Source organism: Lactuca saligna, chromosome 1 (assembly GCF_052625555.1).
Source record: "Lactuca saligna cultivar CGN05327 chromosome 1, ASM5262555v1, whole genome shotgun sequence".
NCBI classification, from domain to species: Eukaryota; Viridiplantae; Streptophyta; class Magnoliopsida; order Asterales; family Asteraceae; genus Lactuca; species Lactuca saligna.
In genome coordinates, this window is record NC_136417.1 from 150890465 (window position 1) to 151034643 (window position 144179).

The window sequence follows — 144179 nt, forward strand, 5'->3', positions numbered from 1 at the left end:
AAGCGATATCATAAGAATCAAATCCACAATTAATATTGATATTATTAGAAACATAACCAACACTTTCATTAATGCCAATGCAAGGAAATAAGTAAGGCAACTATGTAAACCAAAACTTCATTTATTGCTAAAAAGAAAAATAGAACTTGTCCTTACAATGCATAAAATGAAAAAAATGTATTTCTAGACATTTCTGAAGAGTAATGGTAATCTATTAAATTATCCTAACTCACTAACAGTAGCTCCAAACTCTGAACATCGACCCATCTGACCAAAGTCCATTTCCGACGGTCATATTTAGCTCACTTCGCTTAGGCTTCCTTCTTCCTTTTAGATCCTTTAATACCATCAAAATGTGATCATCACCTTATGTATTAAGATTCTAAGAATAGGAACTTATAAAATAATGGAGGTAGATATTGGATGTACCAAAAGTAGAGTTATACACATTGACTTTACTATCTATGAGATCCTTCAGGTACTTTGGGCAGCTTCGAAATCAGTGTCCCTTCAAGTGGTAGTAGAAACAAATGGAATCTTTAGGTGTAACACATGGAACAATCCCAAAACAAGCCAATATCTTAACCATACGTTGAAACGGTTTGACCTTAGACGACCCCATTCCACTGGGAAGATAAACCTTTTTAAAGATCACCAATGTCATCATTGCTAATATCCATGGAAACCATGGAATCAAACCGTATAAGCATCTTTGCTTCAGATATGTTCTTAAGCATTTCTTCCTCCACAACCACCAACATTTGGGTTAGATCTCTTAGGTTTAGATTGAGATTCCACTTATGAAGGTTTTCAACGAACTTACCATACGAATTAGGAAGTGATATAAGAACCAAATCAATGGCTTGAGTCACTAGAGGAGGAGATGGTGGAAGAGTTGAAGAGAGACGATGTCTAGTTCCACCATTTACTAAAGAAGGGAATATATTTGACAATCTTCAGAAGCTTAAGGAAAACCATTTCCATAAGAATGAAGAAGACCATTATTATCTCAATTTGACATCTAATATTGAGAGAAAATCGAATTCAAGTTAGTTAATTTTAATCCTTAATTATTAATCCATAGTTAAATTAAGGCTAGGATCCATATTTTTTATTCGACCTTTGAAGATGGATGCCATAATCAAATTCGAATGTATTTTAGGTAGGTTGAGTCATCTCACCAATTTCAGTCACATGAAACTCCTAGATCATTTGAGATTCATTGAATCTTAGCAATGTCATGTTTAATCTCGATTATGTTTTTACCAATTGTGATTGGGATGCTAAGGATCACAATTAAGATGTGAATAACCATTCAAACCTGCTCTAACATCCTCAATCAATTTATGATCTCGCAATGATGTGCCAGTTAACTATACACGCTCCACTAACGACTCAAAAGGAAACAATGTGTGTTTTCATGGAATAACATAAAATTTCATATTTTTTCTAAAGTAACTAGAGTATGATTTATAAAAGGTTTATTTACTTTATAGTATCATACCTTTAAGAGGTTATGTCATATCAAATTCGTTTGGTTAACGACCCTCCACCATACAAGGGAGCGGTGGGTAAGAGTGGACACTCATTAAACGTTTATCTTATAGGCCGCTTCGTTATACTCCCCCCCCCCCGCCCCCCCCCCCCCCCCCCCCCCTTAGACTATGGCTTCATGAATGAGGCGTACTAGCGATTTGACTGACTTATCTTATACATATAATATACTAAACTTTTAATCATATATATCGTATAAGGTGTATTTTAAACTTTTTAAAATATGAGGGCTTAAAATTAATTTTTTTTGAATCAAACAATTAATAATAATTAAGTTTAAACTAAATGATGATTTAATCTTTTATCTTAATTAAACAAATAACTAAATATATTTAAATCATATTATTTACCAATTAAACAATTAATTAAATAAATAAATTTCATAGATTAAATAATTATTTGCCAATTAAACAATTAATTTAAATAACGCAGATTTAATCCTAATGCATTATCCTTCTTTTGATCAATTCATTTTAGTGAACAATTAAATAGAAAACATATGGCTCTAATACCACTAATGGGTTTTCTAGCTTATAAACAAAAATTAAATATGGCGAAAAAACACTTAAACCCTTAAGTTCACATGCACCCTAGAATGGATCTTTTTTTTCTCTATTGATAACAACTAACTATGAATATCAAGAAAACCATATACATACCTTTTGATTATTATTGTAAATAGTCAAAGTAGAACCCTTCTTCTAGATCTTGGAAAGCTAGCACCAAATAAATGGATGCCTCTAATGGCTTGTACCCAAGACTCTAGTAGCAAGAGGACTTGATGAGAGAGAAAACTATAGCATATATTTGTCTCTATGAAAGCAAGTATATGTGTGTGGAAAATATGGCATCCATGGTGTCCTATTTATACTTGCTCAAGGAAACTATGTAACGACCCAAATTTCAAGGCCAAAAATTTCATTTTTGTATTAACGTATTTAATAAAAATCTTACCAAAACCTTGTCAATAAAACATTCCGTTACAAAATCATAACATCATAAGTATTGAAAATCAGAGTACAATCCCAAAAACTTCTTGCGGAAACATGTGTGTGTGTGTGTGTGATGCACTGCTACACCACCGACTCTTTCCCCTTCGATGAAGAGGTACCTGAAACCAAAACCAAAACTGTAAGCACAAAGCTTAGTGAGTTCCCTCATCATACCACCTACCGTAGAATTTCGTCAGTATGTTTCAACCGGTAACCTTCATCGGTATCGTTCAACCGGTAACCATCATCGGTATCTTTCAACCGGTAATCAACATCGGTATCTTTCAACCGGTAAATGGGGACTATTTCACCCCTACCACTAGCATACAATCAACATATATAAGTATACAGTCAGGCATATCTGGGTACTAACCTACCCTTGGCTCCTAAGGACCACTGTCAGGGAAACTAATCCCTACCATACACTAAACATAAACCTAGTTAAACCTCATAAGCAAAACATAACCAGACCAAGATAATTATCACAAAGACCATTATCTTCTAAATACCCCTTTATGGTGGGCCGGCATTGTGGCCTTAGACCCACCCCTACTCGAAGGTAACTCACCTCAATATCGTGCCGTGTCTGAATTATCCTCGACACACAAGTCGACTCCCAACGACTCCTTGATCCCTACACAACAACCTTCAAGTCAACACATATCACAAACAACCCTAAACAGGTTAGCCCAATTTTAGTCAAAGTCAACATTTAGTTGACCTGACTCACCGAGTTGGCCTACAAACTCGTCGAGTCCATGCTTCCCTAATCCCACACAAAAACCCCGGCTCCACTCTTCGAGTCTAGCAAATACTCGACGAGTTCTCCTTCAATCATATAATCGGGACCATCTTCATCCGACTCGCCGACTTCCTTCTTGAACTCATCGAGCTCATCTCTAACTTAAGAACATGTCTAGTCTATGACTCGGCGAGTTGTATCAACAACTTGTTGAGTCCATCTTCAGAGATTAGGAGATTTGAAACGACCCAAAAATACGACCCAAAATTTTGTTTTTCAATATAATCAAAACCATAATATGAGTATCATAACATAAAAAAAACATACGCGATGTATCCCAAATCATAATAAAATACTGTGCGGAAAACTGTATCATACTATATCAAATCCAAAACAACTAAAACCATCCCCAGGACAAAAGCTAAGCTGTGGTGTGTGTGATGCTATCACCCCGAGCTCTTCCCTTTGCTTGCGGAAGTACCTAAAACCAAAACTGAAACTGTAAGCACGAAGCTTAGTGAGCTCCCCCAAAATACCACATACCATACAATAACATATAAACACATATTAGGCCTCGCCCACTGCATCGGGCCGAAGCCCAGAAACTACATCGGACCGAAGTCCGGAACTGACTCGGACCTTGTCCCCTGCATCGGACCAAAGTCCGGAACTAACTGCATCGGACCGAAGTCCGGAACTAACTGCATCGGACCGAAGTCCGGAACTAACTGGGACCTTGTCCCCTGCATCGGACCGAAGTCCGGAACTAACTGCATCGGACCGAAGTTCGGAACTAATTGGGACCTTGTCCCCTGCATCGGACCGAAGTCCGGAACTAACTGACTCAACATAGCATAGCATATCAACTAGTATGAACACATATACTGCATACTACATCGGGCCGTAGCCCGGAACACATAACACATAACACATAAAACATAGCGCATAAATCCTGTCTGAGCCACGAAGGCATCAAACATACTAGCTACTACATCGGTCCGAAGTCCGGAAACTACTGCTAACTGGACGGGCCGGCATTGTGGCCTTAGACCCGTCCATACTGGAAGGAAACTCACCTCGTAAGCTGGCTGCTGAGTGTGTGGCACGGGAAGCTAACGACTGCTGCTCCTGAATCTCCTCGGCTACAAGTCCATAAACACACTCAATCAAATACTAAACACTGTGCTTGGGGTAAAATGACTCTTTTACCCTTGGTCAAAGTCAACTCTCTTTTGGGCTGACTCGCCGAGTTGGGCCGCCCAACTCGCCGAGTCCTACTTTCACTTCTCAGTTCTACACGCTGCTACTTGTCGAGTGTGGCATCGACTCGACGAGTACCCACTTGATCCAAGAACTCAGACAATCTTCATCCGACTCGCCGAGCCGGTTGAACAAACTCGACGAGTTGTTCTTGATCTTAAGAAGATTGCCTTGGACTCGCCGAGTTGTATGAACAACTCGCCGAGTCCCTCCATCACTGAGTCTACTCTCAACTCGCTGAGTCCACTCTCTAACTCACTGGATCCACTCGACACTGATAAAAATGAAGGACTCGGGAACTCGCGACCCAACTCGCCGAGTCGTTCTTCCCGACTCGCCGAGTTGCCGCCATGCAACTGATTTTTACTCGATTTTGTTTGAATCCAACACATACAATTGATAGATCTGAGTCCTATAAGCTGATTTACCACGTAAAGTTTCCAACTTTACATGTACAACCTCATGAATAAGGGAAATAAGGCTAAAAGATGCACAAAATGGGTAGATCTATGGTTAATATGCAAAGAAACTCCAAAAAGGCAGTAGATCTGGTCTCTACAACACCCAATCATTCAGATCTAAAGATATCTCGACTTATTAAGGCATTCATGCAAACATAAGGCTTGGAACAAGCATCAACTAGCTCTTAGGAGAGCTCTAATGGAAGTTTAAAGCATATAACAAGAGGGGACTCCGAAAATACCTCAAATAACTCAGATTTGCCCTTGGATCTTTGCACTACAACTCTTCTCCTTGCTCCTTTCTTCTTCTCCTTCTTCACACCTTCACAAAATGGCACCAAAAACACTTATAAGCTCTCAAGGGAGGATTAGGGTTTTCTCACTGTGTTCTCAGGGTGAGGGAGGCGAGAATGGGGCTATAAGGTGGTTTAAATAGTGGGCAACCCGGGTATTTAGGGTTTCACCCAGACGAATGGACTCGTCGAGTCAGGGATATGGACTCGCCGAGTCCCCGGCTCACACGTGCTCGGAGTCGCGACCCTACTCGGCGAGTCAGGCTATGACTCGCCGAGTCCTCTTGCAAAACTTACAACAATTACCAATAAATTAACATACCAGGAACGAGTCGTTACAATTCTCCCCCACTTGTCTCAGACTTCGTCCTCGAAGTCTGCTTCGGCTGGATCTGCAAATAACTCCGGGTAGTGCGCTCTCATTTCCTCCTCAGCCTCCCACGTCCATTCAGACCCCTTCCGGTGCTGCCACTGCACCTTCACTAGCTGAATTACCTTGTTCCTCAAGGTCTTGATCTTCCGTTCCAGTATCGCGACCGGCCTCTCAATATAATTCAGGCCGCTATCAACCTGAATGTCCTCTAGGGGAACGACTGCTGTCTCATCCACCAAACACTTCCTTAACTGCGACACGTGGAAGGTGTTGTGTATCTGACTAAGCTCCTCGGGAAGATCCAATCGATAAGCAACCCGACCCACCCGGGCCAAAACCCTGAAAGGACCAATAAATCTGGGGCCCAATTTTCCCCTCTTCCGGAACCTGATGACACCTTTCCAAGGTGAGACTTTCAGAAGAACCATATCTCCCACCTGGAACTCCAAGTCTGAACGTCTCCTGTCGGCGTAGCTCTTCTGCCGACTCTGCGCAGTCTGCAGCCTACTATGGATCTGCTGGATTAACTCAGTCGTCTTGAGCACCACTTCGGTGCTCCCTATGACTCTCTGACCGACCTCGCCCCAACAAATCGGGGTCCTTCACTTCCTGCCATATAACATCTCAAAAGGAGGTCGATCAATGCTCGCATGATAACTGTTGTTATACGAGAATTCCGCTAACGGAAGATACGTATCCCAACTGCCCTCAAAATCTAGAACACATGCCCTAAGCATGTCCTCAAGAGTCTGAATCGTCCTCTCGCTCTGCCCGTCAGTCTGAGGATGAAAAGCGGTGCTGAAATGGAGACGAGTACCCATCTCGTCGTGGAACCGCTTCCAGAATCTGGATGTGAATCGAACATCTCGGTCCGACACCACCGATACCGGCACTCCATGGCGTGCCACAATCTCCCGCACATAGATATCGGCTAACTTTTCTGCCGATATACTCTCTTGAATCGGAATAAAATGAGCACTCTTCGTCAACCGATCCACTACTACCCATATCGAGTCCACTCCACGTGCGGTCCTGGGGAGTTTGGTGACAAAATCCATGGTGATATCCTCCCATTTCCACACGGGAATGTCTAACGGCTGCATCTTGCCGTGAGGTCTCTGGTGCTCCGCTTTGACCTTCCGGCAGGTCAAACATCTCTCAACATACCAAGCGACGTCTCGCTTCATGCAGGGCCACCAATAATCAGGTCGAAGATCTCGATACATCTTCGTCGCTCCTGGGTGGATAGAAAATCGAGACTTATGAGCCTCGTCCATCAATACTTGCCGTACCCCACCCTAGTACGGTACCCACACCCTACCATGAAGCGTCAACAAACCCCGACTGTCGTAATCAAATGAAGCTACTCGGCCCACTATCCTCTCACACTTCTGCCTCTCCTCCTTGAGGCCCTCCATCTGAGCCTCCTTGATCCGCTCCAACAATGGAGTGATCACTATCATCCTCATGCACAGATCCCTGATAGGGGCCGCCGACACCTTGCGGCTTAGGGCGTTGGCCACCACGTTGGCCTTCCCTGGATGATAAAGGATCTCACAGTCATAGTCCTTCAGCACGTCCAACCATCTCCTCTGCCTCATGTTCAAACTCGGCTGATCCATAAGATATTGCAAACTCTTGTGATCCGTGTATATAGTACAGCGGACCCCATAAAGGTAATGCCTCCAAATCTTGAGGGCAAATACAACTGCCCCCAGCTCCAAGTCGTGGGTAGGATAATTAGCCTCGTGAGGCTTCAACTGTCTCGAGGTATAAGCTACCACATGGCCTCGCTGCATCAATACTTCTCCCATACCTGTGATCGAAGCATCACAATAGACTACGAAATCCTCTACTCCCTCTGGCAAGGTAAGGATCGGAGCCTCGCACAATCTCTGCCTGAGAGTCTCGAACGCCGCCTGCTGCTCAGGCCCCCAACGAAAAACCACCGACTTCTTGGTTAGTCGGGTGAGCGGCACTGCTATCTTGGAGAAGTCCTGAATAAATCTCCGATAATACCCTGCCAACCCTAGGAAGCTCCGAATCTCAGATGGAGACCCCAGGACCTCCCACTGCATCACGGCCTCAATCTTGGCCGGATCTACCAAAATACCCTTCTGGTTGACGAGATGCCTAAGAAACTACACCACGCGCAACCAGAACTCGCACTTGGAGAACTTTGCGAAAAGTCTCTCCCTCCTCAAAGTCTCCAACACCTCCCGCAGGTGCTCCTCGTGCTGCCCCTGTGTCTTGGAATATACCAAGATGTCATCTATGAACACTATCACCGACCGATCCAGCATCGGTCTGCACACGCGGTTCATGAGATCCATGAACGCGGCTGGGGCATTGGTAAGCCCAAATGGCATCACCACGAACTCATAATGACCATACCGGGTCCTGAAAGCAGTCTTCTGTACATCCTCATCTCTAACCCTCATCTGATGATAACCGGAGCGTAGATCGATCTTGGAGAACCAAGACGCTCCCTGAAGCTGATCAAACAAATCATCTATCCTCGGAAGTGGGTAACGGTTCTTCACCGTTACTTTGTTCAACTCCCGATAATCAATGCACATACGATGCGACCCATCCTTCTTCCTCACAAATAAGATCGGCGCTCCCCAAGGCGAACTGCTCGGCCAAATGAAACACTTGTCTAACAGCTCCTGAAGCTGTGTAGACAACTCCTGCATCTCAAGGGGAGCAAGTCGATACGGTGCTTTGGCTATCGGAGCCGCACCAGGAACTAGGTCGATCCTGAACTCAACCTACCTCTCAAGAGGTATCCCCGGTAAATCCTTGGGAAACACATCCGGGTAGTCTCGAACAATAGGAACATCATCAATCGTCATCTTGCCCTTATCCCGGGCATCCAAGACGTAAGCTACAAAACCGGCGCAACCCTGCTGAACATAGCGCCTCGCCCTTGCGGCGGAACAAAAGGTCGGTCCTCGCTGGGGCCTCTCGCCCTGAATCACTATCTCTCCCCCACTGGGAGTCTGAACCCTCACTAGCTGAAGCTCACAATCAATCACCGCCCCATTGGGGCTTAGCCAATCTATGCCCACAATAACTTTATTCCCTCACAGGGGAATAGGAACCAAGTCCACTGAAAACTGCTCATCAAATATCTGAAGGGAACACCCTCTATGTACTCTGCCGACCCTCACGGTCCTATCATCTGCTATCTCAACCTCTAATGGACAATCCAGCTCCCCTGGAGCTCTGCTAAATCTCTTGCTAAGCGCAAGCGATACAAATGATCGGGTGGCCCCCGAATCGAACAATACCAAAGCAGGGATGTCGTTCACCGAGAACGACCCTAAATAAAACGTATCATCAAGTAATATTCAAACGATATACTAAAAATTAAAAGAATGAAGGAAATACACATACCCGTCACCACATCAGGAGTCGCTCGCGCCTCCTCTGCTGTCATCTAAAATGCCCTGCTCTTCGCCACTGGCGCATCAGCTCGGCCCTGCCGGCCATCCGTAATCCTCAAGGTGGATGGGGCAGGTGCAACCACCTTCCCTGCTGCAGCTAAACTGGGACACTGGGACCTTTTATGTCCCCTCTGATTGCACTGAAAGCAAATCAGATCTGATGCTGTAACCGTAGTAGCAGGGGTCATACAATCCCTACTCAAATGCCCAGTCCGACCGCACTTGTAGCAGCCGGAACTCCCTGCCTTGCACGCCCCCTCGTGCAATCTCCCACACTTGCCACACCGACCGTGGCTCTGCTGACTCCTAGACCTGTGATTTGAAACCTTGGGCTTTTTGCACATACTGCCTGAACCCGAAACCGCCTCCGGTTTCCTCTTCTTCTCCATCTCGAGATCAATCTCCCTCTCCCTGGCTCTAGCAATCATTTCGTCCAGCGTTTTACAACTGGACTGGCTCACAAACATGCGAATGTCACTCCGCAACATCTCATGATAACGGGCCTTTTCATCTCCTCATCGGCTGCATACTGAGGAACAAGAAGGGCCCTCTCCCTGAACTTGGCGGTGATCTCCACCATTGTCTCTGTAGTCTGGGTAAGGTCCTGGAACTCCCTAGCTAACTGCTGCACCTCAATGACCGGTGCAAACTCCGCCCTGAACCTGGTAGAGAAATCAGCCCAGGTCATGGCATCCAATGCCGCATCATCCCCGATGGCATGTCCGACCTCCTCCCACCAATCCTGTGCCCTGTCCTTCAGAAGACAGGACGCCAATCTGACCTTGTCCCCCTCGGGACACCTGCTAGTGCGGAAAGCGTTGGCCACATCCGCCAACCATCTAGTACTCGCTATGGGGTCCCGCGCCCCATGATAGTCTGGAGCCCCGCATGCCCTGAACTCCCTGAACGTAAGTGTGCGCGACCCCATCACGGCCGCCATCTCGGCACGGAAAGTACTCAATCTCTCATCCATCAGCTCTGAAATACCCTCCTTGATCGAACCGAAGATCACAGGAGTCTGCTCCAGTATGATGCGAGTAACCTCAGAAGAAAGGAACTCTCTAGTCTGCTCATCCATCTGCCCGACCTCCGGGCCTGATCCCGATCCTGATCCCCCTCCGGCATCTGAGCTGCCGACTGCTGGCCTCGGACGCAAAACTACCATTCTGAAACATATCATAACAACATCAGAACACTGAAATATCTCAAGGGATCATGATACTACTACTAGCTTCCTGGTCTTGTCTTGGCCTTCCTTGATTCGAGTACGGATCCTCTGCTTTCAGTAGTACGGGCCCATACTACCTTCCACATCTATCCGTGCTTTCCTTAAGAACTGCCTTGACTCCACCAAGTCACTTCTACTACTGCTATTCTCTACTACTCTCATCCTAGGCTTGCCCAAGGGAAACCTCAAGCTCAACACGACTGGTCCTCAGCTGCTGTAGGTCTCCTCATAATGCCAGTTAGCCACCACCTAAACACCATCACATGTGATGAGGATCAAATAATCCTTCAAGTAAAAGATTCATCCCTACAACGGTTGGACTCAAACAAGAGCTGCGCAATAGGGCCAGTTCCAGCACTCTGGGATTATTCAAACCTGATCACATGTGGTGTGACGTGTTCACCTAATGGCTAACTCCCATTACTCAGAACCCCACCAAGCACGAAGCAAGCAGCATTCAGATAAGGGAAACAGACTCAGGCCAAACTATTCTCATAACAAGAAACTGCACTAGCATAGGATGCTAAGCTTCCACTAACAGGCATAACCTAATCAGGCTATCCTACTGCTGTCTACTCAGTACTAGCATGCAATACTCATAACGCTGTAACACATAAACAGGCACATAAGGCATTCTCCTAGATCCTTAGTCCTATACTAGCATGCTGTTCTACTAAAACTGAAACTGAACAATTAACTTGTATGGGTAATTTGGGAGTACTTACTTGAGCTCGGCTGACCGCATGCACACACCTCTATCTTGTTAAAAACAATTCTTTCTTTCTAAGTTCTTTCAAAATTCTTTTTGGTAAAACATTTTTATTTTACTAAAATCTCTTATTTCCCTTAGTTTGAGTTCAGACACACCCGGAAGTGTATCCAAATCCCTCAAACCAGGGCTCTGATACCAACTTGAAACGACCCAAAAATACGACCAAAAATTTCGTTTTTCAATATAATCAAAACCATAATATGAGTATCATAACATAAAAAAAAAACATACGCGATGTATCCCAAATCATAATAAAATACTGTGCGGAAAACTGTATCATACTATATCAAATCCAAAACAACTAAAACCATCCCCAGGACAAAAGCTAAGCTGTGGTGTGTGCGATGCTATCACCCCGAGCTCTTCCCTTTGCTTGCGGAAGTACCTGAAACCAAAACTGAAACTGTAAGCACGAAGCTTAGTGAGCTCCCCCAAAATACCACATACCATACAATAACATATAAACACATATTGGGCCTCGCCCACTGCATCGGGCCGAAGCCCGGAAACTGCATCGGACCGAAGTCCGGAACTGACTGGGACCTTGTCCCCTGCATCGGACCGAAGTCCGGAACTAACTGCATCGGACCGAAGTCCGGAACTAACTGGGACCTTGTCCCCTGCATCGGACCGAAGTCCGGAACTAACTGCATCGGACCGAAGTCCGGAACTAACTGGGACCTTGTCCCCTGCATCGGACCGAAGTCCGGAACTAACTGACTCAACATAGCATAGCATATCAACTAGTATGAACACATATACTGCATACTACATCGGGCCGTAGCCCGGAACACATAACACATAACACATAAAACATAGCGCATAAATCCTGTCTGAGCCACGAAGGCATCAAACATACTAGCTACCACATCGGTCCGAAGTCCGGAAACTACTGCTAACTGGACGGGACGGCATTGTGGCCTTAGACCCGTCCATACTGGAAGGAAACTCACCTCGTAAGCTGGCTGCTGAGTGTGTGGCTCGGGAAGCTAACGGCTGCTGCTCCTGAATCTCCTCGGCTATAAGTCCATAAACACACTCAATCAAATACTAAACACTGCGCTTGGGGTAAAATGACTCTTTTACCCTTGGTCAAAGTCAACTCTCTTTTGGGCTGACTCGTCGAGTTGGGCCGCCCAACTCGTCGAGTCCTACTCTCACTTCTCAGTTCTACACGCTGCTACTCGTCGAGTGTGGCATCGACTCGACGAGTACCCACTTGATCCAAGAACTCAGACAATCTTCATCCGACTCGCCGAGCCGGTTGAACAAACTCGACGAGTTGTTCTTGATCTTAAGAAGATTACCTTGAACTCGCCGAGTTGTATGAACAACTCGCAGAGTCCCTCCATCACTGAGTCTACTCTCAACTCGCTGAGTCCACTCTCTAACTCACTAGATCCACTCGACACTGATAAAAATGAAGGACTCGGGAACTCACGACCCAACTCGCCGAGTCGTTCTTCCCGACTCGCCGAGTTGCCGCCATGCAACTGATTTTTACTCGATTTTGTTTGAATCCAACACATACAATTGATAGATCTGAGTCCAATAAGCTGATTTACCACGTAAAGTTTCCAACTTTACGTGTACAACCTCATGAATAAGGGAAATAAGGCTAAAAGATGCACAAAATGGGTAGATCTATGGTTAATATGCAAAGAAACTCCAAAAAGATAGTAGATCTGGGCTCTACAACACCCAATCATTCAGATCTAAAGATATCTCGACTTATTAAGGCATTCATGCAAACATAAGGCTTGGAACAAGCATCAAGTAGCTCTTAGGAGAGCTCTAATGGAAGTTTAAAGCATATAACAAGAGGGGACTCCGAAAATACCTCAAATAACTCAGATTTGCCCTTGGATCTTTGCACTACAACTCTTCTCCTTGCTCCTTTCTTCTTCTCCTTCTTCACACCTTCACAAAATGGCACCAAAAACACTTATAAGCTCTTAAGGGAGGATTAGGGTTTTCTCACTGTGTTCTCAGGGTGAGGGAGGCGAGAATGGGGCTATAAGGTGGTTTAAATAGTGGGCAACCCGGGGATTTAGGGTTTCACCCAGACGGATGGACTCGTCGAGTCAGGGATATGGACTCGCCGAGTCCCCGGCTCACACGTGCTCGGAGTCGCGACCCTACTCGGCGAGTCAGGCTATGACTCGCCGAGTCCCTCTTGCAAAACTTACAACAATTACGAATGAATTAACATACCGGGAACGGGTCATTACAAGATTGCTATGGACTAGCCGAGTCTGCTCATACCACTCGCCGAGTCCCATGACTCCCAGGTCCCTCTTCGCGTCTAAACCCACAAGGTACTTCCTTCCTAACACTTACATGTTCACATAAAGGGTTTGGTGCACAATGGTCACCGACTCGTCGAGTGCCAAGAGCAACTCGCCGAGTCCATCCTTGACCAATTCCATATAGTCGATTTAAATGAGGTCTAACACACCAAAACCATAGATCTAGCCTCCTAATGTCCATTTTATACGTAAAGTTCCAAACTTGATGCACATGAATGGGGTTTTTAGCTCAAAAATCCATATAAAGTGTCCTACAATGTGCATGGGGCTCTCATGGCCCTAAAGTTGGCACCTTTATGCCATGAGACCCCTCTTAAGGCCCAGATCTGAAGGCTAGAGTCCACATAACACTCCTTAAATCCAAAAATGGCTTGAAAGCACTAAATGCACCCAAAATCTACAATCTAAAGATGAACAACCAAATGGAATATCAAAGCAGGAGCATTTTACCTTGATTAAGCTGAAGATGGAACGAGATTTCTTTATCCACAATCCCCAAGTCGAATACTCAAGATCCTCTTCTTCCTTCCAAGCTTCACAAGTCAACAAAAGCACCAAAATGGACTTAACACACACACACACGCAATCAGCTAGGGTTTCGATATGCAACTCTAGGAGAGTGTTAGGGACAAGGGAGGCTGAGTTAAGATGTTTTTATATGGAGCAAACCCTGATATTAGGTTCTGTGTCCAGAAAGCACGGACTCGTCAGGTCTGGTCTCTAACTCGCCGAGTCAGCCACTTAACTCCCACGTCCAAATCGCTTCTACTCGACAAGTTGGGCCACCAACTCGCCAAGTCACAAGCCAAAATGCAAAATACTTAATTTAAAAATACGTACCAGGAACCAGGTGCTACAAACTACCATGGAAACCAAAGAGTCCTTTGAATGATTAATGCTAATTAATAATAGAATTAAATCCAACTCAATTCAAATTAATCAATTAATCTTAACTATTTCCAATTAATATGTTAATGATATAATATATATTCCAATTTCCAATTAGTTTATTATTTATATAATAAACTACAAAATATCCTCTATCTCCAACTATTATTCTAATTAGTTACTAGTTTTGATGGCAACCCAAAAAGGACTTTTCTTCTATGCAAGAATATACCAATTTTGTTATTGGCTTAGACACCTTAATCCAACAATAACTTCCCAAAATTTATAACCAAAAGTTTCATTTTTTGTATTAATAAAACCATCAACCAACATGTTTATAAAAACCATAAAGGTGATCAAATTATGTCAACAATCATCTAGAAATGCATTAGAGTTAAATAAGGCGGAAAATCATGGTGTGTGGGACGTAATCATTCCGAGCTCTTCCCCTTCGAACCGGAAGTACCTTAAACATAAAATTGAAAACCAGAAACACAAATCTTAGTGAGTTCCCCAAAATACCGCATACCAAACATATACGTCAACTCAAGGTTGTATTGAGTCTATTTCATCCTCGAATCTATTTCACCCTCTATTCTATTTCAAATCATATGTTAACACAAGGTAGTACTGGGTCTTTTTCACCCCTCCATCTATTTCAACTCAATTGGTATTTTTCAACGGTAAGGGTCTATTTAACCTAACATACATATAGCAAATAGGCACATAGGAATACATGCATACAATATGAGTCACAAAGACTACAAGCACATACAATCCTTAGTGTCCTACATTATAGTAAGCAAACTCACATCGATCCACTGCTATACAAATAGATGTTCGGGCTACTGCATCAGAGTATCCTCGTGCTAACCAATCAAATTCAACCTTAATTAATAACTAGATCATAAACCATAATCGATACATTAACTTACTAAAACCGATTCCTAGGGTAACAGACCATTTAACCCTTCCCCTTAATTGGCCGATATTAACTGTGGCCCAAAGCCAAGAACACCCGAAGCCCAAAAATGGCCCAAATCCATAAAAGCCTAAGGCCTAACAATGGTCCGACTCAATGAAACTTTTGGCCTAACAAGAGCCAAAACCTAGAGGCCAAAAGTGCCCCAAATCCAAAACCCAAAATGTCTCCGTGATGAGTACGCTTAGTGCACTACCTGGGTACACCCAGTGTACAACTCCGCGACCAAGGACTTACAAGACCTCAGCTACATACGCTCAGCATGCGTTGGAGTATGCCAGACATATGCCCCTGCTAGCAAAAACATCATTAAGCACTTAATGCTTTTAAATCCAAACGTCCATATTGCAGATCTACACCTTAGGGAATGTCTTAAACAATAAAGTTACCAACTTGATGCCTTTTCATGGCTCAAAGAGACCCAAACCCTAGATTTTAAATTCTACTTTTTCAAAATGAGCATTAACCCATGAATGGTTAATCTAGAACCATCATGATGCAAACTTTATGGACTATATACCTCAGAAACATCAAGATGAGCAACTCAATACTTATGGAGTGACATTTATTCACTAGAAATCGTTCATGGGACCAAAATATGTCCAAAAGTCCACTAGATCTAGATCTAACCATAGAATAACCACGGTCAAGACTTTATAGATGTATAAAGCTGAGGAAGGTGAGTAAACTCCGGATCTACACCCTCTAAATTAATCAATGCTCCTTCCCTAAGCTTCTTCTCCTTCAACATTCACTAAGCACCCACCAAAACACACATAAGGATCAAATCTCTCTAAAGACTATTTTGTTTTTGTTGTGTGTTAGGTTATTATCTTACCTAAAAAGACTATTTTGCCCTTGAATTTTTTTTAATTTATTTAAATAAACACACCCCAATCCCACTTCCACCCCACCTTACCTTACCTTACATCCCACACCTTATATAAATAAATTAAAAAATCAATAGCAAAATAGTCTTATTAGGTAAAACAAGGATCGAGCGCACAACAAAAACAAATTGTGGGTACCTTCCGAGCTAAAAAGATAAGTTAGGGACCAAATGTGCAAATTAGCCCAAACCATAAGGACCATTCATGTAACTCACTCTAAAAAATAATTTTTTAGAATAAAATAAAATTAATGCTAAATCAAAAAATCCACTATATAAAGCTTTCTACATAATTAAACTTTATTCAACTTTTGACAATTGATTCCATTTGAAACCATCCAGAATCCAAACTTCCACACTTGTTACTTACATCACAGATTCTATTTGGTGTGTTCGTCCAGGTCGATTTGATCCGATCCAATTTTTTACATTCAAATTGATTTTATTTTTTAAATATGGATCTGAATAATCTAAAATAAATTCAAATATGATCCAATCCGATCCAATTACAATTCTGTTGGATCGGTTTTTTTAATTCAGTTTTCAACAACCAGAGCATTTTAAATCGACTTATAATTATAGTATTATCTAGTTTTTCTATAAGAAGAAAAAACAAATTAATTAGTTGTGATTTAAAATTTATAAACAACCACTAAAAAGATATATTATAGTTTAATATATAATAGATAAAAAAAACTTTTGAGAGAAAATACATATTAATGTTTTTTATTAGGTAAACTTTTTGAATTTATTTGAAAAAATAGATTATAAACTTAATAAATAAGTATAGATATATTTAAAATAAATACAAATAATATTGTTATTCAGTTTTTTACTATTCGATTCTTATTTTATAAACAAAAACCAATCAGAAATCCAAAATAGTAATTCGGTTTTGTTGAAAACCAATACAAAAATCTGAATATCTGAACCAAATAATCTCATCTAAATTGTAGAATTTAACCATTCGGTTTTATCTAAATAGTGAACAATATTTGATTCTACATTATAGTTTGCATATGTATTGGTATGCTAAAGATAAAGATATAAATAAATGTTTTTTTTTTCTTTCACGAATCATATATATCTCCTGATTGATTTTACTATACTTTTCTTCTTAAGCAATATATTCCATATGTTTTTAAAAAATATTCATTTAGCAAACCATTGGTGTTAATGTGAATTTGGATCCAATTCCTTAAAATCCATTATTTAGAAAAAGTCAACTTCACTAAAGTTATGGTCTAAGTGTTCTAAATTAGAGAGAATCCAAAGTAGAAATTTTTTTAATTTAATGAAACATTTCAAGGTAATTTATTATACTTATCATCAATAGTCAACAATATATATTGTTATATAAATTTATTCATATTGAGTTTGGTAACAAAAGTATTTTGGGTTTGTGTATTTTAATCGTGTTAATTTAATATTATAAATCGTGATAATTTAATATTATAAATCGTGAGTGTCTTAATCTCATTAGTTTTGTGGGTATAGTCATGGAGTCATGGACTCATGGTTGCAGTCTTCGTGTGTTAAAAGAATTCATACATTTAAACAAAGTATAATAATAATTAATAAATCATATTATAATAAGGATGATCATGTCAACTATACCGTCAGTAATCCATTTAATATAAAAAATTAAAAACACTACAAAAGCACAATATTACTATTGGATATTTTATAAACATATATTTTTTTGTTAATTATTCTCTTAATTCATGTGGCTGAAAAACAATTTTAATGCTTTTTTTTTTTATTGTTATTTTAACATAAACTATGAGATAAATTAGCATTTATATAACAATTATATTCAGTTTTATAGTTCCATTTTGAAACCATTACGAGTCCAATTATACGCAAATGATGCAATATTCATATTTTATGATCACTACTTAAACCATTGAGAGTCTAAGCATTTACAAATGCATCGTGACTTTTAATCTCTAGTTGCACATAGTTATTGATTCAATGGAAAAATTAAAGATGCCAAATTCAACTCGATTTCGGAATAACAACCTCCAGGATGCCTTCGTTTTGCCCAATGTGGTGTTTGATTGGGGTGGTTCTTCCGTTGATTGCGGTTACAGGTTTTATTGGTCGTTTGATGGTAGTCGTTGATCTTTCATCCGCCATTATAACATGTCTTCTTGGTGTGTATAAATAAAGTATGTTGGAGTTGCCACATGTTATGGTGGTGGTGTCATGATGAGGTATACAAAATCGAAGTAGTTGTTGAGGTAAAATCCACTTCTTTTAGTGAAATTAGCCTCATATGTTACCTTCATTATTGATTTGGTCAAGCCTTGGGTATAAAACAAGGTTACTTAAGTGTTACACATGGCCATGAAGGGAGTTTACATACCCCACCAGTGAAATATGTAGAGCTGGTATCAAATAGTGAATGTGTGTTTTTTATTATGTTATAGGTTATTGAGTGAGATTTAATTGGTTTTCTTTGCTATTCTCTTTGTGAAATGTCTCAAAATAAAAAACCAAAATTTTCGTTTTCATAATAATAAAATCATCAACCAAAACGTGTTCATAAACCATAAAAGAAAATTAGAGTAAGTCAATCAACCATCCCAATACACCAGAGTCAGATAAAACAGAAATCGTGGTGTGTGCAATGAAATAATCTCGAGCTCTTCCCCTTCGATCCGGAAATACCTGAAACATAAACTGAAAACCATAAGCACGAAGCTTAGTGAGTTCCCCAAAACACATCATACCATACATATTAACATACAATAGGCCATGCCCGACAACCCTCGGGTGTCGCTCAGAACAGATTTGTCAGTAACATGAGATGGGCCCCGCCCATCACATTCATCAAGCCTCGCCCAGTATCAAGCCCTGCTCGGGATTCATACACACATAAAATACATGCAAGAATCACTAAGATAAATAGCATACAATACACTCATCAAGCCTCGCCTGGCATTGGACCCCACCTGATATACGTATCACATACTGCACATGCGAGAGTCACACAGACAACTAGCATCATAATCATAATAAATCATGGGTCGGCATTGGTGCCTTTGACCCACCAAGCATAATGAGGAGACTCGCCTCAAACTACTGAAAATCAGATAAATGCTCAGACCACTGATTCGGAAAATCCTCGAACTCATCAATCAAATAAAACCCCAATTAATAATTGGGCCATAAACCATAACTAGAAATCTAATTTAATTATCCAACACACTTAGCGTAAAAGACCGTTTACGCTTTCCTTATTTGGCCTAAAAACCGAGTCCTAACCCTATGGTACCCAAAAGCCCAATATGATCGAACTTCCTAAATGATACCCAAAGTCCAAAATGAGCCCAAATCCAAGAAGGCCCAAAGGCTAACAATGGCTCAAAGTCAGAAAGACAACTGGCCCAACAAGACCCAAAACCCTAATAGTCCAAATATGGCATAAATCGCAAAAGTTAAAGGTTGTTGAATACACCCAACGTACTCATACTTACGCCCTCTATACGCTACTTTTGGCCAGTACGCGAAATTCAAAGGATACTGAGTACGCCCAATGTACTCATACTTACGCCTCGCATACGGACCTTTTGATATTATGTGTTGCGTACGAGATATATACGCCTAATGTACTCCACATCAAGCCAAAATCGCCATTAAGTGTTTAAATGGTTAAGCCACAATGTCCAAGTCTCAGATCTAATCCTAAATGATGTCTTAACACATAAAGTTTGCCACTTTACTCCTTTTCATGTCTTAATAGGAGACAATACTCAATAAAACACATAATAAGAACCCTAACTCATGCATGGTCCAATATAACCCACCAAGATTACATTTTTATGAATAAGCGGCTCATTCTCTCATGCCGACTTAAAGGACCATAAAAAGCACAAAAAAAGCCCTAACTAGATCTAACAAAATAAACCAGCAATTTATGTGCTTTATACCTCCAAAAGCTTTCCAAGTTAGTGATGATTCTGGATCCACAAGCTTCAACCACACCAATGCAACTTCCAAGAGCTTTTATTCCTTTAAGATTACCAAAAACCCTCTTAAAGAGCACTTCCAAGCTCAAAAAACTCAAAAGACAAATAGGGTTTTGTTCTCGGGGTTTGGGGAGGTAGAGGCTGAAGATAAGAAGGGTTCCCAAGAAGTTAAGGTGTTTAAATAGGGTCCAAGTGTTGGATTAGTATCTATGTCCATAACTATAATTGGTATGTACTTGTCCCAACTCGACATGGTCTATTTGAGTTGCATGGCATCAGAACATTTGGATAGACCGTTTGTAAGAAAAAAGACATTTGTGACATATTAATATATTATAAGTTCCAATATATTACTATGAAATCATGTTATTTAATTAGTATTGATCAAGAATAAATTTGGACTTAATTTAGTGATCAAAAAGAGACTAATTAAATATACGGGGATTGATTGTGTAAATCATTCATTCTTATATATGTGGGCTTATGATCCGTGATTCCTTATGTTGGGTTTAACCCATGTGGTGACCCATGGATACTCCATGGAGGTTAAAACCCATGAAGCATTAGGAATGGATAAAGTCATGGGTTACATGGTGTAACCCTAATGTGCACACTATATAAGGACCCCTTTAGCTCAAGAAATTCGCACTAGTGATACATATATGAGGGCTAGCCGATTTGAGAATGAGTGTCTTCTTTTCATGGTTATTCCAAGTGTTGATGATGTTGTGTGAACCATTTGAGGTGTCTCACTTGGGGTACTAGGCTCTCGAGCATCATGGAGACAAGCCACATCAACAAGATATGTATTTCTATCTAGTTTATTACCCAAGTATCAAAGATTGTATGCTAGTTAGGGTAATACCTTGGAATATTCATATTTGCATGTATAATAGAGAAAACATAGATCCAACGTATTTAGGGTTGCATGTACACTTAGGAGTGTTAGAATGCTCATAACCCAACAGTGGTATCAAAGCCAGATGTAGTTTTCTATTATATTGATGCAAATGTTTTATTTTCAAAGTTGAAAAAAAGAGAAAAAAAACATGACGTTTGTCAAATTTTAAAATAATTACTTGTTTTTGTGAAAAACTAATTATTTGTAAAATTTGAATCATTTGCTATTTGAGTTGAATTAGGTCAAATTTAGTAAAACATAAAATGATATGATTATTTTATTAGTTTTAAAAGTTCGATCTAAATTTTTATTTATTTATTTATTTTTTTGAAACCTTCATAAGTTATGGATATGAAAAGGTTTTAAAAAAAATGATTCAAAGTTTTTATGGAGTTACAAAATTTTGTGGTAATGTTTTAAAAGAATTCCATAACTTATTCTTAAGTTATGGAACATAAAAATTTTCAGCATAAAAGAAGCATTTAACTCCATATGTTATGGATTACCAAAAGTTTTATGTTTCCTTGATTAATGAGTTAGTTTAGATTAATGGAAAAAAATTGTGTTTTAGTTGTTTTCAATCCTAATTAATCTAGAGGTAGTTCATAAAATGTGTTTTTGTAATTTGTCCTCAAGTTACATAAAAGGTCACATTTATGAATCTTAAAACTCGTAAAAGTGTCATAGGTTGCATAAAAAAATGAAGAGTTTTTTTTCATTAAATAGTATTATGACTCCATAACTTGTCCTCAAGTTATGGATGTTTAAGAGTCACTTCTTTAAAATTGTTATTAAAGAATAAGAGGTTACATAAAAAATAAAGGGTCTTCATTTTAATGAACCATTAAACTCATAAGTTATGAAATAAAAAGTTTTGAATAGTTTCAAAAACTTGCCCTCAAGTTTTGAAATTTGTAAAGTTTTCCCGTTGATACTTTAATTCCAAGTTAAGCCCTTAGAATTTTAAAAGTAAAAATTCAACCCTTATACTTTATAATATAATAAGTTAGTAATATTTATATATATGTATAAGAGCAAGTCGTCTTACCATTAGTAGGCCTCATTCATGAAGTTAGTCTATAAGGGGGGTATAAGGTTACTGCCTATAAAATGACAGTTTAATGGGTGTCCACTCTCACCCACCGCTTCCTTGACTAGTGGAGGGTCGTTAGTCAAACAGGTAGGACACGGACTATAATTCTCCCTTCATTAAAAGTATTATTGATAAATATCAAATAACTAAATTTTTTTATAATTCTCAATCTTAGTTACTTTAGGAAAGTGTGAATAAGGTGCCAATCCATGAAATTACACTTTACACTTTGTTTATGTCGGTTAGTGGAGTGTGTGTGGCTAACCAGCACACTAACTTATATTTAACAAGGTAGGAAAAGGGTAACTTAAAGTTTATCATAGTATCGATCGAGCGTGTGTGGTTAACCAGCACATCGATTGAGGGGTAAATACTTAAGAGTACCAAGTATTTTGCATGGTTACATCACACCTTGTTTTGTGATCCTTGGCATCCCAGTCACAAAACCTGAAGGGTACACTCGAGATTGAAACATGCCATTAGATAGTTCAATGAATCTCAAAAGATCTAGGAGTTTCAAATCCAAGTAAAACCTAATTAAATTATTTCGTTTTCATGGTGGAAATTGGTGAATCGTCATTCACCTACCTTCAAATATTCTACAGCTTGGATTACGACATCCCTCTTCCAAGTTATAAAATATTGTGTTGGGTCCTAGCCTTAATATTTCATATTAGGTGTTATATTAAAGACTTTAAGTCAACTATCTTGAATATCTCCTAAAAGATGTCTAGTTCAGACATTTATAATCTTCCCAAATCTCTTTGAACTTCACTTCCTCCACCTCCTCCAATTATTCTCCCTAACCCACAAGTTCAAGGTCACTGAAGCCCTATTGGCAAGCAAGGTCTATGTGTGATTGCATCTTGGAGATGAAGTCACATATTGACAAGCCAGGAGAGTTATGTGTCAAAGTCTTAAGAAAGTTTGATGTTCAATCACTTTCTAAGTCACATAGAGAGTTACCTTTGGAACTACTATGAAATAGACTATGACATGACCCTTAATGATCTTATCTATTTGCTTGGTACTGCTGAATCAGCAATCATTTGGAGATTTGGTAAAGCAAATTTGATTAGTAGATCAACTTTCCAAACCTTCAATGGACATTGACAATGGTTGAATTGGACACCCAGTAAAAGCTTTCTCTTCCCAATGGAAAGGGATTGGCCATAGTCAACTCAGTTGACCAAATGATAAAGAGAAAGGCTAAGTCTGAGATTGTCTCATGTACCATTCCCAAAGGGTCTATATGGTTCTATTTCCAAAAAGAAAGGGCATTGGTTGCAAAGCTGCAAAATTTACCTGAAAGATCATAAGTTTGACTCTAATTCAGTTAAAATCCACTTTCTAATTCGATTAATTTTCTATTATGAGATTCTTATTACATGATGTGACTGGGTCACATGTTGATGTTTTAAGAATCAAAGCAAAAGTGAAGGAAACTTAAAGAAAGAGTATGTTGAATCTGACCGCGAAGATGGATTTCTATCGCTTGATTGAAGATCGGATTCTTGAGCTACTCTTAGGAGTTATGATAGATTGCTATGAAATATGTAATAGCATAGTTTTCAATTAAAGCTACATTGTAGGGGAAAGGTTTTTCCGCATTTTATAAATAAATAAAAATTTGATTTTATTTTAGTTTATATCTCCTTGCAATGAATTTTATTGAAAATTGATCTTTATATGTTTCTAGCAATAATGGAAATGTGAATTTGACTCTTTCGTTTGTGGTAGTGTCTAAATTTACCAAATAAGGAAAGCTTCTCATCACCCAAGCTTTCAATTGAATAGAAACTTGGAATCATACAAGTTGTACAGTATGATGAATGAGAACCTTCAGCTTTGGAAAATTAAGACTAGTTCATCGTTCACATTTATATGCAAGTCAAGTGAAGGAATAAGGGAACGAGTACACATTCTTGTGCACTGATCAAGTCCACCACAAAAGATCGATATGACTATTCGTCATGATTTAGTAAAGTTTAGTAAATCTGGTTACACTTACAAGTTTAAGTGTAATTTTTATACATTGGAAAATTTCCGATGTATCGCAGAACGAATGAGGTGAATTAAATTAGGCAGAAGGATAAAAGTTTCTCAAATCTGAAAAGATGGGAGAGTACTTTAGTATCATGTTATATGATCAGCTTAATGATTAAGAGAACTTATAAAAATTCATCCTCTAAGTGCATTCTGGTAGCTAAGAAGAGGAGCTATGAATTGTTGAAGTGGTCAAATCAAGAAGATGATTCATACCTCGTTCCAAAAACAATTCTTAGGTTCATACTCCAAGATTGTAACGTGAGTGACATATCTTAAAGGAAGGTTTATTAACACTAGTCAAATGTAAGAATAAAGTGTGTCCTACTCTTGGACATTTGAATTGGTAAGTTGTGATGTTTTGGATAAAACAAAGACCAACTAAGACCAATTGTGTGAAGTGTTTGTCTTGATAAAGAATCCAAACTATCTCTTCAATATTTGGCAAGATAGTCTTATATGTCAAAAGGATAGTGGGAGTCCTAAAGATCCTGAAAAGAATATCAAGATCTAATCAAGAATAAAAACCTATAGTTTAACACTAGCACATGACGTGAGGTTTATAACCTATCGTGTTGACATATTTGTATTTTTGTATCCATTCCAGTTAAATTTGGCTTTCCATATGAGTTCTTATAGTTCTCAATTTGTTGCATAATGTAACATAAACGTTCTGAAATTGTGTATTGTTATTATTAAAAGTGAATAAAATTGAGTGCTGAGTTCTAACAGCTAGTTTTTACTAGAAATGAAGTAAAACTATGTTTAGAATCACTCATAAAATATTGGAAGTCTTATGAGATTCCAATTAATAGCCAAATAATGAAAATTTAGCGAAAATATAAAATTTTTAATAAGTAAAATTTTATTATTTGATGTTGTAAATCATCTCGTTAGAAACTAGTAGGCGAAAACCTCGTCAAAATCCGAGTTATAACGAATAAGTTATGACCAACTGAAGATCTGCGACAAAACCAACACGGCGCCGAATGACGTAAAAAATCAATTTTTGATAAACTAATTTTTAACCTTAGTAATCTAAATGAAAGTCGTAGTATTCATTAAACTGAGAAATTCGATAAAAAGAACGCAAAAATCTGACTTCGTATGACGAAGTTATGATTTTTCGAAGTTTCAACTTAGCAGTAGACAACTAAAAACTCGAATTTTAGATCGAGCGATATTTGACCAATACATCCTAAACGAGAATCGAAGGTCTCGTCATTTGTAGTACAACGGTAAAAATTCTGATGAAAACGGATGTTGGATGAAGAAGTTATGAATTTTTAACGGATTTTCCCGTCCCGGTCTGTTAAAAATAATAATATTAAAAATAAATTCAAAATTAGCCGACGAAGTCTAAACAAAAGTTTTAGAGCGTAACTTTAGCTACGCATACATATAAAAAACGTCAAAAACGGAGCTCATATGTGAAAGTTATGGATTTTAGAAGTTTGGGGCTCAATTTCCGAGAAATCTCGCATGCGAGGTCCGGATTCGGCCACGTCCTTCGCACAGAGCTACTGCGTCACCGAGTCGTGTCCGTTGCTGATTAGTACGAATCCGCGGTCCAATGGCCTTCCATCGTGTCTCGCTTCGTGTCACCATTCCGAGCCTCGCACCTGGCTGCCTCGCATGCATGACATCTGGCGTCCGACCCTCGCATCCGAGCCAGCTGGCGCATCCGAGCCTCACTGCTGCGCCCTCTGCGTTCCCCTCTTGATGCCGCATGTTCTTTCTGCCAGTGCACCATCCAAAATGCGGCCCTATAAAAGGGAGGGCTGCGAGATCTCCCGGGTAATTTTTAAAAATTGCCATTTTGGCCCCTTTTTCCATATTTTCTTTATTTTGACTTGTCCCGAAGCCCTGGTATCAATTTTAGCACCCGAAACACGTCCCGAGACCCTCGAGAAGCCCGAAAACTTTAACTTTTCGGTTTTCAATCCCTACCTTCGCAGAGCCTGGTTTTCAATTAAGCTCTCAGTTTTCAACATAGAAAGTCATATTTAAAGCCGAAATGCTGTCCAAATTACTATTTTAACCCCCGGTTAACTTAAGGTGAGTCTAATATATAGGAAAAATTGTATGTTATGTGTTATATGTGCTATGTGATTCTCAGTGTTATTATTCCGAGTTATTCTTCCGTGTTATTTTATTCGCTATGTTTATAGCAAATATAATACATTTAACCATGTGATCAGTGAAATGACTTAGATTCACATTGGTACTAGTACGTAGCCTCTGGCCATGTAGAGCATGTCTCCGTAAGAGAATAACTTCTATTCTATGGCATTGGCAGAAAGTTAGATAGAATTGGTATGTAGCCTCCGACCATGTAGAGCATGACTCCGTAAGGGAATTGAACTCTATTCTATGGTATTAGCAAATGGTTAAAGAGGGTGTGAAAACCTGAAATCTACCGAAATGGTTAAACAGGGCGTGAAAACCTGAAATCTACTGAAATGCTAAACAGGGCATGAAAACCTGAAATCTATCATATTGATAATCATAAATTATATGTCTTTTGTGCCATTTGGGCCAAAGCATTATTTTTTCATATCAAGTATTGAAATCGTTATGTCTCATTGAAAAGTATATCTTTGAATAAAGTCTTTGATTGATATGAATGCTTGTCACATGATTTCACATATGTCTTGTTGTTCCTCTTTGCTTTTGCCACGTTGAAGTATATATAATGCATAAAATTATATTGTATCTATTTATTGAATTCACTAAGCGTTATCGCTTATTCCTCTCAATATTTAACAATTGCATGTGATGAGTATTCCAATATAGCTTTATACTGCTGAAAGATTTAGAATAGTTAATAGTATTTCTCTGTATTTTTATTGTTCATGTATGTATATGAATAGTAGATTCCTGGGTAGACATGAAATGTAATAAAACTTAGTCGGTTTGTATCCAATCCTTTGTATTCACTTTATCAATATAAAATATTGTTTTATAAATATGCATGTAGAATGATTTGAGGAAGTAACTTAAGAAATCTTTTGAAATATTATGAAAGTTTGTGTCTTTCAATCATGGTATCAGAGCAATGGTTTAAGTGAACTAAATATCACAGATTGATATTTAGACTTAAACTGTTGGAAGCTTAGTATATGAGCTGATTCATAATAAGTATATGTATACAAACCATAGGAAATATTTAAGTGGGGGATTGGGTAATTATAAACCCTAGTATTCTAAGATGTTAAGTTACTTTAGAATTTTAAGAAAATTAGTTTAAATGAACCAGAAATTTTAAGAATTTCTAAACTTAAACAAGAATTATTAAGTAAAGATGATACGATATATTTTAAGTTGAATACCTAATGCAGGCAAGCACTAGAATATTAAGAGGAGATATGCCTTATATTCTATTATGTGCTAAATGAAAAATGAATATAAAGATGAGATATGCCTTATATTCTATTATGTACTAAATGATAAATGAATATAGAGAAGAGATATGCCTTATATTCTATTATGTGAAAAAGCTTAAGGTTTGTTGCCGACCATGGTTTAGAAAATTTTAAGAATTTTCATAATAGAATTTTTTTGAGTGATGAAGAGACTTATGATAGTTGACATCGATAAGTTTATAAATAAACGATCGCGAGATATCGTAAAATAATAAATATGAATTGTTATCATAATAAGTGTATAAATACCAATAGAATGGTAATATACATTTAAAGTATGTTTGATATATAATAACATCTTTGGAAGAAAGATGTGTGTTTGAAACACGTTTGGACAAGATAAATGAGTTGGTACAAATCCACGAAGTTGTTCTACCGCTGTTCAGATTGAAGCAATGATTGTTTAGAAAGTCGGAAGAACCGAAGATGGTGATCAGTACTTCGGCAGTATCACAATGAATGTTGTGCAAGATTTAGAAGAATTAAATGAAGATCAATAGAAAGGCTAATGAAGTTTTCAGACTCAATAGGCCAAGACTTTGTGATATAAAGTTCCATTGTGTGTTAAGCCGACTTTAACATACAAGATTGGGATGGTGAATTGAGTCATTTAGTGGTAAATGGTTAGGCAACTTACTTGTTTAAGTAAGGTAGAATGCTTAACTGAAGAAGAAATACACCCATAGTATCGTATGAAGAGATGTTGTAGTCAGGAATCACAGAGAACCAAGTTGAAGCTAGTAAAGCTTGCTGAGATGCAGCTAAGATGCAGACTTCTTAGGATAGACTCCTATGAAATAGACTTAGACTTACTCAGATACAAGAATAACAATGTCAAGGAAGAATAATGAAATGAACAAAAGTGCATGATGGATTGCATGAGTTAGAAGATGATGCAGGTAGTAGAAGACCGTTTATCTCCATGCTGCTAAAGTAAATATTGGAATAGTGTGTCTTGTAGAGTAGACACTACTCAAGAAAGAATTAATATGAAGAAATGGAAGTAAAATTTCTATCGACCTATGGAAAAGTATTAGGATATATTAAATCGAGCATATGCATGAGAAAAAAAAAACCCTAAAAAGTGAGTATAGGTAATCCAATATATGTTTGATAGAATCATAAAAACCCTAGTTGAGTCTAGGAGAAACTGTTGTACGTATTTGTGTGAACACATTCATGTTTAATAAGTTGCTTTGTGAAAACTTTTGAATGGTGACTTGGGAACTGCGAGATAATACTTGGGACGAGTATGAGTAGGTGTGAATAGTAGTAGAGGCCTATACTACTGGAAGCACATGACTCACACTTGGATCACGAAAAGTCACAAGGTTACCAAGAAGCTAGTAAATGATTTCGTTTTATTCATATGTGTCGTTACCTTCGTTTCAGTAATGACTAAGAAGATAACTATCATTTAAATCTTAATGTCATAAAGAATCGAGTCCGATTAGTATAAATCCGCGAAAGGAGTTAATTGGTTCAAAGAACCATGTCTTATATAGTGACAAAGCATCAGTAGGAATACTGAAGAAGTAAATGGTTGAGATAGTCGATAGAAATATAACAATCTTCATTAAAGAATTGAGCAATCATTAGCCAGAGATAAGACTTGGTATGTGGTGTTACTGGCCACAAGAAATGTTTCTGCCCTACTCTTACTAGTCAAATGGCGGGAAGTCAAGTTGCTGATCAACAATCAAAGAGTACTCCAACTAAAAAGGAGGAGGTGCCAAAAGCTAAAAGATGTGTAGGTCCGAAATCATGAATTAGAAATATGTGATGCTATTCTTTCTATTCTTAAGCATCCACGTGTTGATCAAACTCTTTTTGTTTTCATTATTCTATCAGCTCGATTTATTCGATCTGATTCTATTACAAGAGTTTGGTTCGTTATGTGTCTTGTTTGTTATAAATACAAATGTCAATAGAATAAAACCATTCGATTTTCTGTTATCGAAAAAGTAAATACCTTATCTTGGGTTTAGTCTATAAACCAAGAAGGAGCAGGAATCCACAATGAGAATTGAGTTTTAACTCAAAGATTAGGATCGAATGTTCAATAAAGAATGAAGAGTGGGTGCAAATTTGAACACCGCTAGTAATTAGGAAGTTTGAAGAATTTGACAATTGTTTGGCAAACTAAAAGCTAAAGATTGTACATTTTAGATTACCACAAAGGAAGTAAGTTAAAACTCGAATGTTGTAACTAGTAATTTTCTCGTAAACTCTAGATCTGCTCACATCTTATTTGATTTCAATGCCTCAAATTCTTTCGTGTCTTATAAATTCTCATATTCTTTTCAAATTGCTTGTTACGCAGTTATCCAATCATTTCATATAGATAACATTGGAAATATATCATTACTTGCTGATAAAGCCTATAGAGTTAGTGTTATAGGAATTGAAAGTTCTAATCTTCTTGCTAACCTTATTCCTATCTTTGATATTATTCTAAAAATGCATTGGTTGTTAAAGAACCACGCAAAGCTCTTGTTCTAGAAATAGATGATATGCATCCCTATCGAAAGGGAAGATCCTATTTATGTCTATGATGAAAGTAATAAATTTCTTTCTTAAAAAAAACTCGTAAATTATGTCGAATGGATACTCTACTTATCCGACTTATACAGTTAATACCTTGAAAGAGGAGAAGAAAACTGTGAATGATAACCTTTAGATAATTATCGACCGGTTGATGAAGAGTGCATATATTCTCGCCACACGTGAAACGACTCTATTGGAGAAATACGCGTACGTTACTTAGATGAAATTGTGGCAAGTCATGATGCGCCACTATAGATTATTTCCGACCATGACACTCATTTCACTCCTAACTTTTGGGTGAGAATGAAGCATGAATTAGGATCTCGAGTTGCTCTTAGTACAACTTATCATCCTCAGACAAATGGTCAAAAGAAGAGAGCAATCCAAACAGTAGAAAATATACTAAAGGTATATAAAGTACTGTATGAGCGTAAATGTCATACTCAAATATGTTGGCGTGATGTAAGACGGAAGATCTTTAGAGGATTTGAAATAATTCAAGACATCACTAACAACATATAAATTTTTCGAGAAAGAATGAAAGCGGCCCAGGATCGATAAATTCCCTATGCAGAAAAGAGGAGATGACCCGTAGAATTTCGGGTGGATGATTTAGTAATACTGAAAGTATTTCACGAAAAGGCATTATTCTACTTTGGAAGAAAGAACGGTTCGTAAGCAAGCATACTGCTTGGAATTGCCTAAAGATTTGACAAATATTCACGAAGTGTTTCATGTGAGGTATCTATGTAAAGGTTTAAGTATATATGATGAAATGGTTCTATTATCCGAGGTGATACTAGATAATAAGTTAAGTAGAAGAGATCGTAAATGAAAGAACGACTAATTTACATAATAAAGAACTGAAGTTGGTGCTACTCAACTGGAAACACCATTGAGGCTCAAATTATACTTGGGAAAAATAAGAATGAAATAAGAGTGTAGTATCCCTAATTGTTTTAATCGTTATGATTTCGGGGACGAAATCCTCAAAAGGAGGAGGTATTTGTAACATACACGTTTTGAAATTGTGTATTGTTATTATTAAAAGTGAATAAAATTGAGTGTTGAGTTCTAACATCTATTTTTACTAGAAATGAAGTAAAACTATGTTTAGAATCACTCATAAAATATTGGAAGTCTTATGAGATTCCAATTAATAGCCAAATAATGAAAATTTAGCGAAAATATAAAATTTGAAATAAGTAAAATTTTATTATTTGATTTTGTAAATCATCTCGTTAGAAACTTGTAGGCGAAAACCTCGTCAAAATCCGAGTTATAACGAAGAAGTTGTGACCAACCGAAGATCCGCGACAAAACCAGCACGACACCGAATGACGTAAAAAGTGAGTTTTTGATAAACTACTTTTTAACCTTAGTAATATAAATGAAAGTCGTAGTATTCGTTAAACCGAGAAATTCGATAAAAAGAACGCAAAAATCTGACTTCGTATGACGAAGTTATGATTTTTCGAAGTTTCAACTTAGCAGGAGACAACTAAAAACTCGAATTTTAGGTCGAGCGATATTTGACAGATACATCCTAAATGAGAATCGAAAGTCTCGTCATTTGTAGTACAACGGTAAAAAGTCTGACGAAAACAGATGTCGGATGAAGAAGTTATGAATTTTTAACGGATTTTCTTGTCCCGGTCTGTTAAAAATAATAATATTAAAAATAAAATCAAAATTAGCCGATGAAGTCTAAACGAAAGTTGTAGAGCGTAATTTTAGCTACGCGTGCATATAAAGAACGTCAAAACAGAGCTCGTATGCAAAAGTTATGGATTTTAGAAGTTCGGGGCTCAATTTGCGAGAAATATCGCATGAGAGGTCCAGATTCGGCCACGTCCTTCGCACAGAGCTACTGCGTCACCGAGTCGTGCCATCGCTGATTGGTCCAAAGCCGCGGTCCAATGGGCTTCCGACGCGCCTCGCTTCGTGTCACCATTCCGAGCCTCGCACCTGGCTACCTCGCATGCATGACATCTGGCATCCGACCCTCGCATTTGAGCCATCTGGCGCATCCCAGCCTCGCTGGTGCGCCCTCTGCCTTCCTCTCCTAATGCCGCATATTCTTTCTGCCAGCGCACCATCTGAACCTCGGCCCTATAAAAGGGAGGGCTGCGAGATCTCCCGGGTAATTTTTAAAAATTGCCATTTTGGACCCTTTTTCCATATTTTCTTTATTTTGACTTTTCCCGAAGCGCCGGTATCAATTTTAGCACCCGAAACACGTCCCGAGACCCCCGAGAAGCCCAGAAATTTGAACTTTTCGGTTTTGAATCCCTACCTTTGCAGAGCCTGGTTTTCAATTAAGCTCTCAGTTTTCAACATAGAAAGTCATATTTAAAGCCGAAATGCTGTCCAAATTACTATTTTAACCCCCGGTTAACTTAAGGTGAGTTCAATATATAGGAAAAATTGTATGTTATGTGTTATATGTGCTATGTGCTTCTCAGTGTTATTATTACGAGTTATTCTTTTGTGTTATTTTATTCACTATGTTTATAGCAAATATAATACCTTTGACCATGTGATCAGTGAAAGGACTTAGATTCACATTGGTACTAGTACGTAGCCTCTGGCCACGTAGAGCATGTCTCCATAAGAGAATAACTTCTATTCAATGGCATTGACAGAAAAGTTAGATAGAAATGGTAGGTAGCCTCCGACCATGTAGAGCATGACTACGTAAGAGAATTGAACTCTATTCTATGGTATTAGCAAATGGTTAAAGAGGGCGTGAAAACCTAAAATCTACCGAAATGGTTAAACAGGGCGTGAAAACCTGAAATCTACTGAAATGCTAAACAAGGCGTGAAAACCTGAAATCTATCATATTGATAATCAGAAATTATATGTCTTCTGTGCCATTTGGGCCAAAGCTTTATTGATGCATATCAAGTATTGAAATCGTTATGTCTCATTAAAAAGTATATCTTTGAATAAAGTCTTTGATTGATGTAGCCAGGTGCGAGGCTCGGAATGGTGAAGTTGATGCATATCAAGTATTGAAATCGTTATGTCTCAATTCGTGAAGTTGCAGGGGTTGAAAGGTTGTTTTGCTATAATTAAGGGAGAGGAAATTATACTTCATTTAAATTCTAAAAGCTTAGATTGAGGTTTGAATCATCTTTAGTCAAGGATATATATGAATTTTGTGTTGGAATGGCTCAACAAGTAGTCGAACAAGCCATATGAGTCGGCATGGTCCATTTGGGTTGATACATGTGAGTGCTTGGCCAAGCCAGGACTGATTTGATTTGTTGGCCCCTTGATGATTTGGGGATGATACATGTGAGTGCTTGGCCAAGCTAGGACTGATTTGATATGTTCAATCAGTCAGTCGTCGTAAATCATAAATCGGGAAACAACAAATGGATAGAGAGAATGATTTATAATCCATGTCTTAGTCTATATGATATCTATAATGGAGGAATATATGATCCTTTATCTAATAGACAAGTCATTCACAAATGTCAGAGTTCATCGACAAGGTAAGAGTTCGACAACGACTTTTGAGAGCTATGATTGTCAGTTAGGTTTTGAAGTCATACTCAATAATAGTTTTAGACTTATCCAAGTGGGAGACTGTTAGATTAGTGTCTAAGTCCATAACTATATTTGGTATGTACTTAACCCGACTCAGCATGGTCCATTTGGGTTGCATGGCATCGGAACATTTGGATAGACTATTTGTGAGAAAAAGACATTTTTGATATATTAATATATTTTAAGTTCTAACATATTACTATGAAATCATGTTATTTAATTAGTATTGATGAAGAATAAATTTGGACTTAATTTAGTGATCAAAAAGAGACTAATTAAATATATGGGGATTGATTATGTATATCATTCCTTCTTATATATATGGGCTTATGATCCATGATTCCTTATGTTGGGTTTAACCCATGTGGTAACCCATGGATACTCCATGGAGGTTAAAACCCAGGGAGCATAAGGAATGGGTAAAGTCATGGGTTACATGGTGTAACCCTAATATGCACACTATATAAGGACCCCTTTAGCTCAAGAAATTGGCACTGGTGATACATATATGAGAGCTAGCCGATTTGAGCATGAGTGTCTTCTTTTCATTGTTATTCCAAGTGTTGATGATGTTGTGTGAACCATTTGAGGTGTCACACTTGGGGCACTAGGCTCTCGAGTTTCATGGAGTCGAGCTACATTAACAAGGTATGTATTTCTATCTAGTTTATTACCCAAGTATCAAAGATTGTATGGTAGTTAGGATAATACCTTGGAATATTCATATTTGCATGTATAATAGAGAAAACATAGATCCAAGGTATTTAGGGTTGCATGTACACTTTTGAGTGTCGGAATGCTCATAACCCAACACCAAGAACCAAAATTAGGTTTTTGGTCTATTTGGTGTATGCCCAACGTACAGGTTGTATACCCAACATACGTGGGTGGTGTTGGATAAGGTGTCTAAGTCCATAACTTATTTGGTATATACTTGACCCGACCGGCATGGTCCATTTGGGTTGCATCTCATCCAAACTATTATGGATAATTTTATGAGAGTTATACACATATGTTTATTAATATATTATGAGTTATAATATATTAATATGAAGTTATGTTATTTAATTAGTTTTAGTCTTAAATTAATTATGAATTAATTTAGAGATTAAAAGGAAGACTAATTAGATTATGGGCTATTTGTTTTATATAGTGTGGGCTAATACTCATTTGTTAATGGGCTAGGCTTATGTGGAAGTCCATGGATGATCCATGGAGCTTTTAACCCATGGATCCTTGGAAAGGAAAAGACATGGGTTATTAGGGTTTCACCCTAACCATGCACACTATATAAGCATGCTTATGGAGCATGGAATGGAGCCTAAGAGGAAACTAGTGAACTAGTGTGTGTGTGTGTGCTTGTGTGTGGCCGATTTTATACAAGGGTGTATACTCTCTCAAAGTTTTCCAAGAGTTTGTGGTGTTTTGTGATTCCATTTGAGGCATTCACACTATTGGTGCTTGACCCTCAAACTCCTTAGAACCAAACTCATCAAAAGGTATGTAATCTCTTCTAACTCTTTTATGTTGAAATGTTCCCCATGCCATGTTAGATAGGGTATAAACCTTGGAAAATTTATTATTTTGCATGTATTTAGACAAACATAGATCCAAGGTTTATTAGGGTTGCATGCACACTTAGGAAGTGTTAGATTGCTCAAAACCCAACAGTGGTATCAGAGCCTAGGCTTGCTTGTTTGATACTTGATGCAAAATAGTGAAAAAAGTCGAAATCGTTGCTGTCTGCATGGTGGACTCGCCGAGTCCATTGGGGGGAATCGACGAGTCCAAGGCAAACTTCAACCTACTCGACGAGTAAGTTCATGCACTCGACGAGTAGGATCGAAAGAGTGCAGTTTTTCGACTTTTGCTGCTGGAAATGGACTAGAAACATTACCCTAAACTGTTTTGGTGTTATAAAACTTATTTTAGTTGGTGTAATGGTTGTTCTAATCCATTTGCAATAGCATATATCAAAATTCCGTGATTTTATGTGTTCATATAATTCTTGAGTTCTTGATGATCATGTTCATGTTCTTATGAATTTAGAAAGTGATCGGAATTATTTGCTGAATTGTTTAGAATTAATTCTTGATCATTTATGTGTTTTAATGGAGTCCATAATTTGTCCTCAAGTTATGGATTTCCAAAGGTCACTCTTATTTAACACACACTTAAAACACATAAGTTACATGAAAATGAAGAGTCTTCATTTTTATGAACCTTTAATTCATAAGTTATGAAATGAAGAGTTTTGCAAAGTTACAAAACTTGCCCTCAAGTTTTGGAATTTGTAAAGTTTCACACACTTTAATAAACTTTAATTCCAACCTTTAGAGTTTTAATAGTTAAAATTTAACGCTTATACTATTTATAACATTAATGGTTAATTATTATATATATGTATAAGAATAAGTCGTTTTACCGTTAGTAGGCCTCATTCACGAAGTCGGTCTATAAGGTGGGTATAAGGTTGTTGCCTATAAAATGGCGACTTAATGGGTGTATACTCTCACCCACCGCTTGCTTGATCGGTGGAGGGTCGTTAGCCGAACGGGTAGAACAATGACTTTAAATCCTCATTAAAAGTATAATGAATATTATAAAGTAACTAAACTCTTTTAATTCCCAATCTTAGTTATTTTAGGAAAAATGTGAACATGGTGCTAGTCCATGGAATTCACACTTTGTACCTTACCAAGTCGTTGGTGGAGCGTGTGTGGTTAACTGGCACACTAACTAGGAGTAGTAAGGATCACGAAGGGTGACTTAATGTTTGTCATAGATCAATGGAGCGTATGTGGTTAACCGGCACATTGATTAGGTGATAATATTAAGGGTACCAAGTGAATTAGCATGGTTATTCACACCTTGTTTTTTGATCCTCAGCATCCCAGTCACAAAACTTGAAGGGAACAATCGAGATTGAAACATGCCATTGAAAAGTTCAATGAATCTCAAAAGAATCTAGGAATTTCAAATCCAATTAAACCTAATAAATCATTTCGTTTTCATGGTGGAAATTGGTGAATCGTCATTCACCTACCTTTCAAATATATTATTACTTAGATTACGGCATCCCTCTTCTAAGTGTAATATATTGTGATTGGATCCTAACCTTAATATTACATTTGGGTGTCTTATTAAGGATCCTAAATATCTAATCTAAACTTACTATCTTCTTTCAGATGTCTTCCAACACTAATGCTTCAGGCTCTAACCCAACTGGTTCTTTCTCTCTCATGAATCTTTGTGGGAGGGTCATCTTTGATGGTTCCAACCTCATGGATTGGATTAGGAACATCAGGATGGTTACTCGTTATGAGGACAAGGAATATATCATCGATAAGGAAGTAAAAGAACTTACTATCTTCTTTCAGATGTCTTCCAACACTACTGCTACTCCTGAGGAGATCGCTGAATTCAGGACTCATGAGAGAGATGCTACTAAGGTGGCATGTATCATGATGGCCACGATGACAGCCGAGCTCCAAAAGTCGTATGAAGATTTCTACCCTTTTGAGATGCACCAAGACCTGATGGAAAGGTACCATCAGAGTGCTCGTCAGGAGCGGTATGAAATAATCTCCTCCATAATAACTACCCGCATGAAGGACGGTGAATCCGTCACGGGCCACATGCAAAAGATGCAAAGGTATGTGGACTGTTTGCTGAAGCTGAATGTTAACATCGCCGAGGAGTTGGCAATTGACATCATATTGCACTCCTTGCCTTCTTGTTATGATCATTTTCGAATGACATATCATATGAACAAGGAGGAAGTTACCCTCAGCAAGCTTCAAGGACTCTTGAAGACCGTGGAATCCGGTCTTAAGGGTAAGGCGGTTGTTACCTCTACTACTCCTACTCCAACATCTACCCCTGTTTTGGCTATTGGGCAAGGCAAAGGGAAAAAGAGGAAGCACCCTTCGAAGGGTACCAAGGGAAAGTCTCTTGAAGGCTCCTCATCAAAGACCAAGAGCGGTTCTGTCACTCCTTCTGCCATTCCCAAGGATGCTGAATGCTTTTATTGCCATGAAAAGGCACACTGGAAGCGAAACTGCCCTAAGTACTTGCAGGATCGAAAGGATGGGAAAGTGAAACCCACCCATGCAGGTATTTACACTATATTGTCTAATTACTCAACATATTCTAACTCTTGGGTGCTTGATACAGGATGTCGTATTCACATATGTTCTGATTTGCAGGGCCTAAGAAGAACTGAGGATGTGGAGCACGGGAAGATAAACTTAATCATGGGGAATAGGAAGGCTTCACCTGTTTCCAAGATTGGAGTTTATACCTTGTTGCTTAATAATGGGTTAAAATTAGATTTGAATAAATGTGTGTACTCGTCTGAAATGGCGAGGAATATTATTTCTTTTCATGCTTTGTACAAACAAGGTTTTACCTTTTCGTTTGATAATGAATGTGGTGATATTAATGCTTTCTTTAAAAATGTGTTTTATTTTAAAGCATTACCTTGTGATGGTGTGTATGAAACTGTTTCGATTGTAGACAACTTAGGAAATAATGTTTTGTATATTGATTCTTCTACTAGCCGAGATAAAGCATCATTGTGGCATTGTCGTCTTGGACATGTAAACAAGAAACACGTAGGCCAACTCCAAAAGAGTGGAGTCTTGGAATCATTTGACCTTAAATCAGATGATAATTGTGAATCTTGTCTACTTGGAAAGATGACAAAATCACCCTTCACTGGAACTTGTGAGAGGGGTGAGGGTTTGTTGGACCTAATACATACTGATGTATGTGGACCATTCAAAACCGCCACAAGGGATGCTAATCGGTATTATGTAACTTTTATTGATGATTTTAGTAGATATGGGTATGTCTACTTAATTAAACATAAGTCAGAAACCTTTGAAAGGTTTAAGGAATTCAAACAGGAAGTAGAAAATCAATTGGGCAGGAACATTAAGATGCTTCGATCCAATCGAGGTGGTGAGTATCTTAGTACCGAGTTCCTTGACTATCTTAGGGAGTGTGGGATTGTCTCACAATTGACTCCTCCCAGGACACCACAACTGAATGGTGTAGCTTAGAGACTGCCGCTCGTATCCTTAATCTAGTCCCTACAAAGAAGGTTACCAAAACACCTCATGAGATGTGGACTGGGAAGGTTCCCAAATTTGTACCACATCAAAATTTGGGGTTGCGAAGCTTTCGTGAGGCGTGAAACTCATGATAAGCTTGAACCCCGAAGTGAAAGGTGTATTTTCATCGGCTACCCACAGAAATCCTTCTGTTACCTCTTCTACAGACCCAGTGAGAATGTGGTCTTTGTAGCACGAAGAGGGATCTTTCGCGAGAAAGAATTTATAAGCCAAGGAGACAATGGGAGGCAGATTGTTCTTGAAGAAATTCAAGAATCAATTGGTGAAGGAACCTCAGACACTAGCAATTAACCTGAGGAGGAAACTCCTCTTGATCCAGCTGATGAGTCTGTACCTTCAAGGCGTTCTACACGGGTTAGGAACACACCTTCGTTTTATTATGGTTTTCATATTACTACGGAAGGTGATACGTTCATCAATGATAGTACACTGGTAAATTTGGATGAACCTAGCAGTGTAAAGGAAGCCATGGTAGGCCCGGAGTCTGCTAAATGGAAGGAGGCTATAGACCACGAGATACAGTCCATGTATGACAATCAAGTTTGGAACTTGGTTGACCATGTACCAGGCCGTAAAATAGTCGGGTGCAAATGGATCTTCAAGAAGAAGAAAGACATGGAAGGAAAAGTGCATACTTATAAGGCTCGACTGGTTGCGAAGGGTTTTACTCAAACTCAAGGTATTGATTATGATGAAACCTTCTCGCCGGTAGCAAAGATTAAGTCTATTAGGGTTATGTTAGCCATTGCAGCTTTCCTTAACGGAAAGTTGGCTGAGGATGTGTACATGAATCAGCCAGAGGGTTTTGTCAGTGCAAAGTACCCTAATAGAGTATGCAAGCTTGAGAAATCCATTTATGGATTAAAACAAGCATCTTGTAGCTGGAATCTTTGTTTTGATGAGAAGGTAAAAGAGTTTGGCTTCTCGAGAAACGAAGATGAGTCTTGCGTGTATGTCAGAGCTAGTGAGAGTATAGTTAGCTTCTTGGTACTGTATGTGGATGACATACTACTCATAGGAAATGACATCCCAACCTTTCAGGAAGTTAAGTCCTGGCTTGGGAAGCGCTTTGCTATGAAGCACCTAGGGGAGGCTACCTATATCCTAGGGATAAGGATATTAAGAGAAAGGAGTAAAAGACTAATTGGACTTAGTCAGAGTATCTACTTGGATAAGGTGTTGAAAAGGTTCAACATGGAGAATTCCAAGAAAGGAGATTTACCGATCCAAAGCAATACCAAACTGAGTAAGACTCAGAGTCCGAGTACAGAGGCAGAGATAGCTGAGATGAGCCAATTACCGTATGCTTCTGCAGTTGGCTCGATCATGTATGCTATGACTTGTACCCGTCCTGATGTGGCATTTGCTTTGAGCATGGTCAGAAGGTATCATGGGAACCCTGGCAAGGCTCATTGGACAGCGGTAAAGAACATTCTCAAGTACCTGCGGATGACTAAGGATTGGATCCTTACCCTTGGTGGCAGTGATGACTTGAGAGTATTATGGTATAGTGATGCTGGTTTTCAAACTGATAGGGATAATTTCCGCTCTCAGTCGGGCTGGATCCTTACCTTAAATGGAGGGGCAATTTCTTGGAAGAGTTCCAAACAGGAGACGGTGGCTAATTCGACTTGTGAATCAGAGTATATAGTAGCGAGTGAAGCAGCGAAGGAGGCGATATAGCTAAAGAACTTCATCGAAGACCTTGGAGTTGTACAAGCTATTAAGGAACCTATAGAGATTTTCTGTGACAACAATAGTGCAGTTACCTTAGCCAAGGAACCAAGAGATCATGGCAAATCTCGACACATTGACAAAAAATATCACTTCATAAGACACAAGATTGAAGAAGGACTTCTTGTGACAAGGAGGATATCGTCGGATGAGAATCCTGCAGATCTCCTTACGAAGGGACTGACGAGGGTTAAGCATTTTCAGCATGCGAGACGCATCGGGCTGAGGGACGATATTAGTTTTACAGTTTAGATAGTTTTCCTGAAACTTGTAAAATGTAATCGACGTTTGATGATGAATAAAATTTGTGATTTATTTATGAGTAAAGTGTTACTATCATTGTCAATTAATTACTATTGTTTCAGTTTTGCATGTTTTGACTTCCAGAATAATTAATTTATTCAAACCTCCAGAATCGATCATATGTCGGAAGTAGGTATGAATCAAGATTGTCATGAATTGGGTTTGTAGATGGATAAAGGTGTTTAGACATGGCAATTGTGACAACCCAAGTTGTCCCGTTACATTTCTCCGTTACCGTTAACGGAATTTTCCACTGTTCAGAAGTTCCGTTAATAAGAAGCCGTAAAATTTAATAAACATTTCAATTGTGTATGTCTACATGTCGTTAAGTCGTGAAAAAGGAAATAAAACACAGGACACACATTTTCATTCATTTGGAAAATGTCAAGTTTTATTATTACGACCACTAAATCGGGTGTGACCAAAAGCCCCGTTTAACGGCAGTATCGGCTAGAATTTCACTGTGTCCCGACTCAAAACCCTATATAAGGGTTAGTGGAGTCTATTGGAGACTTTTTACACTCTCTCTCTATACTCTCTCTCTAGACCCGTTTTCGCCCCGAAACCGCAACCAAACGCTTCCAAATTGTAAGTCTGCTTACCCTAGCTTAATCTAAACATAGTGATTTATGTTTATAGCCCAAAAATCATCCTAGAAGGCATGGAATAAGGAGTTTACGGCCCAGGAACACTCTAGGGCCGTAAACCCCTAAAATGGTGCCAAACATGCCTCTAAACTTATCCATAAGCTTGGGAATAATTAGGGGATATAGCCTAGGAGTGTTTAAACATTAAAAGGCATGATTTTAGGACTCAAACAAGAGTTTACGGCCCAAGCACAATCTTAGGCCGTAAACTCCTCAAAATCATGTCAAAATGTCCCAAATGTGAACCAAACTCATCCTAGGGCTTATTACATAATTTAGGGACTTATCCTCTTGAGTTTAGACACTTGAAACTCTCCAAAATGATTTAAAGAAAGGAGTTTACGGCCCAGACAAAGGTCAAGGCCGTAAACACCCTAAATCATGCCCAAAAGTTAGTTTTTGTCCCCCAAATGACCATAGGCTACCTCTATAAAATGTTAGGAAGAATCTAAGGGCTTAAACACAAGGAAAATGAGGGATTTCTTGGAGTTTACGGCCCAAGCATTTATCTAGGCCGTAAACTCCCCAAAACCACCCTCAAATGTTTGTTTTAATCACCCAAAATAGCATTAAACTTCATTAGAAATCACTAGAAAGGCATTAGGGGCTTGAAACATCACCAAACTCAATGATTTAGAGTTTACGGCCGTAAACTCCTTTAGGAGTTGTTCTTAGGCCGTAAACTCCATTATAAGGCCCTTAGGAACCTCAAATCCACTCATGCCCTTTAGGAAAAATGCTTAGAATAATTCCATGAACAAGCTAGAAGCATCAAACACCCAAGAATAGGACCTTGGGAGTTTACGGCCGTAAACTCCCTTAGGTTGGGCCGTAAACTCCTTGTTTGGTCCATGTTGGTGTTTTAAATCCATTTACACACTTGATATGTGAGTATAACAAAGTCCCACAACTGATAAGAGACCCTTAGCACCCGTAAATGCTACCCGGGACCCCAAACACTCAACCAAAAGTGTTTTCCACTCCTTTGAGTGTGTATAATTGTTTAATTAGTATATTATATGCTAATTGTATGTGAACATATGTTATCATATGTTAAAATAGGTCCTTGTGTGTGTTCAAGTCCTTGCGTGACCCCGAACGCCCAAACAACACTCTCGTTGGACCTACTTACACAAGGTGAGTTCATACCCCTGAATGAACCTTTTAAATGCTTTTAAATGTTTTATAGGGGGGGAATACAAGTTAAACATGCCAGTTATCATGTCAATCGCATATGATTGATAACCCGCATGCACAAGATTTTACCACTTTTACACTGTTTTACCGAGTGGGACACTAAAATGACTTTTACCAGTTTCATAACTTTTACTTATACTGATTTATTCAAATTCATCCTAAATTGGTTTATGAAAGATCCTATAAGGTTTTAAACATATTTTACAAAGGAATACAATTTGTGATTTTCTCTGTACATAAAGGCTTTTCATTAAAGATTTCCCTTTTTGACGTATACTTTTACTTGTTAAACACTGCTGCTTCACTTATACTTATTTTATACTCTGACTCGGTAACACTTTCACTTATACCTATAGTCGCTTATACTTGATGACGCTTATACTTATTCACGCTCTTACTTAGTGATACGATTTCTCCTTCACTTATTCTGGATAACGACTTTACTCCACTTATACTTGATAGACGTTCTTACATCACTTATTGTCGTCTCGGCTTAGTGATACACTTATACTTGGTACGCTTATACTTCATGGTTCGATTATCCCACACTGTACACATATACTTCACGACTCGGATGTTCCACTGTACTCTTATACTTCACGACTCGGATGTTCCACTGTACTCTTATACTTCACGACTCAGATGTTCCACTGTACACTTATACTTCACGACTCAGATGTTCCACTGTACACTTATACTTCACTGTATGATACACACTCAAGCGTAGTTAGATGTATGTTTATGCTTGTATAGATGCATATAAATAATGATTGAAGGACTTAGGAAGGCTTGTCCGCCCTATTTCCTTTTCTTCGTTGAGATGTGGTCTGGTGGGATCGGATGTCCATCTGAAGGTCGTTCAATTCATTAGTTATATATTATGTATACGAGCATAGACATACGAGTTTTCTTCAGTCACTTCAGTTAAGAATCTATACCTCTAGTCTACACTTACATAAGAAACCCACTCCCTCCTAGTAACACACTATCCTCTATTTGGGATGCATCTTCGGGACACGGCCTTCTCCGTCGTCTAGTTGGTAACCAGAGTCTCCTGTAGGGAGAGCGGACATTGTGTGTATAGGCCTATACGGGATTGACAACCCCGCACCCTGACTGCTAGCTACAGTCCACGGCCTTCCAAGCCAAGGGGTGACAAATGTCACATTATATAGATGCTTGTAGAGCGTCGAGAACTCTAGTCAGTATGGTTACGAGTATCCTGGGTTGCCTTATAATTCATGGTTTTAAGGTAACAGTATTTCTTCAGCGATTTACACTGTATGCTGATGTCACCTTTTCCAGAGTCACACTGTTTTGACCTTGCTAGATGTATCTTTCATTTGATACCGTCTGGGGTCTGTTATCTCTGTTTGACCTTTCAAGATGTACCTTTCATTTGGTATCGTCTGTGGTCTGTCTTCACTGTTTTGACCTTGCGAGATGTACCTTTCACTTGGTATCATCTGCGGTCTGTCTTCACTGTTTTGACCTTGCGAGATGTACCTTTCATTTGGTATCGTCTGCGGTCTGTCTTCATTGTTATGACCTTGCAAGATGTACCTTCCATTTGGTATCGTCTTCGGTCCGCGTTCACTGTTTTAGACCTTACCAGTTGTACCTTTCATTTGGTACCTTCTGGGGTCTATTTCTCCATTTGTTAGACTAAACCAGGCGTGTCGTTAGTTCGATACTTTCCTGGAGTCTATGACTCTTTTGCCTTAGTCAGCAGTCCTCACTGCTGAGGCATATGTTATTCCCTGATGCCTCTGCTTTCTTTATTAATCAAATTCAGTATTTTGATATTATTAGCAATTAAGGGAAACTTCTTCTTACCACATTACACTGACCAATCTTGGTAGAAGGCTGCTTTTATTAAAGAAAATATAGGATTTTCTGGAAAGAACACTAATACACTGAAATCACTTAAAATACTGCTTTATAAAGTTATTTGACTAAATGACACTAAATACTTATGAACTCACCAGCATTGTAAAAATGCTGATACTCGCTTTTCAAATAAGTTGTATTCTCAGGTTAGCATTAGATAGGTACATTCCCGGAGCTGTTGATGAAGATAGCTTTGTACAATGTTGTATTTATTCTATTACTTGTATTACTTTAAATTGCTGTAATGTAACCTTGTAAAACTATTACTATTAATGCAATGTTTTGTTGTACTTGATTTACTATAATGCATCTGTTGTGATACTTGACATGAAGTCATCCACCCCAGAACGTTCCCGCCGTTTCGGTTTTGGGGTGTGACAGATTGGTATCAGAGCCTTGTTTATAGTGAGCTAAGTATATCAATTCATAAAAGATATACAGCCTATAAATGCAATGGGATAAAACACTTTGAACAATAAATTATACTTTAAAATATAACCATATTTTACCAAAGTATAATAACATCCAGAATCTAAACACTCGAACACAAGTATCACAAGAAGAACAAGAATAAAAGTCTTCGGATGTTGAACCCTATAGTCAATCCTGGGCAGTCATGTAATCGTAAGCTGGAATAAATGTAACCTGATCAACTACCTTTATTCAAGATGCGATGCACGTGTGCTTGGGAGTGATTGTGGTGTGCAACAGGTCTGAAACTTACCAACTAGGATTTGCTAGAGCCAAACATAAAGTTAAAATACTATAGGAGTATTTTACAACGCTAAAAGATTCACACTAAACCCAGAATTATAATTCAAAGACGAGAACCAAACAAGAATTAGAAATACCATAGGAGTATTTAGGATACATAGATAACCTGGTGTGAGAACTAAAAGATCCTTATTGACATACCTACAACTACAGAGGGTATACTTCCAAGGTTATACATGATAAGGACCCCATAGGCTAAGAATGTGTGGTTTCGCTCTATTTCCTTTTCCTCGTTGGGATGTGGTTCTAAAGTAGTATCATATATTCGAAGGCCTATCGGATCTAAGCTATATATGATTTGTATACCCTGTGTAATCGTAGCAGGACTCGATGTGGATCATCCAGCGAAATGTTAATAATCTGTTAGAATTCTTTAGACATTTCCATTCTCGCACGAACCCTGTAGAAAACCCTACCACTTCAGTGCATAACAGAAGAGTTGAATTCGACCCCGAAGAGGTTCATTGAGGAGATTTCCTATTCGAAAATAGATGAACTGGGTCGAGACTATTGAATACACCAAGTGCCCGTGTTCTTTTAGGGACAACGGTGAGAAACTCGCCTAAACTTCGGAGATTCCCAGTCATCCATCATGAAGTGATGACACCCATAGTCGGAGTCAGAAGGAAGGTGGAGTAGATATTCAATATGTCCATACGAGAAGAGAACCCTAGGAAACTGCCCGAAGGAAACCAACGCCGATTCCAGTCAAAGGTACGAGGCAGACCGAGGGAGGCAGTACGTGGAACCCGAGAAGTGTCTTTTCCTCGTGTTCGTCACGCTAATACACCCATAAAATAATACAATTTAGTGAGTTAGTGATTACACTGCTCACGCTATGTGTTAGGTAAATCGCCTTGTTCCCATTGCCAGTAATATGCTTACAGCGGATCCCCACACCTCTGTGATGTTGTTTAGCCATAAGCCCTTATGAGCCTCTCTTTCTGTAGTTTCGTTCCGAACTGTTCTCAAATCTCTCCAGGCCGGAGAGTGAAACCTTTCTCAGTATAAAGGTAACTTAGTAGGAGCGACCCGCATCTTATGGCCTTTTTCTGATATTCATACACCCACTTTGATTACCAGGACTACATCATAGGGATGTAGGTCGACACTCAGACAACCAATACCCGAGGCACGGGAAAAATATTATGCCTAATACGTTCAGGACAGAAACGTCCAGGGTTAACCATCGTCACTCATTACCTTGTATTCCTTTTCGTGTAGGAAAAACCATGCCACCGAAGAAGCGTAACCAATCCACAAGCAAGAAACCTACTCTCCTATTTGATGAAGCTACGTTCCAAGCTGTAGTTTCAGCAGCCGTAGCAGCTGTCATGGCTCACCTGAATGCTAACAACGCCAATGTTAGCAAGGTGCTCGTTGGAAATTCCAATCCTGACAATGGACAACATCAACCCACACTTCGATACTCAGTCACCCACGAACCTCAACCGAACCCACTAAAGAGGAAACTCAAGATAGAGGAGGGAAGTACCTCGGCTCAAGGACCTTCCGATGGACAACGAGCTGAGGCAGTCTGTACCCCTGCCAACCCTTCCCTCCCGACTCCAAGAAGACCGTATCTAGGAGACCTTCCCCACTGCAGCAGGTGCAGCTACCATCATCATGGTGCCTGCCGAGAACTCTATTGTGCTAGGTGCCACATGAAGGGGCATGCTGCTCGTGTATGCAGAACTCCGGTGGAACGTATTTCAACAATCGCCAATGCGGCGGCCACACAGGTTTGCCGTCTATGTGGCGAGTTCGGACACTTCAAGAAGGATTGCCCAACCGAAGGAAAAGACAAAGACACAGAAAGAGCCTGACACTACTGCTTAGGGAGAAACGTCAAGGAACTCGGTAGATTTTTGGTACGACTCTCGATCTCAGATAACAAAGCTAAATACATTAAAAGACTAATTCAATGTAAATTCTTTCCAGCAAGGAGAAAGTCGCAGCACTGTTATAAAATTTAAAATTTATTAGGTAAAACTATAGTGGCTAAACATATACGTTACGACCATGTATAATTAAGATGGACAGACCTACAGTGAGCGAATGCCGCCTCATCTCCTGTTCCTCGTTTGGTTGTGGATTTAGGGCGGGGTCACTCAGTCAACAGTCCTCCCCACCTTAAATGTACATGACTAGTATATGTGAGGCGATTATAGAAACGCCTTGTGAGAATCCGTTCATGAAAAGATACTCTATTCGGAAACACTTAGAACTCTCTATAGTTCCGCGTCGAATCTATCGGTTCAAGTATCCGTGGTAGTGATACGTAGGACGAAACCCGAGATGCCTCGAACTTGTGTGCCTGTTCGGCACATGACTCTATCGATCTTCACTTTATATCCTGATGAAGTGTGCCAACTTCGACGACTCTATTGATCATGGTTTGATTTCGTGCAACCGTGTGTAAATCCTTAAGTGCTGTGTAAAAAGAACTTTCTCCATAGCCATATCGACAAATAAAGGTTCTTCCAAACCTGAACCTAACACAAATAAACCAACCTAATACGACCCGTAAAAATCGTCCCTCTTATCTCAAACCTTTCGAAGTACCCACAGGAGGGTACCATACACTGTTGACCGACCCCTCGTAGTCAGATGAACACCGAAGTGAAACACACTACAAGATACTCTAGATGACGACAACCAACCGAAGCAGACTCCGTATATTTCCCCCGAGAGACCCTTCGCACCTCGCACATTAGGTTCGTGAACCTAGAGAATAGAACTCATGAGACTGACCGCTATAATCAGGTATATGCATAAGGGCGACATATAATTGAGATCAAAAAGATTAAAGGTGTGTGTTTCCTCCCTATTCCCTGTTCCTCGTTGGGTTGTGGGTTTGGGGTGAAGTCGCACAGCTGAACATCCCGCCGACCTCAACTGTATACTGCTCGCATACACACGGTAATTGCGGTTAGGCTTAGTATGAGCTCTACCACGGACCTCTTAGCAAAACACCTTGACCATATTCCATAACATAGGAGCCGAAGTCAAGAAAATCACTACGGGTTGAACTCTTAAAAGTTCCGAGTGAGAAAACTCTATACTCACTAGATTTAACCTAGACCGAGAAAACCCAGAATCTCTGGATGAGTAGTTGCAGTATATGCCCGCACTACTCCGACACTTCGTCCACCTCGTTATAGACAAGTGGTGAAGTGCGAATGTAGTTGCGTTAAGCCTCGTGACACGTCGTCGCCCTGTAGACGATGGAATAAATTCTCCGAAGAGGACACTAGAATGCCGAGAACCACAGGATAACCTTCGCAGCCAAGAATACTTGGTAAAGTGCGAATGTAGTTGCGTTAAGCCTCGTGACCCTGATCCCGAAGAGATTATAGACTTGACACCAGCCCTGGTGTTAGTCGAAGGGTTATGCAAGAGCACGCACTTTCCACGCTAGAATAAACCACAGTCTTGGAGATTCATTGGACTGTTAGGTGTTCCACGAATACTATCTCACGCAGAGATAGTAGAACCACCTCCCGAGATAGTCCAATGTTCATCTAGTGAAACCCTAACTCCTCGATCCTCAGGGTTTCCGTATCTCAAGCTTCGTTAGTGCAGGTTCATTTTGCACAAGTGCGAGATAGACACTCTATAGCAAACCAATAACCATAGTCACGCAACCCACTCGACGATCTAGAAATCCTCTATCAGCCAGTTGAAAGAAAACACGAAACCGAAGACCACCTGAGCTTCCTAAGGACTATCCTGAAGGACTACACATCCAGTACAAGCGAGAATGTTAGGAACTTCGTAATGGCGATCACACCAGTGTTGATCTTGCCATAGAAGTACACTATGTTCTTAGTACTGAAAAGCTCTACTCCTTTCCGAGAGCTTAGGACCATCCGGGATTCCTCATGGAGACATGGTCCGACCCTTTTCAGGCCGCTACTACTTTCGGATATACCACAAGGTTCACATTCGATCGACTCACTTCTTAGACTTGATACGTGAATTCCCGACAACACTCTTCGTACCTCACTCATCTTGATAGAATCCATCGAGAACCCTAACATTGTAGATACACCAGTTGGAACCCACTAGCTACATGAGACGGAATCCGCATCCCGTACGCGAGGGTCTGTTGAAATGACAAACACAGACCAGAGATCACTTGGGGATGCAAGGACAACCACATAGGAAGTACTCTCTTACCTCTACTTGGCCATTCATACCTACTTCCTTGCCTAGATCTGAATTTCGGGATGAAATTCCCTCTAACGGGGGGATGATGTGACAACCCAAGTTGTCCTGTTACATTTCTCCGTTACCGTTAACGGAATTTTCCACTGTTCAGAAGTTCCGTTAATAAGAAGCCGTAAAATTTAATAAACATTTCAATTGTGTATGTCTACATGTCGTTAAGTCGTGAAAAAGGAAATAAAACACAGGACACACATTTTCATTCATTTGGAAAATGTCAAGTTTTATTATTACGACCACTAAATCGGGTGCGACCAAAAGCCCCGTTTAACGGCAGTATCGGCTAGAATTTCACTGTGTCCCGACTCAAAACCCTATATAAGGGTTAGGGGAGTCTATTGGAGACTTTTTACACTCTCTCTCTATACTCTCTCTCTAGACCCGTTTTCGCCCCGAAACCGCAACCAAACGCTTCCAAATTGTAAGTCCGCTTACCCTAGCTTAATCTAAACATAGTGATTTATGTTTATAGCCTAAAAATCATCCTAGAAGGCATGGAATAAGGAGTTTACGGCCCAGGAACACTCTAGGGCCGTAAACCCCTAAAATGGTGCCAAACATGCCTCTAAACTTATCCATAAGCTTGGGAATAATTAGGGGATATAGCCTAGGAGTGTTTAAACATTAAAAGGCATGATTTTAGGACACAAACAAGAGTTTATGGCCCAAGCACAATCTTAGGCCGTAAACTCCTCAAAATCATGTCAAAATGTCCCAAATGTGAACCAAACTCATCCTAGGGCTTATTACATAATTTAGGGACTTATCCTCTTGAGTTTAGACACTTGAAACTCTCCAAAATGATTTAAAGAAAGGAGTTTATGGCCCAGACAAAGGTCAAGGCCGTAAACACCCTAAATCATGCCCAAAAGTTAGTTTTTGTCCCCCAAATGACCATAGGCTACCTCTATAAAATGTTAGGAAGGATCTAAGGGCTTAAACACAAGGAAAATGAGGGATTTCTTGGAGTTTACGGCCCAAGCATTTATCTAGGCCGTAAACTCCCCAAAACCACCCTCAAATGTTGGTTTTAATCACCCAAAATAGCATCAAACATCATTAGAAATCACTAGAAAGGCATTAGGGGCTTGAAACATCACCAAACTCAATGATTTAGAGTTTACGGCCGTAAACTCCTTTAGGAGTTGTTCTTAGGCTGTAAACTCCATTATAAGGACCTTAGGAACCTCAAATCCACTCATGCCCTTTAGGAAAAATGCTTAGAATAATTCAATGAACAAGCTAGAAGCATCAAACACCCAAGAATAGGACCTTGGGAGTTTACGGCCGTAAACTCCCTTAGGTTGGGCCGTAAACTCCTTGTTTGGTCCATGTTGGTGTTTTAAATCCATTTACACACTTGATATGTGAGTATAACAAAGTCCCACAACTGATAAGAGACCCTTAGCACCCGTAAATGCTACCCGGGACCCCAAACACTCAACCAAAAGTGTTTTCCACTCCTTTGAGTGTGTATAATTGTTTAATTAGTATATTATATGCTAATTGTATGTGAACATATGTTATCATATGTTAAAATAGGTCCTTGTGTGTGTTCAAGTCCTTGCGTGACCCCGAACACCCAAACAACACTCTTGTTGGACCTACTTACACAAGGTGAGTTCATACCCCTGAATGAACCTTTTAAATGCTTTTATTTTAAAGCATTACCTTGTGATGGTGTGTATGAAGCTGTATTTGTTGTAGATAACTTAGGAAATAATGCTTTGTGTATTGATTCTACTAATAATAATAACTTGGATAAAGCATCATTATGGCATTGTCATCTTGGACATATAAGCAAGAAACGCATAGGCCAACTCCAAAAGGATGGAGTCTTGGAGCCGTTTGACCTAACGTCAATTGATAGTTGCGAATCATGCTTACTTGGAAAAATGACGAAGTCACCCTTCACAGGCTCGTGTGAAAGGGGTGAAGGTTATTTAGACCTTATACACACGGATGTGTGTGGGCCATTCAAACATGCCACAAGGGATGCTAATCGTTATTATTTGACTTTTACTGATGATTACAGTAGATATGGATATGTCTACTTAATCAAACATAAGTCAGAGACTTTCGAGAAGTTTAAGGAATTTAAACAGGAAGTCGAGAATCAATTGGGCAGGAACATTAAGATGCTTCGATCCGATCGGGGTGGTGAGTATCTTAGTTCAGAGTTCCTCGACTATCTAAGGGAATGTGGGATTGTCTCACAATTGACACCTCCCAGGACACCACAGTTGAATGGTGTGGCTGAGAGGCGTAATCGAACCTTGTTGGACATGATTCGTTCCATGATGAGTCGAGCTTCGCTACCAATCTCATTCTGGGGGTATGCCTTAGAGACTGCCGCCCATATCCTTAATCTAGTCCCTACAAAGAAAGTTGCCAAAACTCCTCACGAGATGTGGACTGGTAAAGTACCTAAACTAGACCACATCAAGATTTGGGGTTGCGAGGCTTTCGTGAGACGCGAGACTCATGATAAGCTCGAACCTCGAAGCGAGAGGTGTATTTTCATCGGCTACCCACAGCAATCCTTTGGTTACCTCTTCTACAGACCTAGTGACAATGTGGTCTTTGTAGCAAGAAGAGGAGTCTTTCGAGAAATAGAGTTTATAAGCCAAGGAGACAGTGGGAAGAAAATTGATCTTGAAGAAATTCAAGAGTCAAGTGGTGAAGGAACTTCAAACTCTAGCCCTCAACTTGAGGAGGAAACTCCTGTTGAGCCAATTGACGAATCTGTACCTCTGAGGCGTTCCACGAGAGTTAGGAGTGCACCTGAGCATTACTATGGATTCCATATTACTGCAGAAGGTGAGACACTTATTAGTGATGAGACACTAGTAAGTCAAGATGACCCTAACAGCTACGAGGAAGCCATGGCAGGCCCCGAGTCTGCTAAATGGAAAGAGGCTATGGATAGCGAGATACAATCCATGTATGACAATCAAGTTTGGAACTTGGTTGAGAATGTACCAGGTCGAAAGACTGTAGGGTGCAAATGGATCTTCAAGAAGAAGACCGACATGGATGGTAAAGTACACACTTATAAGGCTAGATTGGTTGTAAAGGGCTTCTCTCAAATTCCTGGAGTGGATTATGATGAGACCTTTTCTCCGGTAGCCAAGATTAAGTCTATTCGGGTTCTGTTAGCCATAGCCGCATTTCATGACTATGAAATTTGGCAAATGGATGTCAAAACCGCTTTCCTTAATGGAAAGTTGGCTGAAGATGTTTACATGAGTCAGCCAGAGGGTTTTGTCAGCAACGAGTACCCTAATAGAGTGTGTAAGCTTGAGAAGTCCATTTATGGATTAAAGCAAGCACCTCGCAGATGGAATCTTTGCTTTGATGAAAAGGTCAAGGAATTTGGCTTTTCTAGGAGTGAAGATGAATCTTGTGTGTATGTCAAGGCTAGTGGGAGTATAGTTAGCTTTTTGGTATTGTATGTGGATGGCATACTACTCATAGGAAACGACATTCCAACCCTGCAGGAAGTAAAGTCCTGGCTTGGAAAGTGTTTCGCTATGAAGGACCTTTGTGAAGCTGCCTATATTTTGGGGATAAGGATCTTGAGAGATCGGAGTAAAAGACTAATTGGACTTAGTCAAAGTACCTACTTGGATAAGGTGCTGAAGAGATTCAGAATGCAAGACTCCAAGAAAGGAGAGTTGCCCATCCAGAGTAACGCCAAACTGAGTAAGACACAAAGCCCTAGCACTGAGGCTGAGATAGCACAAATGAGTCGAGTACCTTATGCTTCGGCTGTAGGATCGATCATGTATGCTATGACGTGTACTCGACCTGATGTAGCTTTTGCCCTGAGCATGGTTAGAAGGTTTCAGGGGAACCCTGGCAAGGCACACTGGACTATGGTAAAGAATATTCTCAAGTACCTACGAAGGACTAAGGACTGAGTCCTTACCCTCGGTGGGAGTGATGACTTGAGAGTTGTAGGGTATAGTGATGCTAGCTTCCAGACTGATAGGGATAACTTCCGCTCTCAGTCGGGCTGGATCTTTACCCTAAATGGAGGAGCAATTTCTTGGAAGAGTTCCAAGCAAGAGACAGTGGCAGATTCTACTTGTGAATCAGAGTATATTGCAGCTTGCGAGGCGGCAAAGGAGGCGTTATGGCTGAGGAACTTCATTGGAGACCTTGGAGTTGTACCGGCTATTAAAGAGTCAATGGAAATTTTCTGTGATAGTGAAAGTGTTGTTGCCTTAGCCAAGGAACCAAGGGATCACGGGAGATCCAAACACATCGACAGAAAATACCATTTCATCAGACATCGGATCGAAGAAGGACTCCTCGTGGCAAAGAGGGTATCATCATATGAGAATCCGGCAGATCCCCTCACGAAGGGACTGACTCGGGTTAAGCATCTCCAGCATGCTCGGAGCATAGGGCTGAAGGATGATATTAGATTTAGTAGTTAGATAACCTCGAAATTTGTAAAGTGTAATTGACATCTGATGATGAATAAAAGTGTTTATTTATGAGTAAAGTGTTGCTATCTCTTGTCGATCGTTTACTATATTTCTTTTGCATGTTTTGACTTCCAGAATAACTTTGTTTGGTATAACATATTATTCAAACCTCCACAGTCGATCATATGTCGGAAGTAGATATGAATCAAGACTGTCATGTTTGGTTGTAGAGGTCTTGGACAAGGCTACAACAATCATGAGTGCTCAAAAGTTCTGAGCATTGGACTCAACCCACGCTCACTGGAATCACTTCATGGAATTCTATCTTGAGTGATCGTGAGACGGTAATATCATATAAGTCTTTAAACCTAGAGATATGATTTGTTACTTACAAGTTGATTATGCATTGATTGTACGAAAAATGCATTGGTAACTCGATGTTATAAATCGCGCTCTTGTGTGTAATTCAATGAGTAGTAGAACAAACATATGAGTCGAAGTTTATATGTTCCTTCTTGGATTAGAAGCTGATATCTGGGCCCCTCGATGACTTTGTTTTGACCTATGTACTGGGCCCGGTCAGAACTAAATTGATGTGTTCAATGAAGTTCTTTGTCAAACAAATCGGAAATCGGGAAACAAACTGTTGGACAATAAGTAAGACATTGTTCCATGTATTTGTCCGACTGATATCTAGAACAGAGGATTATATGATCACTTATCTTAAATGGCGTACTATCATCTTCTCAGTTCTGAGAAACCTTGTAAAGAGCTACGATTGCCGATCAGTTCCTGAAATCATACTTGCAGTAATAGTTATTAGACTTATCCAAGTGGGAGACTGTTGGATAAGGTGTCTAAGTCCATAACTATTTCTGGTATGTACTTGACCCGACCCGGCATGGTCCATTTGGGTTGCATGGTACCATGCAATTGGATAGACTAAATGAGAGAAATAACACTTGGAGATTATTAATATATTATAAGTTCTAATATATTAATAATATTATTTGATTAGTTTGATCAAGAATTAATTTAGAATTAATTATGTGATCAAAAGATAACTAATTAAATATATGGGTTGATTATGTAAATCATCCATATCTTGTATAGTGGGCGAAAAGGCTCCATGGACTATCAAGTTGGGTTCCACCCATAGGATGCTCCATGGGAGTTACAACCCATGGGTCATGGAAATGAAGAGTCATGACACATTAGGGTTTAACCCTAGATGTGTCAACACTTTATAAGAAACATGTTCTCCACCTAAAATCGGCTACACTAAGAAACAAGAGGGCTTGGCCGATTTTGAGAAGTGTGTGTTCTCCCATAAGTTCTTCCAAGAGCATTTGGTGTTGTGTGAAGCATTTGAGGCATCACACTTGGGGTGCTAGGCTCACAAGGTTTCAAGGAACACAAACAACAACAAGGTAAGTTATTCTATCTATACTTTAAGTTAAAATTGTTCCCCATGTATGCTAGATAGGAATATAACCTTGGAATTCAACTTTTCATGATAATTAGACAAACATAGATCCAAGGTTATTAGGGTTGCATGTATACTTAGGAAGTGTTAGAATGCTCAAAACCCATCACATATAACACAAGAAAACTAACTATACTCCCACTTGCTTTGACATATACACATGATTCATCTTTGCTTCGTACAAATCCAAACTCTTTGACTTTCTCATCAAAGAAAAGATTGCATCAGCGAGATGCTTTCTTAAGTCCATAAATGGACTTCTCAAGCTTGCACACTCTATTGGGATGCTTCACATCGACAAAACCCTATGGCTGAGCCATGTACACATCCTCAGCCAACTTGCCATTAAGGAAAGTGGTTTTAACATCCATTTGCCATATTTCATAATCATGAAATGTAGCAAAGGGCAGCATCACCATAATAGACTTAATTTTAGCAACTGGTGAGAAGGTCTCGTCATAGTCAACTCCAGGAGTTTGAGTAAAGCCCTTCACAACCAATCACGCCTTATACGTGTGCACATTCACATACATGTTCGTTTTCTTCTTGAAGATCCACTTGCACCCAACCATCTTACGTCCGGACCTACCATGGCTTCCTTATAGCTGTTAGGTTCATCCAGAATTACTAATGTACTATCACTAATATATGTGTCCCCTTCGGTAGTAATATGAAAACCATACAAGTGGGGTTGAACTCTAACTCTTTCGGAACATCTAAGAGGTAAGGATTGGTCAATCGGTTCCACCGGACTTTCCTCCTCGGGGTGAGCGCCAGCGTTAGAGGTTCCTTCATCGCTCGACTCTTGAATCTCTTCAAGATTGATTTGCCTCCCACTGTCTAATTGGTCTATGGGTTCTCGCTCTTGGAAAAACCCTCTCCTCGCAACGAAGACAACATTGTGACTCAGTCTATAAAAGAGATACCCAAAGGATTTCTGTGTGTAGCCGATGAAAATATATCGCTCACTACGAGGTTCGAGCTTGTCATGAGTCTCTTGTCTTACGAAAGCCTCACAACCCCAAACCTTGATATGTGACAACGAGGGAGTTTTCCCTGTCCACATCTCATGAGGTGTTTTGGTAACCTTCTTTGTATGGACTAAGTTAAGCAAATGGGTAGCAGTCTCTAAGGCATACCCCCAGAATGAGATAGGTAGTGAAGCATGACTCATCATGGAATGAACCATGTCCAAAAAGGTTCGATTACGCCTCTTAGCCACACCATTCAACTGCGGTGTCCTAGGCGGCATCAATTGCGAAACTATTCCGCATTCCTTGAGATAGTCGTGGAATTCAAGATTTAGGTACTCTCCTCCTCGATCGGATCGAAGCATCTTGATTTTTCTGCCCAATTGATTCTCCAGTTCATGTTTAAACTCTTTGAATTTTTCAAAGCTTTCTGACTTGTGTTTGATTAAGTAAACATACCCATATCTACTATAATCATCAGTGAAAGTCACATAGAAGCGGTTCGCATCCCTTGTGATGGATCTGAAGGGTCCACATACATCGGTATGTACGAGATCCAATGGACCCTCACCCCTTTCACAAGTTTCGTTGAAGGGTGACTTGGTTATCTTTCCAAGTAAACAAGACTCGCATACGTCATCGTCCCTAAGGTCGAACAACTCCAACACTCCATCCTTTTGGAGTTGGGATATGCGTTTCTTGTTGACATGTCCAAGACGATAATGCCACAAGCATGATTTATCCAAACCATTGGAAGAATCCACACACAACACATCATTTCCTAAGTTATCTACAACCATAACAGTTTTATAAATTCCATTACAAGGCAATGCTCGAAATATAAGACACCATTTAGATAAGCATAAATTGAACCTTTCTCATTATCAAACGAATAGCTAAATCCTTGTCTAAACAAACCATGAAATGAAATGAGATGATGTTTCTGTTGGGTTATGAGCATTCTAACACTCCTAAGTGTACATGCAACCCTAAATACCTTGGATCTATGTTTTCTCTATTATACATGCAAATATGAACATCCAAGGTATTATCCTAATCTAGCATACAAAACTATCAATATAACAAGATAGAATACATACCTCTTTGATGTAGAATGTCTTCATGAAGCTTGAGTGCCTAGTGCCCCAAGTGTGACACCTCAAATAGTTCACACAACACCAAATACACTTGGAATAACTTGAGAGAATTCTACACTTCATAAAATCGGCTAGCCCTCTCTAGAATAATCTAGTGACCGATTTTGGGAAGAATAATATCTTTATATAGTGTTACAATTAGGGTAAACCCTAATTGTCATGACTTTCCATTTCCTTGGATCCATGGGTTCAAATACACCATGGAGCATCCATGGAGCATCATATGGGTTTTGGCCCAACTAGATAATCCATGGAGCATTAGCCCACTATACAAGTATGGATGATTTACACAATCAACCCATATATTTAATTAGTCTTCTTTTGATCACTTAATTAATCCTAGATTAATTCTTGATCAATACTAATTAAATAATCTTATTATTCTTATTATTAATATACTAGAACTTATAATATATTAATAACCATAAGTATCTTATTTCTCTCATTATAGTCTATCCAAGTGCATGATGCCATGCAACCCAAATGGACCATGCCGGGTCGGGTCAAGTGTTACCAATTATAGTTATGGACTTAGACATTAATCCAACAGTCTCCCACTTGGATAAGTCTAAAACTATTATCGTGGATGACTTCAGAAACCAACTGGCAATCGTAGCTCTCAAAAGCTTTTGTCGAACTCTGACCTTGTAGATGAACTCTGATCTTGTTAATGACTTGTCCATTAGATAAGGGATCATATATTCCTCCATTCTAGATATCATATGGACTGAGACATGGATTATAATCATTCTCTCTGTCCATTAGTTGTTTCCCGATTTCCGATTTATGACGACTGACTAATTGAACAAATCAAATCAGTCCTGGCCCGGCCGAGCACTTCCATTTGTCAGCATCAAATCATCGAGGGGCCCACAGATATCGCTTTCATCCCGAAGGTAAAAGGAATGGATAAACTTCGACTCATATGGCTTGTTCTACTACTTGTTGAATCATACACAAAGACACGTTTTATAACATCGAGTTACCAATGCGTTTCGTGCAATCAATGTACAACCAACTCATACTAACAACTCATATCTCTAGGTTTGAAGAATATAAGATATTATCGTCTCATGATCACTCGTGATAAAATCCATGAAGTGATTCCAATGAGCGCGGGTTGAATCCAATACTCAGAACTTATGAGCACTCATGAGTGTTGTAGCCCTTTGTCCAACATCTTAGACCTTTACAAGCCAACCCATGACAGTCTTAATTCATATCTACTTCCAACATATGACCGACTGTGGATGGTTTGAATAACTTAGTCATTCCGGAAGAATAACCTAGTTTATTCGGGAAGTCAAAACATGCAAAGTGAAACACAATAATAATTGAATCCAATATGGTCTCAGAGCTTATGAATATAAATAAAACACTTTTTATTTATCACCATATGATTACACATTAATTATTGTATATTGTTTCAGCTATCAACATTATTCTTGAATTTAAAACAATAGTTGTCCCATGCTCCAAGCATGCACACTATGTATTCTAAACACTAGTCATGCCATACACCAAGTATGCATAATATGTTTGTCTATGGTCTTTACTTTGTGAACTAGATCCATTGAACATAACTTCAATGATTCTCTTTTCACACTCCCAAATCCTTACTGTAGATACAAGAATTCCAAATTCATGTCATTTACTAAAATCTGTTAGATTCTAAACTTATATGCATCGATCCTCTTGTAATGATTATGCACAAAGTCAGAAGGACTTAACAACAATCATTACAGAGCATTCAAAAGGAGATCAATTCCTTGGAAACATCCTTCTTGCATTACGTTTCCTTAATCTTACACAGATTGAAATTTCTGACTTTGAAACATTTCCAGATTCATTTTGACTATCACTTTTGAACAAGAGTTGCCTCCTTACAGATTATGTCAATATGGTCCTTCCAGAATTATCACTACACTTCCAACTATCCTTGAGCAACCAATCTTTGGTAAACCTTAGATTTTCCTCGACAATTGTTTAATCCTTTTAGTCACATCCAGTTCTAAACCTTTTCCCTTCTTAATGCCCCAGGCATTTGGAAACTCTTAGAACGGATAACTATAGCACATGTAATCAATCCTATATCCGAAGCATATGGGACACGATTCATGATGTCTCACATAAAGACTAAACCAGTCTTTTGCTATAACATTTCCATTTCAATTTGCCAAGTTCTCATAATTCAGATTATGAAAAGGGATGCCGTAATCATAATCGAATTTAAGAACGCAAATAATGGACCCATATACAGAATTTCCTTATGTTGAGCCATTCCAACATAAAATTCATATATATCCTTGACTAAATGATTAAAACCTCACGATCTAAGCTTATAGATTTGAGATGAAGTATAATTTCCTCTCCCTTAATTATAGCAAAACAACTTTTTCCCAATTGAAACCTTTTGTTTTCTATAATTAACATTGCTAACTTGCAATCTTTATCATAATTATCATGCTCCCACTAACATGATGATTATTAGCATAACACTTATGCTCCCACTAGCTTTTACATGTACTCAGAAATCAGCTGGACTTCTAGGAATCAATACTTTATTGACTTACCAAAGTTCAGATTTCTGATACTAGATTGTTTTGATAAGACTTTATCAAAAAACATACACCTTCCCTTAGATAGCTCATGGGTGTGTCAAAACAATTTTAAGAACTATGAAAAGGGATGCCGTAATCATAGTCTTGATCGTTTTGACCTTTGCCATTTCTCACAAGTCCAAGTTAGTGTGCCGGTAAACCACACACGCTCCACTAACGACTTTGAGAATGCAAATATCCCAATTGCTATCTAGCTAAAATCTACTTAGTGGAAGTGTTTCCTCACCATCATTTTCATGAATCAGAGAGAAACCTTATGACACTTAGATTTATTGGTGTATGAGTTCCTACCCATATGAATTTGTCAAAACCATAATCACAAGACAAGGATAATGACAAATCCAAAACCATATAGATTGAACTCAATCTTAATTTCTTGCCACCTGGCAGCTCAAGGGCCTACCATTGCTTCCAAGTTGTTGTGCAATACATTGAGAACTCTAAGAACTCATATGCAAAGCCAACTTTAACTAGAATGGTCACAGAATATGTCAACACGATAGGTTATAAACCTCAAGTTGTGTGCTAGTGAAGAACTTCAGGTTTCACTCTTGATTAGTTCTTGAGAATTTCAAGACCTTTAAGACTCCCACTGTCCTCTTGACCTATAAGACTCCCTTTTCAAACATCCAAGAGATAGTGCGGATTCTAATCAAGACAAACACTTCACACAATTGGCCTTAGTTGGTCTTTGTTTTATCCAAAACATCACAACTTACCAATTTCAAATGTACAAGAGTAGAAAACTTTTACTCTTACATTTGTCAAGTGTTTTAAACCTTCTTTAAGACATGTCACTCAAATTACAATCTTGGAGTATGACTCTAAGACTTGTATTGGAACGAAGTATGACTCATCTTCTTGATTTAACCATTTCAACAATTCAAGATCCCTTCTTCTTAGTCATAAGAATGCACTAAGACTTCCTTAGAGAACTAATTTTGATATGGATTCTTAATCATTAAGATGATCACAAAGCTGATACTAAAGTACTCTCCCATCTTTTCAGATTTGAGAAACTTTTATCCTTCTGGCTAATTTGATTCTTCTTATTCGCTCTGCCTTACATTGGAACCTTTTCCAATGTCTCAGAGTTACACTTAAGCTTGTAAGTATAATCATATTTACTGAGCTTTAGTAAACTATGACGAATAGTCTTATCAATCTTTTGTGGTGGACTTAATCAGTGCACATGACTATGTACTCGATCCCTTAGTCCATTACTTGACTCACACATCCATGTGAATAAGTAATTAGTCTTAATTTTCCAATACTTGAAAGTTCTCATTCATCATGCTATACACCTTGCATGATTCCAAGTTTCGGTCCAATTGAGACTTGGGTGATGAGAATCTTCCCTTTATTTGATAAATTTAGACATTACCACAAATGAAAGAATCAATTTCATATTTCCACTCTTGCTATTAATGGAATCATATAAGCAACAATTTTTTTCTCAAATGCCATTGTAAGGATATTTTAAAATAACTAAAATGAAAAATTTTCTTTTATTTTAAAACTATGCGGAAAAACTTATCCTTACAATCCATATGAAAACTTGTTGTTATCTATTCCTTAGCAATATCTCATAACTCCTAAGAAGTAGCTCAAGAATCCGATTTTCAAACTACGCGATAGAAATCCATCTATGCGATCAGATTCAACATATTCTTTCTTTAATTTCCTTTACTTTTCTTTGATTCTTAAAACATTACCATGTGACCCAGTCACATCATGTATCAGGAATCTCAGAATAGAAATTTAACAGAGTTAGATAGTGGACTTTACCTGAAGTAGAGTCAAACTTATTGACTTTAACATCCTTAGGTAAATTTGGCAGCTTCGCAACCAATGCCCCTTCCTTTTGGCAATATAAACATATGGACCCTTTGATAATGGTACACGGGACTATCACAAACTTAGCTTTTCTCTTTACCATTTGTTCAACCGAGTTGACTATGGCCGATCCCTTTCCATTGGGAAGAGAATGCTTTTTCTGTATTTCCAGTGTCACCATTGTCAATGTCCATAAAGTTTCAGGAAGTTGATCTTAACAATAGATAAGATCATTAAGGGTCTTGTCATAGTCTATTTCATAGGTGTCCCAAAGGAACTCACTATGTGACTTAGAAAGTGATTGAACCACCAACTTTCTCAAGACATTGACACCCAACTCTCCCGGCTTGTCAATATGTGACTACATCTCCAAGATGTGATCACACCTAGACCTTGTCTTGCCAATAGGGTTCGAGTGACCTTAAATTTTTCAAGAACTTGTGGGTTAGGGAGAATAATTGGAGGAGGAGAGAGAAGTATGATATCCATGGGACATCATCTTCATTTAGGAAAGCTTGTTTCAAGAGATTTGGGAAGATCATAAATGTCTAAACCAGACATGTTTTGGGAGATATTCAAGATAGTTGATCTAAAGTCCTTAATATGACACCCAATATGAAATATTAAGGCTAGGACCCAACAAACTATTTTATAACTTAGAAGAGGTATGCCGTAATCCAAGTTATAAAACAATTTGAAGGTAGGTGAATGACAATTCACCAATTTCCACCAAGATAACCGAAATGTATTATTAGGTTTTAATTGGATTTGAAACTCCTAGATCTTTTGAGATTCATTGAACTGTTCAATGGCATGTTTCAATCTCGAGTGTGCCCTTCAGGTTTTGTGACTAGGATGCCGAGGATCACAAAACAAGGTGTGAAGTAACCATGCAAATTACTTGGTACCCTTAAGTGTTTACCCCTCAATCGATGTGCCGGTTAACCACACACGCTCCATCGATACTATGATAAACATTAAGTTACCCTTTGCCTACCTTGTTAAATACGAGTTAGTGTGCCGGTTAACCACACACGCTCTACTAACCGACTTAAACAAAGTGCAAAGTGTAATTTCATGGATTAGCACCTTATTCACATTTTCCTAAGTAACTAAGATTGGGAATTATTAAGAGTTTAGTTACTTAGTATTTATCATTAATACTTTTAATGAAGGGAGAATTATAGTCATGTCAAACCCGTTCGGCTAACGACCCTCCACCAGTCAAGCAAGCGGTGGGTGAGAGTGGACACCCATTAAGTTGCCATTTTATAGGCAACAACCTTATACCCACCTTATAGACCGGCTTCGTGAATGAGGCGTACTAGCGGTAAGACCGACTTTACTCTTATACATATAAATATTATTAACTTATAATATTATAAAGTATAAGGGTTGAATTTTAACTTTTAAAATTCTAAGGGCTAACTTGGAATTAAAGTATTCATAAGAGAAAACTTTACAAATTCCAAAACTTGAGGGAAAGTTTTGAAACTATTCAAAACTAATTAATTCCATAACTTATGTATTTAAAGTAGTTTTAATCCAAAAACTCTTCAAGTTCCATAACTTGTGGACAAATTATGGAAGACTTTAAACTAATAAAGAATTAACCTTTTTCTTTATTTTATAACTTATGGAATTAATTAAGGTTACATATTTTATTTATTTTTTATTAATGAAGTGACTCTTGAACCTCCATAACTTAAGGACAAGACTCTTCATCTTTTGTAACCATTGCCAACTTTTATGAGTTTTTATGAAACTTAAATGTGACTTTTCATATAACTTGAGGAGAAGTTACAAAAACATATTTTAGAATCAACTCTTAGATTAATTTGGATTGAAAACAACTTTTCACTCAACTTTTCTATTAATCTAAGCAACTCATAAGAACAAGATAATTCAAATCAAACTTTTTCATGTAATTAGTCTAACCTTTAAACTAATACAAAACATGAATCTATTGACAATTATCTTTGAAAATGGATTAGCATGAACATTACCACATTAAAAAACAAGTTTATAAGTTCAAAACAACTTAGGGTAATGTTCATAGTCCATTTCTAGCCAAAAACCTCGAAGATATGCTGTCTGGGGTCCAACTCGTCGAGTGCATGAACACAACTCGGCGAGTTGGATGCATTTTGCCTTGGACTCGTCGAGTCCCTTCATGGACTCGGTGAGTCAGCTGGGCTGACAGCATCAAAACTCGATTTTTCAGCTTCTATTGCAGGTATAACAAGAAAACAAGCCTAGGCTCTGATACCACTGTTGGGTTATGAGCATTCTAACACTCCTAAGTGTACATGCAACCCTAAATACCTTGGATCTATGTTTTCTCTATTATACATGCAAATATGAACATCCAAGGTATTATCCTAATCTAGCATACAAAACTATCAATATAACAAGATAGAATACATACCTCTTTGATGTAGAATGTCTTCATGAAGCTTGAGTGCCTAGTGCCCCAAGTGTGACACCTCAAATGGTTCACACAACACCAAATACACTTGGAATAACTTGAGAGAATTCTACACTTCATAAAATCGGCTAGCCCTCTCTAGAATAATCTAGTGACCGATTTTGGGAAGAATAATATCTTTATATAGTGTTACAATTAGGGTAAACCCTAATTGTCATGACTTTCCATTTCCTTGGATCCATGGGTTCAAATACACCATGGAGCATCCATGGAGCATCATATGGGTTTTGGCCCAACTAGATAATCCATGGAGCATTAGCCCACTATACAAGTATGGATGATTTACACAATCAACCTATATATTTAATTAGTCTTCTTTTGATCACTTAATTAATCCTAGATTAATTCTTGATCAATACTAATTAAATAATCTTATTATTCTTATTATTAATATACTAGAACTTATAATATATTAATAACCATGAGTGTCTTATTTCTCTCATTATAGTCTATCCAAGTGCATGATGCCATGCAACCCAAATGGACCATGCCGGGTCAGGTCAAGTCTTACCAATTATAGTTATGGACTTAGACATTAATCCAACAGTTTCTTGCCATATCTTGCGAATAGCAACAATTGTTTAAATCTAAACCTAATCCATTACTAAGCACTAAAGAATACACTCCAATCTTGGTGACAGGCGACGATCTTCTATTTCCCATGATTAGATTTGTTCTTCCAGGCTCCACATCTCTATTTCTTCTTAGTCCCTACAAATCAGAACATATGTGAAAACCACATCATGTATCAACAACCCAAGAAATAGTACGTGATGAATCATTAGATTTAATTGTGTAAATACCTGCAAAAGATGGCTTGATCTTCCCATCCTTGATGGCTTGCAAGTATTCCGGGCAGCTTCTCTTCCAGTGTCCTATTTTGTGGCAGTGGTGACATTCTGCCTCCATAGGGTTTGAGTTGGGCTTAGCGGGGATGACTTTTGTTCCACTAGTAGAGGAACCATCTTGAGACTTTCCCTAGTGGTGGCTCTCTGAAGGATCCTTCCTCCTTTTTCAATTCCCTTGCCTAATAGCCAAAACAGGAGCAACGGGTGGAGTGGGAGTTGGTGCAATAGATTTTTCCTTGAGTTTGCTCTCAATAGTCCTTGGAGTTTGCTTAGGGCGACTTCTTCTTTGTTCATGTGGAAGGTCATCCTAAATTGGTTGTAGAACAAGGGCAAGGAGTGGAGAATGATGTTGACGGCCAAGTCTTCCCCAAAGTTAGTGTTTAACTTGCGAAGATGATCAACATACCTTTGCATCTTTTGCAAATGCTAGGTTAGTGATTCTTCAATTCCCATCTTAGCGGTGATCATATTAGTAATGATCTCGTAGCGCTCTTGCCTTGCGTGTTGGTGGTACCTCTCCAACAAATGTTGGTGCATTTCATAGGGATACATGACATCATAGGACTTTTGGAGTTCAAGATTCATAGTGGCCAGCATAATGCAATGGACTTTCGTTGCATCATGCTCATGGGTCTCAAAGACGGCCATTTCTTCGGGAGTAGCAATTTCCAGATTGATATTTACAAGCTTCTCATCGAGGACATATTCTTTGTCCTCTTAGCAGGCAATCATGAAAATGTATCTTATTCATTCGTTGAAATTTGATTCATCAAATGTCACCTTTTGACATAGGCTCATTAGCGAGAATGAACCAGCAGCAGTGTTGTTTGCGTTTGCGTTAGACATCTGCAGATAAAAAGGGAAAAGTTTGATTAGAATTGAATCCCTATATAAACACCCAAAATGAGAAATTCGGGCTACGATCAAACGATATTTTTTACACATTAGAAAAGGGATGTCGTAAACCAACATGCAAATAATTTGGAGGTAAGTGAATGACGATTCACTAATTCTTCACCATGAAAAACATAAGGCATTAGGTTTTAAATGTATTGAGAATTCCTTGATTTCTTGAGATTCATTGAACTTTTCAATGGCATGTTTAAATCTCGATATGCCCCTCTTGTTTGTGACTGGGATGCCGAGGATCACAAAGAGGGTGTGAATAACCATGCAAATATACATGGTGCCCTCATTGTTACAGTCACCTATTCGATGTGCCGGTTAACCACACACGCTCCATCGAACTATGACAAACAATGAGTCACCCTTTTCCACTTTCTCTTAGAACCAATTAGTGTGTCGGTTAACCACACACTCTCCACTAATTAATGAAGAAAGGATTACCCTATCCTACCCGTTCTGCTAACGACCCTCCACCAATCAAGGAAGTGGTGGGTAAGAGTGGATACCCATTAAACGGCCATTTTATAGGGCATAATCTTATACTTATTAATGAAGAGAGGATTGCCCTATCCTACCCGTTCTGCTAACGACCCTCCACCAATCAAGGAAGTGGTGGGTAAGAGAGGATTGCCTTATCCTACCCGTTCTGCTAACGAAGAGAGGATTGTCATATCATACCCGTTCTACTAATGACCCTCAAGGAAGGCGTGGGTAAGAGTGGATACCCATTAAACGGCCATTTTATAGGGCATAATCTTATACCTCCCTTATAGATCGGCTTCATAAATGAGGCCTACTAACGGTAAGACTAGCATTTTAGTTATATATATATATATATATATATATATATATATATATATATATATATATATATACTAATCTTGTAATAATATAATACTATAGGGTGTATTTTAAACATTTTAAAAATACTAGGGTTTTAATCTCAATTTAAAATTTTCAAAATTTATCACTTTTAAATTAAAATTTTAAATATTAAAACTCTTGATTTAATAATTATCCAAATTAAACAATTAATTCTAATTACTAAATCATGAAGGATTATTATAAATTAAACAATTAAATTTATCCTAAACCCTTATATCCCACTAAATTTCGAAAATAGGGAGGGGATAATTCAAAATCCTTAATTACCATATTTAACAATTAAAAGATAATTACAAGATATGGGATTATCCAAATCCCTAGATTTTAGGGACTTATCTTGGAGAGGAGGCATGATCTCGAAAATCTAGGGTTTGCAAACCCTAGATCTCGAAATCTTGTGCAACAAGGAAAGGGTTTGAAAACCCTTCCAAATTTTGTAATACCCTAAATTTTAAAACCAATTTTTCACATTTTAAACACACTTTTCCAAACACATTTATTAATAAAACCACATTGTATCATACTTTGTTTCACAGATATTTCCCAAGATCAAAATACATAAAAACCCATGCGTGTGTGTGAATCATGTCGGCGCCTTCTCGCGATCATCACTGGTACCTGAAACACATAACACATAACACTATAAGCATAAAGCTTAGTGAGTTCCCCAAAATACCATACATACACATACTAGCCACTTGAGGCCATAACTCTGTGGGCCCGTGGGCCTTAACTCTATGGACCCTCTGGTCCTAACTCTATGAACCTTCCGGTTCTAACTCTGATATAGTCTAATATACACATGACATAAACCACATAGAAATAATGCAGTATAACACATCACATAATAACATATGATAACTCTGTCACATAACTCTAATTACCACTCAAGGTAAAGTATAGTGAGAAGACTCACCTCAGATGTCTCGGTTAATCACTGACTCGGTAGAAATACGATCTAGCCTCCACTTAAACACATAAAGTATTACTCTCATAAATATAACTCTCAAAACTAGACTCAACCCTCTCTAGGCACCCTCAGAAGGGTAAAAGACCATTTTACCCCTCCTTTGGCTCAAAGACCCTCATTGTTGACCAAACCCTAAAAGTCAACCAAATTCAATGGTCAAACTTTGACCCAACTCATCGAGTTCACTTGGGCAACTCGGCGAGTCCACATGTGTCCACTAACTCTTTAGTCTCATTTAACACGTCGAGTCCCTCCCTTTACTCACCGAGTCTCAAGAACAACTCGGCGAGTACATGCCATGCATAAACTCCACTGACCTCCTGAGGTCAGATCTGTTCCTCTAACCCATTGATCTGGCCTTGCCAAGCATAATAATCATGTAAAGTCCAGACCTTGACACTCATATATCATCTAGATGGTCTCATTTGGTGATTTAGCCCCAAAAATGACATTCTAAGCTCATGACTCCCAATATAACTCATACAGCTCCAAGGGTTAAGGTCCCTGGACCTCTTTGAGTCCAGATCCAAAGCATAAACTCCAGAAGGGACCAATTGCTCCATATAACCATGCCCAAAAGAGGTTAGAAAACCCTAACTCTAAGAATCAATACCAAAACCGAAGAAGGTCCGAATAAATACCTCAAATTGAAGTCTCTGGATTTTGAAACCACTAGAATCACACCTCCTTCAGTCTCCTCTTGCTCTTGATCACCTTCTTCTTGCTAAACCAAAGATAGAAAGATCAAATATAACTTCTCCTTCCTCCCAAACGATTTAGCTCACTTAGGGTTCTCTCAAGGGACTGGTAGCCGCAATGGGGGACTATGAGTGCCCTTAAATAGGATCCACCCCCGGGGGATTAGGGTTTCATTAAATAACATGGACTCACCGAGTCCACTAATGGACTCGCCGAGTCCAGTCGCGAACTGGGATGGTAATCCGCGACCCTACTCGGCGAGTCTAAGCATGAACTCGCCGAGCTCCTTCACAAATTCCAAAAATAAAAATATTAAAATAATATACCTAGGAATCCGGATGTTAGAATTCTCCCCCAATAGAGTCAGACTTCGCCCTCGAAGTCTCATTCTGCAAACAACTCTGGATGTTGCTCACGCATCTCGCGTTTTGGCTACCAAGTCAGCTCTGACCCTTTCCTATGCTGCACTTCACCTGCACCAGAGGCACTTCCTTGTTCCTCAGAACCTTGACCTTCCGATCTCTAATTTCCACCGGTCTCTCAACATAGTTCAGGCCCACATCCACCTGAATATCCTCTAACGGTACCACTGCTGACTCGTCGGCTATACACTTTCTCAACTACGACACGTGAAAAGCGTCGTGAATCTGACCCAACTCCACGAGTAGCTCCAAATGGTAGGCTACCCTACCTACCCTCGCGATCACCCTAAAAGGTCAAATATATCGAGGCCCCAACTTTCCCCTCTTCCTGAATCGGATCACTCCTTTCCAAGGGGAGACCTTCAGGAGCACAAAGTCACCGACCTGAAACTCAAGCTCGACCGACGCCTGTCCGCATAACTCTTCTGATGACTCTGAGTGGTCAACAACCTCTGTCTGACCTGCTGTATCTGCTCAATCGTCTGAAGCACAATCTCCGTACTACCCATCACACATTGCCCTACCTCTCCCCAACAAATGAGGGTCCGACACCTCCTCCCATACAACATCTCAAAGGGTGGCATACCAATGCTCGAATGATGGATGTTGTTGTAGGAAAACTCCGCCAAAGGAAAATATGTGTCCCAACTCCCACCAAAATCCAACACACACGCTCGGAGCATGTCCTCGAATGTCTGGATCGACCGCTCGCTCTGCCCGTCAATCTGTGGGTGGTATGTGCTACTAAAATGCAACCTCGTACCCAACTCTTCATGAAATTTCTTCTAGAATCTGGAAGTGAAACGCACATCTCGATCTGAGAAAATCGAGATCGGCACTCCATGCTGCGATACCACCTCCCTCACGTACATCTCTGACAATTTCTCTGCGGAAGAGCTCTCATTGATAGCAAGGAAATGATTTCTCTTTGTTAACCGGTCTACAATCACCCAAATTGCATCGACGCCCCTCGCAGTCCTTGGCAATTTGGTGATAAAGTCCATAGTAATATGTTCCCACTTCCATTCAGGAACCTCTAACGGCTGCAACTTACCATGCATTCTCTGGTGTTCGACCTTAACCCGACGACAGGTTAGGCACCTCTCAATGAACCATGCAACGTCCCTCTTCATACAGGGCCACTAATACTCCCTCTTTAGGTCAAAATACATCTTAGTGGGCCCGGGGTGGATCGAGAACTTAGATTGATGTGCCTCTTCCATCAAAATGATACGCGTCCCACCCACAAACGGTATCCAAATCTGACCCTGAAATGTCATAAGTCCCCGGCTATCGGTAACGAACTTCGATACCTGCTCGATAACTCGCTCCCTCTTTTGGTTTTCTGGTCTCACAGCCTCAGCCTGGGCCCCTCAAATGGTGTCCAACACCGTAGTCATCACTGTCAATCTCATACAAACGTCTCGCATCGGGACGCTCTCCATCCTACGGCTGAGGGCATTGGCTACTACGTTAGCCTTACCCAGGTGGTACAGGATCTCACAATCATAATCCTTTACCACATCCAACCATCTCCTCTGCCGCATGTCCAGGCTGGGCAGATCCATCAAGTACTTCAGGCTCTTGTGATCCATGTATATGGTACACCGGACCCCATACAGATAGTGACGCCAGATCTTGAGGGCGAACACCACTGCCCCCAACACTAAATCATGGGTGGGATACCATGCCTCATGAGGGTTTAGCTACCTCGATGCATATGCTATCACGTGCCCCCTCTGCATGAGCACCATTCCCAACCCTGATATCGACGCATCACAATATACCACGAAGTCATCCATTCCCTCCGGAAGGGCTAACACCGGGGATTCGCATAACCTCTGACGAAGTGTCTCAAAGGAGGCATGCTACTCTAAGCCCGATGAGAAATCAACGCCCTTCCGGGTCAACTTGGTGAGTGGCACCACGATCTTGGAGAAATCCCTGATAAATCTCCGATAATAGCCTGCCAATCTTAGGAAACTCCTAATCACTATAGGTGACCTCGGCACCTCCCAACTGATCACCGCCTCAATCTTGGCCGGATCGACAAATATCGCTTTTTGGTTAACGAGATGCCCTAGGAACTGAACCTCTCGTAACCAAAAATCACACTTGGAGAAATTGGCCTAAAGCCTCTCCGATCTCAAAACTTCGAGGATCTCTCTCAGATGTTCCTCATACTGTTCTTTGGATCTTGAATACACCAATATGTCGTCAATGAACACGATCACCGAGCGATCCAAAACAGGCCTACACACTCTGTTCATGAGGTCCATGAACACCGCCGACGCATTGGTGAGCCACAAAGGCATCCCCACGAACTTGTAATGTCAGTAACGAGTCCTGAATGCTGTCTTCTGGATTTCCTCGTCTCGCACCCTCACCTGATGATATCCTGGCCTCAAATCGATCTTTGAGAACCAAGATGTTCCCTATAACTGATCGAACAAACCGTCGATCCTCGGTAACGGGTAACGGTTCTTGACCGTCAGCTTGTTCAATTCCCTGTAATCAATGCACATTTGGTGTGAGCCATCCTTCTTCTTAACAAAAAGGATAGGCGATCCCTATGGCGAACTGCTCGGCCGAATAAACCCTTTCCCCAACAGCTCCTAAAGTTGCGAGGATAACTCTTGCATCTCTGGAGGCGCAAGGCGATAAGGTGCCTTGGCGATAGGAACCAAATCGATGCTGAACTCAACCTGCCTCTCGGGAGGCACACCTGGTTACTCTTCCGGAAATACGTCTGGGAACTCACGCACTATCGGAACCTCATCAACTGACCTCGGTCTCTCTGAACCAAACCTCGTATCCATCACATATGCTACAAATCCCTTACAGCCCTGTTGTAGACTTTGCCTTGCTCTGGCGGCTGAACAAAATGCTGACCCAGAACGCGTACCCTCGCCGTATACGATAACAACTCCCCCACTAAGGTCTTGTATGGTCACCAACTATCTCTCGCAGTCGATAAACACTCCAAACTTGCTCAACCAGTCCATTCCCACGATGACACAGACATCTCCCATCGCAATAGGAAGTAGATCAATCAGGAACTTGATGCCGAAAATCTTGAGTACACATCCTCAGATCACCTCGGTGGCATACACCGCTCTCTCGTTAGCTATGGAAACTCTCAGAGGTCGACTCATCACCTCTCTTCTGATACTGATGTGCTGACTAAAAGCCAAAGATACAAAAGACCGACTCGCACCCGAGTGTCCAGTCTGGTTGGAGTGAAAGCATACTGCAAACCCCTTGGGGCAATCCTTGGCCATATTCCGCTCCTTGCCACATTTGTAGCAAGACCCCGCTCTGCACACCCCCTCGTGGCTCTTGCCGCACTTGCCACAAGTGTGGCCCTTCTGACTCCCAGATCGTGAATTAGTGTGCTTGACCCGCTTGGCTACCGGCTGAGACTGTGTCTATCGTCGATCCCACACCTGAGACTCAGCCTCCTCCCTAGCCTAGGTCGTCAGCTGTATCTCTCTCTTCCGGGCATGTGCATGAAGCTCAGCGAATGTCCGATATGTAGAGTTTGCCACGAACTCCAGTATATCCCTCCTCAAAATGCTCAGGTAGCGGCTCATATGAGCCTGCTCGGAGGATACATGCTCTAGGAAAAACATCGCCCGCTCATGGAACTTCCTCCTAATCACCGTAACATAATCAGTACCCTGCTTGACGGTCAAAAACTCCTGGGCCAAACACTCCCTTTCCACCTGGGGAACATACTCATCTCGGAACATAGCATTGAGCCTCTCGTAAGTCACTGCAGCAAGCTCAGCAGGCGAATAATGCGCCATCACAAACTTCCACCAATCCTTCACTTCCAAGCGAAGCTGGTTCAGCGCGAACCGGACCCTCAAATGCTCAGGAGATGAGCAAGTAAAGAAATATCCCTCTATGTCTGATATCCACCTCATAGCCGCAATCGGGTCCTGGGTCCCATCAAACTCCGGTGGTTTTGTGTTGCTGAACTCCCGGAACAGCAACGCATCACCACCCTGCAGTCTAGCCGCAGCTACAGTTGCAGTGGCTGCAGCAACAGCAACCTCAGAAAGAGCAGCGTCTCTCTCATCGAATGTCTCTATCAAGGTGGTCTTAATAGACCCAAACATCTCCGGAATCTCATCGCGGATGGCAGTAGCTACCTCATCACGAATCATCTCGCGGAGCTCCTCGTCATTCACACCCCCTCCACTGGTCCCTGGTCTGTGACGTGTCCCTACCATGATGCCTCTCTGAAATACAACACAAGACATCAGTAATTTGCTCAGACGTACACACACTCAATATCCCAACCCTACTTGATCTCTGGTACCCTAAGGATTCTTGCTTGGGTTGCGCACTGACCCGGTGCCTTCGTTAGTACGGGCCCAATACTACCGACCACACTGACTCAACATTCACACCATGTCCTCCTCCCAAAGCCCTAAATCCAAAGTATGCTATTCTCTCTAATCATGTGCCACTCACTAGCAAATCTCTCATAAGCTCCTTGCTGCAATCTCAACATTCTCAAGCATTCCTTATAGCAAAATCCCTAGACTAAGGCATCATATATCAAGCCACTCTAGTCCTAATAAGAATACCTAGTCTTACTCTAGCATGCATAATATAATTCATCATATAGCGTAACATAACATTTCTTTTACAACTTATTGAAAGGGTATTTTGGGAAATCACCGTTCGGGCGCTTGCTGATCGTACACACGGCTCTGCTCTGTTTGTTTCAAAACTCTTTTTACTACTTTTAAAAAAAATACTTTATTATCAAATTTTTCCTCAAATCCTCAGTTTGAGTTCAGATATGCACGAAGATGCATCCGGATCCCTCAAACCAAGGCTCTGATACAAAATTGTAATACCGTAAAATTTAAAACCAAATTTTCACATTATAAACACACATTTCCAAACACATTTATTGATCCCACTGTGTCATACTTTGTTTCACAAATATTTCCCAAGATCAAAATACATAAAAACCCATGCATGTGTACGAATCATGCCAGCACATTCCCGCGATCATCACTGGTACCTGAAACACATAACGCATAACACTGTAAGCATAAAGCTTAGCAAGTTCCCCAAAATACCATACATACACATACTAGCCACCCGAGGCCATAACTCTGTGGGCCCATGGGCCCTAACTCTATGGACCCTCTGGTCCTAACTCTGTAAACCTTCCGGTTCTAACTCTGATATACTCTGATATACACATGACATAAACCACATAGAAATAATGCAGTACAACACATCACATAATCGCATACGATAACTCTGTCACATAACTCTAATTACCACTCAAGGTAAAGTATAGTGAGAAGACTCACCTCAAATGTCCCGGTAAATCACTGACTCGGTAGAAATACGATCTAGCCTCCGCCTAAACACATAAAGTATTACTCTCATAAATATAACTCTCAGAACTAGAATCAACCCTCTCTAGGTACCCTAAGAAGGGTAAAAGACCATTTTACCCCTCATTTGGCTCAAAGGCCCTCATTGTTGACCAAACCCTAAAAGTCAACCAAAGTCAACGGTCAAACTTTGACCCGACTCGTCGAGTGCACTTGGGCAACTCGGTGAGTCCACATGTGTCCACTAACTCTTTAGTCCCGTTTAACGTGTCGAGTCCCTCCCTTTACTCGACGAGTCCCTTGGTATGAATCGTGGGGCCACCCCGACTCAACTTGCTGAGTCTCAAGAACAAGTCAGCGAGTACATGCCATGGACAAACTCCATTGACCTCCTGAGGTAAGATCTGTTCCTCTAATCCATAGATCTGGCCTTCCCAAGCATGATAATCACGTAAAGTCCAGACCTTGACACTCATATATCATCTAGATGGTCTCATTTGGTGATTTAGCCCCAAAAATGACATTCTAAGCTCATGACTCCCAAGATAACTTTTAAAGCTCCAAGGGTTAAGGTCTCTGGACCTCTTTGAGTCCAGATTCAAAGCATAAATTCGAGAAGGGACCAATTGCTCCACATAACCATCCTCAAAATAGGTTAGACAACCCTAACTCTAAGAATCAATACCAAAACCGAAGAAGGTCCGAATAAATACCGCAAGTTGAAGTCTCTGGATTCTGAAACCACTAGAATCACACCTCCTTCAGTGTCCTCTTTCTCTTGATCACCTTCTTCTTGCTAAACCAAAGATAAAAAGATCAAATATAGCTTTTCCTTCCTCCCAAACGATTTAGCTAACTTAGGGTTCTCTCAAGGGACTGGTAACCACAATGGGGGACTATGAGTGCCCTTAAATAGGCTCCAACCCCTGGGGATTAGGGTTTCATTAAACAGTGTGGACTCTCCGAGTCCACTAATGGACTCGCCGATTCCAGTCGCGAACCCGGATGATAATCTGCGTCCCTACTCGGCGAGTCTAAGCATCAACTCGCCGAGTTCCTTCACAAATTCCAAAAATAAAAATACTAGAATAATATACCTGGGAATCCGGATGTTACAAATTTCGAACAAAAGGGTTCAAGAAACCCAAAAAATCGAAATCCAAGCCTCCCAGGGTTTATTGGCCATAAACCCTTAAGTGTCAAATTCATACAATTGTATAATACTAATTGAAAACAATTGAACCAAAGGCTCTGATACCACTGATGGGTTTTATACAAACAATCCTATGTGTGCATGCAACACTAGATTTGGATCTATGTTCTCTCAATTAGATACACAACTTTATGAACACAATAAGAACCCTTGGGAATCAAGTAGCTGATTTCTTAATGCTTAGGGTCTTTATATAGGGTAGAGATTAGGGTTTCAGTCCTTATCCTTATCTAGTTTGTTGCCCACCAAGTGACCAAAAGATAAGCCTTGAAAGCCCTTATCTTTGGACGATTTCAAGGACCTTATCTCCCTTGAATTCATCCACCTCTCCAATGGTTCATCCATTATCCTAATTTGCTACTATCACATAATTACAATTCAATCCCTGCAGTTTAATTAATTACATTTGATCACAAAATTAATTCCTAATTAATTATTGACCAATATTAATGAAACAAATATGATTTCTCCTCTAATATATTATTTCTCCTCTAATATATTACTCCTATAATATATTAATAAATCATAATAACCTCTTTCTCTATTATTTTTCAGTCAAGTTGCTTTGGAGAAGGCAACCCAAAAGGACCATGCACAACCGGGTCAAGTACTTACCAAATATGGTCACAGGCTTAGACACTAATCCAAGAATATCTTACTTGATCAGGTGATCTTACATGATTTCATGTGTGAAATCATTCCATTTGTGTAGATCTTCAAGTTTCACCAAGAACACCAAGAACACACACTAATGTTCTTGGCCAAAACCGAGCTTTCAAGCTCCTAGATCGTAAGTACTCTTCTTCTAACTTGTTATGCACTAGGTTTAACATGTTTAACGGTGCAATGATGCCGTCTCTTCCTTACTTTTGCCTAGAACTTAGCCTAGAACCAACCACCATTGAACTATGGACCTCAAACTTAAATTTAGTGCTTCACACCATTAATTTACGGCCATAAACTCATGGGGAAGTGGTCCTTAGGCCGTAAACACAAGTTAAGGTCAATTCTTGGACCTTAAACTCACCTAGCCTCTTGTTTAGTCATGGAACACTTAACCACTTAAGTCATCTTACCTTCAAGCCTCAAATTGCGACCCATTAGAGAGTTTACGGCCCGGAGTAAACTCCCTTAGGCCGTAAACTCCATTAAGTATGGTCCATGGGCCATAAACTCAATAACCATGCCTTGCACTCCTTTGTTGCAACCCAATGGCCTCCTAACACTTTGACCAAAGTGTTTTCCACACTTTAGGGTGTTATACTTGTCTAATTAGTATTATAATCACTAATTGTATATATACATATGTCTTTATATGTTATTAGGATCATTGTGTGTGTTCAAGTCTTCACTTGACACCAAGCACTTGTCCGACACTTCCATACGATCCACTCACAACAGGTGAGTTCATACCCCTTAATTAACCTTTTAAATGTTTTCAAATGTTTATAAATGCATTTATGGGGGGGGGGGATACAAGTTGAATCATGCTCGTTATTATATCAATCACATGTCATTAATAACTAGCATACAAATGGATTTACAACACTTTTAGCTGTTTTACCAAACATATTACTTCAAATGACTTTCTCAAACGTTTTTACATGTTAAAACTCTTTATCGAACTGTCTTACATAATGTATGTTTCCTTTCAAACTCTGTTACAATTGTGTTGCAAACAAGGGCTTTCTTATACTTACAATTGTTCTTATCAAACAAACTGCTTTTAAATTGTTTTATAAACTGACATCAAGTCATCACTTCATATTTACCAAACTTTTGAAAGGTTTTACAAGACTTCTTTTATACTTTTATATTGTCAAATGCATGCCTATATACGTATAGTTATATAAATAATGTTTAAAGGACTTCCTTGTTTAGATGTGGCCTTAGGTTATTGGTTATTTATCTGAATGTCGTCTAAATATTAGTTATATATTATGTATACATATATAGACATAAAAGTTCTATCAGTCAGTTCAGTACCTTTAGGTAGCAAAGGTATACCTTCGAATATACACGTACATTACTAGTAACTATAATAGGTATAGTTAGGAGATATTACTTACTATTCGAAGTACAAAGAATCATAGAAGAGTCAGTTCATTCATGAGTCTATACTAATACAATAAATACTATATGAAGATTTACAATTAAAGAAAGACTAATACATTACATACTATATGGAGAGATACAATTATAGAAATACTAATACGTTACATACTATATGCAGAGATACAATTACATACAATTACAAGACATACGATTACAAGAGAGACAACTACATAGATACGATTTCATAGATACTTCTACATACTTATGGATTGACCATCCTACACTTGGCTTCTCGCAACAGAAGATGTGCTCATCTACAAATGTTTCTTGGTTGTACTTTTCGGAAAATTCCACGTCGTTTTAATCCTAGTGCAAAAGGATACGATTTAAATAATTATATTATTTTCCTTATTACCTTTACTTTGTGACACATTCACATAAACGATGAGGTAGATTATATTTTATATAAATATACTATTTTCCTTATTACCTTTATTTTGTGACTCATTCACATAAACGGTGAGCTAGACCATAGTTTTATAATAATAGTTATGCAGGGGAAAAACCATCACATTTACAGTGATGCATACTTTCAAAACAGTTGGGTCTTGGTAGAAGACTAATTTTTATACTAGTAAGAAATATGAGATTTTCTAGGGTTTTCACACTTATACAAACTTTTCTTCAAACATTTACAAGTCTTTTCTTTACAATTTTACAAATCAAAGACACATAAATACTTATGAATTCACCAACTTTATTGCTGAGACTCACTTTCAAAATAACTTGTATTCTCAGGTCACAAATAGACAGGTACGACGACCAGGTTTTGTTAACACGAAGCAGTCAAGACTCGTCTTTTATTTTGATTATTCATTATGTTGTTTTATACTATGAAAGAACACACATGTATTTAAAATTATACTATTAATGCAATGGATGATGTTGTTGCTTGTTTACTACTTTGCATTGTTGTGATACTTTACATGACATCCTGCACCCCAGAACGTTTCTATCGTTCTCAGTTTTGGGGCGTGACAGATTGGTATCAGAGCATTGTTTATAGTAAATTGAGTATATCAATCCATAAAAGATATAATAACTATAAGTACATATGGGATTAAAAATACTCTGACCAATATTTTATACTTTTAAATAATAAAATATTTAACTAAGTATACATACCTGCATTCATACAAAAATCCATGTCACAATGACAAGAACAAAAGTATTAAGATTGTTGAATATCACAAGTAAGCTCGGGGATGTATGGTCAGTCTTGGGAGTGGCATAGCCTAGTCAATTATGTTGTTCCGAGGATTGATTAGCACATGCCCAAGAATGGTTGTGATGTGGCAACAATTCTAAAAACTTACCAACACTACTACAATCAGAACTCTAGAACAGAACATAAGTCTAAAATACTATAGGAGTATTTTGAGTTACTATAATTACTTACTTGAGAACTAAAAAGACCTTTATTACTAAGTCGATAGTTTCTAAGTGGATACGCTAAGGTTATATGTAATTAGGATGTCATAGACTTAGAATTTGTGAATTTTTGCTTTACCCCTGTTCCTTGTGAATTTGGAGTTAAGGTCGCTTATCTGAAGGCCTATCCTGTTTTGATTACATATAACTAGTATGCACTTTACAAATAGTAATGTAACTAATGAAGATTATCTAATTATTATTTAGTTAGTTTGTCTAATAATAATTTCCTTACCCCAATTCTCTCGCAGACAACATGGCTGGACTCCATCCCCACGACGACCCGTACCTTACGAACGAAGGCAGTGCTGGATGGTTTGGAGAAGAACTAGAGGATGATCATCCAATCCCTTTGAATGATAACCATGCTGAAGACCTTTTGGATAATGACAACTTCGAACCCGAGATTGAGAACCTAACCCCAGTAACCCCCATTCCAAATCCTAACCCTCGTCTGGCTTTTCATGGCCCGACACCTCCTTGGGTAGAATGCTTGGAAACATAGAGCGAAGAGCAAGATCAACCTATTCCGTTTAATGGAGACTGAAACTTCTACAACTTAAGCGAAGGGAGCTCAGCAGATAGAGTTCTACCAATCCTAGTCTATAGACTTGCCCAAAATGAAATGCGCGGCAGGACAACTCTCCATCGTATCGAAGAGGGAAATGACAATGCAAGAATGCATACCATCCACACCAATCATCTTGAAAACACTCATGAGAGACCTGAGAGAGACCATGAGACCCTGCTGCAAGCACTCGCAGAAACTCGAGCCGAAGTCATACAACTCCAAGTAATCCAGAGGGTGTATGAAAGATACCTACTTGATATGGAACATCAACTAGCTGAACTAAGGGTTCACCATAAGGGTGACCGTCACTAGTGGGAGATGCTTTACTTCCCTTCCTAGTCTTAAAGAATCATTTTCCTGTCTATACCCTATGAGGCACTTTTCTATCTTACTACCTTGTACTGTAAGTACTTTTGGTTAGACCTTTATGTTGTCAAATACTTTTCTACTCCGGACTACTACAAGGTCAATTTCCCCAAACTTATTACATCTTAAACATCAATGATAATGATAGTCGACAAACTTCTATGTCACTCTTTGTTTAAATACTTTCATCATACTATAGTTGGAGTCTATCTGAAACCCACTCTAGTCAAGTTATTGGACTATAGTAATTTAACTCCGGATTCGTTTCCAAGTCTCTTTCAAAGGATGGATCATGTTATCCACTAACCAATAAAACCCTGGTTTGGACGACAAACATCTTGAGACCATTCTATGAACTTACTTCTACTCTGTACTAGGACAACATCATAGGGATGTAGATCAAACCCTTGAGAACATACTTCTACTCTTTACATGAGTGACTCGAATACATCGAGGTTCAACCAAAATCGCTCACAAACTCCTTTTCTTTCATATAACATAATCATGTCGGCATCCAGAAATAGTCAACCGAGCAACGAAACCCCTATCCTTCATATTGACGCCGCTACATTCCAAGCCGCGGTAACAGCTGTCGTGATAGCTATCCTTGCAAACCTCGACTCTGGCAACACAAACAAGACTGGAAAAGGAGTTTACAATTTTTATTGTTGTACCAATCCGGGAAACCAACAAATAATAACAGTCACGGACTTGCAAAGCTGTAAAACAGGAGAAGAAGAAACGAAAGCACCAAGCCCAAAAGGAGCGCAAGCGATCCTAAAGACTTGCCATGCAACAACAATAAGTATGGCAACTCCTGCCATTTCAGCACCGATCAGACCATACGAGGGAAAGCTTCCAAAGTGTAACAAGTATAGCTTTCATCATAATGACGCTTGTCATGAAATGCAATGCTGTAATTGCCTTAAATTAGGGCAACATGCCCATAGTTGTGGAGCACCGACACGACCCATCACCCGATTCCCTGACATCAGTGTCAGCTTTGCATACTATAGTGGTGGGGAAACCAGACACTATAAAAAGGAAATGTTCAAAGTGGATGAACAAAGAAAACATCGGTGTCCACATAACTCTGACTCGACACCTCACTTCCACCACCGATGTTGGTGCTAGCCAGACATGTCACCAATGCGGCAAGATAGGGCACCTTAAGAAGGACTGTCCAACGACAAAGAACTACGGCGCAGACAAGAAGATACTAAGGATCACTGTCGCAGGAGAGACTGCTCCGGACCCACGTTAAAGTAATTAAGGTGTTTCGTTTTAATAGACCCATAAACTGTTTAAAACTAGTGCAACTCGAGTCTTATCTCTTGCGAGATCCCGTCAGTTAAGGGACCCTCATGCTGCATATACTTGCCTTTGGTAGTATACCTTGTTTGTAGCAGTATTCATGTAGTTAATCTAAAGTATTGTATCTCTGTTAAAAGTTGCACTATTGTGTTTTGTTTGTAATGCCTTTATGGTCAAATCTAATGTCTTTATTTCTAAATGAGTCCGATATTATCATACAACTTGAGCCAATTCGATCCTCACAATACCAATTTCATACATAAATCTCTTTCTCTGAAAACATCTTTCTAGAGAATCCATCATTCCAAAACTCCGTGGTACTCATGCGTAAAGTACCTCATGTTTCGTAACCTTTTCGAAGAAACCTCAGCAAAGCTCCCCAGAGTACCACTCGTACAGTACATCAAGTTCAAACCAAGGACCCTTACAGTTGATCTATCACTGAAGAGTGTATACAAAAGGGTAGTATATAATCAAGGTTCTACAGATTTAGAATTGATGATTCCACTTTAACTTCTTTTCCTTGTTTGGATGTCATCTTAAAGAAGAATCATTTATTCGACTACCTTTTCAATCTTAATTATATACGACTCGTATAAACGAGACTGTGATTGATGAACCATGTATTACTTCTAATATGAACTACAGGATGGAGAATGCCCGAGACTACGAGTAATCGCATCGACATGCGAACAAACTTAGAACCCAATACTACTCTTGTAACCAGATCGCCTTACAGTCTAACACGTACGGAGATACAAGAACTATCCGGACAACATAAAGACTACTCAGCAATGGAATTGGAAGACCAAGCTCTTCACCCTGGAGAGCTCTAGTCTTATTCTTCAAGAAGAAAGGCGGATCATTCATAAGTGCATCGACTAACGGCAACCTCGACAAGATTTCCATTACAAATCATTACCCTCTCCCTCGCATAGATGAATTGGTTGACCAACTTCAAGGAACGATTTACCTTTCAAAAACGGACCAGAGATTCGAATATCACCAGTTATGAGTGTTAGAGAAGGATGCCCTGGGGATGATCTTCCAAACTCGATGCGGACGCTACGAGTCCGTAGTGATACCCCTCGGATAAGACTAATACACCTGTAGTATTCATGAACTTAATGAATAGGGTATGCCATCCTTACTTGATTCAGTTCGTCATTGTCCTTGTAAATGACTTACTTATCTACTCTTGTAGTAAGAAGGAAATCATAAATAGCATCTACAACAAACCATGGAAACATTACGATTAGAGAAGCTCTACGCGAAGTTTTGTAAATACAAGTTTTGGAGTTGAAGATTCGATTTCCTAAGACACACTATCCGTGATGTGGGAATTCTTGAGGACTCTTCCTAAAATCAAAACGGTTGAGAATTGGTCAGCACCAAAGACGCCTACGGGAATTCGCCAAATTCTAGATCTCGCCGACTATTGTCTTATGTTCATTCCGAACTCCTCGCGAATTACGGAACCTCTTACGACTTTGACCCAGAAGGGAGTGTCCCTTGATTGGGAAGAGAAGCAAGAGGAAGAAACCTTTAGAATTCCAAGTAAGAGACCAAATTCTTTTGGAAGTCTCACCCTAGGAAGGCTTGATACACTTCGGAAAGCGTGGAAAGCTAAATCCAAGATAGTTAGGACCTCCGAGATTCTTGCCAGAATCGGCCCTGTAACTTACAATTCCAACCTACCCCGTGAACTCAGTAATGTACATTTTACCCACCACGTCCCGAACATGAAAAAGTACCTTTCCATCAGGACTCTTCTAATCCCACTTGAAGAGATTGAGATCAACAAGAGCCTCACCTTCGTGAAAGAACTATAGTGATCATGGACCGAGAAGTTAAACAAACGAAGCAACGCCGCATCCCATTAGTGAAGGTTCGTAGGAATGCCCAGCAAGGACCTGAATTCACTTGGAGAGTGCGAGAATCAATCGAAAAGGAAGTATCCCCACCTATTTGCTCGATTATTCATACCTATTCCCTTACCTAAATTCTAATTTTGGGATGACATTCCCTCTAACGGGGGGATGATGTGACAACCTGAAATTTTCTATCATGTTCAGTCAAACACTTCATTGAAAGTCAAACTCATTCGTGCTATCATTTAGCACAATTAGGAGTTTATTTGAGTGTTCTGAGCCTTGTACACTTAAGGGATAAGTATCGGGGTTTATCTGTTGAAGCTATAGTGCAAAGAACAACCCCTAAACACATTTACCATGAGTTCACGGCCACCACCATGGAGTTTACGGCCGTAAACTCCATGTGGGACGTATACTCCACCTTATATGATGAAGTGTTGGCCATTTGTTCATTCTTTTCTTTTCCTTGGCTGATATCCTCCCAAATCCTCTCAACTATGATCCCGATCTTCATCCCCGATCTTCAAAACTCATAAGTTTCTTGCCCTAACTAGTTAATATCTTACTTGATCTACTGATCTTACATGATTTCATCTGTGAAATCATTCCATCTGTGTAGATCTTCAAGTTTCACCAAGAACACCAAGAAAACACACTAGTGTTCTTGGCAAAAACCAAACATTCAAGCTCCTAGATCGTAAGTACTACTGTTCTAACTTGTTACGCACAAGGTTTAACATGTTTAAGGGTGCAATGATGCCCTCTCTTCCTTCCTTATGCCCAGCCCTTAGCTTAGAACCAACCACCATTGAACTATGGACCTTAAACTTAGAGTTAGTGCTTCACACCATTAATTTACGGCCATAAACTCATGGGGAAGTGGTCCCCAGGCCGTAAACACAAGTTAAGGTCAATTCTTGGACCCTAAACTCACCAAGCCTCTTGTTTAGCCTTAGAAGACATAACTACTTAAGAATCTTACCTTTAAGCCTCAAATTGAGACCCTTTAGAGAGTTTACGGCCAAGAGTAAACTCCCCTAGGCCGTAAACTCCATTAAGTATTGTCCATGGGCCATAAACTCAATAACCATGCCTTGCACTCCTTTGTTGCAACCCAATGGCCTCCTAACACTTTGACCAAAGTATTTTCCACACTTTAGGGTGTTATACTTGTCTAATTAGTGTTATAATCACTAATTGTATATATATATATATATATGTATTTATATGTTATTAGGATCATTGTGTGTGTTCAAGTCTTCACTTGACACCAAGCACTTATCCAACACTTCCATACGATCCACTCACAACAGGTGAGTTCATACCCCTTAATTAACCTTTTAAATGTTTTCAAATTTTTATAAATGCTTTTATGGGGGGAATACAAGTTGAATCATGCTAGTTATTATATCAACCACATGTGATTAATAACTAGCATACAAATGGATTTACTACACTTTTAGCTGTTTTACCAAACATATTACTGTTGGGTTTAGGTCTAATACAACATCCTATGGTGCACATACAACCCTAAATACCTTGGATCTATGTTTTCACTAATTATACATGCAAATGGTTTCCAAGGCATTAAACCTATAACTATCATGCATTTGACATAAACCATATAATATACTAGTTAAGGAAACATACCTTTTATGTGGCTTGAAGTCTTGATGTATTTGGCCTTAAGAACTTAGAACCAATAGTATGAAATGCCTCAAATGGAATCACAACACACCTAGGACAAAGGTGGCTCTTGAGAGAGAATTCCATGCACCAAAACATATAAGACTCTCTTGTCAGATATTCAAGAGATAGTGTGGATTCTAATCAAGACAAATACTTCACACAATTGGCCTTAACTGGTCTTTGTTTTATCAAAAACATCACAACTTACCAATTTCAAATGTACAAGAGTAGAAAACTTTTACTCTTACATTTGACAAGTGTTTTAAACCTTCTTTAAGACATGTCACTCAAATTAGAATCTTGGAGTATGACTCTAAGATTTGTATTGGAACAAAGTATGACTCATCTTCTTGATTTAACCATTTCAACAATTCAACTTCCTCTTCTTAGTCATAAGAATGCACTAAGATTTCCTTAGAGAACTAATTTTGATATGGTTTCTTAATCATTAAGATGATCACAAAACTGATGCTAAAGTACTCTCCCATCTTTTCCGATTTGAGAAACTTTTATCTTTCTGCCTAAGTTGATTCTTCTAATTCGTTCTGCCATACATTGGAACCTTTTCCAATGTTTCAGAATTATACTTAAACTTGTAAGTATAACCATATTTACTGAACTTAAGTAAATCATGATGAATATTCTTATTGATCTTTTGTGGTGGACTTAATCAGTGCACAAGAATGTGTACTCGATCCCTTAGTCCTTTACACGAATCACACATCCATGTGAACAAGTAATTAGTCTTAATTTTCCAATGCTCGAAAGTTCTCATTCATCATGCTATACAACTTGCATGATTCTAAGTTTCTATCCTACTGAAACTTGGGTGATGAGAATCTTTCCTTATTTGGTAAATTTAGACCTTACCACAAAAGAAAGAATCAATTTCATATTTCCACTATTGCTATTAATGGAATCATATAAGCAACAATTTTTATCCTCAAATGCCATTGTAAGGATATTTTAAAATAAATAAGATCTAAAACTTCCTTTTATTTTAAAAGCTTTGAGGAAAAACTATCCTTACAATGCAAAAGAGCATGAAAACTTTGTTGTTATCTATTCCTAAGCAATATCTCATAACTCCTAAGAGTAGCTCCGGAATCCAATCTTCATTCAAGCGATAGAAATCCATCTTCACGATTAGATTCAACATACTCTCTCTTTAAGTTTCCTTCACTTTTCCTTTGATTCTTAAACATCAACATGTGACCCAGTCACATCTTGTAATAATAATCTTAGAATTGAAACTTAACCGAGTTAGATAGTGGACCTTACCTGAAATAGAGTCAAACTTATTGACTTTACTAGCCTTATGATTTTTCAGGTAAAATTGACAGCTTCGCAACCAATGCCCTTTCCTTTTGGCAATAGGACCATATGGACCCTTAGGTAATAGTACATGGGACTATCTCAGACTTAGACTTTCTCTTTAACATTTGGTCAACCGAGTTGACTATGGCCGATCCCTTTCCATTGGGAAGAGAATGATTTTCTGGATTTCCTGTGTCACTATTGTCCTTATCCATAATGTTTTGGGAAGTTGATCTCCTAATCAAATTTGCTTTACTAGTACACTAAATCATTTCTGATTTAGCAGCACCAAGCAAATAGATAAGATCATTAAGGGTCTTGTCATAATATGTTTCATAGGTGTCCCACGAAACTCATTATGTGACTTAGAAAGTGATTGAACCACTAACTTTCTTAAGACTTTGACACCCAACTCTCCCGGCTTGTCAGTATGTGACTTCATCTCCAAGATGTGATCACACCTAGACCTTGCCTTTCCAATAGGGCTTGGGTGACCTTGAACTTGTGGGTTAGGGAGAGTAATTGGAGGAGGTGGAGGAAGTGAAGTTCCAAGATATTTGGGAAGATCATAGATGTCCGAACTAGACATCTTTTGGGAGATAATCAAGATAGTTGATTTAAAGTCCTTAATATAACACCCAATATGAAATATTAAGGCTAGGACCCAACAAACTATTTTATAACATGGAAGAGGGATGCCATAATCCAAGCTATAGAATATTTGAAGGTAGGTGAATGATGATTCACCAATTTCCACCATGAAAAACGAAATAATTTATTAGGTTTTAATTGGATTTGAAACTCCTAGATCTTTTGAGATTCATTGAACTTTTCAATGGCATGTTTCAATCTCAAGTGTGCCCTTCAGGTTTTGTGATGGGATGCCGTGGATCACAAAACAAGGTGTGAAGTAACCATGCAAATTAATTGGCACCCTTAAGTGTTTACCCCTCAATCGATGTGCCAGTTAAGCACACACACTCCATCGATACTATGATAAACATTAAGTTACCCTTTACCTACCTTGTTAAATACGAGTTAGTGTGTCGGTTAACCACACACGCTCCACTAACCGACTTAAACAAAGTGCAAAGTGTAATATTATGGATTAGCACGTTATTCACATTTTCCTAAGTAACTAAGATTGGGTATTTATAAAAGGTTTAGTTACTTAGTATTTATCATTAATACTTTTAATGAAGGGAGAATTATAGTCCTTGTCCTACCCATTCGGCTAACGACCCTCCACCGGTCAAGGAAGCGGTGGGTGAGAGTGGACACCCATTAAACTGTCATTTTATAGGCAGTAACCTTATACCCCCCCCCCCTTATAGACCGACTTCGTGAATGAGGCCTACTAACGGTAAGACTGACTTTACTCTTATACATATATATAAATATTATTAACTTATAATATTATAAAGTATAAGGGTTGAATTTTAACTTTTAAGATTCTAAGGTCTAGTTTGGAATTAAAGTATACATGGGGGGTAACTTTACAAATTCCAAAACTTGAGGACATGTTTTGAAACCTTTCAAAACTCTTGGCTTTTTCATAACTTATGAGTTTAATTAAGGTTTAATGAAAAAAAAATCAAGTTCCATAACTTGAGGACAAGTTATGGAAGACATTAAATCATTTAATGATGCCATTAAACATAGAGACTCTTCTATTTGCATAACCTATGAGACTTAATGACACTTTAAAAAGAAAAACTCTTCACTTTCCATAAATTGAGGACAAGTTATGGAGTTCATAAAAACCATTAAGATCAAATATTCCAATTAACACAATAATCAAATAACTTTTCTATGATCTAGATTAAAGCCATAAGTAAAGATAATTCACATAAACAATTTTCAAGAAATTAGATAATCATATAAACTAATACAAATCTTGAAAATTTGACAATTATCCTTTGAAGACTCTTGGACTTCACAACCTAAAGAGTTAATAAATGAGACATTTCACATCCATAACTTATGGAAGTTTCAAAACTCTTAAGATCATAACTTTAGAAAAACTTTTGAGTTCCAAAATTTTATGACAAAATTTGTAACTCCTTAAAACCACTTAGATCAAACTTTTAAAACAAATAAAATAATCATATCATTCTGTCTTTAAATAAATTGACCTAATTCAACTCTTGTAGTAAAGTGACTCAAATTTTACAAATAATTATTTTTTCAAAAAATCAAGTAATTATCATAAAATTTGACAAACTTCATGTTTTTTTTTTCCTTTTGTTTTTTTGATCAACTTGAAAAAAAATACATTTGCTTCAAATATAGTAGAAGACAACCCATGGCTCTGATACCACTGTTGGGTTTAGGTATAATACAACATCCTATGGTGCACATACAACCCTAAATACATTGGATCTATGTTTTCACTAATTATACATGCAAATGGTTTCCAAGGCATTAAACCTATAACTAGCATGCATTTGACATAAACCATATAATATACTAGTTAGGGAAACATACCTTTTATGTGGCTTGAAGTCTTGATGTATTTGGCCTTAAGAACTTAGCACCAATAGTATGAAATGCCTCAAATGGAATCACAACACACCTAGGACAAAGGTGGCTCTTGAGAGAGAATTCCATGCACTAAAACACCTCTATATTTCTCTAAGAAAAGAAGTGGTGATTTTGGCTATGGAGTAACCTATTTATATGTAGGATTCCAAGGGTCATGGGTATCACCCATAATCCATACCCATGGGTTTTATGATCCATGGTTCATGTGGCCCAACTCTTTATGTATCCATACATAAACTTGGTCCAACAAGGATCATAAGCCCAACACATATAAATATAAATAATTATCATAATTAGTCCCTATAGATTTAATTAGTCTCTTTTGATCAGTATATTAATTCCAAATTAATTCTTAATCGATACTAATTAAAACATATGATTTCATATTAATATATTATAACTTATAATATATTAATAAACCATAAATAACCTTCTCTCAAAAGTCCATCCTAACAAATTGTCCTGATGATATGCAACCCAAATGAACCATGCTACTCTCGGGTCAAGTACATACCAATAATAGTTATGGGCTTAAACATCTAATCCAACAGTCTCCCACTTGGATAAGTCTAAAACTATTATTAAAAGTACGACTTCATAACCCAACTAGCAATCGTAGCTCTTAAAGCTGCTGTCGAACTCTGAACAAATCGATGACGCGTCCATTAGATAAGGGATCATATATTCCTCCATTCTATTTATCATATGGACTGAGACATGAATTATAATCATTCTCTCTGTCCATTTATTGTTTCCCGATTTCCGATTTATGATGACTGACTAATTCAACAAATCAAATCAGTCCTGGCCCGGCCGAGCACTTCCATTTGTCATCATCAAATCATCGAGGGGCCCACAGATATTGCTTTTATCCCGAAGGTAAAAGGAATGGATAAAATTTGACTCATATGGCTTGTTCTACTACTTGTTGAATCATACACAAAGGCACATTCTATAACACCGAGTTACCGAATGTGTTTTCGTGCAATCAATGTACAACCAACTCATACTAACAACTCATATCTCTAGGTTTGAAGAATATAAGATATTATCGTCTCATGATCACTCGTGATAAAAATCCATGAAGTGATTCCAATGAGCGCGGGTTGAATCCAATACTCAAAACTTATGAGCACTCATGAGTGTTGTAGCCCTTTGTCCAACATCTTAAACCTCTACAAGCCAACCCATGATAGTGTTGATTCATATCTACTTCCAACATATGACCGACTGTGGATGGTTTGAATAACTTAGTCATCCAGAACAATGACCTAGTTATTCAGGAAGTTAAAAACATGCAAAATGAAACACAAGAATAATTGAATCTAATATGGTATCAAAACCTGTGAACATAAATAAAACACCTTTTATTTATCACCATATGATTACACATTATTCATTGTATACTGTTTCAGCTATCAACTTTATTCTTGAATTTAAAACAATAGTTGTCCGATGCTCCAAGTATGTACACTATGTTTTCTAAACACTAGTCATGCCATACACCAAGTATGCATACTATGTTTGTCTATGATATTTACTTTGTTAAATAGATCAATTGAACATAACTCCAATGATCCTTTTTTCACAGTCCCAAATCTTTAATGCAAATGCAAGAATTCCAAATTCATGCCATTTACTGAAATCTGTTAGATTCTAAACTTATATGCATTGATCCTCTTGTAATGATTATGCACAAAGTTAGAAAGAGTTGACAACAAACATTACAGAGCATTCCAAAGGAGATCAGCTCCTTGGAAACATCCTTCTTGCATTAGGTTTCCTAATCTTACACAGATTGAATAATTTCTAACTTTGAAACATTTCCAGATTCCATTTTGACAATCACTTCTGAACAAAAGTTGCCTCCTTACAGATTATGTCAATATGGTCCGTCCAGAATTATCACTATACTTCCAATTCTAGACCTTTTCCCTTCTTAATGCCCCAAACATTTGGAAATTTTTAGAAAGGGTGAATGTAGCACATGCAATCGATCCTATATCCGAAGAATATGGGAGATGATTCATGATGTCTTACATAAAGACTAAACCAGTCTGTTGCTATAATATTTCCATTTCAATTTGCCAAGTTCTCATAATTCAGATTATGAAAAGGGAATGTCGTAATTATAATCGAATTTTAGAATGCAAATAATGGACCCATATACAGAATTTCCTTATGTTGAGCCATTCCAACATGAAATTCAAATATATATCCTTGACTAAATGATTAAACCTCACGATCTAAGCTTATAGATTTAAGATGAAGTATAATTTCATCTCCCTTAATTATAGCAAAACAACTTTTTCCCAATTGAAACCTTTTGTTTTCTATAATTAACGTTGCTAACTTGCAATACTTATCATAATTATCATGATCCCACTAACATGATGAAATTAGTTGACTTAGATACTAGATTGTTTTGATAAAACTTTATCAAAATCATACACCTTGCCTTAGATAGCACACTTGTGTGTCTAAACAATTTTAAGAACTATGAAAAGGGATGTCGTAATCATAGTCTCGATTGTTTAGACCTTTTCCACTTCTCACAAGTCCATGTTAGTGTGCCGGTAAACCACACACGCTCCACTAACGACTTTGAGAATGCAAATATCACAATTGCTATCTAGCTAAAATCTACTTAGTGAAAGTGTTTCCTCACCATCATTTTCATGAATCGGAGAGAAACCTTATGACACTTAGATTTAATGGTGTATGTGTTCTTATCCATGTGAGTTGTCAAACCATAGTCACAAGACAACGATAATGACAAATCCAAGCTCATATGGACTGAACTCAATTTTAATTTCTTGCCACCTGGCAGCTCAAGGGCCTGCCATTGCTTCCAAGTTGTCGTGCAACCAATTGAGATCTCTAAGAACTTATATGCAAAGCAAACTTTAACTGGAATGGGCACATAATATGTTAACACGATAGGTTATAAACCTCAAGTCGTGTGCTAGTGAAGAACTTCAGGTTTTATTCTTGATTAGTTCTTGAGACTTTCAAGACCTTTAAGACTCCCACTGTCCTCTTGACATATAAGACTCTCTTGTTAGATATTCAAGAGATAGTGTGGATTCTAATCAAGACAAATACTTCACACAATTGGCCTTAATTGGTCTTTGTTTTATCCAAAACATCACAACTTACCAATTTCAAATGTACAAGAGTAGAAAACTTTTACTCTTACATTTGACAAGTGTTTTAAACCTTCTTTAAGACATGTACAATATTTTATGATCCATGGTTCATGTGGCCCAACTCTTTATGTATCCATACATAAACTTGGTCCAACATGGATCATAAGCCCAACACATATAAATATATATAATTATCATAATTAGTCCCCATAGATTTAATTAGTCTCTTTTGATCACTAAATTAATTCCAAATTAATTCTTAATCGATACTAATTAAAACATATGATTTCATATTAATATATCATAACTTATAATATATTAATAAACCATAAATAACCTTCTCTCAAAAGTCCATCCTAACAAATTGTCCTAATGATATGCAACCTAAATGGACCATGCTACTCTCGGGTCAAGTACATACCAATAATAGTTATGGGCTTAGACATCTAATCCAACAATTACTTCAAATGAATTTCTCAAACGTTTTTTCATGTTAAAAATCTTTATGAAATTATCTTACATACTGTATGTTTCCTTTCAAACTCTCTTACAATTGTGTTTCAAACAAAGGTTTTCTTATACTTAAAACTCTTCTTATCAAACAAACTGCTTTTATATCATTTTATAAACTGACATCAAGTCATCACTTCTTATTTACCAAAATTTTCAAAGGTTTTACAAAACTTCTTTTATACTTTTATATTGTCAAATGCATGCCTGTTTATGTATAGTTATATAAATAATGTTTAAAGGACATAGGACTTCTAGCTTGCTTTAATTCCTTTTCCTTGTTAGGGTGTGGCCTTAGGGTATCAGTTATTTGTCCGAATGCCGTCTAAATATTAGTTATATATTATGTATACATATATAGACATAAAAGTTCCATCAGTCAGTTCAGTACCTTTGGGTAGCAAAGGTATACCTTCGAATATACACGTACATTACTAGTAATTATAATAGATATAGTTAGGAGATATTACTTACTATTCCAAGTACAAAGAATCACACAATAGTCAGTTCATTCATGAGTATATACTAATACAATACATACTATATGAAGAGATACAATTACAGAAGGACTAATACATTACATACTATATGAAGAGATACAATTACAGAAATACTAATACATTACATACTATATGAAGAGATACAATTACAAACAATTACAAGACATACAATTACAAGAGAGAAAACTACATAGATACTATTTCATAGATACTATTACATAGATACTTCTACATACTTATGGACTGACCATCCTACACTTGGCTTCTCGCAATAGAAGGTGTGTTCATCTACAAATGTTTCTCGGTTGTACTTTTCGGCAAATTCCACGTCGTTTTAATCCTAGTGCAAAAGGATACGATTTAAATAATTATATTATTTTCCTTATCACCATTACTTTGTGACACATTCACATAAATGATGAGGTAGATTATATTTGATATAAATATACTATTTTCCTTGTTACCTTCATTTTGTGACTCATTCACATAAACGATGAGGTAGACCATATGTAACACCGTAAATTTGAAAACAATTTTTCATTTAAAACAATCGTTTAATTCTTAAAACGCTTTTCGTAGAAATATTTTCATTTAATTTACAAAATATAACTGCATATATAATTGCATAACAAACCAGGATCCTCAAAACATAACACTTCCTCTGATGTGTACAGTCGAGCTGGTGCCGTTCTGTGATTCTGAGAAAACCTGAAACACATAACAAATAACACGGTAAGCATGAAGCTTAGTGAGTTCCCCAAAATACCACACATAACACCTACTAGCCACTCGAGGCTATAACTCCGCGGGCCTTTGGGCCCTAACTCTGTAGACCATCTGGTCCTAGCTCTGTGAACCCTCCGGTTCTAACTCTGGTATACACTGATATACACACGGCATAAATCACATATAAATAATGCAGTGCAACACATCATATAAATAGCATAAAATAACGTTGTCACATAACTCTAATTACCACTGAAGGTAAAGTGTAGTGAGAAGACTCACCTCGGATACTCGGTAAACCTCGTATTCTGAAATACTGCGCTAGCCTCCGCCTAATCACAAAATAATTCCTTTAATTAATACAACTTCTAAAGGCTAGAACAAACCCTCTTTATAAGTTCTCTAAGAAGGGTAAAAGACCATTCTACCCCTCTAATGGCTCATAAGTCCACACACTGACTAAACCTTAAAAGTTAACAAAAGTCAACAGTCAACATTGACCGGACGCGCCGAGTGCACTAGAGTGACTCGGCGAGTACATGCATGTCCTCTTCACCCCTGGTCCAGACTTGACTCGCTGAGTCAACCCTAATACTCCATGGGTCGTCACAGATCGCGAGTCACGGGGCAACCCGACTCGACTCGCCAAGTTCCTTATGGGCTCGGCAAGTTCCTACCATTAAACTCTCAAAAGATCTCTTGAGGTCAGATCTGGTTCACCAACCAGTAGATCCAACTTTCTAACACTCGAAAGTCATGTAAAGGTTCAAACCTTACGTTCATGCAATGCTTGTAAGACCTAAAATGAAGAATTAACCATTTAAATGGGGTTTTACTCTCAAGGCTCTCATGAAAGCTCATAAAGCTGGAAGCTTGGGACCTTTTGGACCTCTCAAGGTCCAAATCTATCATCTATACCTAAAGGGATCTCACATGCTTCACAATAAGACTAAAAATTGTACAAAGGAAACCCTAGGTTCAAGGAATCTATCAAATACACGAAAGGGGAAGGAACTTGTACCTCAAAACGTGTATCTCTGTGAGAACAACATAGATCCAAGCTCCACAATCAGGCATGCTGGTTCCCCCCACCCCCCCCCCCCCCCCCCGCTTCCTTCTTGATAAAACACACAAGATATGTTGAGTTAGCCATTCTCTTGCACCACAAACGATCTATCTGCTCTCCAAGGTTTCTCAAGGGTGAAGTGGCCGCAAATGGAGGCCATAAGGGCCTTTAAATAGGTCCCAAACTCCAGAATTTAGGGTTTCTCTAAACAATGCCTACTCAGTGAGTCTCCCTCCTCGGACTCGTCGAGTCCACTCTTTATATCCATGGGGCAAACCCGACTCGACTCGGCGAGTTGGACCCTCGACTCGGCGAGTTGGACCCTCAACCATCACATTTACAGTGATGCATACCTTCAAAACAGTTGGGTCTTAGTAGAAGACTACTTTTTATACTGGTAGGAAATATGGGATTTTCTAGGGTTTTCACATGTATACAAACTTTTCTTCAAACATTTACAAGTCGTTTCTTTACAATTTTACAAATCAAAGACACATAAATACTTATGAATTCACCAACTTTATTGCTGATACTCGCTTTCAAAATAACTTGTATTCTCATGTCACAAAGAGATAGTTACGACGTCCAAGTTTTGTGAAGACAGAGTAGTCGAGACTCGTATTTTATTTTGATTATTCATTATGTTGTTTTATACTATGAAAGAACATACATGTATTTAAAATTATACTATTAATGCAATGGATGATGTTGTTGCTTGTTTACTACTTTCCATTGTTGTGATACTTTATATAACGTCCTCCGCCCCCAGAACGTTTCGGCCGTTCTCGGTTTTGGGGTGTGACACATTATGGGGAAAATAATTGGATGCTCAAGTTTACCTAAGTTGACGATTATTTCAAAGAAGAATAATAATTAAATTGATTTAATATGCTATGATGTTTGTGCACATTTGGTCGCATGTTTTATCAATCTATTTATAGATTTCATTAGTTGGTTGTGTAGAAAAATTAGATATAATATGTTGATAGGTTATTGTATACTAGGGATGTCAAAAAGTGTCCTGGCACACCAAACTCGTAGGACCCCAGTCCCATATGGAGGATATTTGTTAATAAATTTTGGGGCCGGGGGCGGGAGCGGGGGTAATGTTTTCCCCTGTTTTAATTTTGGGGGCGGGGATGGGGGTGGACAGTCCCATCCCGAACCTCCCATATGGGCCCATTAATATATTATATATAATAATATATTAATTATATAAATATAATAAATAATAGCAATGGTTTTGAACTTCCATAATTCAACAAAAATAATGTTGTTAAGTTCTTTGTATAGCGTTTCTGAGACGTGATAACATTTTTATTTTTAGCATGTAAAATTAGGTTATAAATAACTATTTTAAACCCAAAAAATAGTTTCTTTAAGCCCAAATGACAACGTCTCTTAGCTAATAAAAAATATCTCAAAATCAATCAGGGGCGGGGGAATGAAGGCGGGGGGCGAGGGGAAGTCTAGGAATTTGGGAGCGGGGCAGGGTGGGGAGGCTAGAAATTTCAAAGACAGGGGCGGGGGTGGGAGGATAAGGAAATTTCGGGGGTAGGGACAGAGGATGCAACCCCTTTGCCGTTTGCCCCCATCGACATCCCTATTGTATATTGTGTAATGAATGATATATTACTTTATAATGTGGATTTTATTTATGGTTACATTTTCACATATAAAGTATGATGGTTGAAGTTCTAAAAGATCCTAAAAATACGCTCCAAAAAAAATCATTTAGATCAGTAATAAAACCATAGTAATCCAAACATCATGCAAAAACCATAAGTCATGTATCTCACAATTGTTGGGTTATGAGCATTCTAACACTCCTAAGTGTACATGCAACCCTAAATACCTTGGATCTATGTTTTCTCTATTATACATGCAAATATGAACATCCAAGGTATTATCCTAATCTAGCATACAAAATAATGGATATAACAAGATAGAATACATACCTCTTTGATAGTGCTTGTCTTCATGAAGCTTGAGTGCTTAGTGCCCCAAGTGTGACACCTCAAATGGTTCACACAACACCAAATACACTTGGAATAACTTGAGAGAAACTAGAACACTTCATGAAATCGGTTAGCCCTCTCTAGAATAATCTAGTCACCGATTTTGGGAAGAATAATATCTTTATATAGTGTTACAATTAGGGTAAACCCTAATTGTCATGACTTTCCATTTCCTTGGATCCATGGGTTCAAATACACCATGGAGCATCCATGGAGCATCATATGGGTTTTGGCCTAACTAGATAATCCATGGAGCATTAGCCCACTATATAAGTATAGATGATTTACACAATCAACCCATATATTTAATTAGTCTTCTTTTGATCACTTAATTAATCCTAGATTAATTCTTGATCAATACTAATTAAATAATCTTATTATTCTTATTATTAATATACTAGAACTTATAATATATTAATAACCATAAGTGTCTTATTTCTCTCATTATAGTCTATCCAAGTGCATGATGCCATGCAACCCAAATGGACCATGCCGGGTCGGGTCAAGTCTTACCAATTATAGTTATGGACTTAGACATTAATCCAACAGTCTCCCACTTGGATAAGTCTAAAACTATTATTGCGTATGACTTCAGGAACCAACCGGCAATCGTAGCTCTCAAAAGCTTCTGTCGAACTCTGACCTTGTAGATGAACTCTGATCTGGTCACTGACTTGTCCATTAGATAAGGGATGATATATTCCTCCATTCTAGATATCATATGGACTGAGACATGGATTATAATCATTCTCTCTGTCCATTAGTTGTTTCCTGATTTCCAATTTATGACGATTGACTAATTGAACAAATCAAATCAGTCCTGGCCCGGCCGAGCACTTCCATTTGTCATCATCAAATCATCGAGGGGCCCACAGATATCGCTTTCATCCCGAAGGTAAAAGGAATGGATAAACTTCGACTCATATGGCTTGTTCTACTACTTGTTGAATCATACATAAAGACACGTTTTATAGCACCGAGTTACCAAATGCAGTTTCGTGCAATTAATGTACAACCAACTCATAGTAACAACTCATATCTCTAGGTTTGAAGAATATAAGATATTATCGTCTCATGATCACTCGTGATAAAATCCATGAAGTGATTCCAATGAGCGCGGGTTGAATCCAATACTCAGAACTTATGAGCACTCTTGAGTGTTGTAGCCCTTTGTCCAACAACTTAGACCTCTACAAGCCAACCCATGACAGTCTTAATTCATATCTACTTCCAACATATGACCGACTGTGGATGGTTTGAATAACTTAGTCATTCCGAAAGAATAACCTAGTTTATTCGGGAAGTCAAAACATGCAAAGTGAAACACAATAATAATCGAATCCAATATGGTCTCAGAACTTATGAATATAAATAAAACTCCTTTTATTTATCACCATATGATTACATATTATTCATTGTATATTGTTTCAGCTATCAACATTATTCTTGAATTTAAAACAATAGTTGTCCCATGCTCCAAGCATGCACACTATGTTTTTCTAAACAATAGTCATGCCATACACCAAGTATGCATAATATGTTTGTCTATGATCTTTATTTTGTGAACTAGATCAAATGAACATAACTTCAATGATTCTCTTTTCACACTCCCAAATCCTTACTGCAAATGCAAGAATTCCAAATTCATGTCATTTACTGAAATCTGTTAGATTCTAAACTTATATGCAACGATTCTCTTGTAATGATTATGCACAAAGTCAGAAAGACTTTGCAACAATCATTACAGAGTATTCCAAAGGAGATCAATTCCTTGGAAACATCCTTCTTGCATTAAGTTTCCTTAATCTTAAACAGATTGGAAAAATTCTAACTTTGAAACATTTCCAGATTCCATTTTGACTATCACTTCTGAACAAGAGTTGCCTCCTTACAGATTATGTCAATATGGTCTTTCCAGAATTATCACTATACTTCCAACTGTCCTTGAGCAACCAATCTTTGGTAAACCTTAGATTGTCCTCGACAATTGTTTAATCCTTTTAGTCATATCCAGTTCTAAACCTTTTCCCTTCTTAATGCCCCAAGCATTTGGAAACTTTTAGAAAGGATGAATATAGCACATGTAATCGATCCTATATCCGAAGCATATGGGACACGATTCATGATGTCTCACATAAAGACTAAACCAGTCTTTTGCTATAACATTTCCATTTCTATTTGCCAAGTTCTCATAATTCAGATTATGAAAAGGGATGTCGTAATCATAATCGAATTTTAGAACGCAAATAATGGACCCATATACAGAATTTCCTTATGTTGAGCCATTCCAACATGAAATTCATATATATTCTTGACTAAATGATTAAAACCTCACGATCTAAGCTTATAGATTTGAGATGAAGTATAATTTCCTCTCCCTTAATTATAGCAAAACAACTCTTTCCCAATTGAAACTTTTGTTTTCTATAATTAACATTGCTAGCTTGCAATACTTATCGTAATTATCATGCTCCCACTAACATGATGATTATTGGCATAACACTTATGCTCCCACTAGCTTTGACATGTACTCAGAAAGCTCGACTTCTAGAAATCAATACTTTATTGACTTTCTTACCAAAGTTCAGATTTCTGATACTAGATTGTTTTGATAAGACTTTATCAAAAACATACACCTTCCCTTAGATAGCTCATGGGTGTGTCAAAACAATTTTAAGAACTATGAAAAGGGATGCCGTAATCATAGTCTTGATTGTTTTGACCTTTGCCATTTCTCACAAGTCCAGGTTAGTGTGCCGGTAAACCACACACGCTCCACTAACGACTTTGAGAATGCAAATATCACAATTGCTATCTAACTAAAATCTACTTAGTCAAAGTGTTTCCTCACCATCATTTTCATGAATCGGAGAGAAACCTTATGACACTTAGATTTAATGGTGTATGTGTTCTTATCCATGTGAATTGTCATAACCATAGTCACAAGACAAGGATAATGACAAATCCAAACTCATATGGACTGAACTCAATCTTAATTTCTTGCCACCTGGCAGCTCAAGGGCCTACCATTGCTTCCAAGTTGTTGTGCAACCAATTGAGAACTCTAAGAACTCATATGCAAAGCCAACTTTAATTGGAATGGGCACAGAATATGTCAACACGATAGGTTATAAACCTCAAGTCGTGTGCTAGTGAAGAACTTTAGGTTTTATTCTTGATTAGTTCTTGAGAATTTCAAGACCGTTAAGACTCCCACTGTCCTCTTGACCTATAAGACTCCCTTGTCAAACATCCAAGAGATAGTGTGGATTCTAATCAAGACAAACACTTCACACAATTGGCCGAAGTTGGTCTTTGTTTTATCCAAAACATCACAGCTTACCAATTACAAATGTACAAGAGTAGAAAACTTTTACTCTTACATTTGTCAAGTGTTTTAAACCTTCTTTAAGACATGTCACTCAAATTACAATCTTGGAGTATGACTCTAAGATTTGTATTGGAACAAAGTATGACTCATCTTCTTGATTTAACCATTTCAACAATTTCAAGATCCCTTCTTCTTAGTCATAAGAATGCACTAAGACTTCCTTAGAGAACAAATTTTGATATGGTTTCTTAATCATTAAGATGATCACAAAGCTGATACTAAAGTACTCTCCCATCTTTTCAGATTTGAGAAACTTTTATCCTTCTGCCTAATTTGATTCTTCTTATTCGCTCTGCCTTACATTGGAACCTTTTTCCAATGTCTCAGAGTTACACTTAAGCTTGTAAGTATAATCATATTTACTGAACTCTAGTAAAATATGACGAATAGCCTTATATCTTTTGTGGTGGACTTAATCAGTGCACATGACTATGTGCTCGATCCCTTAGTCCATTACTTGACTCACACATCCATGTGAACAAGTAATTAGTCTTAATTTTTCCAATACTTGGAAGTTCTCATTCATCATGCAATACACCTTGCATGATTCCATGTTCCGGTCCAATTGTGACTTGGGTGATGAGAATCTTTCCTTTATTTGATAAATTTAGACATTACCACAAATGACGGAATCAAATTCATATTTCCACTCTTGCTATTAATGGAATAACATAAGCAACAATTTCTCCTCAAATGCCATTGTAAGGATATTTTAAAATAAATAAAAACAAAAATTTCTTTTATTTTAAAACTATGCGGAAAAACTTATCCTTACAACCCATATGAAAAACTTGTTGTTATCTATTCCTTAGCAATATCTTATAACTCCTAAGAAGTAGCTCAAGAATCCGATCTTCAAACTACGCGATAGAAATCCATCTATGCGATCAGATTCAGCATATTCTTTCTTTAAGTTCCTTTACTTTTCTTTGATTCTTAAAATATTACCATGTGACCCAGTCACATCATGTATCAGGAATCTCAGAATAGAAACTTAACAGAGTTAGAGTAGTGGACTTTTACCTGAAGTAGAGTCAATCTTATTGACTTTAACACCCTTAGGTAAATTTGGCAGCTTCGCAAATAATGACCCTTTCTTTGGCAATATAAACATATGGACCCTTTGATAATGGTCCACGGGACTATCACAGACTTAGTTTTTTTCTCTTTACCATTTGTTCAACCGAGTTGACTATGGCCGATCCCTTTCCATTGGGAAGAGAATGCTTTTTTTTTCTGGATTTCCAGTGTCACCATTGTCAATGTCCATAAAGTTTTAGGAAGTTGATCTTAACAATAGATAAGATCATTAAGGGTCTTGTCATAGTCTATTTCATAGGTGTCCCAAAGGAACTCACTATGTGACTTAGAAAGTAATTGAGCCACTAACTTTCTCAAGACTTTGACACCCAGCTCTCCCGGCTCGTCAATATGTGACTACATCTCCAAGATGTGATCACACCTAGACCTTGCCTTGCCATTAGGGCTTGAGTGACTTTAAACTTTTAAAGAACTTGTGGGGTGGGGAGAATAATTTGGAGGAGGAGAACGAAGTATGATATCCATGGGACATCATCTTCATTAGGAAAGCTTGTTTCAAGATATTTGGGAAGATCATAAATGTCTAAACCAGACATCTTTTTGGGAGATATTCAAGATAGTTGATCTTAAAGTCCTTAATATGACACCCAATATGAAATATTAAGGCTAGGACCCAACAGACTATTTTATAACTTAGAAGAGGTATGCCGTAATCCAAGCTATAAAACAATTTGAAGGTAGGTGAATGACGATTCACCAATTTCCACCAAGATAAACGAAATGTATTATTAGGTTTTAATTGGTTTTGAAACTCCTAGATCTTTTGAGATTCATTGAACTGTTCAATGGCATGTTTCAATCTCGAGTGTGCCCTTCATGTTTTGTGACTGGGATGCCGAGGATCACAAAACAAGGTGTGAAGTAACCATGCAAATTACTTGGTACCCTTAAGTGTTTACCCCTCAATCGATGTGCTGGTTAACCACACACGCTCCACCGATACTATGATAAACATTAAGTCACCCTTTGCCTACCTTGTTAAATACGAGTTAGTGTGCCGGTTAACCACACGTGCTCCACTAACCGACTCAAACAAAGTGCAAAGTGTAATTTCGTGGATTAGCACCTTTATTCACATTTTTCTAAGTAACTAAGATTGGGTATTATTAAAAGTTTAGTTACTTAGTATTTATCATTAATACTTTTAATGAAGGGAGAATTATAGTCATGTCAAACCCGTTCGGCTAACGACCCTCCACCAGTCAAGCGAGCGGTGGGTGAGAGTGAACACCCATTAAATTGCCATTTTATAGGCAACAACCTTATACCCACCTTATAGACCGGCTTCGTGAATGAGGCGTACTAGCGGTAAGACCGACTTTACTCTTATACATATAAATATTATTAACTTATAATATTATAAAGTATAAGGGTTGAATTTTAACTTTTAAAATTCTAAGGGCTAACTTGGAATTAAAGTATTCATAAGAGAAAACTTTACAAATTCCAAAACTTGAGGGCAAGTTTTGAAACTATTCAAAACTAATTAATTCCATAATTTATGTATTTAAAGTAGTTTTAATCCAAAAACTCTTCAAGTTCCATAACTTGTGGACAAATTATGGAAGACTTTAAATTAATAAAGAATTAATCTTTTCTTTATTTTATAACTTATGGAATTAATTAAGGTTACATATTTTATTTATTTATTTTTTTAATGAAGTGACTCTTGAACCTCCATAACTTAAGGACAAGACTCTTCATCTTTTTGTAACCTTTGCCAACTTTATGAGTTTTATGAGTCTTTAATGTGACTCTTCATGTAACTTAAGGATAAGTTACACAAACACATTTTATACTCAACTCTTAGATTAATTTGGATTGAAAACAACTTTTTCACTCAACTTTTCTATTAATCTAAGCAACTCATAAGAACAAGATAATTCAAATCAAACTTTTTCATGTAATTAGTCTAACCTTTAAACTAATACAAAACATGAATCTATTGACAATTATCTTTGAAAATGGATTAGCATGAACATTACCACATTTAAAAAACAAGTTTATAAGTTCAAAACAACTTAGGGTAATGTTCCTAGTCCATTTCTAGCCAAAAACCTCGAAGATATGCTGTCTGGGATCCAACTCCTCGAGTGCATGAACTCAACTCGGCGAGTTGGATGCATTTTTCCTTGGACTCGTCGAGTCCCTTTATGAACTCGGCGAGTCAGCTGGGCTGACAGCATCAAAACTCGATTTTTCAGCTTCTATTGCAGGTATAACAAGAAAACAAGCCTAGGCTCTGATACCACTGTTGGGTTATGAGCATTCTAACACTCCTAAGTGTACATGCAACCCTAAATACCTTGGATCTATGTTTTCTCTATTATACATGCAAATATGAACATCCAAGGTATTATCCTAATCTAGCATACAAAATAATGGATATAACAAGATAGAATACATACCTCTTTGATAGTGCTTGTCTTCATGAAGCTTGAGTGCTTAGTGCCCCAAGTGTGACACCTAAAATGGTTCACACAACACCAAATACACTTGGAATAACTTTAGAGAAACTAGAACACTTCATGAAATCGGTTAGCCCTCTCTAGAATAATCTAGTCACCGATTTTGGGAAGAATAATATCTTTATATAGTGTTACAATTAGGGTAAACCCTAATTGTCATGACTTTCCATTTCCTTGGATCCATGGGTTCAAATACACCATGGAGCATCCATGGAGCATCATATGGGTTTTGGCCCAACTAGATAATCCATGGAGCATTAGCCCACTATATAAGTATAGATGATTTACACAATCAACCCATATATTTAATTAGTCTTCTTTTGATCACTTAATTAATCCTAGATTAATTCTTGATCAATACTAATTAAATAATCTTATTATTCTTATTATTAATATACTAGAACTTATAATATATTAATAACCATAAGTGTCTTATTTCTCTCATTATAGTCTATCCAAGTGCATGATGCCATGCAACCCAAATGGACCATGCCGGGTCGGGTCAAGTCTTACCAATTATAGTTATGGACTTAGACATTAATCCAACAACAATATCATAACATTTGTCAAAATATATCAGAGTATGAACATCTTAGGCTAAAACATCATGGTGTATGCATTGCAATCATCACAAGCTCTTCCCTTCGCTACTGGAAGTACCTGAAACCAAAACTAAAAACTGTAAGCATGAAGCTTACTGAGTCCCCCCAAACTACCACATTCCATACACTTAATCACATACTGAAAACACTGGGCCTAGCCCACTACATCGGTCCCCACCCGGAATCGGACCTATTCGGCATTAGGCCCCGCTTGACATCGAGCCCCACTCAGTATACTGATATGTTTCTACTAGGCCCCGCCTGTCTCTAGGCCCTGCCTGCTATACACATACAACATATAATCATAATCATGCTACTACATAAAAATCAAAAACAATGCTATAACTGCAAGTCTCAAGGCCCCACCTATCTTGAGACCCGCCCCTACTCTACTACTGATGAGATATGGAACACCATCCATACTCAGCTAGTGATGCGATATGGGCCCCCGCCCACGCTCACCTCCCTACCAGGCACATACAAGTATCACAAAGACAACAATTATAACTAAACATGCATTCCTTCCGTGGGCCCTGCCCGGCATCGGATTGAAGTTCAGAACATGAAATCTACACCGGGCTTGCCCCTGGTCGAAGTCAAAGTCAACTCTTGGTCAAAGCCAAAATCAAAGTCAAATTCAAGGCTCTGAGTTGACTCAAACCACTGAGTTGATCCATCAACTCGCCGAGTTTTAAAACTCAGAATCTTGAAATTGTGATCGAACTCGTCGAGTCAACCCCTAACTCGCCGAGTCCCCTAGCTACTCATGGTCGTGATTCATCAAATCAACTCGTTGAGTCGTTCCTCAGACTCACCGGGTTCTAACATGAACAAAAGCAGGACAACTCGCTTTGACTCGTCGAGTCCCTCCCTGGACACACCAAGTTCCTCAGTCTGCTGGGGCCATCTTAACCGACTGAGCCCCTACAATTCAAATCCAGACCCTAAACTTCGTCTACATGCTAGAAATGACCCCTTAAGGATAAATTTTTGAACTTTAGCCACTCCTAATCCTTTTTAATGGGTTAGCCAAAACCCTAGCCCCCTTAAGATATAAATCTATAACCAAAACCCATATTACTCCAATCCACAGTAGGGGAACCAAGATCTAGGCCCTAGTCACCCAATAAACACGTAAAGTCTTCAAGTTTACTTCCATACATGGCCCTTTGGGGCTTAAAAGTGCATACGAGCATCCTTAGGGTTTGCATGGGGCTTCAATGGCATAAAGTTTTCACCTTTATGCCTTCCTAACCTTCAAAGACTTTAGATCTGAAACTATAATCACTTTGGGACATCCATGACCCATAAATCAAGCTACTTGGACAAAACCCCATAAAAAGGAACCATAAGCAGATCTAGGAAACTACAAGAAAAGTTAGGAGCTTGATTACCAAAAAGTGATGAGGATAGAACGAAATCCCTTGATCTACAACCTTGTCCTTGAACCTCGAAGCTTCTTCTTCTTCTTCTTCTACCCTTCAAGAACACACAAATCACTCAAGGATGGCTCACACACTCTCAAAAGGATCTACGGTTTCGTGGGTTAAGTTTTGGATAAAAGGGGCTGGGAATGAAACCAGGAGGATGAGAATAAGATGTTTAAATACGGCAACAAGTCCTAGTTTTAGGGTTTCCCAAACCCTGAACAACTCACCGAGTATGTCACTTAATCCATGACCCAACATATGCTCCTACTCATTGAGTCACCCCACCTACTTAATGACTTGCCTTCTGACTTTGAGGTTTCCTTTCCTTTCTAATTCTTCTAGATTCGAGATGTTACAAATTCATTTTACAGCACCGTATATACTTTCATTGTTAACACCAGATATATTGCACAATTTACACATACAATAATGTTTCGATATTTTGCTACCTGCTTACTAAAATTTCATTGTTGTAGTCTTCTTGAGATCTTTGACTAGTAGAACAAGTGGTCAAGTGATATGCAATGAATTATACATATTTTTAGAGGCATATTTAATACCTTTTTAAATACTGATGAGATATTAATCTCTTTGATCGTTTAGATCTTACACAGGTTTGGCAAAAGGATTTAAGCAAAGTAATAAACAAGAGATGGAATCAACAGTATACTAAATGATTCAAACGATTCAAGCCTCAGCAGAGCTCGACAAAGAACATCCGCTGTAGAGGCTTTAAGGTTTACAAAAGATAAAAACGATGAATGCTATTAAAATTATCTCTAAAATCTTACGTACTAAGATGCATGCAAGCAACTATAAATACTCAAACCCTAACACATCAATCACGGATGGACAGGCCCAATCCGGATACAAAACAGGGCTAAGAGATGAGCCCAAGACGCAACACCATATACCCAACAATCTCCCCCTTTGCGTCAATTGGGGCAAGACCTCACTTCAGCTTACTTGCACCCGCGGCACCGGCTTTCTTCACAGTCTTGAACGAGCATGGAATAACGGCCAGAAGTGTTTTTCGAAAGTGAATATACCAATTGATCATGTCGTTGAAGTATTTCTTATCACTTTCTGAATTCTGCTTGCACCGATTGATGATTCACAGAACATGCTCCAAGCAGGAAGTGGTGTAAAGATGTTTGTCAGCCAAAGCGAATAAGCAATTCTAACCTTCTGCCTTGGTGAACATGACTGAGTTTTGCTTTGGGTCAATCTTCCCCATCTGCATTCTATTTAGATCTCTTGCAGAACCAACTAGAGTGATAGTAGGCTTCTTTCTGCGAACATTTGCAACTTCTTGATCCAACTTGGCAACCTCCAAAATGTAGCACACCAACATCCTTTTGAAATTATCTATGATCGACCCATATTCCATTTCATTGATGAGTAGAATGTTGTGCAGGATTATCCAGTCATGAGGATTTAAATTGGGAAGATCACCTAGAGAGATTGCATGCTCGGTTTTGTCAGATCCCCTCAAGATCTTGAATCTGACACTAGTGAAGTTACCCTCCCGAACGGGTTTGAGGACCCGAACGTTGATAATCTTTTGTGCACCCCACATCTGATACTGAGGTTGAGCAGTCCTCAGATAGAAGTCTATAAGATCCCTATCGACCTTCGGGTTAGGATGAGGGACTTCAGCTATGTGGGCGAATGCATGAAAGATAAAAGCCTTTCTGGTCAAGGGCATGTCAAATTGAGAATCAACTGAATTGACCCGGTCCAAGGAAATCATGGGTTCAAGCCAAAGGGTGCTGGGTGACTCGATAGCTTCTTTAACAAGCTCTTCAAGAGTCCAAGGAGGAAATAGAGTTTTTCGGCTTTCAAGGAGATCATGCGCCTCCTTTATCTTCCTCTCATTAGCTTCAACCTCTCTAGCAATCTGAGCATTTACATCAAGCTCCTTCTCCATGGCCTGTTTCTTCAGAATGTTAGCAATAGTTTCTTTATCCTGAATTTCATCACTATCATTAAAAACCTATTTGCCTTTGTCTTGAACACTCAAACCTGATGCAAGAACAGTTGTTGGTTTGCTTGTTCTAGTAGGAACTAATGAAGAGACTGGAAGTGGTTGAGATTGAGCTATGGGAATAAAAGGAGGTTGAGTTTGAGTTGTGGCCTTGGAAGTCTTTTCTCCCCCTTGTTTCGGATGCGCCACCTGATCAGGAAGCCCCTCAATTCGGCTAAGCAAGGCAAGGGCAGGGGCAAGCTTCTCAGCAAGAGTTCGCCTCACCGAGTAGTTGAGAATCGGGTCATGGGCTTCAATAATATTGGATAGAGCTCCGTGGACATCCGAAACACAACTTTGAATCACAGCTTTCTCAGACCGAAGAGAATCGACCTCCATCTCTGCTTGGGAGAGCTGATGACTTGCAAGTTGTAGCTCAAATGTTTTGCGAGCAAGTTCCTCCTTTGAAGAAGATTCTGGGGCAAGGGTTTGTTGAAAGTTGAGGAGACGATCCGCAACAGAAGACTGAAAAGATTGATTGTCTTCTTTGAGAGTTTGACGGAGGCTGGCAAAGTACTGCTTTTTTGTATCTAGAGAGGTAGCCAGCTTCTCCACAACCGATCGAACCTTTTTGGCATTAGTTTCGGCTGCCCCCTGCAAAGACTCCAGAAAGATGTTAGCGTCTTGAAATAGTTTTTCGACTTTTTCGGTCGCTACAGCACAAGCCTTTGTAGATTTGTCAATAGCAGCAGTAGCGGAGTTGATTGAGGCTTCGTGTGCTTTGGTGAAAGTGTCCACCATCCCTTTAATGGCGGCTTCCGAGATATGACACTTGGAGATAGAGGAGGAAGGAACGAGATTATCAATCTTCTTGTGGAGTTCCTTGATGTGCTTTTTGGTGACAGGAGCATCATCATCATCATCACTCTGAACCTCGTAGGGGCTGTAATAAATGGAATCGAAGGTCATATCTTCCCCTCCTAGAAATGTCTCGGTTTCAGCTGAGTGAGTGGGAGATAAGGGTATAGTGGATGGTCTAGTAGTGGGAGTAAGTTCGGGTGCTGAAGTTGGTTCGGGGGTAGGTGTATGTTCGGGTGCTGAAGTACGACCCCCCGTATCAGATATGTTGGTTCAAAATCCAGTGGTTGTGGTAGTGGCTTTAGAGAAAATGGGTGGTGGTATAGGAATAGAGGTGGGTGGAATGTGAGTAGAGGTAGTTATGTGGGGAACAGAAATAGAGGAGGTTATGTTGGGAATGGAAATAGATATAGTAATAGGTGGAGAAGATATAGGTTCGGTGATAATAGGTACCTCATGAATAGGAGAACGGGGAGGAGAGTCGCCTCGGATCGACTCTTCAGAGTCTAAACTTTCATCGTCTGAATCACTCGAGGAAGAAGCAAGAACTAGTTTGCGCTTCGGTTGTGTTTTCTTCTTCTTCGGTGGAGGGGATTGGGCTGCTTTTGTCAACTTTCGCTTCTTAGGAGTAGGGCCTTTTGCTACTTTTGCAGCTTTCTTGATTTTCCCTTTTTCTGGTTTCTTTCCCCTAGTGGCACGTTTGTCGGCATCATTGATAGACTGAAGCATCTCAGGTGTCAACTCTCTCGGACCTGAAGGAGTAAACTCCTTGTAGGTTTTGAAGATCCTGTTCTCCTTGGATACACCAGCGTACATGGATTCGGGAATTGATCCAACAAAAATAAATTTGGAGGGATCAGTCACAATAATCTTGGTGGTATGAAACACACCAATCGAGGAGAGAGGAGAGTTGGCCACTGTGGTGACATGATATTTGTCCATGGCCCATTTGGTGACGATCGTCCAAAACCGGGCATAAGATATCTCAGTGTGCCGAGAGGTAGAGCCAAGGCTTTGAATCAATGGTTGCCACAAGATTGAACCGTAATCAAGGTTGATCCCATGATATAGACCATAAAGGATGGTCATGAATAATCGGCTGGCCCCGTCAGAACCTGCACTCCGTTCAGATAAACCCTTGAAGAGGATCGTGAAAAAGTCGTTCCATATAGGAGGAAGGCATGACTTCTTGAATTTGGTCATCGTCGTAAGGATTTATGTGTATCCCATGTTATAAAACATGGAAAAGAGTTAACCCACGGTGATTGAATCAGGGTTAAACCTCGATTCGTCAGGTTCAAACCCTAAAAGCCAGCAAAATCGCTGCTTGGAGTTAGAGGATTTGTTGTCAAGAAGATCGAAGTAGATACGATCAACAGATTTGTCGTAGTGGGCGGTGGAGAAAACTTGTGAAAGACATTCCATTGGTACAATTTCAACCTTAGAGAGTGCGAGAATTTGTGGATTGTATTTAAGACACTCCACTATCGGATACATAAATGCATCATAGGATATGGGGTTGAGATCGATGACAAGGCTTTGCTGTGGTTGGATTGGAAGAATGTTTGATCGGGAAGAAGTTTCATGGACAGAAGAGGAATCTCCATTGGTGAATGCTTCAAAGAAGAAGAGGAATAGTAAGAGAAAACCTCTGTGTGTTTTGAGGGTTGCGATGAAGAGGAGAAATAGCTAGGGTTGAACCCTTTATATCGGTTATGGATGAGAGAGAAAATTCGCCCCCAAATCTTCTCGGAACTCGGAACGGCGCTTGATGTGATTGAAAATTGACAATTAGCGTCCCTGATGATTACGCATGAGAGAGAATATTGTTGCCTTGTTGCACGCGTGCCCATCAAATCACTGTTGAAGCCGTTAATCTTCCTGCTGACTCAGCACCTTATCTTTTAAATAGTTGTCATCAATAAAGAGAGGGAAGGACTGATAAAATCACAGCGTGTCCTTGTGGAGTACATTATTAATAACCAAAGCTGCCTAAGGGAAAGCAGCTAGTAGAGAACCGAACCAGACTTTTGGAAAATCAGAGATTTCCGTGCATAGAGTGTCAAAGAAAAAGAAATAAAGCTATATCTATGTGGGAATTTGTGATGTCTATATAGACACGAAACAATGGATCTCAGGCACGAATCTCTTCCTTCAAAGTCAAGAGAGACCTTAAAGTGTTTTCTTTGTTTCCCGTTGAATTATGATCAGACACTTAATGAGAAGTGTTGAAAGGTTTCTTGTAAGTAGGCTAATTTGGGTGGCTTTTGCTTCAGTTTAGAATTTCGGATCTTGACATAAGACCAAAACTAAACTAAGTACCTGTGAGACCTATGTGGTCTGTTGAACAAGTAGGTGGGGATTGTATTTGTGGTGACATGTTGGAAATGTTTGTTTGTGAAATCTCAAATTATTAAAACTGGATTCTACGGGAAGAAATGTCATGGATAGTAACAATTTCATAAGAATCACACAAAAGAAAGAGATTGCATGACACAACTACAAATGTAATGGTTTACCGTCAATTCATGGTAGGTATTGTATGGCGGGTTTCACTTAGCACGTAGTGGCACGAAGCTAAGATCATGAACACATAAATTGTATAACCATAAACCTCAGTGGTAATTTCTGAGAGTCTCAAGGGTTACGTTTATGAAGAGAATAGGATGGAGAAATGTATTGGAGATGGTGTAAAGAATCCAAAGTACCTCTGTTGTTAAAATAAGGACCAGGCAGATAACTCTTATCTCATGTGAGAAGAGAGTAAGGTAGCTCATGATTAGAATAAATATGAAAGCCTAATTGGGAAGACAAGGTTTGTATATACCAAGTCAGTAAGGCTATTATTCATAATCGAGTAAGGCTTTGGACACATACAACAGCTTGCTTCTAGGGACACTTAACTAGTAAGAATGTGAGAACCAGAATTTCCCGATAAATATCCACACATGAACCTTAACGAACACAAATAATAATAATAATAATAATAATAATAAACACAAAACAAAAAAAAAATTGGAATTTTGATTTAAAGAAAGCAAAATAAAAATAAAAAAATAAAAAGGTTTTGGAAAATAATAGAGATGAAATTGAGAAGAAAGGATACAAAAAAATTTTGCAACCAAAGAAACTATCTTCAAGTGATAAGCGAAGACAAGAGAATGGGACCGAACCCGAAATAGACCGAGCGTTTGGTTCATTTCGGTTCCCATGTGAACCGAACCCGAAATAGACCGAGCGTTCGGTTCATTTCACTTCTAACTTTTAGTTTTAAGAAGTAGTTTTTGGTACTGACTCCGATTCCATCATACCTAGCCCTTGTAGAATTTTATAGAAATTTGCTTCAGGCAGAGCTTTGGTGAAGATGTCAGCTAGTGGATCAATAATGCGTACAAAATGAATCTCTACATTTCCATCTTCAACGTGATCTCTAATAAAGTACCTCAGTGCAATGTGTTTGGTTTTGGAATGTTGCACTAGGTTATGATAGATCCTAATTGCACTTTTTGAGTCACAATATAGTGGGATCTTTTTCATATTGAGTCCATAGTCCTGGAGTTGGCTTTGGATCCAAATCACTTGAGATGTGCAAGAGGCGGCTGCAATGTATTCTGCTTCGGCTATAGACAGTGAAACACATGTTTGTTTCTTAGATTGCCAGCTCACCAACTTTCCATCAAGGAATCGACATCCTCCGATAGTGCTTTTCTTATCTAAACCACAGCCTCCAAGGTCTGCATCCGAGTAGGCTTGAACAAAAAACCTGAGTTTGATGGATACCAGAGACCGAGAGAGGTGGTTCGCTTCAAATACCGGAGTGTATTCTTCACTGCTAGCATGTGTGGTTCACAAGGATTCGCTTGAAACCTAGCACAATAACACACAGAAATCATTATATCGGGCCTGCTAGCTGTGAGGTACATCAAGGATCGAATCATTTGGCGGTATAACGTTATATCGACTGCCGGTTTATCCAATGATGGTGTGAGCTTGGTTCCAAACGCCATTGGAACTTTGACTTTTGAATATCCCATCATGCCGAATTTAGCAATAAGAGTCTTGGTGTATGCTTCCTGATTGATAAAGATGCCTTCGGGTCCATGTCTAATGTTTAAACCAAGGAAAAAGTTAATCGGACCCATTGAGCTCATTTCAAATTTTGTCTCCATCAGTTTTCTGAATTCAGCTGTTAAGCTAGGATTCGTTGAGCCGAAGATGATATCATCGACATAGATTTGAACGATCATAAGGTGGTTACCTTCCTTTTTACGAAAGAAGGTTGGGTCAACCGAGCCTTGTTTGAATTTAGACAACTTTAAAAAATTTAGTGAAAGTTTCATACCATGCCCTAGGAGCTTGTTTCAGACCATAAACTGCTTTATCCAGGATATAGTAGTGATTAGGATGATTTTCGTTTACAAAACCAGGAGGTTGCTCCACGTAAACCGTTTCTTCTAGTTCTCCATTCAGAAAGGCACATTTTACATCCATTTGGAAGACCTCGAAGTTCTTGTGTGCAGCGTAAGCAAGAAATATTCTAATAGATTCTAGCCTTGCTACCGGAGCAAACGTTTCTTCGTAATCAATTCCTTCTTCCTAGCAGTATCCTTTCACCACAAGACGAGCTTTATTTTGAATTACATTACCTTCCTTGTCCATTTTGTTTCTGAATACCCATTTGAGACCAACAACTGAGGCATCTTTAGGTGTTGGGATAAGGCACCAAACCTTGTTGCGTTTAAACTCATTGAGTTCATCTTGCATAGCCTGAACCCAATCAGAATGATCAAGAGCCGTATTGACTATCTTTGGTTCAACTTTGGACACGAAAGAATTATACACGCAAAACTCTACTTTGGAGAATAGAGAAGCTTGCTTTGCCTTCACTTGGGATCGGGTCAGGACCTTTTCAGATAGATTACCCACTATCTGAGATATAGGATGATCTCTGGTCCATTTATTGAGGGGAGGATAGTTTGGATCATAGGATGGATCCAATTCAGCGTTGATCATTTCTTCCAATTCAGATTGAATATCGTCATCATAAAACCTATCGAAATTCTCCCCCTCGACAGATGATGAAACAGAACTCTCAGGTGTAACTAGACTTTTTGGTGCTTCTGGACTTGCAGGTGTGACTGGAAGTTCGGGTGCTATAGGACCTTGGGGTGATGCAGGACCTTCGGGTGACGCAAGACCTTCAGGTGATGTAGGACCTTCGGGTGATGCATGACTTTCGGGTGATGCCGGGATAGAGTTCTCCCCCTGAAAGTGTGTGTTCGGTTGATTTGAAGAGAATGGATCCTCCCCCTCAACTGAAACGTCGTGCTGAGGAGGTTCGTTTGGAACACGCTCTCTGTCACCTATTTTGTTGTCTGCCGCCTTGGCTTCTGAGAGAGTAGCTTTCTCAGGTTCATCGAATAAGTCCCCAAACTGATCAAATAAATTGGCAATCATGGTTGTGACTTGACCTGTTTGAGAGAAAATCTCTCCAATTTCTCCTTCGGTAGTCTTTAGCTTTTTGATGTAGCTGTCATCGAACGTCACATAATAGGTTTCTTCAATATTTCTAGAATGCTTGTTTAATACCCGATACGCTTTTGAAGTGAGAGAATATCCCAGAAAAATTCCTTCGTCTGCTTTAACATGAAACTTGTTACGATGTTCTTTGGAGTTCAAGATGAAGCATCGTGAACCGAACACATGAAAGAATTTTACGTTCGGCTACCTGTTATTGATGATTTCATAAGGAGTGAGAGAGAAACGCTTGTTGAGATAAGTCCTGCTCTGCGTATAGCATGCTGCAGCAATAGCATCAGACCAGAAATATAAGGGAAGAGAAGAAAAACTTAGCATAGTTCGGGCCGCCTCACACAAGGATCGGTTTCGACTTTCAACAATACCGTTCTGTTGAGGCGTGTAAGGGGCTGAGAAGTTGTGACTGGTTCCTTTTTCTGCCAAAAAGTCTTCAAATTCTTTGTTCTTGAACTCCAGTCCATTGTCGCTCCTAATGTTTCGAACGACTTTTCTCAGTTGCACTTCAACCTGCTTGATAAACATCTTTAGCTTAGGAGTGGCCTCAGATTTGTGCTTCAGAAAGAACACCCATGTAAAACGTGATAAATCATCAACAATAACAAGAATATACTTGCTACCGCCAATGCTTTCGATTGATGATGGACCACACAAGTCGATGTGAAGCAACTCAAGTAGTTCAACAACTTTTGTGTTTATAATTGACGGGTGACTTTGATGACTTTGTTTCCCCATTTCGCATGCAGCGCACAAGTGGTCTCAATAAAACTTGAGTAATGGAAGACCCCGAACATGACCTCCAGTGACCAGCTTGTTGATGTCTTTGAAGTTGAGATGTGAGAACCTTCGGTGCCACAACCAGCTTTCGTCAGAATGAGCTTTGTACAAAAGACATATAGCTGGATTTCGTTTGATTAGTTTAAGATTTAGAGGAAACATTTCCCCTTTTCGGTCTGATTTGAGGATGACCTTGTTGGATTTCTTCTCTATAATCTCTGAACCTTCATCATCGAAAGAAACTTTAAGACCGGTACCTCCCACTAGTTGAGATACACTGATGAGATTATGCTGCAACCTTTCAATGTACGCCACCTTTCTTATTGTGAAGTCTCCATTAGTTATCATCCCATAACCCTTTATCGTTTCGTAGGAGTTGTTACTGAACTTGACATTGCCACCATTTTGAAGAGATCGAAACTCCCTTAGCTCTTCCTTTCTTCCCGTCATGTGACGTGAGCAGCCACTGTCAATCTACCATTCTTCGTCAAACTGCTCGTCACTAATAACCTGCAAAAATTAAGCAGATTTAGGAACCCAAAGTTTCTTGGGTTCACGTGAGCCTTTCACAGGAACAGGAATAGTAATAGAAACATCAACAAGATATGTTCGTTTTATTAAGGTTGTTTCATCTTTTCTCTTAATAGTAAACACTTTGATTTTGTTAGAGTTATTTACAGACGTTTTGGTTTCAGATTCTAGTGTTTGGGCATTATTCTGCTTTCGGTCTTCCTTGACTAAAGAAATTGTTGGATATAGTGTCTAAGTCCATAACTTTATTTGGTATGTACTTGACCCAACCCGACATGGTCCATTTGGGTTGCATGGCATTGCAATACTTGGATAGACAAAATGAGAGAAAGTACACTTATGATTATTAATATATTATAAGTTCTAATATATTAATAATAGTATTATTTAATTAGTATTTGATCAAGTATTAATCTAGTATTAATTTGGTGATCAAAGTGAGACTAATTAAATATATAAGGTTGATTATGACAATCATCAATTCTTTTATGGTGGATTAATGATCCATGGTTTATGGGTTTGGTTATAACCATATGGAGCTCCATGGATAGTCCATGGGAGTTACAAACCCATGGGTCATGAGAAATGAAGAGTCATGACAATTAGGGTTTACATTTGTAACTCCTAATTATGACACACTATAAAAGAAACCCTATAGCATGCAAAATTGGCACTAGTGTTACTAGAGAGGGCATAACCTATTTTTGAGTGTAAGAAATATTCTCTCAAGTTATTCCAAGTTTTGTGGTGTTGTGTGAAGCATTTGAGGCACAACATTTGGGGTGCTAGGCTCACAAAGTTTTGAAGGAATCCAAGCAACAACAAGGTATGTATTTCTACTAGTTCTTTATGTTTTATGTAATCCTCATGCCATGCTAGTTAGGAAATAACCTTGAAAAAGAAATTTGCATGTATATAGAGAAAACATAGTTTCAAGGTTATTAGGGTTGCATGTACACTTAGGAAGTGTTAGAATGCTCAAAACCCAACAGTGGTATCAGAGCCTAGGATTGTTTTCTGTATACTTGATGCAAAACTGCTTGAAAAATCAAAAATTGTGCTCACTGTCGACTGGACTCGCCGACTTCATGGGGAGGACTCGCCGAGTCCATGAACAAATTCATCCTACTCGTCAAGTAGGATAATGCACTCGACGAGTAGGTGCGTGTTGGGCAGTCTTTTCGTGTTTTGTTGCTGGAAATGGATTGAAATCATTATCCCAATCTGTTTTGGACTTGTAAAATCTGTTTTTCAAAATGATAATGATTATGCTAACCCATTGTACATGACTTTTATTAATTTTCAAGTATTGTATATGTTTATATGATTTCTTGAAAATTGCTTGGCATGAATTTGTGTTCCTATGAGTTTTTAGAAGATCATAGGAATTATGTGTAACCTCCATGTGTGTTTAATTTCTGATCTTAATGGCAATAATGGTGTCCATAACTTGTCCTCAAGTTATGGATAACCAAAGGTCACTTCTTTAAATTGTGATTAAAGAACTAAAGAGGCTTCATAAAATGAAGAGTCTTCATTTTTATGAACCATTAAAACTCATAAGTTACAAATTAAAGAGACTTGGAATAGTTTCAATTCTTGCCCTCAAGTTTTGGAATTTGTAAAGTCTTACACTTTAATTCCAAATTTTTTTTAAAGGTTAAAAAAATTCAAATTTTATGGACTTCATTAAATTAATTAAAGTGTTTAATTAAAAGAGTTAATAATTCCATAAAGACATGGTTTAAGTTTAATTAAATTAAGAGTATAATTTAATTAATAGATTAAACCACCAAGTATTTTAAATGTTTAAAATACACCCTTATACTATTATTATAATTTTAATTATATAGATATGTATAAGAATATGTCATTCTTACCGTTAGTAGGCCTCATTCACGAAGCCGGTCTATAAGGGGGGTATAAGGTTGTTGCCCATAAAATGGTGACTTAATGGGTGTCCACTCTCACCCACCGCTTCCTTGATCGGTGGTGGGTCGTTAGCCGAACGGGTAGGATACGACTTTAAATACTCATTAAAAGTATAATGATTTATAAAGTAACTATACATTATCAATTCCCAATCTTAGTTACTTTAGGAAAATGTGAAATTGGTGCTAGCCCAAAAAATTACACTTTGTACCTTACCAAGTCGTTAGTAAAGCGTGTGTGGTTAACCGGCACACTAACATGGACTAGTAAGAGTGGCAAAGGGTAACTTGACTTTATTATAGATCGGTGGAGCGTGTGTAGTTAACCGACAAATCGATTAGGTAATATTATTGAGGGTATCAAGTCAATTTGTATGGTTATTCACACCTTGTTTGTGATCCTCGGCATCCCAGTTACAAACTTGAGAGGGCACAATCGAGATTCAAACATGCCATTGAAAGTTCAATGTATCTCAATAGATCTAGGAGTTTCAAATCCAATTAAAACTTAATTATATTTCATTTTTCATGGTGGAAATTGGTAAATCGTCATTTACCTACCATTAACTATTTTATAATTTGGATTACGGCATCCCTCTTCAAGTTATAAATAGGTTATTGGGTCCTAGCCTTAATATTTCATATTGGGTGTTATATTAAGGACTTTAAATCAACTAACTTGAATTTCTCCTATTATATATGTGTAGTTTAGATAGCTATGGTCTTCCCAAATCCTTAGGAAGAAGCTTCCTAATGAAGATGATATCCCGAATGGGAACCAAGGTGAAAGGTCAATCCCTTTGTTGTGTATTAGTGGGACTGGAAATCATACTTCACTTCCTCCACCTCCTCCAATAAATCTCTTCTATCCCACAAGTTTCAAGACCTGATAAGTTCTAAGTCACTCAATCCTTATTGGCAAACAAAGTCTATATGTTCTTAGGTCTTGGAGATTAAGTCACATATTGACAAGTCGGGAGAGTCGGGTGTCGAAGCCTCAAGGTAGCTGGCTATTGACTTGGTCACTCCTTGATGACAGATCACGACATGACCCTTAATGATCTTACCTATTTGCTTGATGATGCTGAATCAGCAATGGTTTGGAGCATTGGTGAAGCAAAATTTGATTGGAAGATCAACTTCCCAAACTTCCATCGACATTGACAATGGTAACATTGGAAGTCCAGAAAACCTTTCTCTTCCCAATTGAAAGGGATTGGCCATAGTCAACTCGGTTGACCAAATGGTAAAGAGAAGGCTAAGTTTGTGATAGTCCCGTGTACCGTTTCCAAAGAGTCCATATGTTTCTAAAGGAAGGGCATTGGTTGTGAAGCTGCCAAATTTACCTAAAAGTCCATAAGGATAGTAAAGTCAAATGTTTGACGCTACTTCAGGGAAAGTCCGTTGTCTAACTCTATTAAGTTTCTATTCTGAGATTCTTATTGCATGTTGTGACTGGGTCACATATTGATGTTTAAGAATCAAAGAAGAGTGAAGAAACTTAAAGGAAGTATATGCTGATTCTGATCGTGAAGATGGATTTTGATTGCATGGTTCGGTGATCAGAATTTTGAGTTGTTACTTAAGAGTTAGATATATTGCTTAGGAAAGGATAACAACAAGTTTTCCATATGGATTGTAAGGATAAGTTTTCCGCAAAGTTTTAAAATAAAAGAAAATGGTTTTGATTTTATTTATTTTAAGTATCCTTACAATGGCATTTGTGAAAAAGGTTGTTGCTTATATGTTTCCATTGATAAGCAATATGGGTAAATGGATTTGATTCTTTCATTAGTGGTAGTGTCATAATTTACCAAACAAGGAAAGATTCTCATCACCCAAGTTTCAATTGGATAGAAACTTGGAATCATGCAAGTTGTATTGTGTGATGAATGAGAATTTTCATCTTTGGTAAATTAAGACTAATTCCTTGTTTACATTCTCATGTGATTCAAGCGAAGGACTAAAGGATCGGGTACATTAAGTTGTGCACTAGTCAGGTCGACCACAAAATTAGATAAGATTATTCATTATGATTTACTAAAGTTTAGTAAATATGGTTATGCTTACAAGTTTAAGTGTAATTCTGAAACATTGGAAAAGTTTCAATGTATGGCAGAATGAATAAGAAGAATCAAATAAGGCAGAAAGATAAAAGTTTCTCCAATCTGAAGAGATGGGAGAGTACTTGTGTATTTTGTTTTATGAGTATCTTAGTGATTATGGAACCATATCACAATTGATCCTCTAAGGACACCTTAGTGTGTTTGTTGCCTGAGGAGAGGAATCGTGAGTTGTTGAAATGGTTAAATCAAAAGATAAATCATACATCAAATCTTAGAGTCATACTCCAAGATTGAGCCATTGAGTGACATAATCTTTAGAAAGTTTATAACACTTGTCAAATGTAGAGTAAGATGTGTCATACTCTTGTAAATTTGAGGTTGGTTAGTTGTGATGTTTTGGATAAAACAAAGACCAAATAAGTCCAATTATGGGAAGTGTTTAACTTGATAAGAATCCGCACTAGCTCTTGAATATTTGTATTGTCAAGGAATGGTTCTTGACAAAGATAAGTCTTATATGTCAAGAGGACAGTGGAAGTCTAAAAGATTCTGAAATAGTTTCAAGAAGTAATCAAGAGTTTTGTTAATCACTAGCCCACGACCTGAGGTTTGTAACCTATCGTGTTGACATATTCTGTGCTCATCCCAGTTAAGGTTGGCTTTGCATTGGAGTTCTGAGAGTTCTCAGCGGTTTGCATAACTACTGGGAAGCAATGGTATGCCCTTGTGCTGTCGGGTGGCAAGAAATTAAGATTGCACAAGTTCAGTCCAAATGAATTTGGAAGTGTCACTAACCTAGTCCTGTGATTATGGTTTTGAAAAAATTCACATGGAAAAGAACACATACACCATAAAATCTAAGTGTCATAATGTTTCTCTTCGATTCATGAAAATGATGGTAAGGAAACGCTTCCACTAAGAAGATTTTAAGTAGATAACGGTTGTGATATTTGCATTCTCATATAGTTAGTGGAGTGTGTGTGGTTAACCGGCACACTAAATAGTGAGAATTGCAAAAGGTCTAGACAAACATGTAAGCTATCTATGGAAAGGTGTATATTTTTGATAAAGTCTTATCAAAGCAATCTAGTATCAGAAATATGAACTTGGGTAAGAAAGTCAATAAAGTATTGATTTCTAGAAGTCCAGCTGATTTCTGAGTACATGTCAAAGCTAGTGGGAGCATAAAGTGTTATGTTGGTAATCATTATGCTAGTGGGAGCATGGTGATTATGTTAAGTGTTGCAAGTTAGCAATATTAATTATAGAAAACAAAAGTTTCAATTTGCTTTGAAAAGTTGTTTTGCTATAATTAAGGGAGAGGATTTTATACTTCACTCCAATTCTACAAGCTTAGATTGATATTTTAATCTACTTTAGTCAAGAATATATATGAATGTTATGCTAGAATGGTTCAACATAAGGAAATTCTATATATGTTGCGATCTCAAAATTCGATTATGATTACGGCATACCTCTTCATAATTCGAATTGTGAGCACATGGCAAATAAAAATTTTATAGCATGAATCGTGTCCCATATGCTTCGGATATAGGATCGATTGAATATGCTATAATATTCATCCATTCTAAATTTTCCAAATGCCTACGGCATTAAGATGGAAAAGGAATAGAACTGGAAATGACTAAAATGATTAAGCAAAATTGTCGAGGACAATCTGAGGTTTACCAAAGATTGGTTGCTCATTCACAATTAGAAGTATAGAGTATGGACCATATTGACGTATTTTGAAAAGCGTTAACTCTTGTTCAGAAGTGATGGTCAAAATGCTAATATGGAATTGTCTCCATAGGTGGAAGTTATTCTTTAAATCTGTGTAAGATTAAAGAACTTAATGCTAACAAGGATGTTCAAAGGAATGTACTTTGAATTTGAGACTTCATTTCCATGGAATTGTTTTCCATTGGAATGCTCTGTAATGTCTGTTGCCAAGTCTTTATGACTTCTGTGCATAGTCATTACAAGGGGATCATTGCATATAAGTTTAGAATCTAACAAATTACAGTAAATGGCAAGAGTTTGGTATTCTTGCATTTACAACAAGGATTGGAATTATGAAATGAGCATCATTGGAATATTGACAATTGATCTATTTCACAAAGAGAGGACCATATGTAAACATAGTATGCATACCTGGAGTATGGCATAATTGTTGTTTGGAAAAACATAGTGTACGTGCTTGGAGCATGGGACAACTAATGTTTAAATTCAAGCATAAAGTTGATTAATCGAAACATAAATAATGAGTAATCAATATGGTGCTTAGATAAAAGTTGTTTTATTTACACCCAAGTGTTGGGGCCATATAGGATTAAGTATTATTCTTGTGTTTCACTTTGCATTGACTTCCAGAATAATTATGTTATGGTATATATCATATTATTCAAACCATCCACAGTCAGTCATATGTTGGAAGTAGATATGAATCAAGACAGTCATGAATTTGGCTTGTATGATTTGTCTAAAGTGCTTTCAACAATGCAATGGTTGCTACAACATTCATGAGTACTCATAAGGGCTTAGTATTGGATTCAACCCACGCTCACTTGCATCACTTCATGGAATTTATCTCGAGTGATCGTGAGATGGTAATATCATATAAATCTTCAAACCTAGAGATATGAGTTGTTGACTATGAGTTGGTTGTTCATTGATTGTACGAAAACGCATTGGTAACTCGATGTTATAAAACGTGCCTTTGTGAATAATTCAACAAGTAGTTAGTACAAGCATATTAGTCGAAGTTTATCTGTTCCTTCTAAAAATAGAAGCAATATCTGGGCCCCTCGATGATTTGGTTTGGACCTATGTACCGGGCCCGGTCAGAACCTAATTGATGTGTTCAATTTAGTTCTATGTCGAAACAAATCAGAGATCGAGAAACAAATGTTGGACAATAAGTAAGACCATGTTCCATGTGTTTGTCCGGATGATATCATGAGAACAAAGGATTATATGATCCCTTATCTTAAATGGCGTATCATCATCATCTTAGTTCCGAGAGACTTTGAAAGAGCTATGATTGTTAGTCGGATTTTCAAGTCATATTTGAAAATATAGTTATTAGACTTATCCAAGTGGGAGACTATTGGATATAGTGTCTAAGTCCATAACTTTATTTGGCATGTACTTGACCCGACCCGCCATGGTCCATTTGGGTTGCATGGCATTGCAATACTTGGATAGACAAAATGAGAGAAAGTACACTTATGATTATTAATATATTATAAGTTCTAATATATTAATAATAGTATTATTTAATTAGTATTTGATCAAGTATTAATCTAGTATTAATTTGGTGATCAAAGTGAGACTAATTAAATATATAGGGTTGATTATGACAATCATCAATTCTTTTATGGTGGATTAATGATGCATGGTTTATGGATTTGGTTATAACCATATGGAGCTCCATGGATAGTCCATGGGAGTTACAAACCCATGGGTCATGAGAAATGAAGAGTCATGACAATTAGGGTTTACATTTGTAACTCCTAATTATGACACAATATAAAAGAAACCCTATAGCATGCAAAATTGGCACTAGTGTTACTAGAGAGAGCATAACCGATTTTTTAGTGTAAGAAATATTCTCTCAAGTTATTCCAAGTTTTGTGGTGTTGTGTGAAGCATTTGAGGCACAACATTTGGGGTGCTAGGCTCACAAAGTTTTGAAGAAATCCAAGCAACAACAAGGTATGTATTTCTACTAGTTATGTATGTTTTATGTAATCCCCATGCCATGCTAGTTAGGAAATAACCTTGAAAAAGAAATTTGCATGTATATAGAGAAAACATAGAATCAAGGTTATTAGGGTTGCATGTACACTTAGGAAGTGTTAGAATGCTCAAAACCCAACAGAAATCTTCATCTTTCCTTTTAAGTTCATTGATGATTTTGAATTTGTGCGGGAACGGAATTAGGTTTGGAAGGGAACTGAGAATGAGAAGAATTAGAAAAAGAGAATTTGGAATGGGAATTTTTTTGACTTGTGTTTCGAAATGACCATTTTGTTTATGGTCATTAGAGGGACCGAACCTGGACCTTCGGTAGCTACTTGTTGATGAGCCGAAGTTGGATTTTTTAGTGTTGTTGGTCGGACCAAACCTATCCTTTTGGTTCTTGTTGCTCTCAGGACCGAACCTCTCCATTCGGTTGCTTTTGCTCTCGGGACCGAACCTCTCCTTTCGGTTGCTGTTGCTCTCGGGACCGAACCTCTCCTTTATGTTCTGTTCTTCATGTGTCCCGAAAGTCTTTTTCCATGACTTTGAATCTTTATTAGGATAGGAGAAGTGAGCATTTTGAGAGCGCCAAAAGTGCTTTGGCTCTGAGAGATTCTTTTTGTATCTCAGATTTCTTTGCTGCTTTTGATTTTTCACCTGCTTCGGTTGTCTATGGATATTGGCTTTTTGTTTCAGCTTCTTGGCAGCTGGTTCACTCTTCATAAAAGAGGTTTCGCTTTTCGTGGTGACTTCTTCTACAGGTATTTCTTTTGTGTTACTTGTACTTGGTAGGTCAAAGTTGTCAGGCTTATTCAGTGGCTCTGGTACATATCTTCCTTTGGTTTTCCAGGACGTTTGCTCTGACAGACCAATTGCTTCGTCTGCATTGTCTATAGGAGCTGACCAGAAAAACTCATCACACCCATAAGTATTGTCTTCGTTCACTATGGCAGTGAGTTCAGCAGTTTGATGTTTGGTTACTCCTGTGACTTTATATACCTAATTAGGGGTAGTTCTAACCTTTTGAAACACAACAGCTTTTTCTTTAAGGATTGGGGACTTAGATTTGGACAAGCGAGCGAATTCTACAGAATTTTCAGAAATCAGGTTTTTGTGGTTTGTAGGTTCGCTCTTGGCAAATTCTGAACAGTCGACTTCATCCTCTACAGAAATTTCACTCATATCATCGTCCTCAATAAGTTTAGATGCGTTTTCAACATCGATTTTGTTTTCTGAACTTAAGTTGGCACTCAATGAGTTGAATTTTTGTATGGTTTCGGTCTTGATTTTGAGTTTATCATTTCCATCCAGAAGATCTTTAAGCATGTCCTTATGGTCTTTGGACTTTATAAAAGATTCTATTTTGTCCAGACCATACATATATGTGGGGTTCACATCATCGAAAGATACAACACTTTCACAGTTGTATGCTTCTGCATCGATTTCATCCTCCTTAAACTCAAGGAAGGGTAAAATCATGCGATGTATCTTCTGCCCTATTTCACAATTCAGATGCAGTTGAGTAATGTTAGCATAAAGCCTTTTAGAGATTAAACAAAAAACATTCCTTTGTTTTAACAATTTCAAATTGTCTCTTTGCAAATAAATGTTTTCATCTCTAATCTTAATGATCTCCAACTCCTTCTGCTCAATCCACATCCTTCGCTCCTCACTCTTGGATGACACCCTGCTTATTTGGTCAGTCAGGTTACAATTTGTGACCCGTGTTTGAGTTAAACAACTATCTAGATTTGAGATTCTTGAATTCAAGTTATTTAAATCCTTTTCATATGATTTCTGTGGAATTTTGAACGAAACAAAAAACATTCCTTTGTTTTTGTGGTTTGTAGGTTCGCTCTTGACAAATTCTGAACAGTCGACTTCATCCTCTACAGAAATTTCACTCATGTCATCGTCCTCAATAAGTTCAGATGCGTTTTCAACATCGATTTTGTTTTCTGAACTTAAGTTGGCACTTAATGAGTCGAATTTTGGTATGGTTTCGGTCTTGATTTTCAGTTTATCATTTCCATCCAGAAGATCTTTAAGCGTGTCCTTATGGTCTTTGGACTTTATAAAAGATTCTATTTTGTCCATACCATACATATATGTGGGATTCACATCATCGGAAGATACAAAACTTTCACAGTTGTATGCTTCTACATCGATTTCATCCTCCTTAAACTCAAGGAAGGGTAAAATTATTCGATGTATCTTCTGCCCTATTTCACAATTCAGATGCAGTTGAGTAATGTTAGCATAAAGCCTTTTAGAGATTAAACAAAAAACATTCCTTTGTTTTAACAATTTCAAATTGTCTCTTTGCAAATAAATGTTTGCATCTCTAATCTTAATGATCTCCAACTCCTTCTGCTTAATCCACATCCTTCGCTCCTCACTCTTGGATGACACCCTGCTTATTTGGTCAGTCAGGTTAGAATTTGTGACCCGTGTTTGAGTTAAACAACTATCTAGATTTGAGATTCTTGAATTCAAGTTATTTAAATCCTTTTCATATGATTTTTGTGGAATTTTGAACGAAACAAAAAGAGATTGTACCTTCTTGATCAGTTCATCAAGTTCACTGATCTGCACACTGAGAGGTTTTGCTGTGAAGCATAAGTCCTCTCGCTCCTTGGCGTCTTCATGTCCACCATTAGTATTATATCCCCTCATGTGAGATACGTCAGTCACCATCAGACACTTTCCACTGCTTTCACCACCTCTTGCGACATAAGCCTTTCCGTGAGAAGGCTTTCTCACCTCATCATCTTTTGAGTCGGTCGACCACACCTGTACGCCACCGAACTCGTCATCCTCTATCGAACCCTATACAATAAGAGCATTCATAGAAGGATTAGTAGCAGCTTTCTTCCTTTTAATCTCCTCCAGCTTTTTCATAAGGATTACCTCTTCATCTTTCTCCTCATCTTTCTCAGTCATTTTCTTCAAAACACAATCTTTGGCGTAATTATTCTTTCCTCCACAGTAATAACAGCTGACACCAGAGTCCACTTCAACCTTCACTTCTTTCTTTGGTTCTTTAGTCCTCGGCTCCTCCCTTACCTTTTCAGAACTGTAACTTCCCTGCCAATTTCAATTCTTATTGGTAGGAAACTTCTTCTTGATGAACCTTTTAGGATTGGACACCATCATAGCATAATCTTCTTAAGTTAGATCATAGTCCTCCAGGTTCAGATCTTCGTCTTCTACTAAATTCTTACTTTTAGACAGGAGGGCCAACGATCCCAAGTTTGAGACCACACTTTTCTCTTGTGTCACTATCCTTTCTTGGGATTTCAAAATTCCCACCAGTTTCACCAGCGAATATGACTTGAACTACTCGTGTTCTTTAACTGTAGACACAATAACTCTCCATTCGGATCTTAAGCCATTCAGAAAAATGACCTTCTGTTCAATAAGCTTCCTTTCGATATCATGTTTGATCATTTTGCTGAGAAGATGATTGAAGTGATCAAACGTCTGTGTAACAGACTCATCAGGATTTTTCTTGAACTCTCCAAACTCATACAAAAGCAAGCTTTGAATTGAGTGCTCTAAATCTTCATCTGTGGAGTATAGCTCTCGCAGACGATCCCATATTTCTTTAGCAGTACTGCATGAACTCACCAATATAAACGTGTCAGACTGAAGAGTGAAACGAATCAGTCTCAATGCTTTGATGTTGCACTGAAACTTCTCCTTTTCGTCCTGAGCGACGTCTTTCACATCTTTTAACAAATCATTATACTCCTTTTGAGTTTTAATAATTCTGGATGTTCCTGAATGACCAAATGGTCCAGATACAATGGCTTCCCATATTAGATACCCATTATCTTCAGATCCAATGATGTAGTCTTCGAAATGATGTGCCCAAACCTCGTAATATTGAGTGTAAAGAATTAGAATCTTTGTTGTTGATCCAATATTGTTTGAGATGTTGATAGGATTGGATTGAGAATCGTCCATGCTTGATCGTTTAACCTGTTGCAAGATCAGACTTGTAATATGTAATATTAGGGCAAAACGAATAAATAATGAGATACGTCAATTATGGAGTGACGGCTCAATAAATATCAGTTAATGCGGAATAAACCCTAATCACTTCTTTCACAGAAGAGATGTGTATGAATTACACAGCCTCCTGCTCTGATACCAATTGATGAGTTATTAATCTCTTTGATAGTTTAGATCTTACATAGGTTTGACAAAAGGATTTAAGCAAAGTAATAAAAAAGAGATGGAATCAACAGTATACTTAATGATTGAAACGATTCAAGCCTCAGCATAGCTCGACAAAGAACTTCTGCTGTAGAGGCTTTGGGGTTTACAAAAGATAAAAACGATGAACGCTATTAAAATTATCTCTAAAATCTTACGTACTAAGATGCATGCAAGCATCTATAAATACTCAAACCCTAACACATAAATCACGGATGGACAGGCCCAATCCGGATACAAAACAAGGCTAAGAGATGAGCCCAAGACGCAACACCATATAACCAACAAATGCTTATATAGATATTTGGTACTTTAAATATATATGAATTTGTATTTATAAGGATTAGAATGTTAAATAGAAGATACTAAGAAATAATTCTAGAAGAAGTTCATAGCTTTAAGACTACGCAAGATTTAAAATAAAGATATCACCAGAATAATAGAAGATTTTGAAGATTTCTAAAGATCTTGAAATTCGCGTCACAAATAGTTTGCCGCACTGCAATTTAGCCTGGTCTAAAAAGATACAAATAAGTCTGATTTTCATGAAATCAAAGAGGATTAGAGGATATGGCATAAGTTGGAGAATTTTTAGAGCAAAGAAAAATTGAACACATATGCATTAAAATTCAAGAGAATGTTAGTTTGCATTATGTTCAATTTATTAGTTCTTGTAACGAACCAATTTTTTTATTATAAAACATAGTAAATAGGTTGTTACCATTTTCAAACATATCATTAAAGTTTTCAAAAGCATTGAAAAACATTTATAAAGTAATATTTCCAAAAGCATTGTGGAAGCTGAAAACATCCCAAGTTTAAAAGAAAAACCTATCATAGTAATTTTCATTATAGTCTTCTAGGGAGCATCGCTTATAGTCACACTGGTCTCTTTCATTTATTAAAACTTGACGAACCTGAAAATGTTAAATAACAACACGTAAGCGAAAGGCATAGTGAGCATACACATTACTCACCCATTATATCGATCATTTACCTACACATGGCATGTAGATTCATAAAATATTCATATAACATTCATATAACATTCATGTAACATATACATTCCTAAAACATATTATTCGTACCAACTCTACATCAACAAGTTGATTCCCCCGAAAGGTCTATCTCATACACTACTATACCATGGACAAATCACTTCCTTTGAAAGGGTATCTCATGATCATCGAATACTCGACCACTTCCCCCAATAGGTCTATCATGGTCAAGAACATATCCTTGTCCACTCTACCAAATTAGGGTATCCTTGGACAACGTACACATACATAGACAAAGTCAACATAATAAGCATGTTAGTGTAACTCACTTCTCTTGATAACTTGAAACACTCTAGTTGTAATAGCCAAATTAACCTCCTTTTTTTCAACACTTACACAACAATTTTAACATTTACTTAACTTATGCTTCATACCTATATTTTAGAATACTCATCTTTGTATCACTTTAACTTTTCTTTAGTTATAGTGTTACGTTCCGGACCTGATTACTTAACTTTAAAGACATGATTAAGTTCTAATAAAATTATATTTGTATAGTTCCCTCCCTTAGATTTTCGGGAATATAAAGATCTAGTTCTAACGATTTTTGATTGATTTTATATTACTTTTACAAGTTAACAATTTTGAACTGTTACTTTCTGGACACACATGAAAAGGTGGTAACTTTTCCTCTAGGTGGATTAAAAGTTAAATATAAAAAAAATTATGGTATACTAGACATTATACCCTAACCATATCCTCTAATGTTTCATGAATTGGAGTTTTTTAGAATTATTTACGCATGTGACAAGTTGATGTATAATTTCAGTATTTTTTCGGACCACTCATTAGACATTGAATAAAATTTACAAACCTACTAAGAATTAAATTAGGCCCTTAATAACGATGGAAATAGACATCCATATCTAACTAGTGGCTTTGGAATTTTGGCATTTGGAGTATCGAGAAATTTATTATGACTTTTAGAAGAAAATGCATACAATATGTGACAGCACCAATCATTATGAGAAGATTGACCATTTTACCCTTCAAGGATTTGGAATTTGGAAACGTGATTCAAAGTTTGTAGAAACTAGACACAGTAAGATTTCCAGAAAACTAAGTCTCATGATTTTTATGTGGTTGGATTTCCTTGAATGGATTTTAGAAGTTGAAGGGCAGAATTGGAAAGATTGATCATAATAGCTTTCAAATCACTTTTGGTGCTCTAATAAGGACTTAATGGTTAAGATTTTAATTTAAAACTTTTAACGTAATTCATGGTTACTTATTATGCTACTGAGATTTATAATCCAGTTTAACCCAAAGGTCTTAATACTTGGCTTAATTAGGGTTAAGTTACAAACTTAACCCATTAAGCCCCATTAAGCAACAAATTGTTGGAATCAGGTCCTTCATCGAACCACCACCTGATGGTGGTCTAATGGTGGTCAAACCACCAAATATATAAAGTACATTGCTAATAAATGTATACATAAAAAAATCTACATGTTTTCTTATCATTGACTTTTACCCTCATGAGTAACAACCTACAGCCACCCACATATGGCGACCTACGATGGCAGGTGGTGTCATTCATTAGCAGCAGGAGGTCACCGGTGGCGGCTCTTGGTGGATTCTCACTTCAATATAAACTCCACACACACAAAAAGTTAAAAAAAAAAAAAAGCAAAATATGGACCATGGGTAGTCGACATACCTCACACACATGCACACACACTAATCCACAGCCACCTATCGGTGGTTTGTGATGGTAGAACAGGTGCACTGGCAGCCTAGGCTGTCGGCCATGGTGGTGCTTGTGATTCTTGGCGAAGAAGAGAAAAAGAAAAAGGAAAATGAACACAAGATGTTACCTACTGAAAGGTATAATGGTTGGCAATTAAGCTACTCTCCCGACACCTCCTCCCTCAAGGATCAACTCTGGCAGCCCTCCTCTGGTGACAGCCCTTCAAACGTTACTCCTCTATTTTTTTTTTCTTTTTCTTTTCCGTTTGGCTGCCTCACGAACACGTACACACAAGGATATGGGGTACTTAGGGCTTAATCGAGCATATAACCTAACACTAGGAGGAGTCAGCCCTAATAAAAAGAGCCCATCTCTTCCTCCCGTCGATTTCTCAAGGAACAGGCAAGAGTTTCACATTCTATCCCTAACTTTCTCATAATGAAGATCCTACCCCCAAAACAATTACCTTGACAAAAGATAGTTTTAAACTTTGACACTTTCAACCCTATTTCTAGAAATGATTTCTAAACCCTTAGATATACATTATTATTATTATTATTATTATTATTATTATTATTATTATTATTATTTAACCACTTAATATTTATTGGATGTCTTTTATTCATTTTATTCACCGATATAATTTTTAATCTCTTTTTCCCAAAGTATATATTTATTTTCTTTAATTAGTAAACACATTTCCTGAGTTACTAATGGAAATTAGGATGTTAAAACTCTCCCCCACTTATTAAAATTTTGTCCTCAAAATTTCGTCTACAAACAGTCACAGATAATGATTTCACATCTCATTTTTGGCTCTGACACCCATTCTAATCCGCACAAATGTTTTCATTGCTACATTAAAATCCAAATCGCCTTCTCTTGCGCCTTCCTGACCATATCTAGTAGGGTTCTAACTTCAGCCATCCTGAACATGCATCACATAATCATCTTATACATTTATCTCTACTAAGCACATAAGCTACAACATTAACTTTACCCCGGTGGTAAATTATCTCTCAAGCATAAAATTTTAGCACAACTAACCTTCTATGATGCTACATGTTCGAATCCTACTAATTTCATAAGGCAATTCAACTTTTGTGATCAGTACAAAATTGGGCATGTCAACCCATATAAGTAATGTCTTCATATCTATAGAGTATCTCTTATGACTACGAGCTCCATACTATGAGTTGAAATTTACAAAAGAATGTATAGAATTGTCAAGGAAGGTACATTACATTTTACATCTTACTATAAAAGGAGAAACAGCTTAGCAAAAAAATATATTGAAGCATCAAAGCAAGAATACCATATGCCATGTTAGGTGTAGCTGTAGCCTCCTCCAAAGTGAGCTTGAAAGCTCTTACATTAGCCTTCAAGGCGTCCAACTTCCTCTTGTAACGCTCAAAAACATAAGGAGAAATTGTTGAGAGTAAAGCCTATTTTCGTGTTGGATACGGTGTGTTAGAGGAACCAACACGACATGTTTAAGATGGAAGAATCACGAAGATTAAATGAACCAACACGGCGTGCTGGCAGCTGGGAAGGAAACCCTAAATTTTAGGGTGTTGCACCCTATTTAAAGGCCTTAAGTCCTTTGGTGTGCCTCCTTATCAGCCTCCATTGTGATCAAAACCCTAAAACGAGTTGTAGCCTCCATTATCAAGAATTTGAGACTTGGAAGAAATTTTGGTATTCATTTGGTGCATTGTAAAGGAGTTAGTAGATCTTGAAGTTTCTAAGCTTGGAGAAGGAGGTCTTGGATCCAGAACCATTACCCATTTTTTAAGGAGTTTGAGGTATCAAGTTCTTATCTTGATTGCTAGACACTTAGATCTCTCTTTTAGGTTAAATTGTTATATTTTAGCCATGGTTTGGATGGAGGCTGGTATTAGGACATCCCAAAGCCTTATTGTTTCATATATGGGGTTTTCATGGACTCCTTTGGCAAAAATGTGAAACCTTTATAAGATTCTAGGGTCTCATGTATGCATTAAGTCCCTCATTAAACCCTTCTTGAGCATTTTAGCTTCTCCTAGGCATGCATGAACGTAAAGTTGGCAACTTCATGTGGTCTTCTAGCTCTAGGGTATCAAATCTGCATTTTGGGGCTTTGTCTTTGAATATTAAGTGCTTAATGGTTAAGCCCTCACTCTTTTAAGCCTAGGGTTTGGGTTTTGGAACCATTTCGGTGTTTCCTAGGGGTAATGTTGGAAACTTTACCCTTCTAGATCTCGTTTTGGTCGAGATCTGAGCTTCGGAGCTTTTGGATTCGATGAAGGCATCTTAATGTTTTAAGCTGTAGGATTTTAGGGGAACACGACATGTTGGCTTGGTTTTTCCTGATTCAAAGTTGATGATGAAACATGGGGTGTTGAAGGAAAACACAGCGTGTTGGGTCAACATGAATTGTTGACCTTGACTTTTGACTTTTGTCTTTGGCCAAGTGTACCTTAAGGATGGGGGGGGGGGGGGGGGTACTTGAGGTAATTTGAATTGTAACTAAGGAAATTAATAGGCTTAGGATAAGGCTTGTATGGGGTTGGACCCAATTTCGAAAATTGGGCCATTAGTTGGTTTTTGTGGATCTTTTGGTTTTGGGCCTCAGTTTTTGTTCATGTTGGATCAAGGGTAAAATGGTCATTTTACCCCAAGTGTGGATGGTAGGCCTTAGAATGGAACCCAATTGCTAGTTGGGTGTTGTTTTTGATCTGATAGCTCATAGTTGTCATCAAGGCAGTAGCTGGGGATTTCTTTCAGTGTGCTCATGCATTCGAGGTGAGTCTCCTCACTATTCTATGGGTAAAAGTCACTAATGCCGGCCCATTCGATTTATGTATTATAGGAAGACCTGGGGTGACCCTTGGCATTTTGTATGAAAGACCAGAAGGCGGCTCTTGGCAATCTGTATGCAAGACCAGAGTCTAAACTCTGGAAATTATTATCTAGGTAGTTGTAGCTTGTATGCTAGTTGTCCTTGTGATGCTTTCATTGAAGATCAGGAGGTGGTTCCAGGAACTTTTCTGTAAGACCACGGGGTTTTGGCCCCCCGCTTGGCAAGGAAGACCATGAGGCAGCTCGTGGCATAATGGCAAGACTATGGTTGGCACATAGCACTATTATTGATTCATTTGATATACATAATAATTATGGATAATTTGATATGTTTGGTGTGTGGTATTTGGGGAAATCACTAAGCTTTGTGCTTACAATTTATGGTTTATGGTTTTAGGTACTTCCGATTCGAAAAGGAAGGGTCCGGCTTGATCATAGCACACACACCTATGTTTTTCCTCAACTTATGATTTTGGAAGCTACTCTCATAATTGTTTTAATTTGTAATACCTTAATGTTTGGATAAATGTAAGTGGATGTTTGACTTTATATATTAAAAAATGAAAATTTTACCCTTGATTTTTGGGATGTTACAAGTTGGTATTAGAGCCTTGGTTTGAGGGACTCGGACATACTCTCGGGTGTGCTTGGACTCAAACTGAGGGATTGGTGAAATTTTTTATAAAATAAACATTTAAATAAAAAGAAATTTCTAATTAAGAAAGGGGTATGATGCGTGCAATCGACCGAGCTCAAGTAATTGGTTCCCAGAATACCAATACATGTTTATTATGATATATGTTACGATTATGAGAATTGCATGCTAGATTAGGGCTAAGGATCTCCTCAATATTATATGATAGGGGAGATGTTTTTTTATGTCTGATTGTATGAGCTTGATAATTGTATGCTAGTATGGATTCTTGATGAGTGAATAGAATGGCTTGATTAGTGTATGATGGTTATATTTTTTGTTGCTTGAATGCTGCTTACTTTGTGCTTTGTGGGGCTCTTAGCAATGTCAGTTAACTACTTAGTGAATATGCTAAGTCACATGTGACACAGGCTAGATAATCTCAGAGTGATGGACTTGGCCCTATTGCGCTGCTCTCGTTTGAGTCCAATCATTCAAGGATTTAGTCTTTTACTTGAAGGATTATTTGATCTCTATTGCATGTGACTATATTCATGAGGTAGCTAGTTGATATTAATGGGAATCCTTTAGCAGCTGAGGGCAGTGTGAGGTCGGGAAAGTAGGAGAGCCTAGGATATGCTTCAGTGGGTTATTGGTACGGTTTAGTGAATTTTGGCGCATTGGTTTGAGGACGTGACTTAGAGAATTCGGGAAGATTGCTGAGGAAAGTATGGATAGGTGTGGAAGGTAGTATGGGCTCATACAACTAAAAACACAATATTCATACTCGAATTAGTGAGAGTCTTGGAGAATCTAAGGAGCTTATGGGAGAAGGATTCTTGGGCATGTTTTGATTGTTGGCTTGTTGTATTTCTGTTTGGAGATGAGCACTCAGGGAGGTGGTTCAGGTACTTGTTCTGGTTCTAGTTTTGGCTTAGGAGAAGGTGCTGAACCGATCATCGAGCAAATGCAGGAGTTCATCTCATCAGAGATTTCTTGAAATATTTCTGAGATCTTGGATGACTGCTTGGGGGCGTTATGTGCTAAGGTTATGAGTATTGTTGGAGATTGCACTCTTTCTTTCTAGTAGTTTTGTGCTTATGGAGCTCCTGCCTTCTATGGGGAGAGGGACCTTATTGTCAGTAGGGCTGGTTAGCGAAGATGGCTAATGCGTTCAGGATGAGTTTCTTCCCCGAGGAGGCGAAGTTCAAATATGCTTCCAGCCTATTGAAGGATCGAGCATGAGATTGGTGGCAAGAAGTCGGTAGTAAGATAGGTGATGTTTTTGATGATGTTATGTCATGGGATGATTTCTCGACCAGATTCCTAGATAAGTTTGCACCGGTGGTTGAGGTGCAATAGTTGGCGTGAGAGTTTTTGGATCTCCGCCAAACAACTGAGACTGTGGCAGAGATCACTGTCGAGTTACAGGAGAAGGCTTTATTGGTACCGCAATATGAAACAGATTAGAAAATGAAGAGCGTGAGGTATCATGATATGTTATGGGATAACATCAGGGATTTTGTGAGTATTTTAAGGTGCAAGACCCTGAATAATATGGTTTTTAGAGCCCGAGAGTGGTAGATCGATTTTGAGCACCTTAGGAAGTGGGGCTCAGATCAGGTGCATATAGTGGAGGGTCCCAGGAAGAGACCTAAGACTTCTAATCAATGTTTGAGAGGAAAACAGGGCCAGATTCAGTCCAGTACGTGTGGGAAACTATAAGATGGAGTTTGGGGTTTGGGTTGCTACAAGCGTGGCAGGGTTGGTCACGTCAGCAGGAATTGTCCTCAGGGGGAAGTCTGTTATGTTTTCACTGTGATCTGGTGGGCCACAAGAAGGCCGACCGTCCGATGTTGAGGGGAGGAGTATTGAGTTCACCTGCTCTGGATACTTTGAGGATCACCGATGGACAAGTGGGTAGGGCTGGATCCCAACAGAAATGATTCGGGCATTACAGTGTTAGGCAGGGAGGTCAGGACTCCAGCAGGTGATGTTATGGGTATGTTATCTTTTACTTTATTTTCAATTTTCATCAGTATTTATGTTATTAGAATCTTGCATCGGTTTGGGTAAGCGCATATTTGGTTTATTTTTCTGCTTACGTGTGGGATATATATTTTCAAGAAATGTTATATGCCATCTGCATGCCATGAATCATTAGTTATGTAGTGTGGGGTCCTTTCTCATATAGCAGGTTCCAAGTGTTCAGTTGTTATTCTGGTTTGTAGTCGAGATGGGTTCAGGGGCATTGTGTGGAGGGTTTATGGTCAGGATTCAGAGGGTTAGTTCTCCAGTATCATCAAGATTCAATGGTTTTAGCAGTTGCGCTTGGTTAGCTCTTTGGAGTGCTAATAGAAGTGGTTTATTGTTGAGGTTTTGGTCTGGGCATCACTTCTGAGGGTTTCAAGATTTGGATATTGCATCATTTAAAGCATATAGGTTTATCAGTGCTATTGGGCTTTTGGAAGTGTTAAGCTGGACTTCAAGGGTTGTGCGGTCTTTTGGTGTGGTTAGCGATGGATCAGGAGCATTGGTAAGTACGGCTATCAACAAATCGATTAATGAGAGGTAAGAAGGATTAGGAATCCTTAATTCTCGTGTGTGGTGCGAACTTAGTCAAATCAAAGATGAAGAGATTCGTTCAGTTATATAGTAGCAGGAGTGGTTGTGAAACTAGGATGACTTTCGCATCACCGTCGGGGAGGAAGTCAGCCCAAGTGGTTGCTTGGATTGAGGATTGTGTGAGTCGGGAGTTCGGGAAACTTCCCAACATTGGGTTCGTGTTTTCTTGATGCTTAATAGCAGGCTTTGGGGAAACTAGGTTGGGGTTCAAGTCATAACCCGAGTTCAGCTAGGGTGTTCGGTCGAGTGCATGCTCGACTCTTGATTTCTTCGAACTATTACATTAGCGGTAAGTGTCCGATTAGGTGTCTAAGCCCACAACTATAATTGGTATGAACTTGATTTGATAGTAGCATGGTCCTTTTGGGTTGCCTTCACCATAGCAACTTGAAAGGATGACTTTTGGAGAAAGAGGTTAATAAATGATTTATTAATATATTATAAGAATAGTATATTAATTAGAAATCATATTATTTAATTAGTATTTAATTAGAGATTAATTTGGAATTAATTTTAGGATTAAAGGAATTGATTAAAAGAACGGGGACTGCTTTCGCAAATCATTGATAGTTGCAAAGTTGGGCTAAGGGACTCCTTATGGATGAGGTGGAAGAAATCTATAGGAGGCCCTATAGAATTTCGTCCAAGACTTCTATTGTGGAGGTCCACGGACCGCTTAAGGCCTAAGCAAGGAAATTAGGGTTTCCACCTGAAAACCCTAGCAGCCTCACGTATATAAAGACCCCCAGGTTATGATTTTTTGCTATACATGCTTTCTTAGAGAACTTTAGCCGGTTTTCACAGTGTTTTACCTCCTCTTTCATTCATCCTTTGCTATTGGTGTTTGTGACTCCATTAGAGGTGCAACACTTGAGGCACTAAGCTTTCAAGAGTCAAGATCATCCAAGGAATTCCTTTTATTACTAGATAGCAAGAAAGGTAATCTTCTAACCCTAGTTTTCATATGGATTTCGAATTTGTATGCTAGTATTAGGGTTATTGCTTTGGAATTCTATTTGGATATATATTCTACAGACCTAGTGATAACGTCGTCTCCGTAGCAAGGAGGGGAGTTTTCCGTGAGAGGGAACTTATATGCTTAGAGGACAGTGAGAGGACAATTAATCATGAAAAAGATTCAAGAATCAAGTGGTGAAGGAACCTCTAACACTAGCGCTCAACCTAAGGAAGGGATTGCTGGTGAACTAGTTGATGAGTCGTTACCTCTTAGACATTCCAGTAGAATTAGTGTTCCACCTGTATTATATGGTTTCAACATAACTACAAAAGGTGATACATTTATCATTGATAGTACACTGATAAATTTGGATGAACCTAATAACTACAAGGAAGCCATGGCAAGCCCTAAGTCTGTCAAATGGAAAGAGGCAATGGAAAGCGAGATCGAATCCATGTATGACAATCAAGTTTGGAACTTGGTTGACAATGTACCAGGTCGAAAGATAGTTGGGTGCAAATGGATCTTTAAGAAGAAGACCAACATGGATAGAAAGGTGCACACGTTCAAGGCACAGTTGGTTGCAAAGGGCTTTACTCAAAACTTGGGAGTTGACTATGATGAGATCTTTTCACCAGTGGCCAAGATCAAGTATGTTACGGTTATATTAGCCATCACTGCGTTTCATTATTATGAAATCTAGCAGATGGATGTCAAAACCACTTTCCTAAATGGGAAGCTGGCTGAAGCTGATTACATGTGTCAGCCAGAGGGTTTTATGGATGCTAAATACCCGAATAAAGTGTGCAAGCTTGAAAAGTCCATCTATAGATTGAAGCAAGCATCTCGTAGATGGAATCTTTGCTTCGATGAGAAAGTGAAAGAGTATGGTTTCTTTAGGAGTGAGGATGAGTCCAGTGTATATGTCAAAGCTAGTAGGAGTATAGTTAGCTTTCTAGTATTATATGTCGATAACATACTGCCCATAGGAAACGATGTTCAAACCTTGCAGGAGGTTAAGTCCTGGCTTGGAAAGTGTTTTGCTATGAAGGATCTAGGAGAGCTGCTTATATTCTGGGGATAAGGGTTTTGAGAAATAGGATTAGAAGACTAATTGGACTTAGTCAAAGTACTTACTTGGATAAAGTGTTAAAGCGTTTTAGCATCGAGAATTCAAAGAAACGGGAGTTACCTATCCAAAGCAATACCAAGCTGAGTAAGACTCAAGGTCCGAGTAACGATGCTGAGAAAGCAGAAATGAGTCGGGTTCCATATGCTTTCGCCATTGGCTTGATCATGTACACTATGACATGTACTCGACCTGATGTAGCTTTTGCTTTGATCATGGTCATTCGATATTAAGGGAACCCTGGTAAAGCTCACGGGATAGCATTTAAGAACATTCTTAAGTATCTACGAAGGAATAAGGATTGGGTCCTTGTACTTGGTGGCAGTGATGACTTGACAGTGACAGGGTATAGTGACGTCGGCCTTCAGACCAACCGAGACTACTACCATTCTCAGTCAGGCTAGGTGTTTACCCTTAATAAAGGAGCAGTTACTAGGAAAAATTCCAAACAAGAGACCATAGTTGATTCAATGTGCGAATCAGAGTATATAGCTACGAGCGAGGCATCAAAGGAGGCTATATGGTTAAATAGCTTCATTGGAGACCCTTGATCTGTACCATCCATAAAGGATCCCATGGAGATTCTTTGTGACAATGAAAGAGCGGTTGCCTTAACCAAGGAACCAAGGGTTCATGGCAGATCTAGACATATCGACAGAAAATGCCACTTCATCAGATCCTCTCACAAAGGGTCTGAGCAGGATTAAGCACGTTCATCATGTGAGGAGCATTGGTCTGAAGGACGATATTAGTTTTAGTGATTAAATAGATATTTTATAAACTTGTAATAGATAAATGTAATTAACATTTTATGATTTAGTAATGGAGATTTATTTATGAGTATTGTTTAATACCTTTTGTCAATTGTTTACTATTGTTTCTCTTTTGCATGTTTTACTTCCTGAATAATTGGATTGTTCAAATTATGCACAGTTGATCATACTTTGGAAGTAAGTAGTGAATTAAAACTGTCATGAGTTGGCTTGTAGATTGTCTAAGTGCATAGACATAGCAAACATTTGTTGCAACATTCATTAGTACTCCTGAAGTAGGATTTGAGTATTGGATTAAACCCATGCTCATTTAAATAACTTCATGGAATTTATCACGAGTAATTGTGAGATGATAATGATGTATAATCTTTATACCGATATATATGAGTTATTGTTTACAAGTTGGTTGTATGTTGATAATGCGTAAACGTATCAGTAACTTGATGTTATTAAACGTATTGTTGTTTACGATTTGATAAGTGAATCGTACAAGCATATAAGTCAAAGTTTATCTATTCCTTTTATTCCAAGGGGTAAAAGCGATATCTTGGGCCCCTCGATAATTTTGTGTGGACTTATATGTCGGGTCTGGTCAGGACTAAATTGATGTGTTCAATTAAGTTCGTTGTAAAACAAATCAAAAATCGGGAAACAAATTGTTGGGCAATGAGAATGATTATGTTCCATGTCTTTGTACACATGATATCTTGTAGAACGCAGGATTATATGATCCCTTATCTAAAGGATGTGTCATTGACAAGGTCAGAGTTCCACAACGGCTTTTGAGAGCTACATTTGCTAATCGGATTATGAAGTCATACTTTCAATTTTAGTTATTATATATATATATATATATATATATATATATATATATATATATATATATATATATATATATCCAAGTGGGAGACCATTGGATTAGGTGTCTATGCCCATAACTATAATTAGTATGAACATGATTTGATAGTAGCATGGTCTTTTTGGGTTGCCTTCACCATAGTAACTTGACATGATGAATTTTGGAGAAAGAGGTTAATAAATGATTTATTAATATATTATAAGAATAACATATTAATTAGAAATCATATTATTTATTTAGTATTCAATCAGAAATTAAATTTGAATTAATTTTTCGATAAAAGGAACTGATTAAAAGAACGGGGACTAGTTTTGCAAATCATTGATAGTTGTAAAGTTGGGTTGATGCACTCCTTATTGATGGGGTGGACGAAATCTATAGAAGGCCCTATATAATTTCTTCTAAGGTTTCTATTGTGGAGTTCCATGGGGTGCTTAAGGCCTAAACAAGGAAATTAGGGTTTTTCATCTGAAAACCCTAGCAGTCTCAACTATATAAAGACCCCTAGCTTATGATTTTCGACTACATGTGCTTTGTTAGAGAACCCTAGCCGATTTTCATAGTGTTTTACCTCCTCTCTCATTCATCCTTTTCTATTGGTGTTTGTGACTCAATTAGAGGTGTAACACTTTAGGCACTAAGCTTTCAAGAGTCAAGACCATCCAAGGAATTCTTGTTATTACTAGATAGCAAGCAAGGTAATCTTCTAACCCTAGTTTTCATATGGATTTTAATTTCTATGTTACTGTTAGGGTTATTGCTTTGGAATTTCTATTTGCATGTACAACTAGTGAAAAACTTAGATCCAAAGCAATTAGGGTTGGATGATCACATAGGAATGTAGATATGCTTAAAACTCATCAGTAAGACCATGGGCGGCAAATGAGGCGAGTGGAAGTGTTGTAAGGCTACGGGGTGGCCCATAGCATTCCCTAGTTAGAAGATAATATAGAAGTGTTGTAAGACTGCGGGGTGGCCCGTCGCATTCAGTAGTGGTCAGTTAGAGTGGGATTGATGTAAGACTGCGGGGTGGCCCGTAGCATTCACCGGTCTCCGTGAAAAAAAGAGATTATAGAGATTCTATGATTTGATCGTGGTTTTCTTCGGATGATTAGGCCAGGGTGGGTCAATTCGCAAGGCTGTAAGAGGGCCACAACATGTCTGGAGTCAGGAAATGGTAGTTCATAGGAGACCATGTAAGATATAAGACTACAGCTGGTCTTGTAGCGTTTGGTTTAGCTTTGGGTTTGGTGACAAGACGGTTCGAGTAGTTATTTCCAATGAGGCTTTCTTTCAGAAGTCGCTTGGGGAGATTATGTAGGTGTCTTTTAGCTGAACAATCGGGCAGGACTCTGATATTTCCGATAGTTGGCAGACAAGTTGGGACCAGGGAGGTATTGGTGTCTTTTGGAAAGCAGCTAGGAGGCAGCATGATGTTTCGGGTAGTATTAGTGATTTAGGATTCATGTGTATAGAGTAGCTTGTTGTTCGAAAAATGCTAAGTCACTTGCAGATTGGATTAAATAATCTCAGAGTAATTGATTTGATTATGTTGTGTGTCTCTCGTTTGAGTCTAAATGTTGCAGAGATGAATCTTCTACTTGAAGTATTATCTGAGCCCTCTGTCAACTATAAGTGTTCTGCAACTATTTATGGTCAATGGCATTGTTCCCATTTAAGCACCAAGATGATTAGGGGTTCGATGCATTTTGTTTGGTATGGAATTCTATGAGGTTGGCATGGTAGCGGTTCAGTGTGGGTGGTCTGTCAGGGAATCAGACCATTTTGAGACTTCAGGTTTCGGGTGGGTAGGATTAGATTTCCACAAGGGATTCATTCAACATCGGGTTTGAAGATCTCTACTAAGTATGGTTTCCGTAGGTTAGGAAAGTCTGTTGTGTGTTCAGGGTTGTGTTTGTGTTCTTCGGGCTGTCTGGCGTGCCTGGGAAGGGTAAGAAATGATTTCGAGGATGACATCTAATTTAAGTGGGGGAGAGCTGAAACGCCCAGAATCTTGAGGAGAAATTGTTTAGAGTAAAGCCTCTTTTTGGGTTGGACACGACGTGTTGGAGGAACCAACACGACGTGTCTATGATGGAAGAATCATGAAGAATAAATGAACCAACACGGCGTGTTGAGGTGCCTCAACACGGTGTGTTGGAAGCTGGGAAGGAAACCCTAATTTTTAGTGTTTTGCAACCTATTTAAATGCTTTAAGTTCCTTTAGATGGCCTCCTTATCAACCTCCATTGTTATCAAATCCCTAAAAGAGTTGTAGCCTCCATTGTCAGGCATTTGAGCCTTAAAAGAAAGTTTGGTGTTCATTTTGTGCATTGTGAAGGAGTTAAAAGATCTTGAAGTTTCTAAGCTTGGAGAAGAAAGTATTGGATCCAAAACCACTACCCGTTTTGCAAGGAGTTTGAGGTATCATGTTCTTATCTTGATTGCTAGATGCTTAGATCTCTCTTTTGGGTTAAATTGTTATGTTTTAGCCATGGTTTGGATGGATGTTGGTATTAGGACATCCTAAAGCCTTATTCTTTAAGATCTAGGGAGTTTTATAAGATTCTAGGTCGCATGTATGTATTAAGTCCCGTATTAAGCCCTTCTCGAGAATTTGAGCTTCTCCTAGGCATGCATGAGAATAAAGTTGGCAACTTTACATGGTCTTCCAGCTCTGGGGTGCCAGAACTGCATTTTGGGGCTTTGACTTTGAAGATGAAGTGATTAATGGTTAAGCCCTTACTCTTTAAATCTAGGGTTTGGGTTTTGGACCCATTTCGGTGGTTCCTATGGGTAAATTTGGAAACTTTACCCTTCTAGATCTCATTTTGGTTGAGATCTGAGATTTGGAGCTTTTGGATTCGATGAAGGCAACTTAATGTTTTAAGTTGTTTGATTCTAGGCAAGCATGGTGTGTTTGTTGGTCAACACGGCATGTTGACTTGGTTTTTCCTAATTCAAAGTTGATGAAGAAACACTGCATGTTGAAGGACAAAATGGGCTGTTGAGTTAACATGGATTGTCGACCTTGACTTTTGACTTGTCTTTGGCCAAGTGTTCCCTAAGGGGGATGATACTTGAGGTAATATGAATTGTAACTAAGGAAATTAACGGACTTAGGATAAGTCCCATATGGGGTTGGGCCCTATTTGGAAAATTAGGCCATTAGTGGGCCTTTTGGATATTTTGGTTTTTTAGGCCTTGGTTTTGGTTCATTTTGGGTTAAGGGAAAAATGGTCATTTTACCCCAAGTATGCATGGTGGGCCTTAGATTGGAAGCCAATTGCTAACTGAGTGTTGTTTTGATCTGATAGCTCGGAGGTGTCATCAAGGCTGCAGCTAGGGATTTCTTTCAGTGAGCTTCTGCATTCGAGGTGAGTATCCTCATTGTTCTATGGGTCGAAGGCACCAATGTCGCCCCATTCAATTTTTTTTATAGGAAGACCCAGGGGTAACCCTTAGAATTTTGTATGAAAGACTAGACGGTGACTCCTGGTAATCAGTAGGGGTGGCAATCCTCGACCCAACCAGTAACCCGACTCTAACCCAACACAAAAATAAACGGGTTTGGGTTGAGATTTTTGACCCACCAACCCGTCAACCCGTTTATTTCATGGGTTGGGTTGGGTTACCTGTATGGGTTCACAGGTCAACCCGCCAACCCAATTATATGTATATATATAATGTTTAAAAAATATATTTAATTATTTATGGGTTGTGAATATTTGATTATCATTTAATCATTTTCCGAAGTGCAAAACATCTTCGAGCTGACTTAGTGTCCCTTAGCCCCTAATCAAAAAGAAATATAGTCTTCACTCTCCAAACTCACGACTTCGTGT